Genomic DNA, 111,344 nt, shown 5'->3' on the forward strand with positions numbered 1-111,344 from the left:
ATAGATGTTCCATCAACTAGAGAACCAGCCACCAAGACCCATTATTGAGTCATTGCGCATGGATTTGCAAATCCGCAGAACATACACCCCGACACTCATGCCCCACACTTGCGGTGTCATGTTGACCCCGATGGTCAGAACTGAAAGCCTACGTGGCACCAAGATATCCATTAATTGCCCAGTTCTCCAGGGAACAGAGGCTGTCCTGTGGGGCCCTACTCCATCATCTTGTCCTGGCATGAACCCTTGGGCTTAGTCTCAGAAGCACCTCCCTATGACTGCCCTCCCACACTTCCCATGCATGACAACTCTGCCAGATGTGCTGGGTCCCAATCTGCCTCTGCCCACACCAAACACACCCCCATGTTGGGGCTTCGGGGTCTCTGGTGAATGCTGCCATCTGATCAGGCTTCTGTAGGCATCCAGGAGGCTTTGGAGGAGAGGAAATGGTAGTTACTCTACGTGAGCCTGAGGAAGACACAGACGGAGACCCTATGGAAAGCTGGGATGTGGCTGAGCAGCCTTTACTCCAAAAGACAGTGGAGACCTGGAGTCCAGCCACCTGCTGACACTTTCATCCCATAAGCCAACTAGCTGACCTTTCACCTGAATCTTGTCTCTGTCATGTCCATCCAGAGTTCTGTCAAATCCAGCCTGTGTGTGTTAAAATATACATAACATAAAATCTGCCACTTTGACCATTTTTTAAATATACAACTGAGTGGCATTTAGGGCATTCACAGGACTATACAACTACCACCTCTGTCTAGTTCCAAGATGTCCACGACGCCTTCATCACCCCAAAAGAAAACCTTGTACCCACAAGTAGTCACTCCTCATCCCCTTTTCTCCTGGCCCCTGGCAACCCTTGGCTTTCTGTCTCCATATCAGTGGACTCATACAACATGTGGCCTTTTGTCTGAACTGGATTTTACGGTGGTCTTGAAGCAGACTCACCCTCAGTGGGAGATGGCTTCCTTCCTTCTGACAAAGCACTTCATGGGAGGAGGACGCCAATGACTTTCAGTCCTCTGCTTACAATGAACCCCTTGCTGACCACAGCTGGAGTGGATGGCCTCAATCGTGGGAAACCCTCCTTTCCTTCCTCACCTGCATCAGCACATCTATGCCTCAGAACCCTAATGGCAGGTACCAAGTTGACACCCTCTTACACCTGCAGCCCAGAAGGGCCAATCCACTTGCTTCACTGCCTGCTGGTGGACAACAGGCTAGCACAATCCACCTCACTGACTTCTGCATTTCTTTGCATGACACGATGCTACATGCCTCTACGACTCATCTTGGGCTCATTGATATTTATTCATCCCTTGCCCAGAAGAAGTTCCGTGGTCCAACCACCCTAGAAGTTCACCACCTGCAGTACCCTCTCTTGGAACCCTTTGCCTGTGGCCATGAATTCAGGTGCTGTGGCTGGTTCCCAGTGAGGTGGGTGCACCTGCCGGGAGAGCACACATGCAGTAATGCATGTCCTGCACGTCTGCATCACTGCCCCCTCCCACACACGTGCCTGGTGGAAAACAACTCAAGATTCCCAGAAGGGCCTAGAGAGGCACAGAGAAGCTCGTTTCTGATTTCATAGACCCTTGACCAACGGCCTGGGTCTGCTGTTCTCTTACATAGCTCAGCCTGAATAAAGCCCCTGCTTATCTCAGCCAGTTATCAGTCAGGGTTCCCTGAAGAAACAAAACCACCAGGAGATACTCGTTGTTGTCGTTCAGTCACTAAGTCATGTCAGACCCTTTGCAGCCCCATAGACTGCACCACGCCGGGCTTCTGTCCTTCACTATCTCACAGAGTTTGCTCAAATTAATGTCCATTGAGTTGGTGACGCCGTCCAACTATCTGTCATCCTCTTCTCTTTTTGCTTTCTATCTTTCCCAACATCAGGGTCTTTTCCAATGAATTGGCTCTTTGCATCAGGTGCCAAAACTATTGGAACTTCAGCATCAGCATTAGTCCTTCAGTGAATATTCAGGGTTGATTTCCTTTAGGATGGACTGGTTTGATTTCCTTGCCATCCAAGGGACTCTCAAGAGTCTTCTCCAGGAAGAACTGAATGCATCAATTCTTCAGCGTTCAACCTTCTTTATGGTACAACTCTCACATCGGTACATGACTACTGGAAAAACCATAGCTTTGATCATATGAACCTTTGTCGGCAAAGTGATGTCTCTGCTTTTTAATACACTGTCTAGGTTTGTCATAGCTTGCCCTCCAAGGAGCAAGCATCTTTTATATATGCATATGTCTACATATAACATATGTGTATATGTGTACATTGTGAGATTCATCTTAAGAAGTGACTCACACAGCTATGGAGCTGGGAAAGCCTAGAGTCTGTAAGGCTACTGCAGGCTGAAAACCCAGGCAGGATCTGATGGTGCCGGCCTGGGGCAGAATTCGTCATCCCAGGGAAACCTCGGCCTTTGTTCACAAGCCTTTTAACTGATTGGATGAGGCCCACCCAGACTATCCAGGTTACTCACAGCCTACTGATTGGTCACAGCTACAAGCCTTCTCGGCAACCCCTGTTGCTGCTGCTGCTGCTGCTAAGTTGCTTCAGTTGTGTCCAACTCTGTGCGTGGGACTTTCCAGGCAAGAGTACTGGAGTAGGGTGCCATCTCCTCCGTCGGCAACCCCTAGATTAGCATTTGATCAAATAATTTGATCCTACAGCCTGACCACATCTACGCACAAAACTGACCAACCCACAGCCCATGGAGGCCTCAGGTGGCAGATACTGCTCAGGTGTCAGACCCCACTGAGACCTCAGACCCACCCAGGGATGCACACGCCAAGAAGCCATAGTTGAGACACAAGCAGGTGTCACATTCACTCCTTCTCACCCCAAAGTACCTCATCTTAAGACAGCACACTGCTTCTCTACATGAAATGTGACTTGGAATGCTCTAGTGCAAGATGTAAACTGACTTTACACACACATGTACAGACAGTCATTAGAAAATCCAGATGGGATATTACCAGAATCTTCCTGTTGTCTCACAAGAACTGTCTTGCTCAGCAATTACTTCCCGGAGTCACCAAGCAACGAAAAGAAACTTCAAGTTTTAAATTTTAGGTGGCTAATTCTCCCACCTAGGACAAAGCATTCTTTAATGACTACCATGAAAAAATCCCTGTATAGAAAAACCAATGGGCAACTGGACCCTAGCCACATCCAAGAGGATAAAATGGCATGGAGTTGTTGCTGCGCCATCTGACCCCTGGAAGTAAATGTGTCTGGCTCTCCCTATGACACAGTTGGTGGGGTTGGAGGGCTCAGCAAGAAGGTTACATTATACCAAGTCCCAGGAAGTCAGGTTCTCCCAAGGTCCCTGGTATGTGTAACTGCAGAGACATGAGAGAAAAATCACAAGTGTATTTTCACTGTGACTGAAGAAATGGCAGCAAAGTCTACCAGACAGAAAAGGGGGAAAGCCCCTTGTTTATGAAAGAGGAGGGGGAGGGGAAGGGAAGGAAACATTTGGGATTAAATATTGTCGTTTGAGTGGCGCAGCTGATGAAAGCCAGGAAATTCAAAATGTGCACACCGACAACCTGACACTCCAATTTTACACTCTGGATCCCGAACAAAAGCCGCTCTGTGAGGTGCCGGGACAGCGGGCGGCGTGGCTGCCGAGGGAGGGACACAGGCCTCCTTTCCATTTAATGGCTGTTCAGTGTCGAGGGTGAAAACCAAAATGTTGTTCTGTGGCCCAACACTGGGCCCCTGCCCTGCCCCCAGCTCTGGTGAGGCACCTGGCCTGTTCTTCTCCTCGAAACACTGAAATTCAAGGGCGCTTCCACCAGTGGATCCCCCCATCCCCATCTGGACACAGGCAGCTGTGATGTCCCCTGTCTTGAGCCCAACTCCCCCAGTACTGCCCCTGCCGCAGCAGGTCGGCCCACAGGCCCCTCCAGAGAAAGCCAGATGCAGCACAAAGAATCGACCAGGAGGGGCTCCAGGCCAGACCGCGCTGGCTCCAGTGAAAGAGCCCCTGAGGAGGGCAGGCCAAGCAGGCGCTCTCACCCCGGGAGAAGCGACACAGGGACTAGAAGCCACTACAACCAGGCTCTCCACGTTTGTTTACTGAGTTCAGCCAACAGTCTTTGAAACTTCAGCTGGATGGTCCTCAGATAAAACCCTTGGACATTCAAACAGGCATTGACAAAATTAACCTGGCCAGGTGGGAGCCTGGGAGGCGTTGAGGCCCAGCTCTAGAGATAAACAGCAAGGGCCAGCATGGCAAGGCCTCTGCCTGAGGGAGCAGCCGGGCCGCGAGTGCAGCAGGGGACACGGACAAGGCCCCCGCCTGAGAAGGAAGGGAGACGTCAAGTAAAACGCAGGAAGTAGGAAGTGTGAATCCATCACTCGCCCTCTATGCAGTTTAAGGCTGAGATGTGGGCTCTAAGAAAAGCCACTGGGAAGTCATGCTTCAGAAGCACAGAGCGCTGATTAAAAAGTCATCCCAAAGGCCCCACCCAGAACCCATGGGCCTGAGTGAAGTCCACATCCACGTGGGCCCACCATGCACCCATGGCCCACCCTCCACCACGCCTGAAGCTTTCCCATCACCATGCCTTTGCCTGGGCTGTGCCCTCTGCTCAAAATACCCTTCCCATACGTCCTCTTCTAAAGAAATGCATTGTCACCTCTCCCATGATGACTACCCCCTCACCCAGGCAGCTAGTCTCCCTCCCTGTCCCACGAGCACCTCAGCCAGAACCTCCAGAGAGACTGTGGCACCCTCTCCCCTCTGAGGTCCGAGAGGCAGGTTGGGGGTTCTCATCTGTGTCCTCCCGGCTCCCTGTGCAGACCAGGTGCTCTGCAGTGCCAGCGCCACCTCCCTGCAACTGTAAGGAGGGCTGTATTCCCCAACAAAGCCCCTCAATCAAAGTAGCGTGGCCGAGGCCGCCGCCGTCTCTGCCTACAGTACCGAGACACCAGCCCAGCCACAGCCCTGCTTCTACGCAGCGGGCACAAGGAGAGCCCCTCCCAGTCATCCGCTCACAGCCACAACACTTCACGGGCATCAGGACTTGCATCTCTGCTTCTCTCTTGCAACTCGTCCAGGGACACAGAGGAAAGGGCACAGCCCAGAGACTACCTCCTCAATCTCTTAGAAAAACAAAATTGGGTTCTCAGCACCACCAGCCCTTCTTGCAGGATTTCCAGGCAAAACAAACAGACAAAAAATGTCTTCTGACCCTCAAGATGGGTCCTCCTGCAAACAAAACTCAAAACTCAAATACAGAACGTGAATGGAAGCTTTAACTCATCATTTTATGTTCAGAATTATTTTTCTTCCAGAAAACTAGTCCAAGTGCCCATGAATTTCCCTTGATCTTAAAGTCGCCTTTGGAGGATTTCTCTGCTTGCCTTCGCCTCCCCGCCCATAAAATGTGGGACGGCGCCACCTGCTGGCCAGTACATGCAGGCCATCAGGCGTCCAGCCCAGAGGTGTCCAGTGAGCTGGCCATCCTTGTGATCTCCAGAGCACTTTAGCCTCTTCAGTCCCAGTCAGGAGAGGAAATAAACATGGGCACGAGGTGTGGGGAAAAGGCTGGATCGACCTCCATGTGCTCGCTTATCTGCTGCAGGAGCTGCAGTAACAGGAGCTTCCAGGGCTGCCCAGCAGCATACTGCAAAGGTCAGGTAACAAACAGGCATGTGAGCCAGAGGGCACAGGGCTTCCTGGGGCCAGGAGAGTAGCCCAAGGCAAGCTTTAGGGGTAGGCCACTGGGTCGGCTGAGGGAACCCTGATCATGAGGCAGGTTGTGGGCACCAGAGAAGAAATCAAGGGCAGGAAGGCAGGTGCTTAGTGTCCAGTACAGGACCTGGAATGGGGGTAACCCTAGTAAATACGTCAAGAAGCAAAACATGCTGAGTCAATCGTCAAGCAGCAAGCAGGCCTGGCTGCCCTGAGCTACAGCTGTGGGCATGCTGAGGGTACAACCCAAACAAGGCAGACAGGGTCCCTGCCAGCTCAGCACACACACGGAGGAAACACACAACTAAATACATAGACAACAGTTCCACGTGGTTTGTTACAGAAATTAAGGTCTCCAGGTAAGGCCCTCCATATTGCTCCCAATAAACACTGTTACATGAGGAAGTGGGATCTCCATGAGATAGTGGTCACTTGAAACTTCGGTTCATTCCTTCATTCAGTAAGTGGGGTCTGAGCGTCCACACGATGCCAGGGACTACAATAAGCACTTTGGTCCATTAGCTCTTCACCACAAGCCCTAGGAGGTAGGGGCAGAATTTGTATTTCATAGATTCAGAAACTGGGTTCCAGCAAAGTTAATTAACTTATCCAAGATCACACAGCTTCTCAGTAGCAGAATCAGGATCTGAGCTGAGGCTCAAGCCCGACACCTACGTATGAAGTGTGCTAAGCCCCATGATGGCCCTCCACTCAGGAGATATTTATTGAGTTTCTGTCCCAGGCAGGCATTGAGCTGGTTCCTTGGGATACATCAGTGAGCAGAACAGGACAAGGGCCCCACCCTCAAGGAGCTGAGGCTGGGAAGACAGATGATTAACAAGTGAACAAGAAAATGAGATGCAGGGGTGGAGGCAAACTGCTCAAGAGCAGAGCTGGACAGACACGTTTCCAAATTCAGTTCTGCTTTCCTCTTTCTGAACCTCACTTTCCTCATCTGTAAAATGGAAATAAGAGTAGGGCCCATGTGAAGATTGAAGGATACCTGGCAGCCAGGACACCCAAGAGGAGTGGCTGTTGGTACGAGCAGCTCAGAATGAAAGGCTGTGTGAGGTCCACGGGCAGGGCACCATGGTGGACAAAATGCCTGGTGCTGTTCAATATTGCTCTGATGGCCATCCTGGGAACACCAGGGTGGCCAACTAGCCCGCCAAACACCCTATCAGTGACAGTGCAGAGGTTCCTGGGTATGTCGTGTTTTTTTAAGGGGGAAGATTCCCTTTTTTTCCAAACACTTTTTATTCGTACAATTTCAGACTTGCAAAAAAAGTTCAGTTCAGTTCAGTTCAGTCCTCAGTCGTGTCCGACTCTTTGCGACCCCATGGACTACAGCATGCCAGGCTTCCCTGTCCATCACCAACTCCCAGAGCTTGCTCCAACTCAAGTCCATCGAGTCAGTGATGCCATCCAACCATCTCATCCTCTGTCATCCCCTTCTCCTCCTGTCTTCAATTTTTCCCAGCATCAAGGTCTTTTCCAATGAGTCAGTTCTTCACATCGGGTGGCTAAAGTTTTGGAGCTTCAGCTTCAATATCAATCCTTCCAATGAATATTCAGGACTGATTTCCTTTAGGATGGACTGGTTGGATCTCCTTGCAGTACAAGAGACTCTCAAGAGTCTTCTCCAACACCACAGTTCAAAAGCATCAATTCTTTGATGCTCAGCTTTCTTTATGGTCTAACTTTCACATCTATACATGACTACTGGAAAAACCATAGCTATAGCTTTGACTATACAGACTTTTGTCAGCAAAGTAATGTCTCTACTTTTTAACATGCTATCTAGGTTGGTTATAGCTTTTCTTCCTAAGAGCAAGCGTGTTTTTTCTTTTTTTCAATTTCATGGCTGCAGTGATTTTGGAGCCCAAGAAAATAGTCTGTCACTGTTTGCACTGTTTCCCCATCTATTTGTCATGAAGTGATGGGACCGGATGCCATGATCTTAGTTTTTTGAATGTTGTATTTTAAGCCAACTTTTTCACTCTCCTCTTTCACTTTCATCAGACTCTTTAGTTCCTCTTCACTTTCTGCCATAAGGGTGGTGTCATCTCCATATCTGAGGTTATTGATATTTCTACTAGCAATCTTGATTCCAACTTGTGCTTCATCCAGTCTATCATTTCCCATGATGTACTCTGCATATAAGCTAAATAAGCAGGGTGGCAAAAAAGTTCAGAAGAGTATTAAAAAAAATTCCCCTGTATTCTTAAGCTGGACACATCCAGGTGGCAATGTCTTCCCACATCTGCCTTCTCATTTTCTTTTGCACATTTGTTCTCAGGGCCATGCAGGGTAAGCTGTCATGCAGACACGATCACATTCAGTCCCTGTGCACTTCATGTGCTTCCTTAAACAGAGAAATTGCCTTCTCAACTACAGTACCTGGTGCAGCACCTCAAAACTGGGAAATTCGCTCTGATTGATGTCACCAATCTACAGACCTTACTTGCACTATACTCACTATGCTGAGAAGGTCCTTTACACCAAGGAAAAGTCCCAGACCACCCACTGTGTTCCACTGTTCCATCTCTTTAGTCTCCTCTCACCTGGAACATTCCTCAGTCTTTCTGGTCTTTCTGGAGCCAATCATTGAATAGAATGTCCTTCAAATTAAGTTTGTCTGGTATTTGGTCATGATCAGAGTCAGGGTGCGCTTTCTGGGCAGGGAACCCAGAAAGTGATGCTGTGTCCTTCTCAGGGCACTGTATCAGGAACCCCACGAATTCTGTTTGTACATGATGCTATCACTATTGATTAAGGCAGCGTCTGTCAGGCTTCTTCACTGTGAAGTTTGTTCTTTACCCTTTGTAACAAGTTTCTCATGGGGAGATTCTCTGAGACCACATACTCTGTTCCTCAAGAAACTTTCATGCTAGCATCCAGTAATGATTCTTGCCTGAATCAATTATGGCTATGATGGCTGTCCAGTAGTGGGTTTCTAACTATTTCCTCTAACTTTATTAGTCTCAGAGACAGATTACCATGGAACAGTAGGAAATTAGTCCCCCTGCTTCCTTCTTGCCCCTGGCTATTCTCCACACAATAGTTAGAGAGATCCTTTGAATAAGGAAATCAAAGCCTGTTTACCTGCAAAAGAATGAAGCTGGACCCCTACCCCACACCCTATACAATAAGCAACTCAAATGGATCAAGAAGCTCAATGTAAGAGCTAAACTTTAAACTGTTAACCATAAGGCTAAATCTTCATGACACTGGAACTTCCGATGGGTTCTTAGATGTGACACCAAAAGCACAAGCAATAAAAGAAAAATGGATAAATTGGACTTGATCAAAATTTTAAAGCTTCAAAATACACTAGCCAAAAGTGAAGTGACAACCCTACACCCACAGGAGAAATAGGAGGCGGCCTCTTCCAGATGGAAGCCCCATTGGTCATGGAGCCATTCTCAGTTCAAGCCACCTCTCCACAGAGCCCCCTGAAACTTGTCCTTGCCATCTGCCAGCTCCATCGTCTGCACCAAATGCTGCTGACTGCACACACCTGACACTTCTGCCACCCCGACTTTTCCTCACTGACTGAGGAGACAGTGCCTCTCACACTTTGATGTGCATACGAATTGCCTGGGTCTGTCAAGCTGCAGATTCTGGTTCACTGGGTCCTGGGTGAGGTTGTTTCTGTGTTGCTAAGAAGCACCAGGGACGCCTCTGCTCTGGTCCATGGACCACGCTTTAAGTCACAAAGTGACAAAAGACCTACTCACTGTATCAAGTAATGGGAAAGAAACCCCCCTTTCCTGTACCACTCCCTTCCCCACAATGCCCAGGGCCTTAGGAAGGGTTGCCTCCCTCTGAAGGCAGTGCCAGGCAGATGGGACTTGTCCATTTAATGCAAATTAGACTTTTAGAACTTGGGGAAGAGGAGGGGCCTAGGGACTGCTAGCAGAGTCACTTCCCCAGAGCTTGTTTCTAGAGAGACTGTCATCTGGAGAGGCAAAAGTTTGCAATTCTTCTGATTCCAAAGCTGATATTCTACTGTTTTCAGGATCCAGGGCAAACAGGGGAACCTACTTAAAGGTTTAGCTAGGTATGAAGGAGGAGACCAAAAGCAACATCTAGTGCCAAATGAGAGAGAAAGCAATGGCAACCCACTCCAGTGTTCTTGCCTAGAGAATTCCAGGGACGGGGGAGCCTGATGGGCTGCTGTCTATGGGGTCGCACAGAGTCGGACATGACTGAAGTGACTTGGCAGCAGCAGCAGCAGTGCCAAATGAGAAGCAGAAGAGTCCTCCACATCCCTACCTGTCCTCACTGTGTACCCTTTAAGGTTGGCTGGAGCCCCTGCCTACATCTAGTGGAGTCACAGGAGGGAGAGGTGATGAGGGAGTAAAAGGTGAGAGAGAAAACGGAGGATACTTAGTATCTGAGGCCAATTCTATGGTTCTCACACTTATCTTTGGTCACTTATTCTCTTTTACAGATAAGGAAACTGAAGCTCAGAAAAGGTTAAAGGCTTTGTCCAAAGTCACATGGCAACCAAGCTGGCAAGAAATGTTTGTGTTCCTGACTCCTGAATCAGGCTCCTTTCTAACAGATCTCCTAAATTGAATGTTTATATTAAGAAAAAAAGCAAAGTACAGATGGCATTTTGTGGGGTGGTAACCACATAAATTAATGTATTCCAATTAATTTGGAAAATCTCATTAGAGAAAGCAAACATTGTATTGAACAAGGGGGGGCAGTAAAATTGGTGGTCAGGGCAAAAATCATTTTCCATATATAGGATCTTAAAGAATGGAATGATTGGTTGGGGACTATTTATTTATTTATTTTAATGAGCCAGTAGAACTCTTGAAAGCACTCATTCATTCAAAAGCATTTAATAAGCATCTACTGTGTACCAGGCCTTGTGGTAAAGCGGACAGAGAGGGGGGCAGTCACTGCACTTAGTCCTTAGTACCCCATCTGTTATTCCTCTTTATACATGAGTTAAACCAGGGCTCAGAGAGGCTAAGGAATCTGGCCAAGAGAGATGTGAAGCCAGGTGTGTTTGAACCCAAAGTCTGTAGTCAGGGCACTACCCACATATCACTCCCTAGAGATGAGGATATCAAGTGCTCAGTGCATCAAGTCCTCATCTCTGTGATTCCATGGACACAGACTATAACTGTTCTCAATGTTGACCTAGATTTAGAAAAATCACACTCTACCTGCTAATCCAAGTAAGAAACTAGCAACATGCTGTCTGCAAGAAATAAGCTTGAAATATAAAGACATGGACATATTTGAAGTAAAAGGATGGCTCTGGCAATGATAATAAGCACTAGATTTATCCTCCCATTTTATATACAAAAAAGAAGAAATATGTGAGCAAGCTCAGCTCAAGAGAGTCGTGCCTAAGAGAGTGGAAACAGAGGGGAGTCTCATGAGGGCATATATGGTAACAGAGATGGAGAATGCCCTAACTGAGACCACAGGTAGACACAATATGGTTGAGGAAAGCATCCACGAAGCTTGGTCAATAGAAATCACCCAAACTGTAAAACACAGAGGAAGGAGAAAGAGGAGCCGGAAGAGATGAGGGAGAAAGAGAAAGAGGAGGAGAGTGAGGACAATGAGGGGCTTTAAATACACTTGGGACAAGGTAAATAATCTAGTACACATGTAACTGAAATCTCAGAGGGAAAAAGAAAGACTTGACGGTGTAGAAGACATATCTAAAGTAATGGCTGATAATATTACTAAAGTAATAAAATATGTCATCACAAATCAAAAAAAGATCACAGAACCCCAAAGCAGGATTATTAAAAATAAATAAAAATAGACATATCGCATTCAAAATACTGAAAGACAAAGAGAAAATCTTAAAGGCAAGTCAGATGAATTAAGGAAGTATAAGAATGACAACAAACTTCTCATCCGATACTATGCAGCACAGAGGCATCATGAAAGTACTAGACAAACAGTAACTGTCAACACGGACTTCTACCTCCAGAAAAAGTACCTTTCATAAATGAGAGCAAAATTTAAATTTTTTTCAGAAAAATAAAACCTGAGAGAATGAATTACCAGTTGACTGGTGCTACAAGATATTAAAGTTCAGCTCTTCAGGTGAAAGGAATATGAAACAAGACAGAAACACAGATCTGCAGAGAGAATTGAAGAACTCTGGGAACTGTATAAATGAAAGGAAATATAAAAGATCTTCTAAGTAACTTTTTAAGGCTGAGTGTTTAAAGCAAAAATAGAAGTAAAAGATTGTGGAACTATAGCCTATGCAAAAGTAATACATGATAAGAATAGCACAAAAGATAGGAGAAATCGGAAGTAGACTATTACAAAGTGCTTATGCTATTCATGAAGTGATACATTATTTGAGGGCAAACTGAAAAATTAAAGATGTATATTCTAAACCCTAGGAAGGCAATAAAATATCATTAACTGTTTAATGATATAATAATAATGTATTGTGGAGTTCATAACATCTATAGAAGTAAAAAAATCTGAAAAAAATAGCACAAAGGTTGAGGTTGGAGGGAATTTTTACTGACATCTTTTTGATCAAATCAACCACATCTGTAAAATGAGGACACTACCCACCTCAGAGGCTTATGAAGAGAACTAAATGAGATCACATGTGTGTAGTATGGCGCCCAGCCCTGCCTGACACACAGTAAGTGCTTGGGAAATGTTTGATGAATGAATGAGTGTTCAATAGCATGCATCCCATTCATTCTATGACAGAGTCAGGATTTCTTCCAGAGCAGAGATCCCCCAAAAGCTGAAAGTAGACTTCCTATTTGAGGATCACAGGGAAGTGGGTTAACTGCCAACCAGCTCTGTTTCTTCAAATCCTGGTCTTTAATATAATCTATAGTCAATTCCACCTCCCAGGAGCTTTCAAGTGAGGCAGACAGAGTTTAGTCAGTAATGGCAGTCAGGAAAAATAAACTTACCTAGAGAAAGGAACAGAGAGAACCACAAACAGCTTATGTTGAGAAAAGGAACTTTGTAATCCCCCCAACATCTGTAACGCACGTTTATCTTGTGATGGGCATTGGCACTTCTGTGTCTGACCTTGGGAAGACCCTAAGAAGTCTGGCTGGTTTGAAGATGAATGTGTTAACCACACACAAACTCTACAGCAAATGAGCCAAAATATTCTTCAACCTGCCCTTGACATGTAAATGTTACTATGAACACAATACATCTAATATTAGATAATATTGCTATGAACCTAATAAATCCCTAATGACATAACAATTTCCATTAGGCTCTGTGCCCAAATCCTAGGCTAAGAGCAGCAAATACAGCCTATAGGAAGATCTTTAAATGGGATGCTGGTAAAACGAATTACCTATTTTCCATTTTGCATGGCAGAAACGTGACAACTTAGGAGGAGGAACTGCTTGAGGAAAGGAGGTGAAGGAAAGCCCAGGGCATGTCTGGGAGGCACTAGCATGTCTTTGAGGCTGGCATGCTGGCTGTTTCATGCCTTGTGTGCTGTTCTCTCAACCCATCATTTTGCTCCCGCAATTTCTACAGCAGACCGTGGGCACAGATGCAGTCTGTGCACAGTAGCATGCCTCCCTGCACTCTGCATGTCTTGCTTTCTGCCCAGCTTCTCTGCCTACAACCTCCAGAAGCTCATTCTGTCATGGAAGAGCCAAAGACATGCCACCTGTGGAACTTCCCTCCACCTATAGGAGATCAGAGCCAGTGGGTAAACACTCACCCCTTGGGCCTCGGGAGGCAATTTCTAGTCTCATTCTACATACTTCATCAAAATTCCTGACAGAAGCAAGCCCAACTGCCCACTGCATGGGCTAGCACCAGCCCTGACAGGGCCCAAATGGCTTTGCATCTCTTCCCCCAAAGAATCGGTTTGCTCAATGACCAACTTAACTTTCGAAATTTACCAAATTTAACAATTTACAAAAATCCTATTTATGTTATTTCTTTATAACATTTATAGTCATTTATATTATATGATATTTATATTTATATTAAGTGATGAACTATGGACGGAAGTTTGTGACATTGTACAGGAGACAGGCAGCAAGACCATCCCCAAGAAAAAGAAATGCAAAAAAGCAAACTGGCTGTCTGAAGAGGCCTTACAAATAGCTGTGAAAAGAAGAGAAGTGAAAAGCAAAGGAGAAAAGGAAAGATATAAGCATCTGAATGCAGAGTTTCAAAGAATAGCAAGGAGAGATAAGAAAGCCTTCCTCAGCGATCAATGCAAAGAAATAGAGGAAAACAATAGAATGGGAAAGACTAGAGATCTCTTCAAGAAAATTAGAGATACCAAGGGAACATTACATGCAAAGATGGGCTCAATAAAGGACAGAAATGGTACGGACCTAACAGAAGCAGAAGATATTAAGGAGAGGTGGCAAGAATACACAGAAGAACTGTACAAAAAATGATCTTTACGACCAAGATAATCACAAAGGTGTGATCATTCCCACTTACCTAGAGCCGGACATCCTGGAATGTGAAGTCAGGTGGGCCTTAGGAAGCATCACTATGAACAAAGCTAGTGGAGGTGATGGAATTCCAGTTGAGCTGTTTCAAATTCTAAAAGATGATGCTGTGAAAGTGCTGCACTCAATACATCAGCAAATTTGGAAAACTCAGCAGTGGCCACCGGACTGGAAAAGGTCAGTTTTCATTCCAATCTCAAAGAAAAGTAATGCCAAAGAATGCTCAAACTACCGCACAATTGCACTCATCTCACACACTAGTAAAGTAATGCTCAAAATTCTCCAAGCCAGGCTTCAGCAATATGTGAACCATGAACTTCCAGATGGTCAAGCTGGTTTTAGAAAAGGCAGAGGAACCAGAGATCAAATTGCCAACATCCACTGGATCATCGAAAAAGCAAGAGAGTTCCAGAAAAACATCTATTTCTGCTTTATTGACTGTGCCAAAGCCTTTGACTATGTGGATCACAATCAACTGTGGAAAATTCTTCAAGAGATGGGAATACCAGACCACCTGATCTGCCTCTTGAGAAACCTGTATACAGGTCGGGAAGCAACAGTTAGAACTGGATATGGAACAACAGACTGGTTCCAAATAGGAAAAGGAGTACATCAGGCTGTATATTGTCACCCTGCTTATTCAATTTATATGCAGAGTACATCATGAGAAATGCTGGGCTGGAAGAAGCACAAGCTGGAATCAAGATTTCTGGGAGAAATATCAATAACCTCAGATATGCAGATGACACCACCCTTATGACAGAAAGTGAAGAAGAATTAAAGAGCCTCTTGATGAAAGTGAAAGAGGAGAGTGAAAAAGTTGGCTTATAGCTCAACATTCAGAAAACGAAGATCATGGCATCCGGTCCCATCACTTCATGGGAAATAGATGAGGAAACAGTGGAAACAGCCCACTATTTCCCCATCTTTATTTTTCTGGGCTCCAGCTTTCTGTTTCACCAACTTTATTTTTATTTCTTTCTGTTTCCCCTACTTTATTTTTCTGGGCTCCAAAATCACTGCAGATGGTGATTGCAGCCATAAAATTAGAAGAGGCTTGTTCCTTCGAAGGAAAGTTATGAGCAACCTAGATAGCATATTAAAAAGCAGAGACATTACTTTGCCAACAAAGGTCTGTCTAGTCAAGGCTATGGTTTTTCCAGTGGTCATGTATGGATGTGAGAGTTGGACTATAAAGAAAGCTGAGGGCAGAAGAATTGATGCTTTTGAACTGTGGTATTGGAGAAGACTTGACAGTCCCTTGGACTGCAAGGAGATCCAACTAGTCCATCCTAAAGGAGATCAGTCCTGGGTGTTCACTGGAGGGACTTATGTTGAAGCTGAAACTCCAGTACTTTGGCCACCTGATGCGAAGAGCTGACTCATTTGAAAAGACCCTGATGCTGGAAAAGATTGAGGGCAGGAGGAGAAGGGGACAACAGCGGATGAGATGGTTGGATGACATCACCAACTCGATGGACATGGGTCTGGGTGGACTCTAGGAGTTGGTGATGGACAGGGAGACCTGGCATGCTGCGGTTCACGGGGTCACAAAGAGTCGGACACAACTGAGCGACTGAACTGAACTGATATTAAGTGAAACAGTTTTAATACATTTTGAAGATTCTGCAAAGCTTTAGGTAACTACTTTTTATATTTTGTCTTTATAATTACATTTTAAGGAACATGCGGCTACAACTCCTCAGCAAGAGGGGAGAAGGATTTGGGAGACGATACACAGAGCGGCCTGGGCTTCTGATCATGGGTGGGCAGTGGCAGACACCGTGAGGTGGTGGGGAGGAAGTTGCCCCAAACCCTGCATCCTGGCCCCATCATCTTCCTCAACTCTAATGATCCTTCCGGGTTGGGCAGCTGCTGGGTTCAAGGATCAGCAAGAATTCCTGACAGCTGTGGGTCCCTGGCCAAGTAACTTTAGTCTCCATAACCTCCTTGATAAAAGGGGGAAAACCACCTGCCCAGAGGACTTCAGTGAGAGTGAGATAAGAGGACACATGTTCAGCGCACAGTGCGGTGAGAGTGTGACAAAAGCAGGATACTTTAATCTTTGCTCTGGCCACAGATATTCCTGTCTAAGGAGCTCCTGCAGTTCTGAAGATGTAGCTGAAAGAAGACTCCTCTTGGCTACACATGTGCTCACTTTTTAAGAGACATTGATCGGCATGAAACTTCCTGAACCACTTCATCCCCAAGCCCTGGGCCAAGCACTGAGAACATCCATACAACACTGCCTTCCAGAGGCTTCCAGCCGGGACACAGCAGGGAGACAGGCCTGGGGAAAAGAAGCCATCCACAAGAAAGGGACTCTGAAAGGGAAAAGAGTAGGGAGGGAGGGTGCTCTCAGCAGAGAGAGTGAGCAAAGGAAAGGAGGCTGGAAATAAAAACTGGGGTAACAGTCAGGCTAAGGTGTGGGGCCAGGAGAGCCCTGAGGCAGATGGGGTTTCACAACCTTGTAAGGGCTCCGATTACTGGGAACTTTACCTACCAAAAGGAAAAAAAAAATCTGTTTTTTCCTGCAATCAATGAAGAACTTCCTTTAGGGGGACGGCAATTTTTCCTTTAAAACTCCAGATTTTAATCTGCATCCCTGACACAGATATACATTACCCATTTAAGGAAATCATTTCTCGACTCCTGAACCCTGCAGACGTTCTCTTGGGCATACAGTTCTTGGCCCTCCCTATTTGTCGCCTCTGTGAAACTGCACTCAGTTCTGCTCTTGCCCCAAATGCCTCTGAATAAATCCCACAGAATGCTGCAGTCGCCAAAGCCCAAAACAGTTTACTTGGTCAGGTGATGATCAGCACCTAAGGAGGAGGGTGTGATGTGCGGCCTGAGACACAGAAGCTCTGAATGGACAGCACTTGGCGACCCTTGCTTCGCTGGAGAACAATGATTCCTCTAAAAGGAAACTTAGAGCTGCAGGAGTTGGAAAAAATTCCTTACCTATGTCCTAATTTTGTCATTTATAAAGTGGGAATGACAATCGTGCCCTACCTCACAGGGCTGTTCTAAGGAATAAGCACAATATCTGCGTGGCACACTTAATGCAGTGCCTGAGATTTATGAAGCACTCAATAAATGGTACCCAGCCGTGTTTACATCATCATCATCACCACCACCACAACCACTACCCTCGTCTAAGTGTGCCTGGGATGGTAGAGATACCTCATTCCATAATCCTGCACTCAAATAGGACTTCCCCTCCTAGACATGGGGACAGAATGCTGGAACGTGAAACATCCTGAGGCTGAAGGCATACACTCAGCACACATCACCCCTCTCTACTCCCATGACTGGAAGACTGTGCTAGTTGACCATGGTATTCAGATGCGGTCTCCTCATTCCTGACACACTACGCAGACCCACCAACAGATTACAACTGGCCCGGGAGATGAAATATATCTACCCACTGCGACCACCATGCCACTGGAGGAAATGGGCTTAAAGCACAAAAAGTTATCAGGCTGCTATCCCTTAAAGGTACAGCTGAACGGATTCCTGATTAGCTAGTAGGACTTCAGCTCAGGGTCCAAGGTTTTGAGAGCAAATTCAAGCTCACTCAAAAGGTGTGAGAAATACAGTAAAGTATCCTGAATTGAGCCCCAGGACATTAATGGAAAAACTGGCATAATCTGAATACCATCTACAGTTCACTTAAGAGCAATGTTCCTTGGTTTTGACAAATCTGAAGTTATCAAAAAATTAAAATTTTACTTAAAAATTAGTCTGACTGACCCAGGAATAGCCAGGACCTGAAACCCAGCCAGCTGCTTCACCAGGAGGATGAAGTGACCAAAGCTTCAATCGTCAGAGCTAATCTGGAATAATCAGATCATGTAACCATGATGACCATAAGTGCCCCATTTTCCAGGGTCCTCCCAATTTCCAACATTCTGATATGGACTAACATTGATAGGTAAAAACCTGTCTGCATAATTTTGTTTCCTCTTCATGTAACTTTCTTCTTTTCAAAACAAGCCATTTATTTGACTGTTTTTTAAGATTCTTTTTCTTATAAATTCATACACTTGAGAAAAAAATACTTTTTCAGCCAGTATGTCTCAATTTTTCTTTTCTTGGTAACATGATCACCGTCTATACAGCCTCAGTGCCTTCAAGCTCTGATGTGCTGTTCCTTCCACATCTGTTCCATTCACTATTCACCCCTTTGCACAGAGACATCGCTGGGCTGAACCCACACTCACACACTGCCTGGCTGTGTGACCTTGGGCAAATCACTATACCTCTCTGGGCCTCCATCACCTCACCTGTTAAAGGAAGGATGAATTAATACCATGCATGTAAAAAGAATGTGAAGCAGGTAGAGGTGGGAAACAGTGAAGAGCAGGTATCATTACTGTTGACACTTTAAAAACATCAGTTCACTTCCCTTCCCCTTTCCCATCACAGAACAGCAAAACATTGATGTAACACTTAGTAACTGCCACAAAGAAGGCTCTCTAGCTCATTTGCTAGAAGCATCTTCTCACATTCCTACATTCCTGAGTTTATTCGCGATCAGCTGTCCACTCGATAGGTGGGTAAATGAGTAAATGTCTCCAGCTCTTACTAGACCCAAGATACTTTCCTGCAGGAAGAGTCAACCGTGCAGATGGCACGGTGCAGTCAGGAAGGCTCCGCACACTCAAGTGACTGAGGCTGAGGTTCCTTGGCATGCGGCCTCTCCACAGGGTTCCTCAGGACATGGTCTCCGGCTTCCACAAAGAAAAGGATCCAAGAGAGAAGTGGGAAGGGTGGGGAGAGAGTCAGAGAGACAGACAGAAAGACAGAGAGACAGAGGGTTGGAGGAGGAAGAGCAGAGGGCGTTGGAGAGCGAGAGGCAGAGGCACAAAGATGGAAGCCGCAGCACTGTTCCGGATCCAACCTTAAAAGTGACAGCATCACTTCTGCAGAGCCTACTGGCCACACAGACCAACCGTGGCACAGTGAGTGGGGCAGGGGTTCACAAGGATGTGAATTCCAGGAGGGGGAACCCCTGGGCATCGTGGAAGCTGGCTGCCACCACCTGTCTAGGTCTGTCCCCAAGGACACCGTCCGGAAGCACAGGTGGGAGGCACCTACGTCATCCTCTGGACCAGAGTCAAGTGGCTACCATCAACTGGGATCGACAGCAAGCCTGGAAAAGATGGTAAGGCTGTGACTTGACAGTAAGTGGGAGAGGCTGACACTGCTTCTCACTAGCTGCAAGACAACTGGCAAGCGAATACCTCAGGCATTAACACCTCCCTGGAGCTGAGGGTAATTATTTCAGCGCATTAGCAGGCTCAGCTTCATATGCCTTTCAGAAACTCAACCAAGAATCAAAGCTGAGAGGTCACCCCTGCAGCTCGTTTTCAGATGGTCTTAAATTTTACTTAAGAAGGAAGAATTTGGGATTGCACAAACAGGGGTTGCTTGTGCCCACCTGGGTCGTAATCAGCTTCTCACTCACCTGGGAGGACAGAAACAAGGAAGAAGCTTGAAAACCCCAAGCGAACCTTGTTTGGAATGATTGGAGGAGAGTAGGAAGGAAGGTAGCTATTTAAATAGGAAAAGCAATGAAATGATCATCTTTCTGTTTCTAATCTTTTCACTGTGTCCAGAGGTAGGAAATTACAACCTCTGGCCTCCTCTCAGGCAGGCCCTTGGATCCCAGGCTCTTGGGGGTACCCAGGGATCTAGAAGTCACAGCCATTCAAGCAGCAAGGAGCAGCTCCAAGGGTCCAGCCTGGCCAGACTCCTACACATTTCACACCTGTACTCTAAGAGGAAACAGAACCAGAGGGCTCTCCCTCAGTTTCATACGTAACATGGGGTAAAAACAGTGCCTATCTCAGAATATATTACTATTATTATTGGTCATGGCTACAACTTGACTACATGCATTGAAGGCTTGCTTGCTCTAGGCCAGGCTTTGGGCTAGTCACCAAGCCTGTCACCAACAAAGCCTCGCTTGGCAAGTCTCAGAAAGATGAAATCACTGGCCTCATCCAGCTGGCTGCACACACACACTGACCCCAGAACTGGTGGAACAGAGCAGGCCTCAGCCTGTGACAGGTGAGTAGACGGGGGGATGGGTGGATGGGATGCGACAAGCCCAACTCCTTCCTTTAGAAGTATTGGAAATTTCCATGTGTTTCCTTTCTGCAGTCTTTGACAAATGTTCCACAGGAGAACAAGGTTTGGCTGTGAAATACCTCATCTTTTCCCAAAGAAAAACAGCACCTCTTGTAAGTGATGCAAAACATTTCACATGGCCCCAAACAGATCTAGCACCTTAAGGGTCGGGAGCTGGGGACTTCACCAAACACATACATCATTAAAGTTCCCCCTGAAGTTAATGTTACCACTGTTTTGTGCCCATGAATAAAGCATTAAACAAATATTGAACCTGAGACACCTCATTACCCAAGGTCGTTAAGCGGCTCAGAACACCGCAGCTACATTCGAAGCCAATTAAGAGGCCTCACACTGGGTGCTGGAACCACATGAGTGGCTGGCACGACCCCTAGCACATAGTAGGCACCTCATAAAACATGCAGAGCAATTTAACAGGATCCCCCTGCCCTGGAGATTACCTGACTCCACCAACATGCTCTTAGCTCCCAGCCCTCAGGTCCCCTAGGCTGCACGAGACACAGACTACAACACTCAGAGTTGACAACAGCCATGAGCACAACAAGCAAATGATCGACACCAATGGTAAATACCAATGATTTCAGTTTTGTTTCCATTTAATTTTTTATTATGGTAAAATGCACAAACAAAATTTACCACCTTTACCATTAAGTGTGTCGCTCAGTTGTGTTCAACTCTTTGCAACCCCATGGACTGACTATAGCCTGCCAGGCACCACTGTCCATGGCAACCCCTCGGTGGTGGTAATGGAGGGGAGGGGGTTCTCCACAGTTCTGCACCAGGAGGACACAGACCATGAGATCCTGAAGCTGGCCCTCCTAGGCTGTAGAGAGCCTCTTGTACATGATCACTGATGGCAGAAAGATTACCCAGAAATAAGACTGGGAGGAGCGGGAGGAGAAAAAATGGGTAAAAGGGGGAGAGAAGGAGGCAGAGGAAATGGGAGAGGAGGAGGAGGAGGAAGCTAGGGAGAGGGGAGGGGTAACGACATCAGATCCCATTTTTATTGCTATGCGACATGTCAATCACAACCAATCCATTCTGAAGGAGATCAGCCCTGGGATTTCTTTGGAAGGAATGATGCTAAAGCTGAAACTCCAGTACTTTGGCCACCTCATGCGAAGAGTTGACTCATTGGAAAAGACTCTGATGCTGGGAGGGACTGAGGGCAGGAGGAGAAGGGGACGACAGAGGATGAGACGTCTGGATGGCATCACTGACTCGATGGACATGGGTCTGAGTGAACTCCGGGAGGTGATGATGGACAGGGAGGCCTGGCATGCTGCGATTCATGGGGTCGCAGAGTCGGACACAACTGAGTGACTGAACTGAACTGAACAGTATCATTTCAGTGACCAGATGACAGTCTTTCAGCCTGGCATGTAGTCTCAACTCTGCCATCCAGAAATCCCAGTGGTAGAGAAGGTGTGTCTGCTGGTGCCCTGGATGACCCGGAGCAGGCAGGTGGCAGGACCCACAGGAGCTGGCCCCTCTTTTGCCACATTCTCCATCCTCCCCACCCACATCAACTCCCAGGTGACTGCATCCAGCCCCAGGGCTCCAAAACAAGCCAGATGGTGACTCAAACTTACCCCTCCAGCCACAGCTCCCCCTTCCATGCAGACGCAGTTCTGACAGCGATGTCAGCAACCTCTACATGGGTCCTCCACAGTGCCCACCACACCCACTCCTTCCGCTGTTGCTCTCCCACCCCAGCCAATCTACCAGCAAATCCTGTTGTCTCCATGCTCAGTACACACTAGGAGCTCAGGCTCATTCCCACTCTCCCAGGTAGCGAGACTGCCCCTCCTCAGTCAGTCCTCAGCATGGCCACCAGAGGGAGCAGGTTAGAAGCCAGCCTGGGGCCACAGTCCAGGCACTTCCGAAGGGCTTCTCCAAGTCAGAATCAACCCTGAGACCCTCAAATGATGCCAAGACCTCAGGACCAGGCCTGAGCTAACCTCCAGACCGCCATCCCTGACCACAGTCCACTTCACTCTCTGCTGTAGTCACATTGGGCTTCTAAGCTTCCTCATACTCCACGCATATCCATCCTCAGGGCCTTTGCACCTGTCGCCCCACAGTCTGGGGCTCTGTCCCCACTGTCACCCCACTCAATCCTCCACCCAGCGTCTCCTATTCAGAGAGGGGCCCCACCCAATCACTACCCATCTTTTTTATGCTTTGCCTTTCTTCCTAGCACAGTCACCACTTGACCATCTCTTTGCTTTCAGTTTCTGTAGAGTCAGACCTCCTGAGGAAGAAAGCTATGTCTATGAAACAGCATGTCTCAGGTCCCAACTGTGTCAACTGATGACAATCGGAGGCCCATGAGGGTTCGTACTTTGCCATCCCAGCTCATAAACTTTAGTGACTCAGGGACCCACACACATTAGCATGTGCTTTGCTTTATGCCTGGCTGACTTTCCATGCTTCACACACACCTTTGACCAAGACCTCAGCCCCCAGGACTGCACTCTGAAGTCCAAGGACATTCCAGTTAAAGATGCCTCGCTCTTCTGTCTTGCTTTAAGTACAGTAACTGGCATCATCAGCTGTCCTCAGCTGGAACCACGTGAGATGGCAGAAGGGATGGCGAAGGCTGTGGACAGACCACTTGCAGCAGAGGCAGCACAAACACTGGCAAACATATGAGAAGCTGCTCACACCTCAATTAAGCAATGCCAGTTAAAAGGCCACAGTACCTCTCACATTGGCAGAGATTCAGGGGAGGAGGCATGCCTGGTGCAGGTGTGGGGAAGGGAGGCCCTGTCACTGCTGCATGGTGGGGTCGCATCACAGAAGCACTCAGAAACATCACTACACCTGTGTCTGCAGAGCGGGTCCCACACTGACCTGAGCAGAAACCACAGGCAAGAGTCACCCCACAACTAGCACTCATGGCAACACCCTGAGTACACCGTCTCTTCAGACACAGAGAAATCAGAGAGCTCATACACTGATGGTGGGAATATGAGATGGAAAATGGTGCACAGGGACCTCCCTGCCTGCCAGTGCAGGGGACATGGGTTCAACCCCTGGTCCAGGAAGATTCTACATGCCGCAGAGCAACTAAGCTTGTGATCCTCAACTACTGAAACCCGCAGGCTCTGGGGCCTGAGAGCCACAATTAGTGAGCCTGTGTGCCTTACTGAAGCCCGTGCGCTCTAGAGCCTGTGTTCCATGACAAGAGAAGCCACTGCAATGAGAAGTCTGCACACTACACTGAAGAATAACCCCCGCTCACCAGAACTACAGAAAAGCCCACACACAGCACTGAAGACTCAGAGCAACCAAAATAAGTTCTTTTTTTAACTTTGCTATAAAAAATAATAATAATAAATAAACTTAAATTTTAAAAAATAATAATAACAAATAAACAAATAAAATGAGGCAGTGTTTTCCACCATGGAAACTTGAAGCAGCTCCTCAAAACATTAAAGAGAGTTACCATATGACGCAGCACTCCCAGGTACATACCCAAGAGACATGAAACATGCTGACACCAAAAGTCATAAATAAATGTTCACAGCAGCATTATTAATAATACCCCAAAAGTATCAGTAACCCAATGTCTACCAACTGATGAACAGGTAAACAAGATGTGATCTCTCCTTGCAATGCTTATTATCCAGCCATTAAAAAAGGAATGAAGCTACAGTGTGAGTGAACCTTGAAAAAATTATGCCAAATGAAAACAAGCCAGATACAAAGGATACATACTCCATCTATATAAAATCGGAAAAGTGAGAAAGTAGGTTAGTGGTTTCCAGGAGTGAGGAGAGAAGGGAACAAGGAGTAAGTGCTTAATAGGTATAGAGCTTCTTTTAGGGGTGAAAATGTCTAGAATTAGGTAGCAGTGGCAATTGTACAACCTTGTAAATATAGCAAAAAAAAAAAAAACTAAATCACTCCAAAAAAGGTAAATTTTATGGTATGTGAACAATATCTCAGTTTTTAAAAATACAAACTGCATACAATTTTATGTTACTTAAAGTGAGACCCACATGAAACAGATGCTAAAGCCGTTTCAGGATCCATATCCAGAGGATCTCCTGTCCTTGCAAAGGGAAGAGAAGTTCAGAGATGGCCCCCTGCCCACAGGGACACAGAGGTGGAGAACGAGTCCAACCCTCACAAAGGAAAATCTGAGGAAATCATTTTTTTTAAAGTAATCACTTTAAGAATTTCACAAATAACATTTATTGATCATATTCATAATGGAATCTCACCCACATTCACAGCAACTCCACTACAACTAAAAATCACCTGATGATAAATAACTTGCATTGACTGAGAGAACAGCGACTATCACAGACTCTCCCTGATTTGATGGCTTTTGTTAAAGACCTTGAGGAGGATGGACATTTTTGTTGATGTTCTTGACAGTAGCCGTTGATTCCAACTTCATACCCAAAAAAGCTGGCTAGAAAGCAAAGAGAAAAGCAATTACTAGGAACTGACCCCCAAACTGAAACCACACTGGCCTTGTAGGGCCCATGTGATGAATCTCCCCGCGGTGGAGGGTGGAGGAAGCCCCGCAGCACAGCAGCATGTACACTTGGCCACTAAGGAGCCTGCGCAGGAGACAGGGAGCCCCCCTGGCTGGCTCACTGTCCAGGCTGCAACCTGAGGCGAGGCACTCAGCCCCCTCAGCCCCCTCTCCCCTTCTGGGCTCCAAGAAGAACACCAGCTCTGCAGAAATGTAGAAGGAACTGAATAAAACAAAGGCACAGCAAGTCCAGGCCAGAAGGCAAGGGTTGACTCATCACTACTCTTCTGGGCTCCCTGTTGGGCAGGGTCGGCGCTCATCCGTTCTCCTATGGCCTCTGAGTTCTAGCAAGGCTCTGCCAGGCCAGCAGATGGGCCAGCAGCTTCTCCTGAGATAAACTGGGTGTGTGCTTTGTGGGATCTCACAGGGCACGCAACATACACCCCAGGCAGGTAAGGAATTTCTCCTAACAGCTGGTTAGTGCCTGACCTCTGCCCCAAGATCCTGGCTCAGAAGCAAACACCTCCCATAAAAGAATTAGCAATTATCCTTTGGCCCACCTGGACCACCTATTAATACTTAATATGGATTATCTACAGACAAGTTTCTATCTTTGCTCTTCCCAGAGTGGGAACCAGGGAGTCCAACTAAATTTGACATCAAGTTGGCAAACACAAAAACAAAGGTGAAACTTAAATAAAAACAAAGAAGGAAGTCTCACAGTGCTGATCCATTCAGATCATGCAAAGCTGACAGAACCCTGGCCAGCTCCTTCCTCGGGGCACTCACCCTGGAGAAGCTGCAACCCAGGTCCACTATAGGCACCTGTATGCAAATGTGCATCATGGTGTCAGATGTGACCACAGGGAGCGCCCAATACTAGGAGAGTGGCCAGGAAGGATGCAGGGAGAGGAATTTCCACTTCCAGACAAGACGGAGTGACAATGACAGAGCTGGTTTCCTATTTGAACAACTGAAAAACTGGGCAAAAGACATCTGAAACTGTTTTCAGATACTGGACATTTTCTAGAACATTCCTCTTACAACTGGGTGGAGGAGACAGACAAAAAGTAAATAAGTCAATATACGTAAATTCTAATTGTGCACATTTGCATGTTGATATGTATTTGCATGCCTTCTATTTACATATTGGTGTGTGTTTGTATATATTTATATATAGGTGTGATAAAAGAAACAGGAAGAAGAAGATGGATGGGGTAATGGTTGGGGACATGGGTAAACTGGGGCGTTAAGAGGAGGAGAAGGAGGAGGAGAGCTGTTACTGAGGGGACTAAAGCAAGTAAGGAGAGGCCCTGCAGTGAACCTGAGGTTGCCCTGGAGGCTTCCCGGGTAGTGGCAGAGGCAGAGTGGGGCCCCAGGTGAGAAATGCAGGCCTGGGCAAGGCCAGGTGTGTTCAAGGCTGGAGAAAGAGCTTTTCAATATGGAGCCTTGATAGTCGGGGCTGGGCTATGAGAGAGGCAGCAGGTTTCCCAAGGCTGTAGTGTGCTTAAACTCCAGAGGGATGGATGATCAGGCTGGCATAAAATTCACTTCCCACTCCAACACAACAGAAGTTTGCAGAAACTGAAACCAGTGGTCTTTCGGGGGCACGGGAATTTAGAAACTTGAGAACAGGGAAGAGGTGAGGAAACAAAGGTGGGTAGATGCTCCACCACCCTACCACTGGCCCTAACCTTGATGCATCTGGTTTGTTCTTCCCTTGCATTTTCTGGAAGAAGATGTGTGTGTCAGGTATGAGCAACCGATGGTAACAACATAACAGATATCAGAGCGGTGCCCACCTCTTACCCTCTGCTGTGTGACAACCAAGTTCTCCCACACCCTCAACTCAACTAAACCCCAGGATGTAAGATAAGCCCAAGGCCACCACTACCCTACCCACACCTGCTCACCGGATGGCCTCCATGACCCGCAGCAGGGCATGGAGGAGTGTCAGGAGGCTGAGGTTGAGGGGCAGGAGGGAGGCTGGGGGGCTTTCTGGCTGCCCTGAGGCCACTGGCCCAGCCTGGTGAAGAGCCTGGAGCTGCTGCCACTTGAGGAGATGACGCCCTTCACCACAGATCCGCCAGCAGTTGTACCCAGAGCGCACATCCAGAGGGGCTTCTAGGCAGAGAAATTGAGTCAGGCCCCGAGGGGTGTGGGGACAGGGTACTCTCGAGTCTGCACCCATGAGAGAGCCCTCGGGAAAAGGAACCAGGTGTCACAGCAAGGCAGTTCGCAGCCCTGGGGTGTGGGCACTCACGCAGCGCCCATGCAGATGAAGACAGCACAGCTATGTGTTTGTTTCTAGGGCAACTGTGGGTCTTTGTGGCTCTGTTTTCTGAGTCTTTATCTTTTAGAGCTGCCTACTGAAATATTTATGAATGAAAGGATATGGTAGTTAGTGGTGATCTGCTCCACAGTAATCTTTTCCTTTTTCCTCTTTTTTTGGGAGGGCGTATAGAGTGGGTGAAGCACAGAAGAAAACAAATCATCCAGGACTTGATCAGCTGATCGTGGCTGTAGCCGAGGGAAGGGAACATGGGCTTTTGCAGAGTATCTGAAACTTCCTATAACAAGCAGTAAACAACCACCACAAACACAAATAGAATTCAAACATCTCTATCTCCTCAATGCTCTTTAGCTTTTTCAAGACCTGCTTTGGTCACATGTGACCCTCTTGATGTTATATCTCTTATTTATTTTTACTATGCTATTAATATGCTACTACTAAAAATGTAGTACCCCGACTCTAATCATACTAATATAAAATACATTCTTAACAAATAGAAACTATATTTTCTTGATAAAAAACTCTATCACAAGAGCATAAAGAAGAAAAGCACATGAGCCCTCTATTTAAAAGATCAGAAACACAGATTTTTCTAAAATGAAAATCAGCTGGATTTGAGGCCAACGAACCATCTCTTATTTTTAGGTCACTCTGTATGAAGCTCCAGAGAAGGCAATAGCAACCCATTCTGGTACTCTTGCCTGGAAAGTCCCATGGACGGAGGAGCCTGGTGGGCTATAGTCCATGGGGTCGCTAGGAGTCAGACACGACTGAGCGACTTCACTTTCACTTTTCACTTTCATGCACTGGAGAAGGAAATGGCAACTCACTCCAGTGTTCTTGCCTGGAGAATCCCAGGGATGGGAGAGCCTGGTGGGCTGCTGTCTACGGGGTTGCACAGAGTTGGACACGACTGAAGCAACTTAGCAGCAGCAGCAGTAGCAGTATGAAGCTCAGAGAAGAGAAGGCTCCCTAACCTCCTAGTGGCAGTGAGACTGGCACTCACTCCCGTCCTGTGAAGACATTCTCATTCCTGTCCTTGAATGGGTTTGAGGCTTGAAATATTATTAACATAAATCACCTGAACCATAAAACCATGGCTGGAGTAAAAATTAATACTGATTTTTAACAGTGTTATCAATGGATGCATGATTCACTAATAAAACGACTAAGCTTTTACACTTTCTTAAAGATGCAGAGTAGTCAAAGCCAAAACAACCAATAAAAATAAACCACTAAATTGGTGACTATAGGGACTTCCCTAGTAGTCCAGTGGTTAAGGCTCTGAGCTTTCACTGCCAAGGGCAAGGGTTCAATCCCTGGTTGGGGAACTAAGATCCTACATTCAGCATGGCCAAAAATAAAATAAAATAATAATAAAGGAAACAACCCCCCCCCCAAAAAAAATTGGTGACTATACAGTGAGAAGAGCAGTTTCTCAGGTGGTTCTCATTCTACAGCCACTTTTTTAATAAAGTGATTTCTGGCTCTTCCACCTAAAACTTGAGGCAACGTGTTGCTATCTGTTTTGTTCACCATGCACACACACACACACCCCAAAAGCCTCTCTTTGCTGGACTGACCTGCCCCTTTCCCACCCACAGGGATTACCTGTGACTGTCAGCTCAGACCCACGAAACCAAACTTCACCTACACATAAACAGAGCTTTCATTTTTAAATTGACAGTGCTGCTGCTAAGTCGTATCAGTCGTGTCCGACTCTGTGCAACCCCGGAGACAGCAGTCCAATAGGCTCCTCTGTCCCTGGGATTCTCCAGGCAAGAACACTGGAGTGGGTTGCCATTTCCTTCTCCAATGCATGAAAATGAAAAGGGAAAGTGAAGTCGCTCAGTCGTGTCCGACTCTTAGCGACCCCATGGACTGCAGCCCACCAGGCTCCTCCATCCATGGGATTCTCCAGGCAAGAGTACTGGAGTGGGGTGTCATTGCCTTCTCTGAAATTGACACTAGTGGAGTCCTATTGCCTGGGCTACACTGACATGTTATTCTACATTGCAATGTGTTGGGGGGTCCGTTTCATCATCCCTAACAGCTGTGGACTCTAGGTAGCCGGTGCCACAAACGCACCTCTATTTATGTCCATCCTCCCACCAAGAGACACTTAAGTTGCTTCCAATTTTTCGCCAAAGAAATCACTGCTATAGACAAACATGCGTGGAGTGCCCACAGATATTACCCAGACATGGGCTTGTTGGATTAAAGATTTTTCACATTATAAAATTTGATTGATACCTCCAAACCTCCTGTCAAAGGCTGTGACAATTCATGCTCCTCCTAACTGTGCTTTTAAAATCAGGAAAAAGTTAAGTACCTTCTACATGAAGAGGTGAGCATGAGAGGTAGTGGCCACTCATTTCCCAACCACTCTATCCCGACCTGCGCACACCCAGGCTCTGGGTGGGCCGCTCAAATCACCTGCTCATCACAAGAACCCCTTGTCAGACACCCAACTTTTCAGTTCTCTCAGTTCCTCCTCCACAGAGTCCATCAAGGGCACTCAAAAAGGGGAGGGTGTGATCTGACTGCACAAAACACGTCCACTCCCTTGCTCACATGCAATGCAGAGAAAGCAGCCATGTCAACCGTCTGTGAGGAACAGCACCTCTGCTCACTTCAGAGATGGAGAAAGTAAAGGTGCAAGTACAGACACCATCTTCTGGCGCACTGAGACTGAGCGTGTGAGGACACACGCACATCAGGCCACATATATGGATACGTGAACACACCCTGTCATGATTATGAACTGCTGTGAACATGTGAGTATATGCTATGCCTGTCACGAACATATGAATATATGCATACACTGTATGATGAATATATGCATGTGTGGTGTCATGAACATACAATGTGTCACGAATACATGAATATAGAAATATGTCAACATACAAGCCTATACATTGTCATAAATACATATTTATATACAACACATACATACACAAGTCATATCATGAATTATAGAAGATTAGAGCTTAAAATACACTTCAGATACCACCTAACCCCAGGTTGCAAATTGGTTTCATCCTGAGAGTCAATATTGATAACTGGTAGAGTCTGAGGCTTCTCTGGGTTCACTGGGAAAAGACGAGGGGTAATTAGTGTTGCCTGGTGAGGGTAGGTGTCGGAGAAGTGGTGTGTGTGCCAGACTGCGGCCTTCTCTGTGTTATACCCATCATGACAGAAGTCTACCCCACTCCCATCATGATGTTCATGAGAACCCCATCTTTCTTGGGGAGGGGGGTGATGAGACACGTGTGCACTGAGTTACCTGGGACGCCTTTAAAATTCTGCTGCCTTTTCACCACCTAGGATAAAAGATAAGAACATGGGCAATTGCATCAGCCCAGTGATCCACCAAGAGGGGGGCCCAGTGACTTAGCCTGGAGACCCCCAGAAAGGGGTCCAAGACCAGCTCAGAATGCAAGTTATGTTCTCTTTTAAAGGCCTCTAGGTTTTAATTCTGGTGACAGTTTGCTACTTGGTGACAGAAAACCAGCAGATGGAATGTGGGTGAAGGCAGAAGAAGCCTCTAACTCCAGGACACTCAGAAGGCAAGGGAGAGGAGTGGCCCTGGAACTAAGCGGGGCTGGGCCTGGCCAACCATACCCCACCACAAACACTGACCTGGAACCCAGAGCTGTGGAGGCAGCCAGACAGAGCCGAAGAGTGAGCACATACTCTTGAGCTACAGCGCCTCCCCAGAACCCTCGCTCCTTGCCTGCCAGGCTAGGGCTACAAGTGCAGGGTGCTCAGACAGGCCGAGGGAAGTGAGGTAGAGGGGAGGCAAGGAGCAGCAGGGTGGGGTGGGAAGAAAGAGGGAGGGAGGTGAGCAAGTTGGAGGAGAAAAGGGAAGAGAAAGGAGGAGAGGGGGAGGAAGAGGGGCAGAAGCGATGGGAAAGGTGGCAGCAGACCCTTCTCAGGGTGCGGTGTATCCCACCCTTCCCAACACCACCAGCACACCTGACCTGGGTCTGCCCTGAGTACCACTGGTCTCCTGTTCTCTGCTGCCCTAGGCCACAGCTTAGAGGAGACCCCCAAACACCAATGGAGGCCACTGTGGGGAAGGAAGCCGGCACCCTTCCCCTTATCTCTGGGTCCCCCTCGGCCCACCCCTCACTTTCAGGCCTTGCTGCCATACGAGCCTCCCTCTTACCTTCTTGTGAGACCTCAGGACCTGGGGCACCCAGTAGGGCATCACGGCCTGATCCCTAGGCATCGGGAGGTGGCCCCCAAAGCGGTGGCATGGGCAGGGGCATGCCTTGGCGGTTTTGGGAATATAAGACTGGACCATCTTTTGGATCTAACAGAGGAAGGGAAGAGAAGGTCCAAAGAGGGGTGGATCCACACCCTAGAAAACCTCAGCCTCAGGGACAGGGCCCTGGAGAGTGCCTCTTCTATACCCTTCCCACAGGACACCCCAACTGCCCGGCTGAGGGAGCAGGTCCCCCCATCATGATATTCCCAGGGGCGGCCAGCACCCTCATTACCCACCACCTGCACATCTGCAGGGTGTGGTGCTGTGGTGGGACACATGGGGGAAGTCAGGAGACCTGGCTCCGTCCTGAAACTGCCGGCCTCCAGGAGCACCCTTGGTACCACATTTAGCCCCTCTGAGCCTCAGTGATCTCAGCAAGAGAGAGGACTCTGCCAGCACCTTGACCACACTGGTCAGAGTCTAACATGGATAGTCTTTGGTCCAGCAGTTGCACTTCTGGGACTGCATCCAGCAAAGACACGTGTGCATTTGCTCAAGAACACTCAGTGCAGCACTGACCGTAGCGACCAAACAGCCAGAATCTGGTAATAGGGCACAATAAGTAATGGACACAGGGACAAAGGGAATGGATGGCGTTGGAAAGAATGATGCAGATCTGTCTGTCCTGACATACAATGAGCACAGAGATGCAATATTAAGTGAGAAATGCAGACTGTGAATAGAGCACACTACCATTTACATCAAAAATGGTAAGAAAAAATAAAAAGAATCTGTGTGCAGTGTTGCTTGTATATGAGTTGTGGTGGGTCAGACCCTTACCCCAATGCCTCATCACCACCCCTAGCCTCACCCTTTGCCCTGCAATTCTGCAGTTCCTTCCAGAAGAGTAGACTCTGCCCCTTGACTCTGGTCAGATCATGTACTGGACTGGCCAACAGAATAAGTAGGAAGTGACAGTAGCCAGATCTGTCAGGCTGAAGACCTCACAGGTGTCCAGCTGCCCTCACATCTCTGCCATGGCCACAAGACAGTGTCTGGGACAGCCTACTGACCCCGAGATCGGGATACCTGAGGCCAAGCTGCCAGCAGAGTGTCCCTCAGCCACATGAGCTATCACAGTGACTGCTGTATCAAGTAAGGTCTTAGGGTGACTTGTACATTGCTAGCCAAGCAACACAAGCATGGAAAACCTCCAGAAGGCCAAATGAGGACACCTCTGGAAGAGGTGTAGGACAGAGAGTTCTGTGTACCACACCCCCGCTGCACTGCGGGTTTTCCAACCATGTGCTCACAGCTCACATTATAAAACATAATCAAAACTACTTTGAGTAACCCTTGCAACCTCCTGAGGCCACGGGAGGACTACACTGGAGCCTGGGTGTAAGGTGTGCTGCCAAGCACAGGCAATGCCGTAGGAAGGAGGAAGGGAGTCCTGGACCTCCTCCAAAGGAGACAAGACGAGGCCTGGAAACCCGGGATCTCCCTGCACCCTGGCTCCTTGTCACCATGGCACAGGACCCCTCTCAAACAGGACCCTTTTGCCCGCCAGGATAAGGATACTCTGGCCACTTCTACTCAATCCACCCATGCCTGCTAAGCCCGTTCTCCATGGCAGGTGCTGCACTAGAAGCAACAAGACCCCATACTGCCCACAGCAGCTCCCTGCACAGCACCGTCCACTGGGAAAGAAGAAACACTGGGACTCAGGGAGCAGAGCTGGGAGAACGTTCAGGCCAGAGGGACAGCTAGGTGGAGAATCAAGAGAGCAACCATGCCTGCTGAGAGTCCCAAAGACATGACAAGAGAGCTACCAGGGCACCCACACAGCAATCATTCCTCCTCTTGTTAAAAGAAACCAACTTTGTTTACGATGCAAGGCGGCCAGGTCAGGGATCAGCCAGCCCCACTTGCCAACAAAGGGTCTAGGGGGTAAGGGGACAAAAAAGCTTGGGCTTCTGGGAATGTTTTATCCCTCAAAAGGAGGAGAAGGTAGGAGGTAAGCTTTTGGAAGGCTCTGAAAAACTCACTTTCTGCCATGTGCATTGTCATATAAGACAGAGACCCAAGGCCAACATCTAAAACCACTAGAAATGAAAAATAACACCAACTCTACACAAAGTCTTCCTGAAAACGGAAAAGATTCATTTCTGATAAAAGCTCTCAACCAACTAGAAATAGAAGTGAAATCCTCAGCCTGATAAAAGGCAACCATGATCCACCACTGTGCTGGGGACAGGCATGCCTAAGCAAGATCCAGAAAAGACTTAATTATTAAATTGATAATAGGACTTCATCAAAATTTAAAACTTCTGCTCTTTGAAAGACAGTGATAAGAGAATTAAAAGACAAGTCAAAAACGTGGAGAACTTGCAAACCAAATATCTAATAAAGAACTTGTATCCAGATATATAAAGAACTCTCAATATTCAGTAATTTTTAAAAAAAGCAACTCAACTTTTTTAATGGGCAAAATACTTGAACAGACAGAAATTAAGTAAGATACGCATATGGTAAAAATATATGAAGATATGCTCAACATCATTAGTAACTGTGGAAATAAACAAGTTAAAGCCTCAATGAGAGGGAATTCTCTAGTGGTCCAGGGGTTGGGACTCTGCATTTTCACTGCCTGGAGTGCAGGTTCAGTCCCTTTTCAGGGAACTGAGATCCCATAATCTTTGAAACCAAAATTTTAAAAATGTTTTAATTAAAAAAAAATACAATGAGATAAACACCTATTAAGATGGCCATAAATTAAAACACTCACCAAGCCAAGCATTCATGAAGACATGAAGGAACCAGAACTTTATACATTGTTGGGAAGAATATAAAATAGAACAACCATCTTTGCAAAACAGTTGGCAGTTTCTTAGAAAGCTAAACATACGCCTCCCATACAATGTAGCAATACCTTTCCTAGGTGCTTGCCCAAGAAAAATGAAGGCTGCTGCTGCTGCTGCTAAGTCGCTTCAGTCCTGTCCGACTCTATGCGACCCCATAGACGGCAGCTCACCAGGCTCCCCCATCCCTGGGATTCTCCAGACAAGAACAGTGGAGTGGGTTGCCATTTCCTTCTCCAATGCGTGAAAGTGAAAAGTGAAAGTGAAGTCGCTCAGTTGTGTCTGACTCTTAGCGACCCCATGGACTGCAGCCCACCAGGTTTCTCCGTCCGTGGGATTCTCCAGGCAAGAGTACTGGAGTGGGGTGCCATTGCCTTGTCCAAAAATGAAGGCATGTTCACACAAAGACTTATACACAAATGTTCACAGCAGCTTTATTTGTTGGACAAAATAGAAAAAAACTGGAAATGATCCACACGTCTTTCACTGGATGAATGGTCTACCCATATAACAACACACTACTCAGCAGTAAAAAGGAATGAACTATCAATGAACACAACCATACAGATGAATCTCAAAAATAGTCACGCTGAGCAAAAGAAGCCCCTGGAGAAGGAGATGGCAACTCACTCCAGTATTCTTGCCTGGGAAATCCCATGGACAGAGGAGCCTAGTGGGCTATATATAGTCCATGGAGCCGCAAAGAGGCAGACACAACTCAGCGACTAAACCACCACCACCACAAAAGAAACCAGACCAAAAAAAAAAAGCACATACTATACGATCCCATTTACATAAAATTCAAGGAAATGCAAATGAATCTATAGTGACAGAAACAGACCCATGGTTGCCTGGGGACTGTGGGGAGAGAGGGTTGAGTGGAATTACAAAAGGGAACAAGGAGGACTTCTCTAGTGGTTCAGTAGTTAAGAATCCGCCTGCCAATGCATGGTTCGTGGGTTCAATCCCTGGTTCAGGAAGATTCTACAAGACAGGAAGCAGCTAAGCCCGTGCACCACAACCACCGAGCCCACACTCCAGAGGCCACAAGCTGCATCTACTGAGCCTTTGTGCTGCAACTACTGGAGTCCATACTCCACAACAAGAGAAGCCACCACAGAGAGAAGTCCGTGCACTGCAACCAGAGAGTAGCCCCCACTCACCCCAACCAGGGAAAAGCCTGAGCACACCAATGAAGACCCAGCACAGCAAAACATAAATAAACAAATACAATTTTGAAAAGGGTACAAGGAAACCTTTCAGGGTTGTGTACATGTACTGCACTATACCATTTTATACGAGGGTCTTGAGCACCCTGGATTTTGGTATCTACATGCATCCTGGAACCAATCCCCTGTGAATATCTAGAGATGACTGTACATTATCACAATTATGGTGGTGGTTTCATGGGAGTGTGCATATGTCAAGATTTATCAAACAGGACATTTCATATGTGTGCCATTTTATCACATGTCAATCATATCTCCATAAATCTGAACCTCTGATTCAAGTCACCTACCTGATTTTGGGGTCTCAAGGAGAGAGGGACCCAGTAAGGTAGTGCTGCCTTAGCCCTGGGCACTGGCAGGTAGCCCCCAAATTTGGCCTGGCACTCACAGCAGATGGGCTCTCGATGAACAGGGCTGGGGACAGGACACATCTGAGCAAGAGGCAGACAAAACAGAATTTAATGTGGTGCTGCATTAGTGATGCAAGCCAAGGCACTCTCTGAATGGTAAATCCACACTCAGAGGGAGCAAGGTTAAGACATGGCATCCAGGGCAAGTGCAGGGACAGGGGCCTCGGCTGCTGCAGACTCTCCCGAGATCCTCCACAGTCACTTGGAGGGGGACCACAGGACCTGCAGACCCAGTGTGCTGGGATGTACAATCACTTACAGTCACATAACTATGAGCAAGTCTTGGATCTCTCTTTCTAAAAATGGAGAAATACAACCAACTCTAGGATAGATGACTGCTCTTTCTGCGGTTGTCCACATCAGTCTGCATACAGAACTTTGTTTGTAAAACCTTCCACATCCATCCCATATGATCCCACCACACCCACAGGCTGGGGGAGAGGGAAAGTCATCCTCCCCAGGAGCAGATAGAGCTGCCCAGAACAGATACATTAAGGAACAGCATTGGTTCTCCCATGCCTCCTAAACCCCTGTCTCAAGGTAGCATGAGGCACTGAGGGGCAGAGAATGCAGTGGGTGACCCTATATAGAGACTTGGGGGCTTGCATGGCCCCTTAAACCATGGACCCCACTGGCTGACACACCCTCTCATGAGATGCTGCTTCTGGACCCACATTTTCTGCTCTACTTCCCACCAAAGGGCATGTCAGGGTTAGGGCAAAGTGCTTCAGGTTTGCTTTCCTTACCGAATGATCGATGAGACACACTTCTTTCCCAAAAGCGGGAAATGTGCTTCTTTTCCTAGAAAAGAAGAAGGCTTAGAAACTTCTGGACTTTGTGTACATTGGAGGCACGGATGCTAGTATGACAGCCTGAGCCAGCCTGGCTCATATCATTACACCCCAAGAGTGGAACATGAAAGTGAAAGTTTAGTCGCTCAGTCGTGTCTCTTTGCAACCCCATTGACTGTAGCCTACCAGGCCCCTCTGTCCATGGGATTTTCCAGGCAAGAGTACTGGAGTGGGTTGCCATTCCCTCCTCCAGAGGATCTTCCAACCCAGGGATCGAACTCAGGTCTCCCACATTGTAGGCAGACGCTTTACTGTCTGAGCCACCAGGGAAGTCCTAGTCAACTGCCCCCCAAGAGTGGAAAGGGTCATCATTCTGAGCCTAAGAGGGGGCAGAGGGTGACAACAGAAGCAGGTAGATACACACTCACATGCTAAGGTCTAGGGGTTCCCATATGTCGAGCTATTGTGGAATCCTGCATCCTCAAAGGGCTTAGCTGGAATCATCCTGGGTTGGGAAGATGCCCTGGAGAAGGAAATAGCAACCCACTCCAGTATTCTTGCCTGGAGAATCCCATGGACAGAGGAGCCTAGTAGGCTACAGTCCATGGGCTCGCAAGAGTCGGATATGACTTAGCAACTAAACCACCACCACCAGGCACACTGCAGCTAAACCTATGCTAGGACCTTTAGACAGGAACATTCCAACCTGGTGAGAACTTTCCAAGATGTGTAGCTGCCAACCACAATACATGCTTTATCATACACCCTGAGCTTACTTAGAATTCTGAAGGAAAATACTGTCAAAACTGTACATCTAATGAAATTCTTTGCAGTAAAAAAAAAAAAATGGATGCTTTGTCTCTTTGGCTGACAAAGCTTTTGGAGCTACACAGATTCTATTACTCTTCCCCATTCTCCCCACAACAAATTGCTAGTATGTTGGCCACCATATGGAGAGTGTCCAGTGAGCATAAAACCAAAACAAAGCAAAACTTCCAGCTTTCCTAATAGCATATTTAACATGGCAATGGTAAGAGTGATATCATCATAATAATCACTATTTTGCTATCTATTTACAGTAATAGCTTCAGATCACAGAGCTCAACTCCCACACCTGATCCTTGACAACACAGAATATGGGATGTTGCCCTGCACAGTACCCAAGCCCCCTAACAATCATAAGAGCATTGTTATTTCCTTTGTGGAGGCCAAACCTCCAGCCCAGAAGGTGAAGCCAGTTAGTCCCAGAGACAGGCTCAGAATCTTATAACCCAAGTCAACCCAATGAAACTCATTCTCATTGTTGTTATTCAGTTGTGTCTGATTCTGCAACCCCATGGTGCAGTATGTCAGGCTTCCCTCATTCTGGTACTTTGTGTTAAAATTACTAGGAAAGGAAATCTCCTTTTCTGTTGAAGTTGCAAGATCTTTTCCAGAGGTGTTGGTGGTCATTTTGCCCCCAGAGGGGAAGAAAACAAAGCTGAAAGATGGAGACAACAGTCCCTGACCACAGTCCTTAAGCATCTGTATACGTCAGTTCCTGATGACATACATGACAGCCTCAATTAGTCAGTGAATTGCCTTTCCTGCTTATATGATGTAGTGTGGTGTCTTCCCTGCCTACCTTTTACAAGCTACTATGGGACGGGGTCGGAGAAGGCAATGACAACCCACTCCAGTACTCTTGCCTGGAAAATCCCATGGATGGAAGAGCCTGGTAGGCTGTAGTCCATGGGGTCGCTGGAGAGTCGGACACAACTGAGCGATTTCACTTTCACTTTTCACTTTCATGCATTGCGGAAGGAAATGGCAACCCACTCCAGCATTCTTGCCTGGAGAATCCCAGGGACAGGGGAGCCTGGTGGGCTGCTGTCTATGGGGTCGCGCAGAGTCAGACACGACTGAAGCGACTTAGCAGCAGCAGCAGGAGCAGCAGCATGGGACAGGGTGACCTGAGGCTATTGGGGCTCCCCAGATGACTCAGGTCCAGGTTCCCTCAGATGACTCTCAGTCCAGGGCCCCCCTAAGTGACTCAGGGTCTGGGGCCTCCCAGTGGACTCGAGGTCCAGATCGCCTCAGGTGACTCGGGGTCTGGGGTGCCCCAGCTGACTCAGGGTCGGTGTCCCCAGGTGACACATATCCTGGGGCCCCCTCAGGTGACTCAGGGTCTGCGTTCCCCTCAGGTGACTTGGGGTCTGGGGCCCCCTCAGGTGACTTGGGGTGTGGGGAGCCCCCAGGTGACTCGGGGTCCGGGGCCCCCTCAGGTAACTCGGGTGCCGGACCCCTTGTGTGGCGCGGCGGCTCAGCATGCAGGACTGAGGGAGGCACCTGCCTGTCATGACGCGCTCGGGGTGAGTGTGCGCTGACAGACCGAACGGACACCCAAGAGCTCCCAGAAATGCCCGCCACGATTCTGCTAAGTTATGGTGAGGGCGGTGACGAAGCTCAAGATGACAGCCATGACGAAAGTCGGGGCTGGCTCACGCGTGTCACTCCTCCTTCGGGCCCGCCCCTCACACAGGCCCTCACACCGCCCCGTCAGTCCCCGGGACCGCCCTCGACCTCGAAAGCCCCACCTCTTCCGCCCTCCCGCTCCTCTGAGGCCAGGCTCTTCCGGCGACAGCACTCTATTAGCTCTCGATTGGCTCCCTATTAGCCAATAAGATGCTGCATTCTATACATGTTTACTTACCTGGCATCTGATTGGGCTCTGAAAGCACAGGGCTCGCGATCGGCGGAGCGGGCGGGGCCGGGGGCGGGCCGCTTTGGGGGCGGGGCGAGCCGGGGGCGGGCCGGGGGCGGGCCGGGGGCGGCCGGGGGCGGTCGGGGGCGGGCCGGGGGCGGAGGTCGGGCTAGGCGCACGTGAAGACTTCTCGGTCGTGGTCTGGACCTTGCCTAGGTGGGCGTCGGCCTCGGAAGACACTCCTTTCCCCGCCCGATCCCGGGAAAGCCCACTCACTGTTTCCTGCAGACGGGCCTGCGGGGCTGTAGGGCACAGTAAACGCGGTTATCTGTCCCCTGGAGGGAGAGAAAGAGGTGCGCGACGCGGGCCCAGAGCCCATTCGAGAACCGCGGAGCATCTCGGTAGGAGTGTGTCCCACGCAGGACCTGGGACGTTTTTGTATTTGAAGTCTTTCCTTGTTTTTCTGACGCTGAGATTTAACTGGGCGCCTGGCCTGTCACTGGCTGAATCGGACTCAAATTGTGACTTCTGAGGATGTGTGTTTCTGAAGCAACCGAGGGTTCGAAGGCCGTGGAATTAAGAACAACTGATTGTAGTATCTCTTGAAAACAAACTTTTCAGTGTTTGCTAACTTTTTTTTTCTTTTTGGCCACACTTCAGCTTGTGAGATTTCAGTTCCCTGACCAGGGACTGAATCCCAGCCCCAGCAGTGAAAGCCCGGAATCCTAACCTCTAGATCACTAAGGAACTCCCTTTTTTTGCTGACTTTAATGTTCTCAACTAATACTAATATTTGATCAAACCATCATAAGCAACGGTAGCCCTGGTGGGCCACATTTCCATGTGCTGCCATCTAGCCATGGACAAACAGGATTTCCCAGGCACTACTTGGGTTTCACGGCCCTTTCATTAAACTGGTAAGTTTATGACCTATGAACAGGGCTGAGCTTCCAGCCAGTTCCCACCCTGTAGGTTCTCCTGGCTAGCACCCATGCTGATTGGGCAGCACCCCCACTATATTAGTTGCTAATTATTTATTTTATACTGTCTTTTAGCTGCTAATTATTTTGGACACCACCCCCTGCCTGTGTATCTGTATAAACAATGTCAGCACTGGTCTCTTAATAGCTAATGACAAAATTTGTCGAGGAATCTCACCATTAGCCTAGTATTTTATTTATGGCTGTCTCGTCTTTGCCAGTCTTGGAGGGCCCTTGGGATTCCTTGTCATCTCTATTCTCCTGAGCCCACTGGAATATCGTGGTAACACAGAAGACAGGTTTATGCCTCCCAAGCCCCGCAGAAACCCTGGCCCTCACCACTCTTGACACTGTCATGCCATTTCACGTCAAGTGCAACTCATCACCATTTCCACCAAAAATGGCTAAAATTAAAAGGACTGACAGTGCCAAGTTTGTAGAGGGTGTGGCAGCTGGAACCCTCACACCTTACACACCAGATAAAACCATATAGCCAAACTGGCAGTATTTACAATGTCTAAACATGTGAATATCCTGTGACTAAGCAATTCCCCACCCAAGGTAATCACCCAAGATAATAGAGCTTATGTCCACCAGAAGACATCAACAAAAACACACACAGTGCCAGCCCAGCCAGCAGCTGGAGGACAGCCACTTCTCACTCCTTCACACGTATCCGTGTGAAAACAGATATCTGTATCTTTGAGAACATTCCTAAAAAAGCATGTATTGCTAGTAACCCAGAAAAGAACCAAAAAGTTGTGGTTTGATTTTGAGTTTGGCTTGTTATTTCAAGATCATCTTGCCTAAATGATCTGTGACAGTTTTCACAAACCTAAATCCTGTAGGTTAAGTGAAATCATGATTTTCAAATAGTCTAAGCAAGAACTGTAATTTTTAAGTTCTCATGTCCCGTGACTTTGGGGTCTTTCTGAGGTTGAAGCCAAGCTGCACAGTGGTTCAGGTCAAGGTTACACCAGGCGCCACCACCGTCACAGCCCTGAATACAGGACTCGCTTTTTCACCTAGATGGGGGCCCTGCATGATGTGACAGGTTCCCACTGGTGACCAGCCTGCTGTCAACTCTGCTGCCCCCAACCTTACCCTTTTCCTGTGGGCCCACAGGCTTCACCTCACCAACCGGGACAGCTAGACTTCTCTCTTCGGCGGCTGTGACAGCAGCGTCTTGGCCTCCTCCCTCCTTCACTGTGAGCTCCTGCAGTCTGCTGGGGGGACACAGGACCACTGTCATGCTTCTCTCACTGTCATCGGGGCACTATGAAATGGCCAGGCCAGGCCGCCAGCCAGGAGAGTCTTCTTATTTCCAACTGCCTGTGTCACTGTCTCACCCCCACCCCCAAGGTGCCAGGGACCCCGTTCTAGCACTCGCCCTGAGATCACCGAAGCATCCTCTAGGAGAGGCCTCAGCACTGTTTCCCCCACACCCATGGCAGCCCGTGGGAGCTTGCCTTCCAATAGAACTGTGGAACTCTGTGAACAGGAGAGACATTCCATGGTGATGCGGCCATCTGCCCGGGCTCCCATACCCACACAGACCCACACCAGTGCTCTGTTGTTGTTCAGTCACTGTCGCGTCTGACTCTTTGAGACCCCACAAACTGTAGCACACCAGGCTTCCCTGTCCTTCACTATCTCCCAGAGTTTTCTCAAACTCGTATCCATTGAGTCGGTGATGCCATCCAACCATCTCATCCTCTGCCGCCCCCTTCTTCTCCTGTCCTCAATCTTTCCCAGCATCAGGATCTTTTCCAATGAGTTGGCTCTTCTCATCAGGTGGCCAAAGTATTGGAGCTTCAGCTTCAGCTCAGTCCTTCCAATGAATATTCAGAGTTGATTTCCTTTAGGATTGACTGGTTTGATATTCTTGCTGTCCAAGGGATTCGCAAGAGTCTTCTCCAGCACCACAGTTGGAAAGCACAAATGCGTTATCATACGTATAAACTATGTCTGTGGCATTAAAACTTCATGGGGGGGTATTAGGGGGCAAATGTCTACAATGGCTCTTTGGAGGGAGATGATAATGAATGAAAGAAGCCAGGTTAAAAGAGCTACATACTAAGTAATTCCATTTATTGGACATTCTAGGAAAGGCCAAACGATGGAGATGGAGGGATGGAGGGCCATCTGTTTGGATGGAGGCCAAACGATAGGGATGGAAGACAGAGGAGTGGTTTAAGAAGGGGCAGCACCAGGGATTTTGAGGAGGATGGAACATTCTATATCCTGACCGTGGTGCCTGTTCACAGCTCTGTGTTGGTAAACTTAAACACATGTACTTACGCTAAAAATTTACATAAAGTACATCTCAAAGAACCTAGCCAAGAAATTAAAAAGGACAGCTCAACCATTCCCACAATAGCGCCAAGCTTCCAGCCCTCCTTCCCCCAAGTTTCCTCTCCTGGGAAGGAGCCTGAGAGGCAGCCTTCCATCACTTACAGATTTTCAAGTCAAAGTGGGGGGAAAGTTCTGAAACCTTTACCCTAGAGGCATATCTTCGCTGGGTTCACCTTGCTGGCTGGGGTCACACAGCATGCAGTGACCCAAAGGGCCCACTAGAGGGTGGGCTATAAAGGGACCTGGTCACAGGGAGCAAAAGCCCCCAGGCCTGCCAAAGCAGACCCCTGCAGTGGGGAAGGGCGAGCTCGGTGCCTTCAGGGATGGGAAATGAAGTGACACCCCAAATGGAGGGCAGAACTCAGCCCCAACCCTTCTCAGGAATCCAGGCCCAGCTGGATGGGGACGTGATGTAGTTTTACTTTCTACACTATTTGAATGTTTCACAAGAATATTACTCTTGTAAACAGGTGAAAATAATACATAAATGAGCTCCTCAGCTGTCTACTCAGCCACTGAGCACGTCCCTGCCCTTATCTATGCCACCCTTCGGTTCTCAGAAATGGCAACTTAGACTTCAGACCAAGAGAACCCACTGCAGCCCTGCCCCTGGGGAGAGGGTACAGGTCCCAGACCAAATGGAGGGATCCAGGGGCCTACCATTGTCTGGGTTCCCAAGGGTCGCTCACCACTCTGTTCCATAACTGGGAAAATCACAACTATCCAGACCGGGTGTAAGAAGCACAGGCCCCTCAGGGAGGCCCCACCCCCGCACTGGTGACCCAGTCCCCTCTGTCGACCAACAACCACTCTCCTGTGATTGGCCCTTGCCCACATCCAGAGCCCATGTCACTTAGGGCTCCAGGCTCCATCTGAATCATAACCCAAAAGAAACAAACTACGAAGCACACAAGATTTTGAAAGCTACTTTATGGAGAAACAGCATCCCAAGGTTGTCGTCCAGGTCACAAGTCAGACCTTCCTGGGATCCTGACCCTGCCCCACCTGGCAAGCCAGAGCAGATGCCTGAGAGTGATCACAGCCTCCATCTCAACTGCTGTCTTCATCATTTGGGGGGTGGGGTTTCAAGATCAAACAGGTGCATGTTTTTCTTCTCCAAGCAGGCTTCATGATCTCAAACCACAACCAAAATTAGAATTAGGCTTAAAAAAAAAAAAAGCAAAGGGTTCTTATCCCTTCACATGTTCTGGCAGGTCTCCCTACAAGCACAGAAAGGACCCAGAAGAAGGCTACTTTTCTGCTGGAGCCTCAGGTGTCACTGCTGGTGACCCTGGGCCCCGGAAGGCTGGCCTGCCGGCTGTTGAGCTATAAACAACACAGCACTCCATGTGGTTCCCATTCACAGTATCAGGCAAACTGACGGCATGTGGCTTTCTTCTCTGTCTAAATAGTTCTGAGAACATACAAAGTACACTGCAGATCTTCTCCCAAAAGTGAAGACAGAGAACGTATCCTATGTTAACACTGGGATGGACTCTGTGAACTGAGGCATCTTACCCTCAAGGCAGGTGAGGACTACATGAGAACACTCACATCAGGATTCTTAAAGGTTAAAACATGAAAGTATCCAGGAGAACACAGCTACCGAGTCACAGTCAGGTGCTCCCAGTCCACACTTGAGATACCACAGTCACAAGGAACTCAGGGAATTCCCCAAATGACAAGGGGCCGAGCAGGTTTATGACCCACTCCGGCTCAGCTCACAAGCACTAAAAAGACCTTTCAGCGGCAGTGGGAGAAAGCCCAGGCAACCTGAAAAGTGAAGTCCTGAAGTGTCAGACAAGAGGGCGGCTGGCTGAGGGAGGAGTCTGGCCCTCTGGGAAAGACTCCAAGTTGTCAGTGAGAAAGGCAGGACAGCTTCACCCCTGGGCTTGTTCTGCAGGCAGCGGGAATGTAGCTAGTTAGACGGCTGTGCGCTTTCCCACCCTCCTCATCGGCCAGGGACACAGGTACCCTGCACAGAGCGGGGACACCAGGCCTGGTGTCAGGGCCGGAGGGGACAAGGGGAGGAGCCGGGCAGCAGTGGCCTGGAGCACAGCCACAGTGAGCTGGACTGTCCCAGAGGAGGGGCCAGGGCAAGGCTAGGAAGGGAGGTTCCAGTCTGAACCGACAGAGGAAGGAAATTGAAACCCTCCCAACACAATGCCCCTAAACCTGTTCTCACCCAGCATTAGATGCTGGAACTCTGAGCCCCGGGAGGCACGGCGGGAGGGCAAGGAACAGATCCGGGTATAGTGCCAGGCCTACATCATGAAGCCAAAAAAATAAGGTCATTTGACACAGCCTCACACCAAACACCTCCAGCACCTCCAGCCCCAACATGAAGAATGCCCTTGACCTGTGTCTGAAATCTCCAATCACGTTTCTAATCGACTCCCAGAGCGTGGAGCCCTCCAGGTATGCAGAGGTATCCCTCCACCCCATACCCAACCTCACGGCAGCGAAAGTGGCAGTGAAGGTGATGCCCACCATGGGGAACATCCAAAGACCACCCAAGGTCCACCTGCCACCCCCAGATCAAGCCCCACAAGAGCATGACTAGGCCCCAACCTGGGTCATTAGAGATCCCCATTGGAACCGGCTTTATCAAAAGCCTCAGGCAACACCCTCTGCCTTTTTGAATCCTCGCCTACAGTGAGTTAACTGGTTAGAAGTTCCCCTCCTGGGCCGGCTGACCATCCACCATGATGGGGAGTGGCCGGTACTGGGTCTGTGCACAGAACTGCCAATCTGCACACCTCACCTACTGAACTGTAAACTAAGTACAGCTGGGCGACGAGGAGACCTCTGGGCAGATGACAAGCCCATGCCCTTCACTCCTACTGCCCTGCCCGGCGACACCCAGGCTGCTGCCACCCACAGGCCCCACCTGACACCCGAGACGGAGGCCACGTGAATGCAGCCAGCAGCCCAAGGTTATTTTAGTCACTGTTAGTGGCAACCATGCATAGGCCAGATACTAGAGGCAGGATAGCATTTAGTTTAGGATTGGTTTTTAATCAGAAGTGCTCATCTTTACAATGCTGGGGGCCTCAGACGGAGACAGTCCCTTAGCTCTGGGTAAAACACGCATTTTCTTGATTTTATTTAAACAATGGTGAAATCTAGAGAGGAACAGCCTAGCGCCCAGCTGTCCTCCGTTTTCACTGTCCTCAAGGCTTTGTGGCTGCACCATCGGGGACAGCCACGCTTGGCACAAGAGAAGAACAGCCGCGCTATGAGAGGGGGGAGGGCAACAGGCTTTGAGGCTCAGTCCTGCGAGAGATACAGAAACTGGGACCACGTCCCCACCCGACCGCGGGTCCTGCTGGAAGGACCTGGGAGGTGTGCGGTGGTGTCTCTGATGAGACTCGGCTGATGGTGCCCAGCAATGGCCCAGGGCGGCCCCCACAGAGTCCTGGTCCTGGGAGGGTTAGTTTCCATTTCGGGGCCATGCCCAGAGCTTGTTGCTTCTGAGCAAAGGCAGGCAGGCCCAAGTAGCCAAATGGACTGAAGCAGGGACTGAAGTTATTTGAGAAAAGGGCCAGTCAGGAAGAATTCTACCAGGAAACACAGGACACAGTTCATGGGGCACCTCAGGTTGGGCTCTACGTGAAAGCACCACAGAGCTGCCCCCTCCCTGGGGCGCCCAGAGTGAGGGCTCAGCGCAGTCCACCCATTGAGGACAAGAAGCTGGGACGCAACAGAGTCCGTCTACCCTGGGGAGCCACCGGCCCTGGCAGGCAGGTGTGGTGATGCTCTGTGGGCTGGAGGGAGGGCTGAGCAGAACTCCGGCAGGTCTATGCCGGGGCACATGGGGCTCCATTCTTCAGGGGATGGCAAGATCAGGCCTTGCGGGGGTTCCCAAATGCAGGGTCAACACGACAACGGGGACAGCGCTAGCGGAAGAGTCAGCGGCCAGCGTCTCCACGCTGGAGGGGCCTGGTCCCCTGACACTTCCAGAAAGCTGCCCTCTCCCCTGCAGAGGGGCGGTCAAACACCCAGCACGACCCCTCCCGATGTTCCGCCCCTTTCAAGAGTGGCATCTCGTAAACCACGCAGGGGAGCAGACGTGGGTCATCTCCGAGGGGCCCTGTCCCTGTTCTGAGACTGGCGGCTGCAACTCACAGCCTCACACCAGTGAGTGTGGGTGAGCAGGGAGGGTGCGCAGTGACTGCCTGTCGCAACAGCTGCAGCGCAGGTCTCGGTTCTAAACCTGAGAGAGGCATGGCAGGCACCCTGTGCTGCAGGGAGCAGGGCCAGGTGGCACTGGACCAGGGCCACCGAGCTGCCGGACGGCCTGCAGTGGGCATCTCCTCGTGACCTGTAGGCCCCATTCACTGATCTTGGAAACTGAGATCGGAGTGACATGCATTTGTCCAAAATCCAAGTGAGTAGGTGGAGAAGTGGGTCTCGAGCCCCACCCCATCTCCCCGGAGCTCCTACTCTGCACACAGTGCCCCCACCCGCCCAGGCTGCACGGAAGCCAGCATGGCCCTCCGGCTTGCTCCCCACAGAGGGATGGTGGAGCCCGCACGCCTCCCCCAGGACTCCTTCCACGAGCTGGAGGCAGCAGACCCCACGCATGCGGAGTGACCCTCCCTGGAGGAGGACTGTGTTCTCCCTAGAAAACGGCCAGTCTCTCCAGTTCAGTTCCTACACGCCCCATGGCCCATCCTCCAGGTCAGCTTGTTCTGGTTCTGTTGCTTTTTTCAAGACATGCTCAGCCCTCCTGTTGCTACTGGCGGATATGCAGGTGTGCGGTGCACTCTGTGGAAAGCATCTGGGCGGCAGCGCCAAGGCTCCTGCGAGCAGGGGGGTGTCGGGTGTTGGCCAAGTCCCCCCGAGCGCATGCTGCTGCCCTCCCAGCCCTGAGCCACCCGCCGAGGGGAGGCGGACCGTCAGGAGGTGAAGGACTGGATGTTCTTGAGCATCTCCTCAAAGGCCTGTGGGGACGGGGCGTCTGCGTTCCGGAACGCGGCCTGGACCCTGCTGTACAGGCTGAAGGACTTCAGCTCCAGCCAGATGAACCCGAAGCGGTCCTCGTCAAATAGGACGAAGACCCCGGGGGTGCGCTCAGGGCTGGTGAAGCCGTGGCCGGCGATGAGGCCGGTGCCGTAGAAACTGAACAAAAATAAGAGAGTGTGGGGAGAGAGGGTGAGTGGGGCCCTTGAAGGCATGTGGTGGCCCAGGCCCAACACCTTGTGGTCCAGGACATTCTGAAACACCCCCACCCCCCGCCAGACATCCCACGTGGGCTACGTCCACCATCCTCCAGCAGTGGGCAATCCGCAGAGTCTGGCTGACGGGTTCCGCACCTTTCAGGAGGCTGGTGTTCACTTAGAGGGCATGAGCAGGCCTGCTGCTTCACCCCGGATGGCCGGGCTCACCCTGCCGACTGCAGCTCTCTACCAACTCACCCAACGAAAGGATGAGGGTCTCAGGCAGCTCCCCCTGGTATTGCTGCCCCAGAGTGTACATCTTCACGGCACAGACCCAGGCAACAGAAACCTCGGTTCCCGGGATAGTCATGTACACGTGTGAACAACTCAAATGTAGTCAATGACTTATCTGCATGTAAAAGCAAAACTTGCAAATACCCATTACAGCCATGTTTGGAGACTGAGGCTCTACTGCGTTTATGTCTTTCTTACAAAGAACTCAGTGTTTCTGACAGATGACGAGGAGTTGGGACTGGCCTGAACCTCCCAGTGTGTGGAATAATGCCCAGGACCCCACCTCTGCCTACCACACTGAGGCTCTGCTGGGCAGGAGGGAACTGCAGCCCTGCACCTGAGGGCCTGCAGCTCAGATGGCTCCTGGGCACCAAACTTGGACACACAGAAACATGTGCTGCAGAGGCTCTGCAGCTGGGCCAGGGAATGCACGCACCCCTCCCAGCCGAGCCCCTAACAGCCAACTTGGGGTGGAGACCCTCTGGTGACATAGCGGGGGCTGGACCAGAGCTTCCAGGCCGGCTCTGCCCGAAGGCTCTGAGCTGGCTTTGAGGTGCTGCAAGTTGTCAAGTTTCCCAGGGATGAGAGATCTGTCTCCTTTATGACTTTCAAAAATTCACAGCAGGTGAAGTTACACTGGAACACTATTGTGTACACCTCCCTCTGGAAAACCCATATTCAGCCTCTTTTATCACAACGGTATTAACATGAAGAGGATGTACTAGATTTCGTCTGTCAAGTCCTCTCCTTTCGGGGAGCTCGGCGTGGGGCCCAGGGAGTAGCATTGGCCACCCGGGACCTGGAACACGTGGGCAGAGCTTCCCACTGTGCAATGCCGGGGTCAGCCCCACCCCAGGCTGCCTCTGTGCTGGTCTGGCAGGGGACCCCGGGAGCCCACGCCCCGATCCTTACCACATCCTGCAGGTCCGGGGATAGTCCTCATTCCTCGAGCTCACGCCCACTGGCAGCACAAACGGCTGCCCCTGCCCCGACTGGGCAGGTGGCTCAGCCGCGGCCGCAGCCCCTCCATCCCCAGGTGCCTGGGCCGGCTCGGCGGGTGGCTCCTCGCAGGGCTGGGGGCTCTGCCGGCCGAGACCCTCGGCATCCTCGGGCCCGCCTTCCTGCTCCTTCTCCTGCTCCTGGCGCACCTGCTCGCGCACCTCCAGGACGACTCGGGAGAGCTCGTTGAAGTCATGCAGGCTCTCAGCATCAGGCAGCTGGATGCGGTGCCTGAGGTCAATCTCCACCGTCTGCTGCCCAGCAGGGATGTTGGGGTCGCCCTGTGGAGCCAGTGTGCAGCCGTCAGCAGGCTCAGAGACCGCGCTGAGCTTCCAGCCCCAGTCCTGCCTCCAGCCGAGGGCACTTGCTGAGCCTTTCCACTGGTTTGGCAGTGACCCCTTACCAGTCGGAATATCTGATATGTCCTTAAAAAAAACAGTGCCCAGAGCAGGCAGCCTCCTGTGAAAGGCCTTTGAGGACAGGGAATGACAGTACCCACGGGTGACCCTGGGAGGGCCCATAGGCACCCCTACACCAAAGACCTTGGATGGGAGCCACCCTATGTTGACAGCTGAAGCAGCGGAGCCTCGAGAGGTCTGTGAACCCTCCCCGGTCAGGCAGGGCCGGCCGGAAATGCCAGCCCAGACTGTGTGCCTGGAACAGGAGACAAGGGGCCCTTCGTCCAGGGCCCCCACTCAGCTCAGCAGCTCTCCCAGCATGTTCCTGAGCTGCTGAGGCCCAGACAGGCTGTGGGGGCCCAAGTGCTAAAGCAGAGGGTCACCCAGGGAGCTCCTGGAGCCTCGCACCCAGCCTACCCCCATAAAGTCAGAGCCTCTGTGGTGGGGCCAGCATCAGGGTCTTTTCTGCCTCCTCAGGGATCCTGGGGTGTGACCAGAGCTGAGGGCTATGCAGGGAAGGCTGCCTTGGAAATGTTCAGAATCCCCAGGGGATCATGTGAAAGGTGGGCCCTGAATCAGGTCCGGGTGGGGCCCAAGATGCCAAGTTCCCGGCAAGCCCCCTGGGGAAGTCTAGGGCCTGCTCTGAGTAGCTGGGGAGCAGCCCAAGCCACCCTTTGCCAGGATTATGTGATCATGTCCACGTGGTGCTGGGCCCGGCAGGGTGGCCCCCAGGACCCACCGTGATCTTCGTGCCCCGGGCATGCTTCCCGTGGAAGCTGAGCATGACGATCTCCAGGCCGTGGCTGCCGTAGGTGCCCTTGAAGAGGCCCGGCCTGATGAGGTCATCCGGGCGGCTGGGCGGGAGGTAGATGCGGCGGTAGGTCAGGCAGTTGCTGTTGGGGGGGTGCGGGGGCGGGGGAGCGTAGTGTGAGAGCATGACTGGCACAGCCCACAGGCGTGGGGGTAGAACATGGGGCTCATGCCCACTGGCTATGCTGCACAGGGTGGGCCACGTTAGGCTCCCCCCAAAGGCCAGTGGGAACAGGGGCACCCCCTCCTTCCTGAACTCCGCTCACCCCAATGCATGGGTGCCCACACACCTCACACCTTCTCCAGCACCCTGGGGTGGGGACTCCTGAGGCTGGCAAGGGGCCAAACAGAGGGAGCAGGAGAGAGTCAGAGGGCAGAGAGCATGAGAGCGAAGCGGGGCTAAGGGCTGCCCAGGTGGGCATGGGAAAGGGAACATGAGGCTCTAACATACAGGCCAGGCCTGTGAGAACATAGCTGGTGGATTACGGTGGTCAGACAGGGAGAAAACAGACGCCAAGGTGGGTCAGGAGATAGGGCCTCTGGCCATAGTACCCAGAGAGAGCAGGACTGTGCTCAAAGTACCCATACGGACCATGTTCACAGTACCCAGAAGAGGGGGACTGTGTTCACAGCACCCAGAAGAGAGGGACTGTGAACACAGCACCAGGGAGGGAAAGACTGTCCGCCCCAGCCAGGGGCTGCACTCACTCGTACTGACTGGTGTAGATGAACTTCATCAGGATGAGCTCCTGCATGTGCTCGTGGAAAATGTCCTCCAGCGTCCGGCCCCACTCCTCCCTCAGCCATGTGCGGAATTCCTTCCAAGAGAACACAGGTCACAAAACCACCCCGACACAAGGGCGCGGAGAGGCTGCCTGCTGTGATGGTGTGTGGACAGCATGAAGACGGAAGCCGGGCAGGAGGGACGGGAGTGCGTGCATTCGTTCTCCCAGCTCCCAGCCTCCCTTCCTGTTGCGCCCGGGGCTCTGGTCCCCACTTTCCCAACTGCAACGGGAAGGACACATAGGGACCATGGGCGTCCTTCGTGGAGGCTGGGGCCACAGCATATGTCAAGAGCGCCCGGGAGGCAGCTGTGTGAGCCTCGCTTCCGTGCCAGAAGGCGCCATCTACGCTGAGCCTGGTTGTCAGGCTTCTGGCGGAGCGGGCACATCAGACCCCCGTGCTGGCCACGTCTGCTTTCTGCAGCCCCCAGTGAGTACAGGACAGGGATGGGCAGGCTGGAGGGTGTGGGCAGACTTTCCTTTTTAAAACCTGTCTTTCTAGTTATGTTCAATAAGTATATTTGTAAAAGGAAAGCTTTTTAAACAGAGCATCCATGAAGCCCCAGAATCCATTATGGCATCAAGCTATGCGAAGGATATTCAGTGCCTCATTGTTTCATTCTGTCCATTCAACACAGCTAATCCACACCTATGTGTTCCTAACTCAGTACAGTGTTTCCAGTGACTATCTAGAATTAGCTCTACAAACAGAAGCAAAAACAATTTACTAAAAAAAAAAAAAAAAAAACTACTATCTGTAAACTGCTTTAATATGTTACTGCCCAAACCCTGGCAAAGAATAGAAATTACTAGTGACTGAAATAAACAACTGTTAGACCTACAAGGTCAATAAATAATAATTAACTGAATTTTTTATATACTAACGCAACAAAATTGGAAAATGAAAGCTTTAAAATCCTATTTACAACAGCCTCAAAAAACACACCAGAGAAGGCAATGGCAACCCACTCCAGTACTCTTGCCTAGAAAATCCCATGGACGGAGGAGCCTGGTAGGCTGCAGTCCATGGGGTCGCTAAGAGTCGGACACAACTGAGTGACTTTACTTTCACTTTTTACTTTCATGCATTGGAGAGGGAAATGGCAACCCACTCCAGTATTCTTGCCTGGAGAATCCCAGGGACAGAGGAGCCTAGTGGGCTGCTGTCTATGGAGTCACACAGAGTCGGATACGCCTGAAGCGACTCAGCAGCAGCAGCAGCAAAAAACACACAGACTTAGGAATAAATACACAAAGCATGGGTGATACTTCTACTCTGAAAAACCCAAGATGCTGCTGAAAGGGGGTGAAGAGGCCCACAGGTCAGAGACACCTGTGGCCCGAAAGACTCAGTATTAGGTCAGCAACTGTCTCAACACAGGCCAGCCGTAATCCCATCAGATTCTCTGGAGAAACTGCTGAGCTGATTCTGAAATCCCTTTGGAACATACAGAGAAACCTTGCAAGAGAACAAGGCTAGAGGATGCACACTAATGTGACTGACCCACTACAAAGCGACAGTAACCAAGACGGTGGCTGAGCGGGAGGTCAGATCTAAGGAGAGACCTGGCTGCAGTTCGCTGCGGCCTCATGGTTAGGACTCTGGGTTTTCACTGCCATGGACCAGGCTCATTCTCTGGTCAGGGAACTGAGACACTGCGAGACACGCGGTGCTGCCGAAAAAAAAAGAGAGAGAGACTAGAAACACCCACATGTGTCTCAGGAATGGCCTTTCAACCACAGCATCCAAGCTACCCAACAGGGGAAAAAGTCTTTCTTTTCCACAAATGGGGCACAAACCGGACAACCACAGGGAACAAAGAAGCGATCCCCACCAATACAGTAACCATTCACGACAGGTCACAGACCGAAACGTATCGTGAAGCTACCAAACTCCTAAAAACAATCACAGACAGAAACACACTCTCTTTGCAGTCTGGGGCTAAAACAATAACCACAAAAGAAAAAATCTCACAGGTTAGACTTCATCAAAACCAAAACCTCCCACTTATGTGGCTGAACTCATGGAGGAAAGGCCCTTAAAAAAAAAAATCAAATAGAGAAATAACAGATGAAGATGGAGGTGAGGGAATGTAGCGAGCAAGGATTTCAGTGCTGTCATCACATAATCAGACTGGAGCTGAGAGCCAAGAAACTGGCTTGTGAACTGTCATAATCTTATTTCCTTTGCATGAGGTCAGTCATTAGGAATACCAACCCGGCCCAATTATTCAGAACAGACACACTCACTATGAAATTATCTCATCAGATATGTATCCACAAGGAGAAACACGGGGGCAGAAAACATGTCAGACAAGAAGTCCATTACAGATGCAGGGCTGGCTCCCCATGGCCAACACCCCACCGCCATCGCCTCGTTCTGCACAGCGGCCTAGAAGCTGGGTGCTAACACCTTCCCTGGTCTACAGAACTTTCCAGAGCCACACAGCTAGCAGGTGACAGAATTAAAGCTAATAACCCAAGGCCACATGCTCACCGGTCTCATCTCTGCCATAGCCAATCAGGGCTGGCAGGAGTGCAGCAGGGCAGAGGGCCCCACGTGCCATGGTGGGCTGGTAAACAGGAACCAGCAAATTAACGTGGGAAAACGGTCTGAAGTGCAATCTGGAGTACCGTCAGGGCCTTTTATACAATCCCACTTTTGCAGAGTCCAGGCAGCAGTCACTAAAATAATGCCCAGCGTCTCTCCTGGGCAGCTCCAACCAGGCCTGCCTCTAAGCCATTGACCACTCAATGCTCCAAATCACCCATGACCACAGGCAATCTCAGGGCCCCGTTTTACAGACAAGGGCTGAGGTTCCTGGAGGGCAGGTCCCTCGAGCATGTGGTCAAAGGATGACAGGGGAACAGCTGAGCACAAACCCCACGTCCGACTGCAGGACAGTCACACACCTATGGTTGTTACACCAAAGCAAGATGATGGATGGAATGCTGCATAAACTAAAGTCTGCAGAGACATCCCGGGCCGTCCGGTGGTTAAGACTCTGTGCTTCCAAAGCAAGGGGCATGGGTTCAATCCCTGGTCAGGGAACTAAGATCCTGCATGTCACACAGCACAGCCAAAAAAAAAACAGTTTGTAAAGAATATTAATGAGACTAGGAAATGTTTCTGGAATACCAGTTAAGCTAAAAAACAAAAAAGAAAAAACAGAAAAACTATCTAAATTAGATAGACCACAGTGACATCACAAAGGCCGAGGGAAACAAGGGATGATGGAGAATGGACTTGCGGAGGCCACCCTGGTGGAGGCCATGTCAGCACTCTTCTCCCTCTGGATTCTGAGCATTCTGCATCTGATGGTGACAGTTCAGGAAGTATCATTTTGGGAAGGCGGTGAGAAAGTATGTAAGACAAAGGAAAGCAAAATAAAAGCAACTGTGTGCAACGGAGGGCATCCAGCACCACAAGCTTTATGCATGGCCAAGCACGCCACGGGTGGGACCCGCCACCTTCTCCTCCCTTTCCCACCCTGCTCCTCCTCACAGCTCCCCCCAACCTCCGATTTCCAGAAGCCTCAGGCCACGGGGTCTAGACAGATAGGGGGTGGGTATGGTGGCTCAGCCTTGCCATCCCATCCAGGAAGAAAGCAGGCACCATCTGCAGTGGGAGTTAGACAACAGGTGCACAGCTGGGGTCTGGGCAGACAAGGCCCTGAACTACCCTCGGGGGCCCCAGAGATGAGGCTGCAGCTTCAGCCGGGGCAGGTAAAGAGCAAGCGCAACACCCCAGTCCCAAGAGGGCCAAGACAGTCTGGACGTGGCCTCGGAAGGGGCACAAAGCTGGTAGGTAACCCAGAGCATGGGGAGGTGGAGGTGGGGGCGGGGTATTGGCAAGCCTCAGGAGGCAGTTTATGCAGAGCAGGCTTTGGGCGTTGATAAGGGCAGAGAAGGGCTGGGGTGGGGCTTCCTCCCTGAGCAGAGGGAGGGGTGAGAGCCAGCAGGGCCTGTAGGGGCCAGGGCTCAGAGCCAAGGACAGGTCTCCGCCTGGAGACAGTGATATGCATAGTGACAAGTTTACCCTCCTGCACTCTGAGGCCACCAGGAATCCTCGACTCCCTTGGGAAGCACCACTGTGGCCCAGAATTTTACGTGATTATCAACCATCAGAGCACAGGGTGGCTCAGGCTTTCACCTTATCTTCAGAGCCATCAGGATTCCTCTCCCCCTGGAGCCTGAAGCCACTCTTTAGGTCGGCAAGACTCAGCTAAGAGTGGGGATGTCTCAGCTGACAAGTGAATCCACAGAAGAACCCCATCCTCTAACTCCCCACTTGGAGGGAGAGACAAAGAGAGGTGGAGAGATGGAGCACAAGGAGCCAGCAGAGAGATGCCAGCAGAGATGCCAGGCAGCTGAGATGGGCAGAGTGACCGTGGGCCAGATGGCGAGCTCCCCGCCCCAGGACTCTGGGGCGGACCCCCCAGCACCTCAGGCAGCCCAGCCTCTGGCTGTAAGGGGATTGCCCTGATAAAGCCTCTGGTCTCCCCACAACTCACACCTGCAATGAGACCCCATAGCCCTCGGGCCTCTTGTCAAGGGGCAATGGAGAAGCAGTCAGAGAACCACTTCTACTCAGCGCGTTTATCCTCAGCCTGGCACACACATCCACACCATGAGGATGAGGCCGGGACGCGGCCTCCCTTCACACGTCCACCCTCACGTCACTCCCCGGGACAGCAGGGTCGGGCTCACCTCCTGCCGCCCGCCAGACATCCTGTGGTGGTCCGTCTGGTTGCACTTGGTGGAGAACTCGTCCTTCTTCACGATCTTGAGTGTCCGTAAGACAGAGAGAGGGTCACCAGTGAGCCCTGGTAGCCCCATCAGAGCAGGGGTGCACCAGCCCCTCCCACTCCCATGCCCCCCATTATCCGGGGGCCCCAGAGGCCGCCAGATCGCAGGCGGTCCTAGAAGGGTACTCGGGTTCCCCTGAGCACAGGCTTCCTTCCCAGGGGAGGCATCACTGCTCCCAGGGGGCATCCCAGAGCTGCACTCTCCTCCTGAGGCAGCGAGGATGCGGGCTCGCTCACTCACTTGCGGGTGGCTATCTGCCAGGCCCATACCCGAGAGTAAAACGTCTTATTCCAAGCAGACACCCTTGCAAAGGAGGAGAAAAGAACCTCGCTTGGAAGGACAAATGGTTCTAAGTGGAGGCAGAAGCAGGGATGGCTCCAGCCAGTGAATCTCTGAGGCAGGGCAGCAGCATCAACAGCACCCAGAAGGCCTGGGCCAAGCCTGAACCCCCGCTCCTGCTGACCGGCCCAGGCTGGGGGCGCTGCTGGGAAGGCCCTGGCAGGCAGCTGGCACTGGGCCCCGGGAGCAGCAAGGAGCCCTGGCCGCACCTGGACGTGGCCGTTGTGGGGCCCTCTGTGGCCGTACATGCACTCCACCGTGGCCGACTTCCTCTCCATCAGATGGATTCGGAACAGGGGCTTGAACCGCATTGGGTCGTCCACGTGAGGGTCGTGGGGAGGCAGGTACATCCAGCCAATGATGAACAAGCCATCCACCTGTGTGCAGGTCCACACGAGGGTGAGGGTGGGGTGGGTGAGGCACAGTATCCCCACCCTAATCCCCCTTATGATTATACAGTGAAAGTGAGAAATAGATTTAAGGGAATAGATCTGATAGACAGTGCCTGATGAACTATGGACGGAGGTTCATGACATTGTACAGGAGACAGGGATCAAGACCATCTCCAGGGAAAAGAAATGCATAAAAGCAAATTGGCTGCCTGGGGAGGCCTTATAAATAGCTGTGAAAAGAAGAGAAGCGAAAACAAAGGAGAAAAGGAAAGATATAAGCATCTGAATGCAGAGTTCCAAAGAATAGCAAGAAGAGATAAGAAAGCCTTCCTCAGTGATCAATGCAAAGAAATAGAGGAAAACAACAGAATGGGAAAGACTAGAGATCTCTTCAAGAAAATTAGAGATACCAAGGGAACATTTCATGCAAAGATGGGCTCGATAAAGGACAGAAATGGTATGGACCTAACAGAAGCAGAAGATATTAAGAAGAGGTGGCAAGAATACACAGAAGAACTGTACAAAAAAGATCTTCATGACCAAGATAATCACGATGGTGTGATCACTCATCTAGAGCCAGACATCCTGGAATGTGAGGTCAAGTTGGCCTTAGAAAGCATCACTATGAACAAAGCTTGTGGAGGTGATGGAATTCCAGTTGAGCTCGTTCAAATCCTGAAAGATGATGCTGTGAAAGTGCTGCACTCAATATGCCAGCAAATTTGGAAAACTCAGCAGTGGCCACAGGACTAGAAAAGTTCAGTTTTCATTCCAATCCCAAAGAAAGGCAATGCCAAACAATGCTCAAACTACCGCACAATTGTACTCATCTCACACGCTAGTAAAGTAATGCTCAAAATTCTCCAAGCCAGGCTTCAGCAATATGTGAACTGTGAACTTCCAGATGTTCAAGCTGGTTTTAGAAAAGGCAGAGGAACTAGAGATCAAATTGCCAAGATCTGGTGGATCATCGAAAAAGCAAGAGAGTTCCAGAAAAACATCTATTTCTGCTTTATTGACTATGCCAAAGCCTTTGACTGTGTGGATCACAATCAACTGTGGAAAATTCTGGAAGAGATGGGAATACCAGACCACCTGACCTGCCTCTTGAGAAACCTATATGCAGGTCAGGAAGTAACAGAACTGGACATGCAACAACAGACTGGTTCCAAATAGGACAAGGAGTACGTCAAGGCTGTATATTGTCACCCTTCTTATTTAACTTCTATGCAGAGTACATCATGAGAAACGCTGAGCTGGAAGAAGCACAAGCTGGAATCAAGATTGCCGGGAGAAATATCAATAACCTCAGATATGCAGATGACACCACCCTTATGGCAGAAAGTGAAGAGGAACTAAAAAGCCTCTTGATGAAAGTGAAAGAGGAGAGTGAAAAAGTTGGCTTAAAGCTCAACATTCAGAAAACGAAGATCATGGCATCCGGTCCCATCACTTCATGGGAAATAGATGGGGAAACGGTTGAAACAGAGTCAGACTTTATTTTTTGGGGCTCCAAAATCACTGCAGATGGTGAATGCAGCCATGAAATTAAAAGATGCTTATTCCTTGGAAGGAAAGTCATGACTAACCTAGATAGCATATTGAAAAGCAGAGACATTACTTTGCCAACAAAGGTCTGTCTAGTCAAGGCTATGGTTTTTCCACTGGTCATGTATGGATGTGAGAGTTGGACTGTGAAGAAAGCTGAGCGCCGAAGAGTTGATGCTTTCGAACTGTGGTGTTGGAGAAGACTCTTAAGAGTCCCTTGGACTGCAAGGAGATCCAACCAGTCCATTCTGAAGGAGATCAGCCCTGGGATTTCTTTGGAAGGAATGATGCTAAAGCTGAAACTCCAGTACTTTGGCCACCTCATGAGAAGAGTTGACTCACTGGAAAAGACTGTGATGCTGGGAGGGATTGGGGGCAGGAGGAGAAGGGGACGACAGAGGATGAGATGGTTGGATGGCATCACTGACTCAATGGATGTGAGTGTAAGTGAACTCCGGGAGATGGTGATGGACAGGGAGGCCTGGCGTGCTGCGATTCATGGGGTCACAAAGAATCGGACACAACTGAGTGACTGAACTGAACTGAACTGAACCCCCCCACCCCACAGTGAGGACCAGCCACAACCACATCCCAGTCCTGCGGGGACCCAGAGGGGCAGGACGAGCACGGTCTCTCCCGCCATTGCTGCTGCTGCTGCTAAGTCGCTTCAGTTGTGTCTGACTCTGTGCGACCCCAGAGATGGCAGCCCACCAGGCTCCCCTGTCCCTGGGATTCTCTAGGCAAGAACACTGGAGTGGGTTGCCATTGCCTTCTCCAATGCAGGAAGTGAAAAGTGAAAGGGAAGTCGCTCAGTCGTGTCCAACTCTTTGCAACCCCATGGACTGCAGCCTACCAGGCTCCTCCATCCATGGGATTCTCCAGCAAGAGTACTGGAGTGGGATGACATTGCCTTCTCCCACCATTAATTAATTATTAATTAAATAACTAATTTAAGTAGTTTATCCAACATGAAACGTGGTAGCTAAAGCTGGTAACACTGTTACATCATTGAAATATGCTGAGAAACAGAAATCACAGTTCTCCCCACCCCTCACAAAGGGATCAAACTGTGAGGTAATGGGTACCTTGACTAACTAGAAGGGGGACTCCTTCCATGATGTTACTTGTGCCTCAAATCGCCACAAAATACACTTTACAGACCTCACAGTTTTGGTGACTATACTAAGCCAAGCTGAAGAAATTAACTGATTTTTCAATAGAAAATACAGCAGTGAGACCTGGATCCAAGCAAGCCTCTGAGAGAGAGTGTCCAGCTCTGAAGTGGGCATGGGGGGTGGGGCAAGGGAAGAAGCCCAAAGACACAAGAAAGAAGCCGGAGTGATTCAGAGAGCGACCCCCAACAGGGCAGCCGAACCCGAGAAGAAATGGGGCGCGGCTCTTGCCAGGGGAGACTCAGGAGCCAAAACCAACGAGCGGCAGGAGGGCCTGGCTTAGATCCTGAGGCGGATGAGCCAGCAGCTGAGGGTGGTTCTGAGACGGGCGGGGAGCCCAAGCGTGGACGGAGCCTCAGGTGACCCGGGGACCAGTGCCGCTGCAGTGAACTGCGGCAGAACCTTACGTGTGTGGGTGCCGCAGTTAGAGACCCGCACTGAAGCACAAACAGGGACTGACAGGGGCCTGGGGTTTGCATTAAAATACTGAAAAGAAAAGGCAAAGGGGCCGTGAATTTGGCACCAGGCAGCTGCCAGGAGGTGGGCATCTGGGCGTCACCCTGCCGCCCTGTGTGTGTCTAGAGTGCCACAAGATAAAAGCGGCGACAGGGACAGAGGGGACAGTCCCGGCACCACACTCAGCAAGCGTGCGTTCTCGTGGAGGGCGGGCGCCTCTGCCGCCCCCACGGTGCCCCCCAGCCAGTCCTGCCTCCTCCGGGGCGTTGAGTCCCCAGCCTCTGGTTCCAGCGACAGAGGAGGACGGAACTCAGCCACTAGCTGTCTGAGAGGAGGGCTAGTTGGCGGTGTTCTGTCATGGGCCCCACTTTCCCCTAATTATCCCCTGCTTTCAGAAGCCCTATTACTCACCGCCAGTAAGAAAAACAATGACCCCCTCCCGCACTGAAACTAAGGAGAGGATGTGTCCACGCTGGGAGCTGTCTGGCTTGTCCCCGGGAGAACATTCTAACAGCAAGGCTTCCCTGGCGGTATTAATATTGAACAAATGTGAAGTGAGTTTCTCAACAGATGTTTCCACTACATTATAAGGAATATGAAGCAATATTTATCCCTAACCAAACCCCACCTGGTGAGCAAAACCCAGAGTCACCAGAGTCACCTGGCGGTCCACGCGAACCTGGCTCCAGGGACCCTGAAAGCCGCAGCAAGGCAGATCCGCCAGCCATCACCCTGGACTCAGGCTTCTGGCCCGCCGGGTGTATGTGCAGCAAGACGGAAGCAGAGGTGGACCCCAGGCTGCCGGAAGGACCCCTGGCTTGGTTTTCCCTGCACTGCCAGCCACAGTGACACTACGGCCTGGGCGCCCACCTGGAGCTCGGTGAGTACAAGGCCCCACCCAGCTTCTGTCCCAGAGGCTGTAGTCCTGTCAGCAAGAATACCAGCAAGGGCCGTATCCTCCTTGATGCCAACTCCAGTTAAAGCCAAGGAAAGTCAGGTCTGAATTTTTTAAAATGGACCCAAAAATTGATCAGCTAGTTTTTTACATAAGATAGGCAAGCATATAAAGATTAAAACCAAAAGACTTTTCTCCTGGCTACCATCAAGGAGCTTATATCAAACAGCCGCTCCTGCTGGGACCAGCCATAAAGGCTGAATAAAGGGAAGTTAAAATGCTGCTTGAGGAGGCAGAGGGCAGGCTTGCAGAGGAGGGACAGGTGCCTGCCACGACCCCACGCACGTGACACACAGACCCTGGAGCAGAGCCAGCAAGGGCCTTCCATCCAGGGCCAGCCTCTGAGGGCCCCACACTGCCTCCTGTCCTTTCACACCCTGATTTAGGGCAAAGGGCCTGTGCACGACCCAAGATAGGAGTGTCCGGAGCCTGGACAATCAATGGCTCTTGGTGTCCAAGGGGCAGGGACCAGGTAAAGCATTTTTAATCACAAAGTCCCTGCATGTGGTGGGGGCCAAGAACTACTTAGAACGAATCTTTGCTCATTTAGAAAATAACACCTGGCCTGTTGAGTCTTTGGGACTATGTCAGGCAGGAACCGCTCTGGCCTGCCCCTCGGGCAGGTGGACAAAGTCCCATGCACAAGAATCCAGGCCCGAGGCTCTTCAGACTTACCACCACGTTCAGCAGTCCTCCGTACGGCCCGATATCTGGCTGCCACAAGCCCAGGATGTGTCTGTATCGGTGAAGCACTACAGGGAGAGAGAGAAGACAGGGCTTCGCTGTAGAGTCAGCTGCCCTCCATGCAGAGTCAGTAATCGGAGGGAAGGGCGTTGGCGGGGGGTGGGGCTTGTGCAGAGGTCACTCATGAAGGCTCACAAGAGAGCCGTGCCAACAAACGGGGCTTCAAGTAAACCTTACAACTTCCTAAATCATTCTAAGAGTAAAAATGTCTTTAGAAAGCATGATAACGGGGTCATTTCGAGACCCGGCCTCTGCGTATCAGCTCCAGTGATGAGGAACTGCTGCCTCTAAAGACATGCAGTGGGCACCCTGGTAGGTGATGAGCCTCCCATCAGTTTCCACGATGGAGTAAGCATGGGACTCTTTATCAGGGGCGGAGTCCAAAATGTCACGGGCCTGTAGAGTAAGATTTAAATCGGGTCATCCTTCTTTAAAAAACAAAACACATTCCTGCCTATTTCGAAAGCAATGCATGTATATTTACCGGGGGCAACAAGAGAAAAGGGCACTTGAGGCCGACCTGAGATCCCACTGCGTGGCCACGGCCAGTGCAGCAGATGTCCTGGGAAAAGTCCCTCACTTCCGCTTCCTTTGCACGGGTATTTGTGGAGTGAATAGCGAAAAGTAAGAACATGAAAAGAGGAGCAAACTGCACAAAGAAGTGAACCAGCTCATGCGGGGCCCTTCCTGCCAGCTGCAGGGCCTGGGGTCTCACCACAGCCAGTGTGTGGTGCTAGAATTCATCTGTCAATTGGATTTGCCCATGGGGGCAAGGGGTGGGCAGACATTCTTGGTCAAACATTATTCTGGTGTGTGTGTGTTCCTAGATGAGGGTGACATTTCAATCTGCCATCTGACAGAGAAAGCAGATGGCCCTCCCTCGTGTGCTAGGCCATGTCCAATCAGTTGAAGGACTGAGCAGAAGACGGCTGGTGCTCCAGTGAGTATGACGGAGCTCCTCCTGCCTGGCTGAAAGCTGGGAGATCAGCCTTTTCTAACTTCAAACTCTAATCACAGACTCTTCCTGAAGTGGACAAAAAGGCTAACCCTCCCACAAACGGGAGTTTTCTCTTGGCTGTGTTGAGCTGGGACATTGGTCTTTTCCAGCCTTCCGATTTGAACTGAAACATGGGATCTTCCTGGGTCTGGAGCCTGCCAGACTTTGAACTGGAGCTACATCATTGGCTCCTCTGGGCCTATGGAGCCTATGGTCCATAGGTCTATGGAGCCTAGGGTCCTCTGTAGCCTATGGTCAGGGTCTCCATAGTTGTGCAACCCAACCTCTTATACTGCTTTCTTTCTATATGAAGGAACTGGTTCTGTGTCTGAAAACCTTGGCTAACACCCAGTGGGAGCTGTGGATGGTCTCATAGTGCAGGAGCTGCATCATCACAACTTCAGGGAGGAAGGCCAGGCAGCAGGGTCCAGAGGGACCTGAGCGCAGACCGCAGCTCTGTGGCCACCACTTAGTCTGGCGTACAGGGATGGGGAAAGCGGGTCCAGCACCATCCCAAGCCCACAGGGCGTGCAGAAGACTGGTGGGAATGTTCTACCAGCCTCCCTAAGGTTGCAGCCTCAGGACATGCGTCTTCTGAGTCGGCTTACAAGACACACATTAAAGTCAGTGGTTGTCTCATGGCCGTGCCCTGACAGGTTTTGTGTTTGTTACGCAAGCAATAATAAGCGGGGTCAGAGTCACAAGCAAATACTGAGCTCCAGACGGTGCAGCACACACGCACGTGTTTAGGGGTAAAACAGACTAATGTCTGCCACTTACCTAGAAACACAGCACATTATACGATGGACGGATGGACAGGTGTGTGGGGGTGAGGTGGGGCAGAGAGCTACGGAGTCAGGTACGTGGGTGCTCACAGCACAATTCTCTCTACTTTTCTGTTATGTTTTTAAAATGCTGCCATAGAACTGTGGAGAAAAAATCAAATGGGCCCATACAGCATGGCCTTCTCTTGTCTCTGGCCTTCCATCTCTCCAAGATCAATCAATCTGATCCCAAAGCCCCTGGAAAGTCTGTTCAAAGAATCTGCCCCCAACTTGGCAATTTCCAAAGGGGAGTTCCTTCTTCTGCTTTAAAACCAGCATCTCTCTGAAAAAAAAGAGTCCAGCCTCCCGTGTGTGTTGAGAGCACCAGCCGCCTCTGGACTGCACACTCTACACAGGTGAGCACACACGGGTGTGCCCCTGGCTCCTGCCCACACGAGGCTGGCCCACCCAGCCTGGGCCCCCAGGACCCCAGGAGGGAAAGTCAGAGACCACCAATGTCAGGTGGGCTGGGAGTGTACTGGCCCAGAGGCACTCGATTCCCTAAGATAACATGATGCCTGTGCTTTACAACGCATTCTTCAGAAAGTCTCAGGGTTAGTCCAGGAGAAGCAACCTGACAAGCCCCAGCGGCCCTCGGGCTGAAGCATCCACTTGAGTTACGTAAAATTTCAGAGTGAGAATGGGGAGGACAGCCCCGTGCGCATGGTGGTCCCTGTTCCTGGGCCTGTTGGGAGGCCGGCTCTAAAGCACCACGGCCACAGGATGGAACAAGCATGGACAAGCTCAAGAACCTGCCCTCCGGCTCGCCTCTGACCCATGCCCGCACCCTGCCTCAGGCAGAGGAGGGGCCCTTTGGACGGAGTCCCCAGCACCTCTTGGCCTAGGTGCTCAACACACCCCAGGGCTCCCCACCTGGAGGAGGATCCCCAGCTCAACAAGCCCTCCTTCCACTGTCTCCAAACACGCACTGACCACTCAAGTCAGGTGAGTGAAGTGGGATTCAGTCCCACTTACTGAATGGTGCTGGAGAAGGGAATGGCAACCCACCCCAGTACTCTTCCCTGGAGAATTCCATGGACAGGGGAACCTGGAGAGCTACAGTCCATGGGGCCACAAAGAGTCGGACATGACTGAGCGCCTGACACACACACACACTGAATGGGGCACACCTAACACCAGCCCACGTGCAGACAGCGGGCTTGGGATCTGAGCCAGCCAGTGGACGGGGTCAGACCCTTCAGGGGCTGTTCCACCAGAAGCAGGCGCGCTCAAAGGGCCCAGCTCCTAGGAATCCAGGGAAGACGGACGTTCCAGTTCACAGGCAAAGGAACCAGAAACCAGAGAACCACACTTTAACTCAGTGAGAACAATGAAAATGCTCCTGCTCTCAGCCCAATGAAGCAGGACTTGGGTCTTCCAGAAGGAGCACTGGCTCAGAGACCCTGCCGACCACTGATCCCCAAGGTCAGCGTGGTTGTGTTCAAAACATCAGCCTAGGTTCTTAGGTCACCCCACCACCACCACCAAAGCAGGAACAATGGTCCAAGATGACTAAGGAACCTCTCAGCCCAGGAGCTAACAGAAAAACACTCTGTCCTAATCAGGGCCAGCCGATTCTCATCTGCCAACGGGTCACTTAATAAGCCAAGTGGGAAACTCCGACACACTCGAAAACACCCAGCCTAAAAGACCCAGCTCTCCTCGGCATGAGCTGAGACTGAGCAGTCTCTTCCCTGCTGTCCTGCCAGCAGCTGCCACGGCCCACCACACTCGGGGCGGCCGGCCCACCACCCACAAGCCCGTAACATCATTCTTGAATCACTACATCTGTCATCCAGAACTGAGGTTTCGGGCTCAAAGGAAAACCCTATATGCAACTGACGGTATCTCCTGCCACCGACTAGAAACTTTTGGTAGCTGGAATAAAATCAGAGGAGAAAACACTTCCAAACCCACTCTGTGAGGCCAGCATGACCCTGATTCGAAAACCAGACAAGAACATCATGAGAAAAAACAAATTAAAGGCCAATATTCCTGCTGAACACAGATGCAAATATCCTCAACAAAGTATCAGCAAACCAAAAAGGACCACACACCACGATGAAGGGAGTTTTATCCAGGGAGGCAAGGATGACATAAAAGCCACAAATCAATCAATGCGACACACCACATTCACAAAATGAAGGCTAACAACCACGGGAGCCTCTCCATACACGCAGAAAAGGTCTTTGACAAAATGCAATATCCATTTATGAGAAAAGGATATGGAGGGAACGTACCTCAACACAATAGAGGCCATGTGTGACAAACCCACAGCCAGCAGCACGTCAAACGTGAAGAGCAAAAAGCTTCTGAAAAACAAGGATCCCCACTCTCCCCATTTTCACTCAGTGTAGGATTGGAAGTCCAAGCCAGAGCAATCAGACAAGAAAAAGAAATAGAAGGTATTCACGTTGAAAAGGAAGAAATAAAGCTGTCACCATTTTGCAGATGACATGTTACCATACCCGAAAGACACCATCAAAAACTCAGACTGAATAAATGAATTACATAATGTGGCAGGATACAAAATCGATATACAGAACAAAGTCAGGAGAAACGTCCCACAGACACACACTCTCCTCTCTCAGACACACATCCCACTGGTGCCCACAGCCCTTTCCAGGAGCACCCTTCTGCTTTATTCTTTCCGATGGTCTCCTGCCTTTCTCCACAGCCACCCTGCAATGTGCTCTCTGCTCCGCTTGGCACACTGGGCTTTGGAGAGGACTTCCCCTCCAACGACTCCACCCTGTGTCATCTATACCTGAGGATTAAAAGTGGCCTGGCCATCTCCTCACCCATGGGGGAGATGTTCCACTAAACACCTCATGTCTACTTGAGCAACCTGGAGCACCGCCAGAATGCTGGGTCTGAGCCTCAAAGCCCAGAGCCCTACAGGTACACAAGGTTATTTTTAAGTTCAAAGTGCACCATCAATTCACACACACACACATGTGCTAGATCCATCATAAAGGCGACACACACACCCCTGGTACAATCCCAACATCTTATAGACACGGATTGTCAAGACTGTCAGTTAGCTACACACACACCCCAGGAGCAGCTGATCTGGGCCACAAGGCTGCAGAGAGACTGTGTCTCTCAGGTCCAAGGGAATGAGGGCCAGAAGACTTCAGGGGACCTGGGGACCTGAGGTCCCATGGCTCCAGGCAGAGCACAAGCGGACAAGGAAGAGCCCAGGGCCTCGCTCCTCACAAGCCAGTCGTCACAGCAGGCGTGTCTGGAGCTCGGGAGAGCATCAGAGCACGAATATCAAGGAGCCCTCAGTTAGGACCTTAGGACACTGGAACCTGGAACAACACCTGGGCGTACCGAAGCTCAGGTTCAGTTGAAATTGATTTTTCTTTTTTTCACGCATGCTAATTTTCCCTGATATTCTAGCAGGCCATCTAAAATAACAGACCAGTTCTCAGAGAAAGGCAACCAAGGCTGACAACTGGTTATTGTCACCGTGTTCTAGATCTTCCAGGCGTTCCACTGTGCTTTTGTAACTGCACTCACAGCTTGAGGCGCCAGCATTCCCCCACTAAACCACGTCCTAAAGGCAGCGTCAGCTACAAGCAATGGGGACAGCGTGCACGCAGCTCTGGTCCAGACGCTCGAGTTGTGGCCTCCCAGAAGCGTGGTGAACCATCGGGACTCAGGACTCATCCTCATCACTGCAGGAAGCTTCTCTCCACCCTCTGGGCACAGAAAAGGACATCTTTCAAAACAACCTGAGGCACTTCCTGGTCCCGGTCACCCTCAGAGGCGTGTCAGAATTCCACATCAGCCTGACAGTGTAAGTCCTGGAAGAAGCCTGTGACAGCCCTGTGACATGATAACCTCTAAGTGCTTGTCTGTCTGTGTCTAAAAGCCCGCGACACCTGGTTCCCCTCAGCACAGCCAGCGCCATCGATCCGCTGTTCTCATCGATACCCGAAACGTCACCATCTGTCCCATGCGGCTGGAGATGGCGCCTGGCTCACTGACTGCTGGGCGCGGGGGGGACAGCACAGCCCAGGATGGACTGTTCCAGAGAGCCCACTCCCAAGAGGGCCAGAAAAGGAACAGGACTCACGTCTTCAGCCAGCCAGCCCAGCCCGGGCATGTGGTGATCGCTCCCACACCAGTCCCCTGGGCCTGGGTGACACACGAGGCGGCTTTGTAAGTGCACAGTGCCCAGACAGCACCCCAGAGCACACTGCCCACACCTGGGCAGCCCTGCCCAGACTTCGGGATGACCCCTGAGTAAAACAGGACTGGCCAGCACACAGCGGCTACATGGAGTCTGGTGAGGGTTAGGAAAAATTCCACCAATGACTCTATTCTCTCTGTTCTAACCAGTTTTTGTTGAAAACTATACTCTTTGGACTTCCTTAGTGGCTCAGATGGTAAAGCATCTGTCTACAATGCAGGAGACCCGGGTTCGATCCCTGGATTGGGAAGATCCCCTGGAGAAGGAAATGGCAATCCATTCCAGTACTATTGCCTGGAAAATCCCATGGACAGAGGGGCCTGCTGGCTACAGTCCATGGGGTCGCAAAGAGTCCGACACGACCGAGCGACTTCACTTTCATGCTCTTCTAAGACTCGGGAGCGGGTCTGCTCAACGCAGACAATGCTGGCCCCTGGATGCCCAGATGGGTGGGGAAAAGAGCAGGAGAGGGCTCCCTGTGCTTCTGAAAAATGTGAAAACAGCTTTTAGTGCATCCTGGCTCAACCCAATACAAACAGAGACAGCATTCGTCCCCTGCGGAACACGGCTTAGGAAGATGTCTGGAGCTCAAGTGATGCCCATCAAAGGAGGAAATACCCACTATTTCTATGTACTTTTGTTGTGTGTGTATATGTGTGTGTAAACTTTTTACGTTGACATCTACTGTTAACACATGATGACTACAAAGCCTGGACGGGAATACTCACATTTCATCTCAGAAGAGATAGGTTTTAAGGCTCCTACTGTCTCAAGAAGTGATAAATGTTAAAATGCACAGCAACACACGCTCGTGCTTGCTACAACCCCAAACCCAAAGCAGCTGCGGAAACCCAGCCCATTTGTATAACTGCCCCGGGGCCACCACTCAGGAGGTGAAAATCAGCAAAAGCCAAGGACGCCAGCCCGCTGCCGGGACCAGAGCCTGGGTGACAGGCCCTGCCAGCAGCATCTCGGCGGTGCTCGCCACAGAAGCGGAAGCCAGGGTGGGGTTGAGAGTGGGGGTACGTACGGCAAGTGTACACGTCTCTGTACTCCATGTGCTCGTAATCGGGCAGAATTCTCATGAAACGTCCCGACTTCACGCGTGGGTTTATACCTGAACAGACACAGCAGGCAAGGGGCTGAGGGGGCTTCCGCCTTCTCGACAGGACTCGCCACTCGCTCACCCATGTCACACGCTTCCCTCACGTCCTCAACCCCTGGAACCTGCAGGCACACTCGCCACGGTGGCAGGCCCAGCCAGAAGGAATCGTAGTGACAGGCGTTGCTGCCAGTCAGCGGTCCGTGCTGAGAACTCCCCACGGCAGGCCCACTCGGGACTCCCCCGACCCCAGGCTCTCTCTCCAGCACCTACCGTGGCCACCAGGCTCGCTGAGCAAGGAGGGCAGAGGTCACACTCACAGATATCGGATGTGGGGAGCCCTGTACCCCAGCTAGGATCCCCAGCTTGCCTGGTGCATACCTGGCATGTCCTTCATCTGCTGCGTTTGAGCATGCTGTTTGTGCTGAAGGACGGTACTTGCCAGCCCCTGAAATCAGAACTCTCGCTCCTGAATCAAGGTAGCTGGGCCCACTATCTAAGGAGGAGAGGGGTGACTTCCTTACACCACCTCTTCCGGAAGCTAAGGACGAGGCCCTCAGAGCAAACTCAGAGAAACACGGTTCCGGGGCTGTGAGGATAGAAGCTGAAGCTCACGCTGGCCGGGGGAGATCAGACACTGTGGGATGCTGGTTAACAGAATGCGAATCGTCCTCTGCACTTGGCAACCACTTTTGAGGGGTTGAGAGCCAGCATTATGACCTCTGCAGATGTCCTGCTTTGCCTGTGACCTCGCTGTGGCCCTGTCCCCTCTTGCTGGACTGCCCCTCTCTCCTGCTCACCCATCCACTCACTGTGCCCAGACATCCCCTCCACAGGACAGCTGCCCCGAGCCCCTTTGCCCACAGCTGAGATGAACTCCATGGGGGCCTTAATTTCTCACACATGCTCTCCCCCAGGCACTTCAGCCCCACCACCAGGCAGGTGGGAGCCTCCCTCTAGGACTATTTCAGGACTTACAGCTCTTACAGGGAACTCAAGTCACTTTGACATGATATCATCAAATGGCCTAACAAACTCAAGCGGCCCAATGATAAGAACTTGTCGTATTAGACCCTCAAGGAAACAGCTGACCATTCCCCAAAGCTAGGAAGCCTCTCGTTTCTGTGCTCACAGAGGCTACTGCGGCCAGGGTGGTTCAGACAGATACTGATGCCCACAGCGAGGGTGGCCTCCTGGGCTCCCCGGACTTAAGACTCCAACTCTGGGGGAGCAATGCTGGAGCCGAGGGTGGAGTGGGGCCCCGGAGACACCCTCAGGACAGAGGGCAGGAGGAGAGGGTACACAACCAGCTCTCCACCCCTGGAACTCTGGGCTTTGCAGGATTCAAAGGAGCATTGTTCTTGCCCCTGAGACCAGAGGACCAGAAGGAACTACACTTTCCCAGGAGTGACCACTAGGGTCCCTAGATCCACTTCCCCTGGAGACACGTCTTCTTGGGGAGTGGGACATGGAGCAGAGATCAGAGAGAAAACCAAAGTGTGAATGTGCACAGGGAAGGAAGAGCAGGAAAGCCTCTGCAGACCAGCACTGGGTCCAGGACCAAGGACAAGGTGCAGGGAGGGGTGGGAACCAGGACCAAGGACAGGGACAAGGTGCAGGGCGGGGTGGGGACCAGGACCAAGGACAGGGACAAGGTGCAGGGAGGGGTGGGGACCAAGACCAAGGACAGGGGTGGGGACCAGGACCAAGGACAGGGAGAGGGTGCAGGGAGGGGTGGGGGCCAAGACCAAGGACAGGGGTGGGGTGGAGGAGGGGTGGGGACCAAGACCAAGGACAGGGGTGGGGACCAGGACAAGGACAGGGACAAGGTGCAGGGCGGGGTGGGGACCAGGACCAAGGACAGGGACAAGGTGCAGGGAGGGGTGGGGACCAAGACCAAGGACAGGGGTGGGGACCAGGACCAAGGACAGGGACAGGGTGCAGGGAGGGGTGGGACCAAGACCAAGGACAGGGGTAGGGGTGGGGGAAGGAGTGGGGGGAGGGGTGGGGACCAGGACCAAGGACAGGGGTGTGGGGAAGGTGGAAGTACAGGACCAAGGATAGGCGCGGGGGTGGGGAGGGCAAGGATGGTGGCTATGGTGGGCAAGGATGCAGCCCAGGCCTCTAGCAAGTGGGGAACTGGGATGCTGGCAGGTAGCAGAAGTAGGGTCGGGACATGCAGGGCTCTGGTGGGAGCAGGGATGTAGGGGGAATGTGGCCGCCTTGAAGGTACAGTTGAGCACCAACACCAAGAACTGCCCGTGTCCAGGGCAGCTGGGCTCCTCAGAGGAAGACCCATGAAAACCCAGAGACTCTGACAGGAGATTTCCCAACTCGTGAGCAAACTAACCCAGGAACACTTGCCAATCTAACACCCACTAAGTGGCCACGGGATCGACATGGAGAGAAGTCTGAAGGGATGAGGAATTCAGCCTGGATGCAGGGGCCAACTGTGGCCCATGGCCTGCCTCCCCGCACTCTGCTTGTGCAGGGGGTATGGGCCACGTGAGGACGGGCTGGCCCCCCGGGAAGCCCCCCCCATTCTGAATCACAGGTGTTCCCACAGAGGACCCCAGCCCTGGCTTCCTAGGGAAGCTGCTCAGGGAAAAGCACCACCTGGTCTGAGTGTTCTCTGCAGAACTGGTACAAAGCGCAAAACACAGTGAAAACCAAAATCTACCAAGATGCTTTTAAGATGAACAATTAAGGTCCTTTCCAGAGAACTCAGCAGGTCTCCCTTAGGCCAAAGGTCTTTCTTATACTGTCCTTTACAACCCAGCCCCGAGGGTTAACAGCGCATCACACCCCAGCCCGGGTGGGGAGAGGCAGGATGCCCTCTGCAGGACCCTGGGTAGCATCAGTGCCAACAGCCTCACCCTCGAGGGAGGGCCAGAGGAGAGATGCTTGGGCCAGGGGCTCTGGGCATCAGGGAGTATTGCTGGTGACTCTGGAAGGCAAAGGGGTGGGGACAAGAAATGGGGGGAGGGGCGGAGACTGGGGGCTCACCACTCCTGCAGAAAAGCGAGCCGAGGAAGGACAGGGCTGGGGTGGGGAGGAGGGGCCCGGCTGCTGTTACACATCATGGTCACCCCTGCTGCCACATCCCCAACCAGGCTGCAGGCCAGGGCCCAAAGAGGGGCACCTCTGAGCCCCCCAGAGCTATTTTCAGGGCAGCCACGTCTCCCAGGTAAACGACACCTGATGCACTGGTGCTGCAAAGTCAGGGTCATGCTTTGGCCAGAAACGGGGAGAAGAGAGCCCCCCGCCTGCTCAGTGCTGTCGTGCCTGTGCTGGCTTCACAGTGTCACCTCTGACTTTAAGGGGGCATCTGAGAACTGGCCCGTGGGCTGAGGGCCAGGGACTTTTACTTTACGTGGCTGCTGCTAAGTGAGGGTCCGCCTCTGGAACCAGTCAGCAGAACATGACAACAGAGTAACTTACGCTTGGCATAGACATCTCGACAAGACACGCCCGTGATCTCCAGCTTCCGCAAGTTCTCACAAACGCCATACTCTGTAACAAGAAACAGTTGCTGGGAATTACAGTCAAGAAATCAGAAAGCAGCAGCAATAGCAAGACTAGGGGAGGGGGCGGGGTGGACATGCCTCAGCCTTCGCCGTGTTCTCTGAGCCTGACCCTTGTCCCACTGCAGAGGTTTTACGGGCCTTCTCCACACTCAGTCAACACCTCACTCACCGGTGAAGCCACTGTTCTATTTTTAGATGACACCACTCTGAATGAAACAGCAATCTGTACTGTCTATTCTGATAAGCTCTGGAAACCTAATCGCTCAAACCCACAACCAGACAACCAGCTCATGAACACAGTGAATGCTGTGCATTCCCATGGAAATAAGACCATCACTGGTGTCAGGGTTCCACAAAGGCCCCAGACCCCGGTGCGGCTACTGACTCTGAAGTGAAGACACAGCTGGGGCTGCCCAGGGTAGCCTTGAAGCAAAACCCTATACCACCTTCATGATAGCACTCTCCCCCACCTCAGGCAGGGGCCCCCAGCTCAGAGAGGTTGGTGACTCAGCAGTCCTTCCAGAAGGCCAGCAAAGGGCTGTCCACCTCGTCACACCATGGCCCCTCCCCCTGCCAAGGCCTGGTCTTTTCAGTGGAACGTCTAGCATCAACCCAATGCTTCTATGGCTGCGAGGATTTTGACAATGTCCAAGCCAAGCTCAAGATGCAGACAGTGAAGCAACCACTTGGGGCAAGGCGGTCACCACCTGGCAACCTCCCTGAGACTGGGCCTGTCTCCCTGCCTCCCCTGCTGACGAACAGCCCATGGCCTGCCTCGTGATCACACAAAAGCACACATGCTACCCTCCTACCAAGAAGAATATGGACTCCACTCCAGAGAGTCATGCAAGTCACAAGAACTTGTCAGGAACTTGATAGTGAAACATGCTGTATGTGACCTGGGGCAGGGGTGACACTTGCATGTCACATGAGCCACCAGCAACCAAGAGGCCCCAAACCCTCTCAGACCACGTGGGGGACCAGCTGGAAGGGCCACTTCCACCCTGGCCAGCGGTCGAGCTGGAGTGGGTCTGCCCACACTCTTGAGAAGAGCTCGGCCCCACACCAGACAGCCTTCATGAGTTCCCACCACGGCCACGCAGCCGCCTGACAACCACGGGGCTGTCACCACCTTGGGTGATCCCCATAAACAGTGCCCTTCCCTTGCATCAATGTCAGTGCACTCAAACACTGTCACCACACGAGACCGGAGCCTGGGTCTGTTTGCTGTGTGGTTCTGAAAGGACAGCTCCTCCCCCTCGGTTCCAGCAGCAACCAGTGCACGTGGTCAACTAGACCCGCCTGTTAATGCCTCGCAGACACGATGGACATGATGGTTTGGGAGCCCATTAGGGGGCAGGGGGTGGGAATCTTTCTCCTCTGAACTGTGCACTTTTTAAAAATAATTTATTCTCTCATTTATTCTTTTATTTTTTTATTGAAGGATAATTGCTTTACAGAATTTTGTTGTTTCTGTCAAACCCCAACCTGAATCAGTCACACGTATACATATACCCCCTCCCTTTTGAACTTCCCTCCCATCTCCCTCCCGATCTCACTTCTCTAGGTTGATACAGAGCCCCTGTTTGAGTTTCTTAGCCATACAGCAAATTCCCGTTGCACTTTTGTGATACACGCGGATACTGCCAGTCAGATGCAGGGCACAGACCAGAGACACGCCCGCACGTGCTCTGGAAGCCTGTATCTCGCAGAGGCATCAGTGCCACCCCACATGCACCTCCTGGGGCCGAGTCGCTAAAGGCGGGCAACCTGATCTGTGGTTTTCGTGTCTGAGTCCAGCAATCGTCCAACCTGAGAGAAACAATGCACTGCCTCCCAGCAACGGCTCGAACTTTGGATGACTGAAACACTGATTCTCTCTGCACAACGTGTCAAGAAAAGGCACTGTTAATATCACCCAGGAGAAGAACCTGCATGAGCAGACAAACCAGCCACAGAAAAGCCCACCAACAATCAGAAGGAAAGCAAAGGTATGACACGGTGCTAACAAATATGGCAATGCTCAGTGAGTTTTCTTCAACGTTCCCCAAACATAATATATTCACCAAAGCAGAACAATGTCACTGTGACCCAAATGTTCCTGCAAGAAATGTTTGGTATTTTCCACATGATGGGAAAGGCTTTTTTTTTTTTTTTAAAGTAGTGGCTAGGAATGATTCCACCTCCTCTGATTGTTCTGTAAACCTTTCCATAAGTCACTGGGGAAATGCCATAAAGTAGCGTTAAGGCCAGTGTACCTACACCACCACGGAGCCTCCCTCTCAGAAAAACTCATCCTCCTGCCCAAGATGGTTACAGTTAGCACACCAAACCATGCTGCCCACAGCTGCTTTCTAATTCCCAGCAATTCAAAAAGTTTCCTTGCTAAACTAGTACATCAGGCAGCTTGTGAAAGTCTTTTTTGAAAGTGTCTACTCTAAAACCAGCAACACAATCTAAAAAAAAAACAAAACAAAAAAAGGTTGGGAAGGGGGAGAAAAATGGCTGGCTGAGCTAGACTTGAGGAAATTTAAATTAAACATAGAATCCAGCTATTACCCTATTTCTAGTACATTCTCAAAAGAGATGAAAGTAGACACAGAGATGTGTATTCACCCTTGCTCACAGCAGCACTGTTCACAACAGCCAAGAAGTGGGGCCAACCCCAGTGTCCACTGACAGATGATGGAGAAACAAAACAGGTCCATCCTCACAGCGGGATATTCAGTTCAGTTCAGTTCAGTTCAGTTCAATTCAGTTCAGTCACTCAGTTGTGTCCGACTCTGCAACCCCATGAATTGCAGCACGCCAGGCCTCCCTGTCCATCACCATCTCCCGGAGTTCACTCAGACTCATGTCCATCGAGTCAGTGATGCCATCCAACCATCTCATCCTCTGTCATCCCCTTCTCCTCCTGCCCCAATCCCTACCAGCATCAGGGTCTTTTCCAATGTGTCAACTCTTCACATGAGGTGGCCAAAGTACTGGAGTTTCAGCTTTAGCATCATTCCTTCCAAAGAAATCCCAGGGCTGATATCCTTCAGAATGGACTGGTTGGATCTCCTTGCAGTCCAAGGGACTCTTAAGAGTCTTCTCCAACACCACAGTTCGAAAGCATCAATTCTTTGGCACTCAACTTTCTTCACAGTCCAACTCTCACATCCATACATGACCAGTGGAAAAACCATAGCCTTAACTAGACAGACCTTTGTTGGCAAAGTAATGTCTCTGCTTTTTAATATGCTATCTAGGTTGGTCATAACTTTTCTTCCAAGGAGTATGCGTCTTTTAATTTCATGGCTGCAGTCACCATCTGCAGTGATTTTGGAGCCCCAAAAAATAAAGTCTGACTCTGTTTCGACTGTTTCCCCATCTATTTCCCATGAAGTGATGGGACTGGATGCCATGATCTTTGTTTCCTGAATGTTGAGCTATAAGCCAACTTTTTCGCTCTCCTCTTTCACTTTCATCAAGAGGCTTTTTAGTTCCTCTTCACTTTCTGCCATAAGGGTGGTGTCATTTGCATATCTGAGGTTATTGATATTTCTCCCGGCAATCTTGATTCCAGCTTGTGCTTCTTCCAGCCCAACATTTCTCATGATGTACTCTGCATAGAAGTTAAATAAGCAGGGTGACAATATACAGCCTTGACGTACTCCTTGTCCTATTTGGAACCAGTCTGTTGTTCCATGTCCAGTTCTAACTGTTGCTTCCTGACCTGCATATAGCTTTCTCAGGAGGCAGGTCAGGTGGTCTGGTATTTTCATCTCTTTCAGAATTTTCCACAGTTTATTGTGATCCACATAGTCAAAGACTTTGGCATAGTCAATAAAGCAGAAACAGATGTTTTTCTGGAACTCTCTTGCTTTTTCGATGATCCACCAGATCTTGGCAATTTGATCTCTAGTTCCTCTGCCTTTTCTAAAACCAGCTTGAACATCTGGAAGTTCACGGTTCACATATTACTGAAGCCTGGCTTGGAGAATTTTGAGCATTACTTTACTAGCGTGTGAGATGAGTACAATTGTACGGTAGTTTGAGCATTGTTTGGCATTGCCTTTCTTTGGGATTGGAATGAAAACTGACCTTTTCCAGTCCTGTGGCCACTGCTGAGTTTTCCAAATTTGCTGGCATATTGAGTGCAGCACTTTCACAGCATCATCCTTCAGGATTTGAAACAGCTCAACTGGAATTCCATCACCTCTACTAGCTTTGTTCATAGTGATGCTTTCTAAGGCCCACTTGACTTCACATTCCAGGATGTCTGGCTCTAGGTGAGTAATCACACCATCGTGATTATCTTGGTCGTGAAGATCTTTTTTGTACAGTTCTTCTGTGTATTCTTGCCACCTCTCCTTAATATCTTCTGCTTCTGTTTGGTCCAGACCATTGCTGTCCTTTATTGAGCCCATCTTTGCATGAAATGTTCCCTTGGTATCTCTTATTTTCTTGACGAGATTTCTAGTCTTTCCTATTCTGTTGTTTTCCTCTATTTCTTTGCATTGATCGCTGAGGAAGGCTTTCTTACCTATTACTCAGCCTTAAAAAGGAAGAGAGGCAGACACCCGACACAGCCTGGCTGAACCTTGAGGACGCTGTGCTGAGTGAGATGAGCCCATAGCAAAAGGGCAGCATTGTATGGTACCACTGATACAAAGTCCCCAGAGCAGCCCGATTCATAGAAACAGAGGTAGAAATGGAGGGTGCCAGGCGCTGGGGGAGGGGAAACGGGGTGTTACTGTGTCACGGGGACTGAGCATCCGCTGGGCAAGATGGAAGAGTTCTGGCCATGGTGGTGATAGCTGCACAGCCACATGAATGCATGTAATGCCGCTGAACTACCCACTTCAAAAAGGTCAAAGTGGTACATTTCACTTTGTGTATACCACAATTTAAAAAAGAATTAAATTGCCACTTCCAAATATTCCAACCAGGAAATTTCCAAAAATCTGTTTAACGCATGTTTCGGCAAGAGGGAAAAACAGGCCCGGAATCTGGGCTGAGTTAACACTGAAGCTGCATCCTCCTGTGACCCGACCACCAGGGGCTCTCGGCCCTCCTCACTCACTTCCCGTCCAGTGAGGTGCCTCCCTGTCTGGGTTTTACCCAAGCCCCCCACCACAGATGTGTTTCTTAATGTGCAGGAGGTCTTTTCTGTCTCCACGGGTGGTGACAGATGATAGTTTCCTCCTTCTCTGTTTTCCACTCTCTCACCTCTACAGGAGAACCCGAGGGTCACATGCTACTTCCCAAGACCCTGGAAGAAAAGACAGAGGTGAACAGAGCTGGCACCTGTGCCTGCCATGGCTAGGACGTGCAGGCACTCTGTGTCAGAATCAAAAGTGACAAAGTTAGCGACATCCTTCTACGGGCTGCACCAGTCCTGGAGTCCGCAGTTACAAGGCACTCAGCCCATGCTCCAATAAAGGCCACTCAGGAGGGCTCTGCCACGCTGGATGGCCACAGAGCCAGGACCAGCTCTGACGCAAGCGAGGGGCACATGGGATGAGAGTGGGAACAGGGGGGCATCCTGCTGCTCCAGAGATGGGGGTGGGGGTCCAGGGCAACGCAGGAGCACTGCACAGGCAGCAAAGCGCCCAGATGGGGCGACCTGTGGGTGGAGCCGGCAGAGACACACCTGGAGGCACAGGTGGGGCTCCAATGTGGAGGCCACTGCACTGCCAGGCAAGGCAAAGGCAGAAGAAAGGCCAGGGGGGCCCAGCCGTGGCCCCCAGGAAGCAGCAGTGGGAGGAAGGCGGCTGGGGGAAGGCAGCTGGGGGAATGCGGCTGGGTTGCCTCTCACCTGCTGTAAACTCAGTTCCCCAAATAAAACCAAAAGGTAATATTGATTGGAAATGTAGTTCATTTTTCTTTGCACTAGATTAGGGGATAATTATAACCCTTAATAAAGTATGGTTGGAATTTCTGAGGCTGAAAAAGGAGGCAGAGGCAGAGATGGGAGCTGGTAGAGCAGAGGGGGTCCATCAGGCTTGCGGGGGGGGGGTGTTTCAGGCAACTGGCTTTCAGGCCTCCTGCTCTGAGGACACCCCTCCAACAGCAGAACAGGGGTTCCAAACTCCTGTGTGTCCCCCAGCTCGCTGCTTTTCTTAGCTGTTACTGTAACTGCATGAAATGCCTTTTTTTAAAAAAAAATAATAATAATGTAGCAGATCTGGAAAAGCACTTTGCAGCCAGCTCATCTCAGGATCGGAGGAGGTAATGGCACCCCACCCCAGTACTCTTGCCTGGCAAATCCCATGGACAGAGGAGCCTGGTGGGCTGCTGTCCACGGGGTCGCTGAGGGTCGGACAGGACTGAGCGACTTCACTTTTACTTTTCACTTTCACTTTTCACTTTCATGCATTGGAGAAGGAAATGGCAACCCACTCCAGTATTCTTGCCTGGAGAATCCCAGGGACGGCGGAGCCTGGTGGGCTGCCGTCTATGGGGTCACACGGAGTCAGACACGACTGAAGCGACGCAGAAGCAGCAGCATCTCAGGATGGACGAATGTAAAAACCAAACCTAGATGCAGCCCATGGGCATTTCCTATTAAACACTTAGAATATTCGGGCTGCTAAGCAAACAGTTCCCCAGGACAGCTGATACCACCTACACAGTCAATGAGACTTCTTCCCAACCAGCTCCACCTCTGCAAAGATGAACAGCCTCAGTGCCAACAGAAGCCTCGCCCTTCCAGCCAGAAGATGCTGACCCTGATCAGCTCCATGACGGGCACCCACTGGCCAAGGGAGCCGCACTCCCACTGAGGCCCATTTGTCATTCTTAAGACACTTCTTCCTGCTACACGCACCCCTGCTGGGTCTCACCACCCATTCCTGAGACCAGGGGTAAGCAGGAGTCTGACTCTGCCATCACGTCTCCCCAGACCTCCTCTCAGATTTCAGATACTCCTCGACACCCCACTAATATTCAGCAAGCAGGCCTGCTGGCTACTCCGGGTTCCTCCCCTGCCCATCACCACGGGGCAAACAGTGAGGGCATCACTGGCAAAGGATGCGGACTCATGAGTGAGAACCCAGGCCACCTCCTGGACCAGTCCCGGGCTTCTCAGAGGACAGTGGTTCCTCCAAAGTCCCAAAGACACACTCCTTCCAGCCAGAAAGACAAACCAAGATCCTCAACTGCATTATGTAACCACTCTGTAAACACAGCGAAACAGTGAATACAGCCCAGCAGTTCTTCCTGGCAAGGCACCCATGTTTGTCCAGTTAAACATGGCCAAGGGGGAATCTTGGCTTAGCACTTCCTGGGGGCCAGACACGCTTCCTATCTTGCTGCTCTGAGGCTAGCGATGTCCGCTAAGAGGAAGCATCTCCTGTACCCCTCCTACTCCGCTAACTGGAAGGATTAGGTTTCTCTGTGGAGCAGCATACGTGATGCAACTCCCAAAAATAAAGAGCCTGTAGTCCTGTCACTGAGCAAAGCAGGACAGGATAAGAGCTTCCCTCCAGTTCTGGGACCCTGCTGTGTGTCCAGGAGGCGATCTGGCTTCCTCTTCTCCTGGTTGGGACAGGGATGCTCCTACTACCTGGACAGTCTGTTTATATACCACCACCCACCCCATACCCCCCAAACAACCAGGCTGAACAGGGATTGCTTAACGAGAACCATAAAATATTCCCAAAGCCAACAACCTGCCCACTTCACCTCCTCTCTGGATGATCCTTCCAGGCTCAGCCATGTTTATCAAAAGCCACAGTATTCACATTTCACGTCAGCATACCAAACAGAACAGAAATAGTGTTTTCTCCTGTATGCAAATACAAAATTGAATACTACTTTTGATTTTCCCATTTCTGTCATACAGCTCAAACATTATGGGAAAAGGATATTTCTAATTATGATGGAATTTCAGCCCACCTTAGACTTACAACTGATCCAAATATTATACAAATATTATTCCAGGGGTCACTGAGGCACTTACCATCAAGAAAAGAAATGGGCAAACTATATACTATAAAGTTGAAACCTGACTTTATGTCTCTTGTGTCTTTACGTGTGAGCATTTCCTTTGTTTCTAAATATATCTTTTGCTATTATTTGAATGTTCTGAGTTGGAATCACAGTCTGAATTTTCTAGACGCATTAGCCTCAGGTAGACCTTACAAAGTGCTGCAGAGATGAACCGTGTTAAAAATGGCCAGCGTTTCAAAATTCACCAACTAAACAGTGAAGTATTAACCAAGAAAAGCCTCGTCAGGGTCAAAGGCAAAGAATGGACTTGGCTTCTGCCCTATGCTCTGAGAAATGACGGCTTATTTATAGCCCCACAAGCAAGTAACTGCAGGAGGCCTGGAGCCAAAGGGGTGATGCATCAAAACACGGCTGGGGGTGGGGGTGGGGGTGCGGGGGTTGGAAACGGGGAGAGGCGGAACCCAGCTCACAGCCAACCCCGTGCCGCCCTGCAGGCCAGAGCGGCTCTGCTTTCCCAGAAGAGGGGAAATATCACTTATTTGGTGCACTTGCCCCAAAAACAGAAGCACCTATCTGGCTTCTGAGTAGCAACTTTCTTTCGCCTGCCCAAAGAAACTATGTAATCCAACAGCTCCATTAGGCAGGGGGCTCAGAAAACCAAATTCTATAAAAACTACTGATTTATTATTGCTGATTTACTATTGCTAGGACACTGAAAAACAGACTCGCACCAGCACTGTAAACAGCCACCTCCCTCTAAGTTTCTAGGGTCCCTCCCCCACCACCCTCCACCTGCCCCAAAGTCATCCTCTCATTTTAAAAAGAGCCCCTGTTTCGCATGTCTTGCCCACAGCCCAAAACTCTTAGAAGCAAGAAAACACAGGGGTAAGAAAAAAAATGTTTTTAAACGAAACACAGGTGTGCAGCACCCTCTTCCCCAGATTGCTTGTCTTCTCCTCTGGGAAAACTGATTATTAAAACACAGAAAGCAAAGGTACAAACACTGAGCAGCAAACATGCACACTCACTAACGCCTCACTCGTCCTCCCAGGACACTAACAAGTGTCAGGGTTGGACCTGGGGCTTCAGAGCCAGGAACTCCGGTAGGCTGCGACTACCCAGCTCCTGCTCACCAAGGCTGGGATCGCTTTGGTTTTTGCCTCTGTGCACACAACTTTGACCCTATCTCCCACCACAACCAAATGTCTAGTTCAGGATGGAAGATGTTTAGGGGCTCAGAGAAATGAGACTTGTCTCTCACACCACTATTCTTATACATATTCCAGTTGTAATTAGACTAACCCTATGGGATGCCTATTAATGCTACATGGGACTGCCAACCATCCAATGTTGGACCCAGATGAACTGGAAGTTAAAGTTACCAGAACAAACAAGTGAAACTGAAGACCTGGCTGTTGACAACCTCCATAACCTCGGGATGACAATCATTATTTAAACCGAAAGCTACCAGTACATAACTTTGATTAACGCTGTAACTTTTGCAAAAGCAACTATAAGTGAAGTTTGAAAGTAAAGGACTATTGACTATAAGAAAATGTTTTGCATATCATTAAACAGAAATCGATCCAGATTAAATAAAACCTGCAAATCAATAATAAAAAGAATAACACTGGGGGAAAGGGGCAAAGATTAAGGATACACGAATAAGAGAAAACAAAGAGTGCCAATAATTCTGTTTTTTTAATGCGCATCTTCATGAGTTATCAGCCATCTGCAAATTAAATGAGATGCTGTTTCTCACCCAGATTGGCACAGATTTTTAGAAACAAATGGTTCAAACCAGAAAAAATTTAGGGGATGCTGGATTAAATGACATAACGAACCCAGACCACAAAGGCAGCTCTGTGATGAGCACAGAGCACTCCTGTTACCTTCAGTGTCTTGCCTGTGCATGCCTCGTGACAGGTGTGCAAAAAGGAAAACACACCTGTTAATATCTGGAGTGAAAAATCACCGCCCCCCCCCACCCTCCCCACCCTGGCAAGATAACTGGCCAGTTTCCAGCAAAACTATGAAACTCATAGCCCACTACCCCAGCAATACCAGTTCTGGATATATTCCTCAGAGAAATTATCAAATTTAACTGCATCCAAGGAAACAGCTCGTTCACTATCACACTGTGTGCAGTGAGAAAAATAAAAATGAGCAAAGGACCACACACGGCCTCTCCAAATTATGAACCGCCACACAGTGCTCAAGAAGCCGGAACCAGATTGAAATGTATTAACATGGACAGAATTTAAAAACACAAGTTGACAGATGCATAATACTCACGGATAATATATTTCTGAACTAAAGCACTATAATACAATGTTGGGGATGTTACAGGTGTATGTATATACAAGTAAACTCGACCCACAAGCGTGGCTGCTTCTTGAGGGTGGGAAAGACAAGGCTGATCTGGAGGGATTTGAGAGCTGGCTAGAAGGCTTTCTTTTAAAAAAAAAAAAAAGGAGAAAAATCAAAGGCAAATATGATAGAAGACTTAACTGTTATTTACTGGGGATGACTAAGAAGGCGTCTGCTTTACCATGTTTGTCTTTCATTTTTTTAATTTCTCAGAGTGAAAACTCTCCCAGCTGCCAGGCCACCTTGGTGAAGAGGAGGCCTTGACCCAGCTGTCAACGGTGTCTGCTGTCCCCAGAGAGCTGCACTGAGAGGCACAAAAGCAGGCAAGGAAAGGCTAGTCATCTTCCATCTGCCCTCACACCTTTCTTCATCTTCAGGAGGACTTTTCATATTTCCACTAGAAGTTGTAAGAACCTGTCCTGAGCTGTACCTCTGGTTAATTTTACCCTGTGGCACACCTCTGAGCTTTCTGATCACACGCAAGTCTTGTTAGCCTCTGTTCCTACATATCCTACAGTTTCCCCAGAGACAACCCCCTGGAGACCACCACACAGGTTTGGCTGACTGATGGAGAAACTCACAACGCTCAAAGCAACATCTGTGACAAATCTGGGATTCACAAGGGTACAAAATGCAAAACAAACCAAACGAAAAGGTGGAATTCTCTTTGCCTCTGAAAGAGGTGAAATTAAAATGGCCGTGAAGCATCATCACCAGTTAGGGTGTGAGGGCTTCATCTGTTATCATCTCATTTTACCCTCAAAGTCACCCTATGGGGGCAGCACTTCCCAGTAACAGTTGGGCCAGGGAAGCAGCGTGTCCAGGATCTCAGCAGATAAACAGAGTCTAGTCACCGACGACCAATCCTGACCAATCCTGAGGGCTGACCACTGAGCTTTATGGTAGAAAGATGATGAACTGACTGACCTCCCTCTGGAGAGGATTCAGAGAAAGAGGCCATCTCGTGAGGTCTTCCTGGGGGTGTAAATACCAACAGCTGGGCAATGAGTTGTAAGGTGTTATCAAGATGCACAGCCTCCCTGCTGCCCACAACCCCACTTTGGAAAGTTACACCCCAAGAAGATAGTCTCAGAAGTTCTAAAAGGTACATGTAAGTCCCATCAATTCCTATAAAATGCACAAGGCAGTCTCGATGGCACAAGGAAAAACTGCAAGCTTAAAAGTCTAACAGTAAAGGACTAGCCTGTGGCATACACAGGCAGTGGAACACTATGAAGTTTTTTATACTGAATCTTCTGAGATCATAAATGATACGGTCCCATTTACGGAAAAATGTGTACATGACTCCACATGTGCATACGGTGAGACGTTTCCCAAAATTTTAAGAGTGGCTCATCTTTGATAGCAAAGACCTCTGATGATTTTTTACTTTTTTCCCTTTTTGTCCTTCATTGTTTGGTTTTTCTTCTTACCTATCCTTTTTACCGAAACTCTAGAGTTTAGTGAACAGCAGAGATCTGTCAACGTTTAAATGAATACAGAGCCCTGAACTCTGGGTTAAGTAAAGCTGTTTTCAGGGGATTTGTTACAAAACTATTCACCACCCTCACTTCGGACATCAGCATCCCTTGAGCGGGGCATAAGCGCCCTCCAGCAATGCCTGCCTCACAACCCACCGCTTCACAGACCAGGTCCTCGCCCTCGAGACCGTCCAAACCCTCGGGCTCCCCTAACTATTCAAGTTCACCCTCATCGATCTCGTCAGCTCCGCCCCCAGGGACCGGGAACCGAGAAGGGTGTCACAGACGTCAGCTAGTTCCCCGGCCTAAACCCAGCCCCAGCTCGCGTCGCTGCCCTCGGCGTCCTGGCCCCCGTAGCTGGGGGACCCCCTCACCCGTCTCTGAGCACCCCATGAACTCCGCCGCGCCCGGTACCCGCGCCCGCATCTGTGGCAGCGGCCCCCGGGGTCACAGCAGCACCCGGTGGCTGGGACCTTCCGCCAGGGATCCTTGTTCGATGGCAACTGCCCTTCCAGAGCTGGTGGGGACCCCACCCTAGCCCCTCCCAGTCAAGCCCCCTGGGGCCCAGGCCCCGCCCCGGCGCACTCACCCTCCCGGCAGCGCCGCCTCCAGATGGTGTCAGTGTGCAGAATGCGTCGGAACTTGGTGCAGACCTGGGCCAGGCTGGGCAGGTCGGTGCCGGGCAGCGACGCGAAGATCTCCACCAGCAGCTCGGGCGGCAGCTCCAGCAGCGAGCATCGCGGGGGCGACGAGGGGCCCGCGCTCCGGTCGTCCCCCGCCCCGGACAGCGCCGCCGAGCCCGCCTCGATGAGCTCCTCCTCGGGGTCCGTGTCCGGTTCGCTGTCGGCCGCTGCGGTCTCGGCCGGGCCCCGGCGCTGCTGGCGGCGCCGGCATCCCCGCGACGGGCCCACGCCGCAGAGGCGAGCGCACACCGCCATGCCGGCGACTGACGGCCGCCGCGCCGCCGCCGCCAGTGCGCACGCGCCGCCCGAGAGCAGAGCCCCGCCCGCCCGGCCGGAGAGCCAGGCCCCTCCACGCCGCGCCACGCCCCTCCAGGGAGCCTTATTCCCGCCCCTCCAAGGAGCTTTATCCCCGCCCCCAGAAACGCGGAGTCCCGCCCCCCTGGGGAGCGGAGCACCACCCCTGGGAGAGCCCTGCCTCGCCACGCCCCGTCAGAGAGCCAAGCCCCGCCCCAGGGAACCAAGGCACGCCCCTGGGGTTTGAGGCCCCGCCCCGCCTGACAGCTAAGCCACGCCTCTAGTACGTTGCCGACGTCCCTGTCTGGGGCTTGGCCACGCCCACTAGGGGGGACCCGAAGAGTCTTGGGCTCGCGTGGCCGGAAAGCCCCTCGCCTCGACCGCCCTTCAGGGTTCATTAGGTCCCTCTTCTCGCAGCCCCACCCGTCCCAGGCGGCCCCGGCCTCCGCTCACCTGAGGACTGCGGGCCTCCCGTCGCGAGCGCGGACAGAGCACGGGAAAGGAATGTCACCGACAAACGCACGACGGCCGCCCCTTCCCGACTGAGCGCACACGACGGGGTAGACAGTAGATGGCGTGCTGCCGGTTGTGAGGGCCGAACTCACCACCTCCTGAGTACGGGACTGGAGCTCTCCCAGAGGTCACTCTGAAGACCCTACGAGGGACCCCCCCCCCACCTCGCCCTCGGAGAATGCCTCGGGAAGGCCCGAAGGCCCCTTCCAGAGCTCCCCCCAAGGATCCCCAAAGAACCCCCTGGGAAGACCCAGAGGACCCCCAGGGAAACTGGAGGACCCCCTCTCTCAAGGACCCTCTGGGAAGGCCTCAAGGAGCCCCCAAGAATCCCCCTGAAGATCCCCAAAGAACCATCCAGGGAAGCCCGAGGACACCCCCACAGGATCGTCCCAGGAGGGCCCCTAAAAAGACCCCTGGGAATTCCAAGAACTCTCCAGAAAGGCTCTGAGGACCCTCTGGAGAATCCTCCAAAAAGGCCTGGAAGAGAGTCCTCCTACAACCCCCCCATGAAGGCTCAGAGGATACCAGCCTCGGACCCTTCAGGAGGAGCCCTCTTAAAACCCTCAGGACCTCTAAAACCCCCGTGAGCACCCTTCCATGAAGAACCTCCCAGGATAGCCCAGAGAACACTCTTCTGAGGACCTCCCGGGAAGGCCTGGAAGAACTCCCCGCAGGATCCCAAGAACCCCACCAAAAGTTTCAAAGGACCCCAGTGTACACCTCAAGGATCCCCCCTGTGAGAACAATTCAGGATGCGCACAAGGATAACCACGCCACGTCTCCCCATGACCCAGAAGGGTCATATAAGGTGTGATTAGGGGAACAACACAAACTTATAGCACCTGGAACTAGTTAAGCCAAGTCGGACCCTAAATTATGCCTTTCTTTTATTTAAAAACTGACATTCACTTATTTCTACCCTGATTGCAATGAAAAGGGGAAATCACACTAGGTGGGTAGTCTGTATGATCTTCAGTTCAGTTCAGTTCATTTCAGTCGCTCAGTCGTGTCTGACTCTGCTACCCCATGGACTGCAGCACACCAGGCCTCCTTGTCCATCACCAACTCCTGGAGTTTACTCAAATTCATATCCATCCAGTCAGTGACACCATCCAACCATCTCATCCTGTTGGCCCCTTCTCCCACCTTCGATCTTTCCCAGCATCAGGGTCTTTTCAAATGAAATGGGTATATCTTTCCTTTTCTCCTTTGCTTTTCACTTCTCTTCTTTTCACAGCTATTTGTAAGGCCTCCTCAGACAACCATTTTGCCTTTTTGCATTTATTTTTCTTGATCACTGCCTCCTGTACAGTGTCATGAACCTCTGTCCATAGTTCTTCAGGCACTCTATCAGATCTATATGATCTTGCTGTGCCCTAATTACCTTGTTTACTGTGCTCTAGGGTACTGTGGGTTCTAGAGGGGAAGCCAGCTGGGGCCTGGGGCAGGGGTGAAAGACACAAAGCCTTCCTGTGACAGTGGCTTCCCCTTAAGCAGCACTAATAATAAGAAACTGTCATTTCCAGAGAGAAGGATGCGATTACGAGAGGAAGCAGACCTCTGCCTGGCTGGGCCCAACTCCTTTCTGGTCCAGACTGACGTCAATACCCTGAAGTGCTGGAGCAACTGCCCAGAGCCCATATGGAAGCTAAGAATCCACAGACCACCCCAGTGTTTCTGGTCAGCGCTGCTCTTTCTTCTCAGATTGAAAAATAACGACTCTACCAGTTCCCTGGGCCCAGCCTCCACAAGGTCCTGGCTCTTCACTACTTCCCTAAGGAGGTCTCCAAGCGGAAAAGACGGCTGCCTACCCCAGTCCACAGAATCCCATAAACAGGGAAGTGCATCTTGACAGAAGTAACAATGCTGGACTTCAAACCTTGACTATCTCAGCTCGGGGCAATTGGAAAACAACTTGTGACTGCCTTCCCTGTATCTGGGTGTTTTTTCGAACTGTCCTCCAGCCTGTTATCAGAACTCACTTCCTGCAAATGGTAACACAGAAACAAAACAAGAGTCATGCTTCACTCACCTATTTAATATTAGTATTTAATGGCCCCATTGACTCCATATCACATCACACAGAGTGCTTCACAATCCAGGCCTAACCACCAGGTCTGGCAGCATCTCCTGTCTCCAAACATCTCTCAATGGGAGCCACCCAGTTCCTTAGTGGGAACGCACCATGCCTTGTCACATCCCTGCCCCTTATTCAAGCTGTCTCCTCTGCCAGGAAAACCTTCTTCCCAGTCTGTGCCAGTGAACAGTCACCCCTTCCACCTTGTCCTCAAATGGTACCCCTTCCAGGGATGTCCCTTTATTACTGCACCATCGTTTATTACAAACACTTGCTTCCTTTGGTAGCAGCCTCACTAGCTGTATCCTCTGTTACGTGACGGACATGCTAGCATGCATCATGTGATAGGCAAATGTGTACTGGCTAAATGTTGGTTGAGTGAAGAAGAACAAACTGCCTAGACGGCTACAAAGGGAGGAATGTAAACCAAACAGATTTAAAGAAGCCCTGTGGATCATCACCATCCCTATCCAAGCTAGGAAGTCTCTCAGCAAACAGAAATGCGTCAACTCATGTGATAAGTATTTACAGAATGCCTGACTAACCTACATGCTATGTTCTGCGTGGATCCATAGATTATAAAGCATGTACTTTGCTGCTGTATATTTCAATCTTTTTTTTTTTTAATCTATCTACTCACTACTAGGTCCTATTAATAAAATATTCTTCTAGAAAAGTTTTAGGGTATATTAAAATGTACAAAATAATTTGGTTAAATTTCCATCTTTTGAAGAATGGTTAAACTATGTTCGTAATTTGATTTATGTATAATTCAGTTAAAGTGAAAGTGAAGTCGCTCAGTCGTGTCCCACTCTTTGCAACCCCATGGACTGTAGCCTACCAGGCTCCTCCCTCCATGGGATTCTCCAGGCAAGAGTACTGGAGTGGGTTGCCATTTCCTTCTCCAGGGGATCTTCCCGACCCAGGGATATGAACCCAGGTCTCCCTCATTCCAGGCAGACACTTTAACCTCTGAGCCACCACATTTTTGACAGCAGGAACAATAAAAGACTGTGTACAAGAACCCACAAAGATGTTAAAGGTTTGAATTTGTGCTGACCATTAGAACAGAAAGAAATGGATGACCATGAGGACTGTGGTAATCCATAATGGAGGAGAAGAACCAGGGGGGAAGGCTTAGGCTATTGCAGAAAACAATTACACATTGAACCCTGAAAGCTTTGTGTCCTTGAAGCTTTTACAGCCCGTTATGTAGAACTGGATCCTTTACAAAAAACACCAAAGAGGATACATTCATGCTAAAATGAAGGAAAATTAGATAGAAAAGATCTTTTTTAATGGAAATTTTTAAAAATTGTATACAATTTTAAAGGTTACTTTTTCTTGCAGTTATTACAAAATATTGGCTATATTCCCTGTGTTATACAGCACACCTCTGAGCCTATCTCACACCCAAAAGCTTGTGCCTCGCTCTCCCACTCCTGTGTTGCCACCTCCCATGGCAACCACTAGTCCTCTGTGTCTGTGAGTCTTCTTTGTGTTATATTCACTAGTTTGTTATAGTTTTATTTTTTTCCAAGAAAGCAAAGTGAGGATTTATTAAGTGAAAGTATGCTCACAGTGGGAGAGCAGGCAGACTCAGGTGAGTAGCTGCCTCACATTGTATTTTTTAGATTCCACATATAAGTTTGTGCCTCCCACTCCCCACCTCTCTTGTGCCCCTCCCTCACTTTCTCCACTGGTAACCACTAGTGTTTGTTCTCCGTGTTTGTAAAGTCTGCTTCTTTTTTGTTATATTCACTAGAGTTTGTGGTATTTTTTTGGATTCAACATATTAGTGATATCATACACTATTTGTCTTTCTCTCTCTGGCTTATTTCACTAAGCATTATGTCCTCCAAGTCCATCCATGTTGCTGCAAATGGCAAAAATTTTGTTCATTTTTATGGCTGATTGTATGTGCATATGTACATCAGATTTTTACCCATTCGTCTGTTGATGAATGTTGTTGACACTTAAGTTGCTTTTATATCTCAGCAATGGTAAATAATGCTGATATGAGCATTGGGGTATGTGTATTGATATCTTTTTTAATTAGTGGGGTTTTTTCAGATATATATACAGGAGTGGAATTTCTGGGTCATATGGTAGTTCTGAATATCCATTGGAAGGACTGATGCTGAAGCTGAAGCTCCAATACTTTGGCCACCTGATGTGAAGAACTGACTCATTGGAAAAGACCCTGATGCTGAGAAAGATTTAAGACAGGAAGAGAAGGGGATGACAGAGGATGAGATGGTTGGATGGCATTACCAACTTGATGGATATGAGTTTGAGCAGGCTCTAGGAACTGGTGATGAGCAGGGAAGCCTGGCATGCTGCAGTCCGTGGAGTGACAAAGAGTCAGACACAACTGAACTGATGGCAGTTCTGTTTTTAATCTTTTGAGAAACTTCCATACCATCTTCCACAGCAGTTGTACCAACAGATCATTTGTTTTACCAAATGACTACATGCTCCCAATACATTCCCTCTTGGGATTACAAGAGGGAACTCTTTGTTAGTGAAAACTGTTATCTAAGGAAATTAGTTTGAGCATTCTTTGGCACTGCCTTTCTTTGGGATTGGAATGAAAACTGACCTTTTCCAGTCCTATGGCCACTGCTGAATTTTCCAAATTTGCTGGCATATTGAGTGCAGCACTTTCACAGCGTCATCTTTCAGGATTTGAAAGAGCTCAACTGGAATTCCATCACCTCCACTAGCTTTGTTCGTAGTGATGTTTTCTAAGGCCCACTTGACCTCACATTCCAGGATGTCTGGCTCTAGATGAGTGATCACACCATCGTGATTATCCGGGTCATGAAGATCTTTTTTGTACAGTTCTTCTGTGTATTCTTGCCACCTCTTCTTAATATCTTCTGCTTCTGTTAGGTCCATACCATTTCTGTCCTTTATCGAGCCCATCTTTGCATGAAATGTTCCCTTGGTATCTCTAATTTTCTTGAAGAGATCTCTAGTCTTTCCCATTCTGTTGTTTTCCTCTGTTTCTTTGCATTGATTGCTGAAGAAGGCTTTCTTATCTCTTCTTGCTATTCTTTGGAATTCTGCATTCAGATGCTTATATCTTTCCTTTTCTCCTTTGCTTTTCGCTTCCCTTCTTTTCACAGCTATTTGTAAGGCCTCCCCAGACAGCCATTTTGCCTTTTTGCATTTCTTTTCCGTGGTTTTAGAAAAGGCAGAGGAACCAGAGATCAAATTGCCAACATCCGCTGGATCATGGAAAAAGCAAGAGAGTTCCAGAAAAACATCTATTTCTGGTTTATTGACTATGCCAAAGCCTTTGACTGTGTGGATCACAATAAACTGTGGAAAATTCTGAGAGAGATGGGAATACAGACCACCTGACCTGCCTCTTGAGAAATCTGTATGCAGGTCAGGAAGCAAGTTAGAACTGGATATGGAACAACAGACTGGTTCCAAATAGGAAAAGGAGTACATCAAGGCTGTATACTGTCACCCTGCTTATATGCAGAGTACATCATGAGAAACGCTGGACTGGAGGAAACACAAGCTGGAATCAAGATTGCCGGGAGAAATATCAATAATCTCAGATATGCAGATGACACCACCCTTATGGCAGAAAGTGAAGAGGAACTAAAAAGCCTCTTGATGAAAGTGAAAGAGGAGAGCGAAAAAGTTGGCTTAAAGCTCAACATTCAGAAAACGAAGATCATGGCATCCAGTCCCATCACTTCATGGGAAATAGATGGGGAAACAGTCAAAACAGAGTCAGACTTTATTTGGGGGGGGCTCCAAAATCACTACAGATGGTGACTGCAGCCATGAAATTAAAAGACGCTTATTCCTTGGAAGAAAAGTTATGACCAACCTAGATAGCATATTGAAAAGCAGAGACATTACTTTGCCGACTAAGGTCTGTCTAGTCAAAGCTATGGTTTTTCCTGTGGTCATGTATGGATGTGAGAGATGGACTGTGAAGAAAGCTGAGCACCGAAGAATTGATGCTTTTGAACTGTGGTGTTGGAGAAAACTCTTGAGAGTCCTTTGGACTGCAAGGAGATCCAACCAGTCCATTCTGAAGGAGATCAGCCCTGGGATTTCTTTGGAAGGAATGATGCTAAAACTGAAACTCCAGTACTTTAGCCACCTCATGCGAAGAGTTGACTCATTGGAAAAGACTGTGATGCTGGGAGGGATTGAGGGCAGGAGGAGAAGGGGACGACAGAGGATGAGATGGCTGGATGGCATCACTGACTCAATGGACGTGAGTCTGAGTGAACTCCGGGAGATGGTGATGGACAGGGAGGCCTGGCGTGCTGCAATTCATGGGGTCGCAAAGAGTCAGACACGACTGAGCGACTGAACCAAACTGAACTGAAGGAAATTAGTAGTGTACAGGGCAAGGCATTTTTCAATTGATTGCCTCAAAAGTCATGGAAAATAGCAGTTATTGGACTTAAGAAAGCCTTGTTAACTTCCCCATGCTGGTTCTCAGAATCCAGATTTGAAAATGGCATCTGCTCAGAAGAAATAATCAAGGTGAATGGAGAGAAGAGAAATTATTCAAAGGCTAAACAAGAGATTTGGTGTGTAAAATAAGAGTCTCAACAGCAGCATTTATGGGCAAAAGCTGGAAAAAGAGCAGTCCTTCAGAATTTGTTTACAATTAAAGGAACAAACGACTATAACAACAACAAAAAAAAGGGCTTGTGAAAGGCCAGCCGGTTCCATGAACTGTTACACGCTCACTTAAAGACATAGTATTAGGTTGTAGGAGTGATTTGAGATCGCTTTCCTGCAGTCACCGGGGTGCTGATTTCTGAAGTTGTATAGGAGAGCCAGGGCGTCATGGGAGAGGACGTTCTCCTGCGCCATGCCTCTTTCGCTCTGAACAATCTCTCCTGGACCCGGTGAAGACGTTCCGAAAGACTGCAAGCTATGGAGCGTCATTTGCAAAACCCTCTTGGCTGAATCTTTTCTGAGAATAGCCAGGACACTGCTCTTGAGCAATACTTGTTTGTTTACTTGTGCTAAAGAGCAGGGATGACACAACACTGATTGGACCAACAGCCAATAGTAGCCCGGACAACAAGGAGGGTTGGATATTTCTCCCAATCAGAAAGAGAAGAGGCGGGACAGGCCGGGCAGGCCTGAAGAGCTAAGTTAAAGCTCAGTGTGACTTGCCCTCCATACTGAGTGTGGCAAAATAACCCTAACGTGTTCTGTACTGCAGGTTAACGTTTCATGCCTTCTTTACAGATTCGCAGAAATAGCGTGGTAGCATGATTTACAGCATTACTTCACTAATGCTGGGACATCATATTCTAGCAGTTACCTTATATCCCCCACAATTGTGGTCATTTCATGTTAGGAAAAAGGAGTAGGGTGAGAGTTATTTAAAATTGACCCTGCTTGGCTTTCTAGAATGATTATGTGATAGTTTAAAAAGTACCATGAGGTTTCTGGAGAAAGCATTGAATAAATTCACATGACAGATTTGTTCTTCTGTACATTATGTAGATTATTTAAAAGATGAGTCATATTTGCTATTTGTTTAAAAATAAATCTTGCTATGCTTATATTAACTAGCTTAAAATAATTCATGAGTGATATTAACTGACCATTCAGAATATCATTTACTACACTGAATGTCTACTGAACTGCAATCTGAGGGCACATGAAATTTTTCACATTCAAGTACATTTGTTTTCAAAAATTTACATGAAGTTACAGTATCTCTTAGTTGATATTTGTTTGCATATAACAAATTAGTCAACTTTAAATATAATTTATTTCAATATGCTTTTCTTTCAGGCTCATGAGATAACTACACACCAACTGCTTTAAATGATTTTCTGAGATACCTATGGGGTTGTGTGGTTTTAAATTCAAGTAGGAATTTTAAATAAGACCATAGCAATCACTGTTAATATGGACTTCAATACTTGAAAAATCATGGAGTAATCCTGTCCCATCACTGTAATAGCCCTTGTGGTAATCCCTGGGGCAGTGAACCCAAGGCTTGAGGTAATTTGGTAAAGCTTTATGGATGCCTAAGGGACTAGAAAATATGAAACCCTTCTTACCCTCCCCCCAGTTCCATATGCCTGATATCGATTTTTTTTTTTCACTCTTCTTGCATTGGGAGCAGTTGTCCAGCAAGGGAACAAAAAGTCCATTTCTTACAAGGTAGCAATTAAGCCAAAAAAGCACTCACCAGTCAATATTCAGTATCATAAAAACCCAGAAAAGAAAGCAATACACCGTCCACACTCTCATGGAGACTTTGAAACTGATCATTTTGTGTTTGGCAGAAGGTAGGTACTCTTACAGGATTCCCCTCATCCCAATCTTTGCAGAATAAATACAAAAATACTAAGAATGTCCATGGAGCTTAAAACCTTCCTTTGGAAACCAGATAGAATGTTTAAGTCCTCTTTATTTTTTAATTGGATTCTATATAGTCTTGTTGTTTAAAAATTTATTTGCTAATTTTATTTGACTATGCCGGGTCTTAGTTGTAGCGGGCAGGATCTTTGAGTTGTGATCTTGCAGCATTATGAACCCTTAGTTGCGCCATGTGAGATCTTGTTCCTCAGCCAGAAATAGAACCCAGGCCTCCAGTACTGGGAGCATGGAGTCTTAGGCACTGGACCACCAAGAAAATCCCTAAGTCCTCTTTATTAACTGTACCTTATCAGAGATTTTTCAAGGTAAAGAACTGTGACAGAAAGGGGGGTGGGGAACCTGGGAAAGTGACATAGGCACAATACAGTGTTCTTTTGTGAACAGTGACACAGTAGAGAGCCACAGCTAACATCACTGTTCTGGCAGTGGGGGGTAATTATACAGCAGACCTGGCTTCTCTGCAAAGGAAGAAATTCCAGCTGCACTGGAACCCTTTTGAGAGCTATGTTTTAGTAGGTTCTGTATGTTTGTATAATAAATGTTCATTAGCACAATCCAAAGACTTTATTAAACAGATATTATAAGAAAGGCTTTTTTCAAACTCAAAAAAGGGGAGAACACTTTCAAAGTCCAAGATATTAAAAAGCAAAACCAATCAAAGAATCAAGTGCTGTTTATTCACATACCTGTTTATTAGATGTTTGAACTGGGCAATAACTGACTTGCTCACTAAATGCTTCATAGATATCTATATTCTACCAGGTCACTTCCATCTGCTCCTCGGAAAACACCTGGAGTTCTCAAATATAGTACAAATGAGTCTGAGACTGAGAAAAGCGGTTAGGTATTCAAGGTAGTTCCGCTAGTTACCGAAAGCCTGTGAGGACTGAATATGGGTAAGGCTCCCTATTTAAGAGAAGAGCCGAGAACAGTGAAAGGTAGTGAACTCTGCCAAGTGCGGACAGGCAGGCGCCCTGCCATTGCGGGTGATACCCGGGGCCCCCTTCACCCCAGAAGTCACCTAAGGCCGAATGTCAAGCCCAGGGCACCGACTTTCTCCAAAGCCAGACTCGACTGACCATAACCTGAAACAACGCAGTTTTGGCTCTTTTCCCAGTTGGGACAATGTGTGATGGAAGTTACCAGTTGACAGTTTCCTTAGAAAAGAAAACTGAGATGTCCTTGACGTGGAAAGCCAACAAAGACACAAAAAGCCGCCGACGGAAAAGAACCAGCAGCTTCCAGCTGTGAGCTCTCAGAAGGCAAGGGCACAACAGGCCTTTATTTTCCTGTGGAAACATCGCTGGCCACCGTAACCGGCACGGGGAACAGGAGCGAGGCTGCGCCCCTGCAGCTCTGCCAGGGAAGCAGCACCGCGCGTCCGCCGGGCACGTGCCCGCGGGGACCGCCAGGTTCCTGGCTCGCTCTCCCCGGGCCCGTCGCCGGTCGCCACGCGCCCACTCGCTCCCGCGAGCCCTGGCCTGGCCCGTTGCGCATGCGCGCGGCTCGCTCCTCGCCACTCGCGCGCTTCGACCCCGCCCCGGCCGCGGCGCGCGGCCCGCTTCCGCCACGCTCGCCATGGCGGCCGCCGCGGCCCGCCCCTGGCCCCGCCTCCCGGGACGCCGCGCAGGTCACCTGACGCGGCTGCGGGTTAAGGAGACACAAGAGAAGTCGCTGTCGCCACCGTCGGAGCTGTCGCCGCCTCCGCCGCCGCCTGGACCCTCCAACTCGCCGCCCCCACCCAGCCTGCAGCGCCATGCCGTCCGAGAAAACCTTCAAACAGCGCCGAACCTTCGGTGGGTGCCGCGAGCCGGACGCTGTCTGAGGGCCGGCGGGGGCTTCGGGGCCGAGGCAGCGGGGCCCGGCCGAGCTGAGGGGCTCCGGAGAGGGCGGACGGGCGGAGGGCTACGGGGCTGAGGGGCCGAGGCGAGCTGAGGCGGGGGCTGCGGGAAGGCCGGGCCCGGGCGGCCGAGGGAGTCGAGGCAGGGAGCCTGACGGGCCGAGGGCCGCCGGGCCTGGGGGTCTGAGGGGCCGAGGGCGTGCTGGCTGGGAGCTGCTGAATCACCTTTCGGCCCGGGCGGCCGGCGGGCTGTGAGCTCGGGGCCGTCAGCGCTCCAGCCCCGGGGTGTTCGGGCCCTCCGACGAGACGAGCGCTAGTGGCGCGGGGGTGCAGTCCTTGTGGGGGAGTTTGGCCCGGCGCCGGGCCGGATTCTCAGAGGTGGTGGCACCGCGGGTGCACGTCTAGGTCCCTTCAGACGTCAGTACCTCCACGGAGAGGGGTCCTCATGCCCGCCCCTTCCCCTGCAGCCCCGCGTGGCTGCGACGTCTTGGTCCTATTTGTGGCACAAGCGCGAGGGTGGGTGGCTCTTCTTCTCACTGGCTAGCGACGGCATTCTTTGACACCAGCGGCAAATCCGTTCTCTCCCAGTTCGGGCTGGACTCCCTACTTAGCATGCTGGTGTTTGGTGGAAACCGAAAGTAACACCATCACAGTACTTACTCCTGCACAAAACCGATGGGAAGGAAGTGATTGGTGCTCCTTTTAAAGCAAGACAGTGCTGCAATAACAGCGTGGCCTTCTTGTATATCCCCTGTGTAGGGCTTGTTTATCTCAGGCCAGGTGGAGTAGGGCGGGACCAGCGTTCCTTCCTGTCTTAATCTTCTTTAGGATCTTGAGCAATGTCTCTGCTGTCTACTTTGGTCTAGTTTCCTGAAGTCTGGAAAAGAGACAAGCGTTCATTTGAATCTGGATATGGTTTTGTAGGTCTCATTATCGATAATTATTTCCTGTGCCTGAGAAACTCCAAAAAATGAAATTCATGTTGATCTGAAGAGCATATCCTTTCAGCCTCTTGAAGCAGTTGGCTGGTTAGCAAGATTTAGAGGTGTCTTGTCTTGTCTTTTTTTTAAAATAAATTTTGTCTATAGTGACCTTTGTGAACTAAGATATTCGTGAATATTAGTTTTTGTGCAGCCCTGGGAGCAGATTTGGAGCAGATTTGCCATTGTACCTGGCTTCTGTCCTTACTGACTGGCATTAAAAGTTAACTGGGGACGTTTGTATGGGAAAGATGCCCGTTTTCTCATGACCCGGATACTATAGTTAACTTTCTTTTTGCTTAGAGTACTTTTAGGTTATCTAGAAAAATCCACGAAGAAGAGTAGGTAGTAAGAGTAGGAAAAGTGAGGAACAATGAGAATAAAAGTGGAAATAAATGATAATAAAATAATGAATTAGAAGGAATTCACCTGGTGCCCGTGGCCCTGAGGGTAAACCAGCAGGAATGCCTTCCTTTTTCTCCATTTGTGTCTGATGCATATACTGTATTTGTGGGCTTTCCGCTTTGTTCACCTTGATTTACTACCAGTCCTTTTTTTTTTTCTCCCTTGTCTCCTGACTCTTGATTCGTTTTTGTGTTTGTTTTTTTTTTTTTGTACTCTTATTGAGAAATGACATTCATTACTGTGTAAATTTAAGGTATTCAGCGTGGTGACTTGGTTTACGTATCTTGTGCAGTGACGACTACAGTAGGTTCAACTAACATCAATAAAAAAGGTATATTTTCTCCTTGTTATAAGAACTAGTATTACCCTCTCCTTTTTTTTTTTAAGGGCTTAAAAGTCATTTTGCAGAAGAATATATCATTTAATGGCTATTGCCTTTCCTTGCTATTGATCATGATAATCAGCACTGATAATTTTTTTGTAGCACAGTAAATGAGTCAAATCAGTTCTTTGGAGATACCTTTTTTGTAGAACCTAAGACCAGCCCCAGTTAGCTTGAGCAATAAGTACTCTTCCCAAGTGAGTGAGTTGGGTTAATTAAAAATTGAGTATAGCTCTGATAGGATATATTCTACCAGGGTTGAATCTTAGAGCTCACCCAAAACAACTACTTCCTTTTGTAGCCAAGGAAACTGGGTGGGGCCCTGAGAGGTGGAGATCATGGTCCGCCTAGTGGCAAAGTCTGGACTTGTCCTTCAGCCCTTTGGGTAAGAATTCTTCCCATCCTCCAGGAGGCAGCCAGTACATGAAGTGGACTAGCACTGAGTCAAGAGGCAGTGGTGTGTCCTTACAAATATTTTGAATAATTTTGTGAACTTTAAAGTTATACTTTAGCAAATATTTTTGGATTCCGTTTTCTCAAATGTCATAATTTCACTCTATTTTCTTTTGGGTTGCCCTAGTTTAATAACAGGTCTGTTCTCCTAGACATAATCTGCTGAGATTCAATGTTAAATCTAGATCTTAAGCTTCACCATCAATAACAAAATGGGTCTGGGTTGTCTCAGAAGTTGATGTGGTAGTCCAGAATAAATAACCCCAATTACTCTAACAAGTAGACTGAAGAGTGAGGTTTATGCCAACACCTAGATAACACTCCCTGAGCTTAAGCTATGTCACTCCTGGATGGGTGGGATTTTACGTTGTTTATTTCTAGGCATATTGGGGGAAATATTTATTATGCGTCCATTTCACCTTTGTACAAGCCTGAGACCTGGGGGAATACAGAAGTGACTGAAGCCAGGGGCAGTCTGTTGAGAAAGGCAAATGATAAACATATCATAACAGCGCTAAGAAAGTAACTGAGTGAAAGAAGTGTTCTTTTATGCCGTTGATCAGTGGTGTTGGTAATGCTTTTGTTAAATATACTGCTGGCCTCTGAAAACAGCCTTCTACTCAAAGAGGCTTGAGCATATACCATATTTATATTTAATTACTCCAGGCTTACCACTGGATTTTCATTGCAGCTGGCCAGGATGCTAATGATATTCCTCTAGAATTTTGGTACTACTCTTGTCATCTTAAGGAAATCAACTTGTCTTCCTCAGTTGTCCCACCTTTAATGAAAATGATCATTTTTGCCTTCCTTTTTGGACCATATTTTGGGGATGAATCAAGATAAAGCTTTGACACTATAGTTTGAAGCCCCACATTTAGAGCCCTTTTGCTTTTCCCTTCTCCACTTAATCATAATAAACCTGTTCTCCTTATATAAAAAATCTTTCATCCTTAAGCCTGAGTGATTCCTTTTTAGTTCAGTCCAGTTGTGTCCGACTCTTTGCAAACCCATGAACTGCAGGACACCAGGCTTCCCTGTCCATCACCAACTCTTAAAGCTTGTTCAAACTCATGTCCATCGAGTTGGTGATGCCATGTGATTCCTTTTACCTTCAATTTATTTGGATAAGCTTTTAAATGTGAAACATCTCAGGGTATGTGAAACTTATTATTTATTGGCTGCAGGGATGTAAATAAATTATGATTTCCCTTTGCTTGTGAAATCTGCTCTGACAAGATAAAGATTTAAGAGGGCTGGTAGTGGAGTATAGGTGGTTCAGCATCTTTTCTGGGATAAAACATAAGGACAGCTGAGAGAAGTGATGCAATACCAGTGACACCCCAGAAACAGAGAGGAGCTCAAAGGATGATGTAAAGAAAAACTCCACCTTTGTGTCTCTTCTGCTTGACAGTACTGTCCTGAACACTGTGGCTCACTTTGTGTGTGTGTAACTCACTTCTGACACCAGACATAAGTATTTTTCCAAACATCAAGCAATTCAGCTCATTGTCCTGTTTAACTCAGTTGTGACACTACCTGGTGATAGCCTCAGATCCAACAGGGTAAGGGCTCTATCCTGCCTGGCCCCTCCCCTCATCAAAGGCTAGTTGCAAGTGCTCTAGTTAGTTATAAATCAGTTTTCCAAGACCACTTTGTGTTTGACTAAATTGCTAGAGTGGCTCACAGTACTTTAATTACTAGATTATCAGATTATCATTAGGTTTATACAAAAGTAATTGCAGGTTTGGACCCTGAATTTTAAATCATTATAGCTCAACACATCCTTATGACATAAACACATCCCTATTAGTCAAAATAGAAAGCATTGCAATCAATACATTTTTGCCAACGAGAAATAAGTTTATTTCTGTAGTATAAAAATCCGTCCTTCAGGATTCAGGGAACTCTTGGAAAGCATTTTCTGCCTCCTGCTGGTTGTGGAAATGTTTTCCCTCCAACAAGTTGTCAAGATGCTTGAAGAAGTGGTAGTTGGTTGGCGAGAGGTCAGGTGAATATGGCGGATGAGGCAAAACTTCGTAGCCCAATTCATTCAACTTCTGAAGCATGGATTGTGCAACTTGCAGTTGGGTGTTGTCATAGAGAATTGGCCCCATTCTGTTGATCAATACCTGCAGCAGTCGTTGCAGTTTCCAATGCATTTCATCAATTTGCTGAGCATAGTTTTCGGATGTAATGATGTCACTGGGATTCAGAACAGCAGTGGGTCAGATGGGCAGCAGGCCATCAAAGTGACCGGCCTTCCCAAAGTTTGGCTTTGGGAAGTGCTTTGGAGCTTCTTCCTCCTCGAGAAGGAAATGGCAACCCACTCCAGTACTCTTGCCTGGAAAATCTCACGGATAGAGGAGCCTGGTGGGCTGCAGTCTATGGGGTCGCAAAGAGTTGGGCACAACTGAGCAACTAACACACTTGGAGCTTCTCGGTCCAGCCACTGAGCTGGTAGTCAGTCACTGGTTGTCATATAAAATCCACTTTTTGTCACTCATCACAATGCAATCAATAAATGCTTCTTTGTTTTTGCATAGAATAAGAGAAGACAATACTTTACAATGATTTTTTTTATTTTCAGTCTGCTAACTCAACATTCAAAAAACTAAGATCATAGCATCCAGTTCTATCACTTCGTGGCAGATAGATGGGGAAAAAGTGGAAACAGTGACAGATTTTATTTTCCTGGGCTCCAAAATCACTGCGGATGCCCACTGCAGCCATGAAATTAAAAGACAGTTGCTCCATGGAAGAAAAAGCTGTGATCAACCTAGACAGCATATTAAAAGGCAGATATCACTTTGCCGGCAAAGGTCCATATAGTCAAAGCTGTGGTTTTCCAGTGGTCATGTGTGGATGTGAGAGTTGGACCATAAAAAAGGCTGAGCATGGAAGGATTGATGCTTTTGAACTGTGGTGCTAGAGAAGACTTTTGAGTCCCTTGGACAGCAAGGCGATCAAACCAGTCAGTCCTAAAGGAAATCAACCCTGAATATATTCACTGGAAGGACTGATGCTGAAGCTTCAATACTTTGTCCATAATGCGAAGAGCTGACTCATTGGAAAAGACCCTGATGCTGGGAGCGATTGAGGGCAGCAGGAGAAGGGGATGACAGGATGAGATGGTTCGATGGCATCACCGGCTCAATGGACATGAATTTGAGCAAACTCCCGCAGAAGGGAAGGACAGGAAAGCCTGGTGTGCTAAAGTCCGTGGGGTCAGAAAGAGTCAGACACAACTTAGCAACGAAACAACATGAGGCACCCACTTATTGAGCTTTTCGCCTTTACAGTTTGCTTCAAATGCTGAAGGACCATAGAATGGTTGACGTTGAGTTCTTTGGCAATTTCTCTTGCAGCTTCAATGATCCTTCAATTGGTCATTGTCAACCTCTGATGCCTGACCACTACAGTCTTCATCTTCAAGGCTTTCATCTCCTTTGCAAAACTTCTTTGAACCACCAAAGCACTGTACATTTGTTAGCAGTTGAGCCAAATGTGTTGTTGATGCTGCAAGTTGTCTCTGATGTTTTATGACCCATTTTGAACTCATTAAAAAATTGCTCAGATTTGCTTTTTATACATCATTTCTATAGTCTAAAATAGATATAAAATAATGGCAACCCACTCCAGCGTTCTTGCCTGGAAAATCCCAGGGACAGGGGAACCTGGTTGGCTGCTGCCTATGGGGTTGCACAGAGTCGGACATGACTGAAGCAACTTAGCAGCAGCAGTAGCAATGCTATTAGCAAAAAAACATAAAGTGAGAAATGCACATTAAAATGATATATAGCATAACCACATTTATTTCAGAATGTATTCCAGTATCAAATGGTGAAGTTCAACAGTGCAAAACCGCAATTACTTTTGCACCAACCTAATACTAAGGCTGTGAAAGCCTGCCAGGGAACAGCTGAAGGAAGAGATGCATGGGTAAGGAAGAGTGCTGAACACAGGAGTTTCTGTCTCCTTGGAGTTTGGTAATTGCACTCTCCTGCTACCCAGAAGCTCTCCAAACCATTTGTATTAATAAATTCATTTGATCACTTTTTAGATTCTACATGTAAGTGATATCATATGATACTTGTTTTTCTCTGACTTACTCACTCTAGATCCATCCATGTTGTTGCAAGTGACATTATTTCATTTGAATAGCAGAGCATTTATTAACCATTTACTATGTGCAGATATTTGCAAGGGGTGTACCAGTGATCTCATCGAATCTTTAATTTTTCATTATGATTTATTATAGGATATTAAATATAGTTCCCTAACTATAAAATAGGACCTAGTTTATGCATTCTTTATGTAGTAGTTTGCATCTGCTGATACCAAACTCCCAATCTAACACTCCCCCTCCTCACTGCCCTTTGGCAACCACAAGTCCATTCTGTATGTGTTTCCATCTATTTCCATTTCTTAGATAAGTTCATTTGTGTCATATTTTAGGTTTCACATATTAGTGATAACATATGTTTGTCTTTTCTCTTACTTTGCTTAGTATGATAATCTCTAGGTCTGTCTATGTGGCTGTAGATGGCATTATTTCATACTTCTTTTTGGCTGAATAATACTCTATTGTAGGTATATACCACATCTTTATCCATTCCTCTGGTGACAGACGCTTAGGTTGCTTTTCTGTCTGGTCTGTCATGAATAGTGCTGCTGTGAACATTGGGGTGCATGTATCTTTTCAAATTAGTTTTCTTTAGATATATATATGCTCAGGAGTGGGATTGCAGGGTCATATGGTAGTTCTGATGCCGGGAGCCAGCTTGAGGAATTCCACCCATGACAAGGTCTGATGGCAAGGCTAATCAGACCTCAGGTTTTCCCCCTGGAATTTCCTGAGCATCCACCCCCCAAAAATAAGAATCTGCCTGCTTTTCCACTCTTCTGATATTCTCTGGAAAAAGTCAATTCAAGGCTTTAGTCTTCTGCATTTGAAAGAGTGTTTCAATCCAGAAACCCCTCTGATGGCTTTCTAGCCTGCCTGCAGGACTCGTACAGCTGCGCATATGATTGTTTGAGGCCTCCTGACCACAGGAGGCACAGGAAGCTTAAAATATCCTAGGAATGTAGGGGCTTCCGAAGAGTCAAAATCATTAGAATAGGACTGATTAAAAGTTTCATTTGTTGAGCCAATACTTGCTGCCAAATTTTCATATCCTTTATTTTTAGATATAGTTGGTATATAGAAAAACAAGTAGTAGACCTGGTATTAGCAACATTAGATCTTTGAGTTCAGTACCTTTTTTGTTATAACCCACTGCGCCTTTGTTCTATAGAGCTGTAACTTTAGCGCTTTAAGGAGATGCAGATTAAAGAAAAACACTTAGGGGAAACGAAATTAACATTCATTAAGGAAGAGAGCCAGAAAGTGTTAACAAGCCTCTTGGCCAGAAGATAATGTAAATCACCTGAGACCTTTTGTATACAAAATGATGTACAGAAAGAGTCTGGGCTGCTAACGCTACATAATTTTGTATTACCCGTTATCTCTATGTATAATCAAAAGTATAAAAGGCCTTGAAGGACAATAGAAGGGGAGCCAGTCGCTGGACTGGTTTCCCTCGAGTCTCCTCTTTACTCTAATTTCAGGCTGAATTCCCATCTGGGGCGTGGAGGCTCACTATGTCTATTTACTTGTCCCGGCTCTTAAGATTCCCTAAGAGAGAGGGCCCAAGGCGGGGCACTCACCGATATTCAAACGGGCCGGCGGCCTAACGTAGATGGTGCAAGCTCCTTGTCTGGAACTTTATTGGTTTTCCATGTAACCCAAGTTAATCAGCCTCTTCTCTCCACTTAATCTTCCTACTACACTATTTCTTCCTAATCTAATCTTATATTAATAAATAAATGTTTTCCTCGCCTACTCCGTCCACCCTTCGAATTCCCTGGATCCACCCGGGCTGGACCCCGCCATTCTGCTTTTTGGTTTTTTGAGGCGCTCCTTACTGTTTTCCATAGTGGCTGCACCAGCTTACATTCCCTCCAACAGTAGTGGAGTTCCCTTTTCTCCACACCCTCTCCAGCATTTATTTGTAGGCTTTTGAATGATGGCCATTCTGATCGGTGTAGATGATAAATCATTGTAGTTTTGAGATATGATAATTATTAGTTATGTTGAGCATCTTTTTGTGTGCCTGTTGGATGTCTGTGTAGGTCTTCTGCTTGTTTTTTAATTGGATTGTTTGTTTTGTTGTTGAGTTGTATGAACTGTTTGTATATTTTGGAAATTAAGCCCTTGTCAGCTGTATCATTTGCAGATATTTTTCTCCCCCTCTGTAGGTTATCTTTTTGTTCGTTTAAATGTTTCCTTTGCTGTGCAAATGCTTGTAAGTTTGATTAGGTCCTGTTTGTTTAGTTTTGCTTTTACTTCTGTTGCCTTGGGAAACTAAGAAAACACTGTGAAGATTTATGTCAGGGAATGTTTTACCTATATTGTCTTCTAGGAGTTTTATGGTGTCCTCTCTTACATTTAGGTCTTTAAACCATTTTGAGTTTATTTTTGTGAATAGTAAGAGTGTGTTCTAACTTCACTGATTTACATATAGCTGTCCAGATTTTCCAGTACCACTTGCTGAAGAGACATTTTTCCATTGTATGTTCTTGCCTTCTTTGTCAAAGATTAATTGACTATAGGTGTGTGGATTTATTTCTGGGTGCTCTGTTCTGTTCCACTCATCCATATGTCTGTTTTTGTTCGACTAACACAGTTTTGATGACCATAGCTTTGTCAAATTGTCTGAGATGTGGAAGGTTATTCCTCTTGCTTTGTTCTTTTTCTTCAAGATTGCTTTGGCAATTCTGGGTCTTCTATGGTTCTATATAGATTTTAGGATTATTTGGTCTAGTTCTGTGCAAGGGTAACTTGATAGGGATTACATTAAATCTGTAGATTGTGTAGTGTGGCTCCTTTAACAATATTCTTCCATTGCAAGAGCATGGGATGTATTTCCATTTCTTTGAATCAACATTAATTTTATTAATGTTTTATAGCTCTCAGTGTATAAGTGATTAACCTCTTTGGTCAGGTTTATTCCCAAGTTTCATTTTGCTTTTGATGCAGCTTTAAAAGATGAACATATATATATATATATTTTACATTATTACTGATAGTTCATTGTTAATGTAGAGAAATGCAACCAATCTCTGTATGTTAATCTTGCATACTAACCTTTGCGAGATATGAGGTGTTCGTGTTTGGTTTCTCTCAGTTCTAGGGAAGATGTTTTTACTGCTTTGCTGTGCCACAGCTAAGGATAGGTGGGTTCAGATATGGAAGTCTACCAGTGCCGAAAATAAGTTGGATTTTTGGCCCTTAATAATGCTGGTGTTTCTTCCTTTCTTTGCAGAACAAAGAGTAGAAGATGTCCGACTTATCCGAGAGCAGCATCCTACCAAAATCCCGGTAGGCCATCTCTGTTTCAGTTATTGTTAATGTACACAGAAGGGAGCCCTGCTTCAGTAGTGCTTCTCCATGTGACTGCCTGATGGGCTTCTGCAGGAATCTACACCCATGCGACCAGTGTGTTCGTTTAGTGACCTGGAATGGAGGCATCCTCATCTGCAGTGTAATCTGATCACTGTTTACTCCCAAATCTGAGTCTGCTGCCTTAATGTTACACACTTCACAAGCCACGTAAATTTTACTTGGTAGAGAAGGGATAAGGGGGCTAGATCTGTTGATACTTTATCAAAGATGGGTGGTGTCCACCCTCTTCTGAAGGAAGCAGAGACTACAACTGTGGGAGAATCAGTATCTCTCAAGACTTAACTGACTGTACAGTCCAGGCTGCCCGACTTGGCCCCAGAGAAAGAAGACTTCTTATGTTCGGCCTCTTTGCAGGAGATGGGGGAAAGATGCTGCTCCTGTAGTGTCGGGGCCTGCATGTGCTGTGCCCCGGGTCCTTTGGTGGTGGACCTTAAATAGGTTTCTGTTGTGACACTAGGTCTAGAGAGAAATGGTCAAGGAGCTTTTGGCTTCAGACAGAGGATGAATTGTGGCCCTAGGTTCAGGGTTACTAAGTGATCTTGGGCTAATTACTAAAATTCTGAGAGCAGCTGCTGTATCTTCATCTGTAAAATGGAAGAGAATCCCATCCCACGTGGCTGGGAAAATGTGCATAATTCTGGGGACATGACTGTCACCTCTTACAGACTGCATCCACTGCTAACTTCTACAGAAGCTTCCATAGTTGGCTTTCTGATTGATCATTTCATACCAAAGTGAGGGAAGAGAAGATGGGAAGATCTGGGATTAGGGTTGTGAAGTAGACAGAAGAGACAACAGGAATGGTCTGCTCAGCAGGGCAGGACTGTAGGATTCTGTACTTAAACGTATGTTTGCTGTGTTTCTTAGACTGGTTAGAAATTTCAGTCTGTTTTCACGCTTCGGCCTACATATGACCTGGGCATGAGGTTTCTGGGTAATTTCCCTAATTTTAAGGTTTTTTCTTCACTTTTGAGTACCTGTTGTGTCTGTTTGCTAGTAGGTACTTGTCAGTCATTGGAATCAAAATAACCAGCCCAACCGTCCACCAGTATTGTTGCGTAACCTCCTTTTGAAATATGAATGTTTACATACATTTTCAGTCATCTTTTTGCTAGTACTTTCAGAAGTCATATTCATACTTGCAGATACCATGTTTTAAACATACTTCATAGATCAAGAAACCCACTCCAGTGTTCTTGCCTGGAGACTCCCAGGGACGGGGGAGCCTGGTGGGCTGCCGTCTGTGGGGTCACACAGAGTTGGACACAACTGAAGTGACTTAGCAGCAGCAGCAACATAAAGAAAGCTATTGATCTTGCCAGGGAAGGTGACGACATCTTGGCTTGCCTTACAGAACCTCATGTAGGCCCCATACAGTGGAACAGCATATATATGAGCGTTTAAACTCTCAAAAAGATTTCCCATTCCTGCCTTACAACTTCTTGTTATAACAGCAGGCTAAAGAATTGCTCTACATGGGGAAGGCTATCCATGGTACTCAGTAAATAGGCAATACTAAGGCTCATGGGCAGTCACTAGTCTGTAGTCATAGCTTATATAATGTGGCTTACCACTAAAAAACAATTCTTTTCCTTTATAGGAAGGAAGTATGGCAAGAAGCTAGTGGATTTAAGTTGTAATGTGGAACTATTTTGGATCACTGCATAGTTCAAGATTCTTTTAAAACTCATTTTTTAAAAAAGCAAAGATATCAAAATGACAGAATCTCTGAGAAGTCTGCAAAAAAAAAAACTGTCTCAGCTAATCGTGGTCTCTAGTTGTCAGATATTTACTTAGCATTTGAGTCTATTACCATAGTTAAGATCTTAAAGTTTTGTTAAAACTCTCGTCATGTCTGGAATTGGTGTAGACGGAGATCATTAAAGCTGGTACTCAGCATCTCTGTTCTTTTACGGCTTGGGGTCTTTTTCTGACTAGGTAGTGTATTTTCATAGTTCCAAATAACAGAAAGCGCAGCAAGCTTTCCCCAGCTGGTGGCTGCCCTGCCCTTCTCTGCAGGCAGCCGTGTTGTCTCCTGCCCCGTACTCCATAAGGAATAAGTGTGCTTTTGTAAACCCTGTTTTGGCATGTGCCAGTTACAACAAAGGAAGTATTTTAACTACTTTTCATTATTAATGGCTATTTTAAAAACCACTTTTGTGGCTTCCTTTCTAGGTAATAATAGAACGATACAAAGGTGAGAAACAGCTTCCTGTCCTGGATAAAACAAAGTTCTTGGTGCCTGATCATGTCAACATGAGTGAGCTCATCAAGATAATAAGGTATTTAATCATCTTTTAAACTTATTTCTTTGGGTAACTTCTCATTCTTTAACAGGCTTACAGATAAATCTGCCATCTAGTTCTGATAAAAATATATGCAACTAAATAAAATTATAAGGTGTTTCATTTCTGAGTCTTTAGATTTCTTACCTGCTGAATCTCAAGTCCCTTCTGATTGTGACATCCATGTAGATACTACGCGGGCTCAGTAGTTTGGTGCATGGGCTTAGTTAGTTGCTACCACAAAGCGTGTGGAATCTTCCCGGACCAGGGATTGAACCTTTTTCCCCTGCATTAACAGATTCTTATCCATTGCACCACCAGGCAAGTCCAGCATACTAGTTTAAAACTGGCTTAAGTAAAAACTAAAAAAAAAAAAAAAAAAAAACTGGCTTAAGTAATGTAGTAAGAATCATCTATCAAGGATTATCATTAATACGTATCATGCATATAGTCATAGAAAACATTTTGTGCTTTGTGAGAAGAAATTCAAATCATCAGTTAAGTCATATTGCATTTTGCCAGGAGCAACATTAGCAAAATCTTTATACTTTTATGGGATTCCCTGGTGGCTCAGACAGTAAAGCGTCTGCCCACAATGTGGGAGACCCGGGTTCGATCCCTGGGTTGGGAAGATGCCCTGGAGAAGGAAATGACAACCCACTCCAGTACTCTTGCCTAGAAAATTCCATGGATAGAGGAGCCTGGTGGGCTAGTCCATGGGGTCGCAAAGGTCAGACACGACTGAATGACTTCACTTTCACTTAACTTTATACTTTTATACTAATCCAGTGTGGGTGATACTTTGTACATGCTCCCTGTGTACTGATGTATCAATATTTCTTCACGTTTTCTTTCAACAGAAGGCGCTTACAGCTCAATGCTAATCAAGCCTTCTTCCTGTTAGTGAATGGACATAGCATGGTGAGTGTGTCCACTCCGATTTGTGAAGTGTATGAAAGCGAGAAGGATGAAGATGGATTCCTGTATATGGTATACGCCTCTCAGGAGACTTTTGGAATGAAATTATCTGTGTAAGACTAAAAGAAAAATGCGTCTGTTACAGAATTTTTTAAACCCTTACCAAGGAATAAAAAAGGGATGTTACCAACTGAGGTTGATCAGTTCATCTAATCACCGATCATCAAAACAGTAGTTTCCTGCCTAGGAGATTTAGGAAGTTGGTTTTTTTGTACTTCAAGCAGAAAAACTGAGCTCCAAGTGAGCACATTCAGCTTTGGGAAACTTTATTATTTAACCTAGGCTATCTTGTTTTTTAAATTTAATGTTTAAAAATAAAATACTTTGCATTATAAGTTGCCACTAAAATAGACCTTCAAGTTAATCTTTTTTTCCCCAAAAGAAACTTGCAGTTTTGAGCATTCAGCGAGACATTGTCTTCTCTAGGTTCATAGAAGCTGCCAACTTTTTATAGAAGGGTTTGCAGTCAATTGGAGGACGCTCCTTGAGAGGATCTAAGTATATGTTGTCAGGTGTAGCCACCCACCCCCAATGCATTTGCCATAATAGTTGGCAAAAAGCAGGGTGAATGGGGGTGTACAGGAAATAAGGAAACCATGCTGCTGTCCAGGGTCCCCACTTGCTAGGAAGTGTGTTTCAAGTTAGCACTCTCGTTCCAGAGTTCTCATTTGGTTTGTTCTCTAGAAAGTAACACAGAAGACCACTACTGCTCAATAGGAACCTTGAATAATTTATAATTTTGGTCAAGTTTCTCAGAAGGCCTAGAGAAAGACATTTTTTGTTTTGAATATTCTCTTAAGAGCTCAGAATGGTGCCTGCTTTGATAAACAAGCAGTTACATGGGCTTCATTCTTTGGGACAAAGGTAGAAAACTGCAGGATACTGAAACTAAAAGCATTGAAATTCAGATGCGCGTCTTCTGCCTTTTGGCTTGTAGCTGTAGATGATCCATGTTTTATGTTGTGTGTGACTAAAATCTGTTATTAAAACATTTTTAAGAGTATTTCAGTTGTGACTGTTAGGTCAGGCAGTCATCAGAGTACTCCCACTCCATGTGCATGTCACTTTTGAAAATAGCAAAAGGAAACATTCTTCACAGATATTAATGTCAAACGTTAAACATTTTTGAAGTCCAGCTAGAGTAAATAACGAGTGCTTCCTACCTGCATGGGGTTCACTATGTACCATTTTTTGTGAGAGCTGCCACAGAGGATCACAGACCCACTTGAGACTGTACACGCAGCAGGCCACCATTCCCCCTTGTGTATCTAGATGTGTGTGGAAAACCTGTATCTGTTAGTGGCAGTTATTCACTGTAATTGAGGAAGAAAAAGCAATATTACTGCATACGGGCACTCAGCCCCATCTGCTCTTCCTGCTGCATGCATCCGTCCACATGTAACTTCTAACATGTATATTTTTACACTATGTACATTCTTAATTAGCCTGTCTTGTGTAGATTGTGTACATCATTATATCTGACATTCTTGTAACTACTGTGTGATCAATAAGATTCCTATAAGAAACTCTGCTTTTTAAAGACAAAAATACCGTGCTGAGAGGGCTGACTTAACTTATATCCCACATTAATGGGTGGTCACTCTATTTATAGGATCTTTAAACCATTTTTAATGAACTAAGGCGAATAAAGGCACAACTAAAAACCATCATCAAAGTTCAAGTTAATGGCTTAGTATTTGAGACTTGCAGTCTGTACTATCCAAAGCCAAGTGGATAATACCCTTCCGAGTGAGGAGTGTTGAGGCTGGTCTCACTGTGGGTGGAGGGACACCCACCTCTAAAGGTCCCTGCCTTATGAGCAAGAGACCTTGCTCCACCTTGCTCACGTTGGTCAGTGTCCTGCCTTCAAGAGACTCAGTTCTCTTCAGATTACGGATGTGTCACAGTGTGGCGGGGGGGGGGTGCTGGAGGTAGGTGTTTTGTGGGAATAAGCACTTGAAAACCTGCTCTAAATGAACACAGCAAGTATTGACTGTGTGTGGGGTGTGGTCTGGAAGGCGTTACGTGGTGGTACGTGGTACATGACGTGGCCGGGTCGGGAGCTGTATACAGTAAACAGCAGGTGTGCACGTGATCACCATCCTCAGTCCCCGGGTGTGACCAGACAGAGGGAGGCCTTCTCCATCTGAGGGGCTGCAACCTAGCAGGTCCCAGGAGTGGCCAGCCGCGTCCCCTGATGCACTCATCTGACAGGAGCCCTTGGCCAGTCCTGGAGCCACGCGTGCGCACCAGTTTTTCTCTGGGCGTCCACACGTCTGAGAAGACCAAGCCAAACTGGAGATTCCTGCCAGGGAGGAAGTCCCTGAATTCTCTCTCTCTGGCCTGCACTGCTCAGGGTAGCACCACAGACCAGGGCAAACACGTGCTTGTTAGCCTGCCAGCATCCCGAGTCCAGAAAGGACATGGCCACAGATGCCAGGGCACACTCACCATGAGTTTGGAAATGTCCGGAGGACACTTGCTCTAGTGATGCTGACCCTGATTATGCAGCTGGGAGCTGAACACCTTAAAACTAATCCCAAATCAATTCACATTTCTATTCACACATAGTGAGAACATTTTTTAAAAACCCA

General features: G+C 48.8%; 3 protein-coding genes across 10 annotated transcripts; 1 reads left to right on the top strand and 2 right to left on the bottom strand.

The window, feature by feature from the left end:
• Window positions 1-24,514: 24,514 nt before the first annotated feature.
• C14H16orf95 (chromosome 14 C16orf95 homolog) lies at window positions 24,515-39,057 on the bottom strand. Its single transcript, XM_060397898.1, has 7 exons — window positions 38,975-39,057; window positions 36,598-36,652; window positions 35,732-35,872; window positions 31,310-31,456; window positions 30,425-30,461; window positions 26,759-26,969; window positions 24,515-24,779 (listed from the first exon to the last, which is right to left on the bottom strand). Exons 3-7 carry the CDS (start codon window positions 35,870-35,872, stop codon window positions 24,761-24,763), a joined length of 555 nt encoding a protein of 184 aa, XP_060253881.1. The 5' UTR covers window positions 36,598-36,652; window positions 38,975-39,057; the 3' UTR covers window positions 24,515-24,760.
• Window positions 39,058-45,657: 6,600 nt separating this feature from the next.
• On the bottom strand, window positions 45,658-84,915 carry FBXO31 (F-box protein 31). 8 transcript variants are annotated; one of them, XM_012189651.3, is made up of 11 exons: window positions 84,550-84,915; window positions 72,086-72,157; window positions 68,573-68,659; window positions 61,452-61,528; window positions 56,463-56,630; window positions 55,816-55,890; window positions 51,032-51,141; window positions 50,253-50,406; window positions 49,029-49,396; window positions 47,560-47,784; window positions 45,658-47,465 (listed from the first exon to the last, which is right to left on the bottom strand). In XM_012189651.3, the coding sequence occupies exons 1-10, from the start codon at window positions 84,896-84,898 to the stop codon at window positions 47,562-47,564; spliced, it is 1,683 nt and encodes a 560-aa protein (XP_012045041.2). In that variant the 5' UTR covers window positions 84,899-84,915; the 3' UTR covers window positions 45,658-47,465; window positions 47,560-47,561. The 8 variants fall into 8 exon arrangements, 7 of the variants coding, with proteins under 7 accessions (XP_012045041.2, XP_014955888.2, XP_027833512.2 ...); XM_015100402.3 differs by having other exon boundaries at window positions 45,658-47,784; XM_027977711.2 differs by lacking the exon at window positions 84,550-84,915 and adding an exon at window positions 84,335-84,465 and having other exon boundaries at window positions 45,658-47,784.
• Window positions 84,916-95,583: 10,668 nt separating this feature from the next.
• MAP1LC3B (microtubule associated protein 1 light chain 3 beta) lies at window positions 95,584-110,417 on the top strand. Its single transcript, XM_004014953.4, has 4 exons — window positions 95,584-95,716; window positions 105,348-105,403; window positions 107,663-107,769; window positions 108,633-110,417. The coding sequence occupies exons 1-4, from the start codon at window positions 95,677-95,679 to the stop codon at window positions 108,805-108,807; spliced, it is 378 nt and encodes a 125-aa protein (XP_004015002.1). The 5' UTR covers window positions 95,584-95,676; the 3' UTR covers window positions 108,808-110,417.
• The last annotated feature ends 927 nt before the right edge of the window (window positions 110,418-111,344 follow it).

The sequence above is a fragment of the Ovis aries genome, chromosome 14 (assembly GCF_016772045.2).
Source record: "Ovis aries strain OAR_USU_Benz2616 breed Rambouillet chromosome 14, ARS-UI_Ramb_v3.0, whole genome shotgun sequence".
Classification (NCBI taxonomy): Eukaryota; Metazoa; Chordata; class Mammalia; order Artiodactyla; family Bovidae; genus Ovis; species Ovis aries.

What these genes read in the sequence shown, in the direction of transcription:
- C14H16orf95 (XM_060397898.1), bottom strand. Translation starts at nt 35,872, where the DNA reads ATGTGTCCTGTCCCCAGCCCTGTTCATCGAGAGCCCATCTGCTGTGAG. An exon ending in CCTTGAGACCCCAAAATCAG is followed by an intron (nt 31,457 to 35,731) that starts GTAGGTGACTTG and finishes TTCCTCTGTTAG; the next exon opens with ATCCAAAAGATGGTCCAGTC. An exon ending in GAATTTTAAAGGCGTCCCAG is followed by an intron (nt 26,970 to 30,424) that starts GTAACTCAGTGC and finishes TTCTCTGCCTAG; the next exon opens with AAGCCCCTCTGGATGTGCGC.
- FBXO31 (XM_012189651.3), bottom strand. Translation starts at nt 84,898, where the DNA reads ATGGCGGTGTGCGCTCGCCTCTGCGGCGTGGGCCCGTCGCGGGGATGC. An exon ending in TCGAGATGTCTATGCCAAGC is followed by an intron (nt 68,660 to 72,085) that starts GTAAGTTACTCT and finishes GTGTCTGTTCAG; the next exon opens with GTATAAACCCACGCGTGAAG. An exon ending in CCCGGGGCACGAAGATCACG is followed by an intron (nt 49,397 to 50,252) that starts GTGGGTCCTGGG and finishes CTGGCTCCACAG; the next exon opens with GGCGACCCCAACATCCCTGC.
- MAP1LC3B (XM_004014953.4), top strand. Translation starts at nt 95,677, where the DNA reads ATGCCGTCCGAGAAAACCTTCAAACAGCGCCGAACCTTCG. An exon ending in CAAACAGCGCCGAACCTTCG is followed by an intron (nt 95,717 to 105,347) that starts GTGGGTGCCGCG and finishes CTTTCTTTGCAG; the next exon opens with AACAAAGAGTAGAAGATGTC. An exon ending in GAGCTCATCAAGATAATAAG is followed by an intron (nt 107,770 to 108,632) that starts GTATTTAATCAT and finishes TTCTTTCAACAG; the next exon opens with AAGGCGCTTACAGCTCAATG.